The following is a 144,179-nucleotide window of genomic DNA, read 5'->3' as shown; positions in this document are numbered from 1 at the left end:
ATGCTATGTTCACAAAAGCATGAGGAGCTCTGAGAACTTGACCTGGGGAACTCAAGGAAACGGGCACAAAGCTGTTTTTCTTAATTCTGCCTTGCTTGTCATTGTTTTCATGAATGAGCCATAGTTCTCCTAATTCCAGAAGATGTAAACTCCCTGAAGAAAGGACAATTATACATCCTTTTTTTTCTTTTTTGTCCTATACAGAGGGTATAATATCCTGTATCACTATTATGTCCTATTCTCAGGCATAAATGCTCAGTTAGAACTTGAATTAATGGGAACTGATTACATCTTCTATGCAAAGTATAAAATTGTCCTCTAACTACAGTCAATTTATTGGTCAAATGGTAGTTGGGGAAGAGTACAAGGGAAACCAGCTCAGATTAGTCAATACAACTAGAAATAAAGTCATAATGTGTCTATCTACAGATCATGATAGTGCTCACATGCATTTGCTCATTAAATTACAAAGGTATTAAAAACCATTTTTAGAATGAGAAAACCAGGGTTGTACATGTGGTCCCTGAGCATTCCTCCACTCAGCACTTGTATTGTCTTGTTCATATGACTGTTTCTGAGACATACAGACACAATCAAATCCCCTCCAAGAGCCATGGACCACAGGAGGAAAAAAGTCATCATTTTCTCTGATTCATGTATACAATTAGGCCCACCTGTTATTAGTAACTATTTTTACTTTCTAAATCTACTGAAAACAAAACATAACAAAATGGAGTTTGACTGCAGCACAAACGCCAACAGGTAGATTATAACCACCACCATCAGGCAGTAGTTACTGAATAACTACAGCATTCAAGACATGGTATAGCTATCAATTTCTGGTAGAGTTAAAAGGCAGAAGGAATTATCAATAATGGGCCCTAGAGATCTTTTTAGAACAGCTTACATGAAGCATCTGTCCAAAGTGATTTAGGTAGAACCCTTGCCTAGAAGTAAAAATGAAATGCATGGTATTTTAGAACACCATTCTTGTTTCTAATTCTTTCTATTATGTTTATACAAAATAAGATAGAATTGTTAGTTTTCAGAGCTAGAGAGGGCTTTATTACTATAGATTATTATAGATATTATTATAGATTATTATTACTATAATCTTCCATTTTATGCAAAAGAGACAGAGGCTCAAGCAAGTGAATTGACTTGCCCAATGCACATGGCCCAATATTTCCTGAATCTCATTAACTTCACATTTTTGCTCTCAGCACCCCCAGGTCAACTTGAGTATATTCCTTTGAGATGATGCTAAGACAGCTAGACCCCAAGGAGAATTCTTACACCTGAACAAAGAGTTTGGCACATAGAGCAACATGCAGCTGCAAAAACAAATAATTTCCCCCAAACTGAACAACAAAGAAGTCATGTCCATTAACCACACTTAAAGGTTATTAAGGGTCACTTATAATCAGGGTCCTCCATGCCAAAGCCAGTGGACAGGACTTCAAGTCAAGGCAGAATCCACAATAGCCTCTTGACAGGGGTCTTCATATATCCTGCTTATGTGTCATCTTTCTTGTGTAAGACTAAAGACATCAGGTATGGGGGGAGGGCTAAGATACATGTTACACATATTTTGTTCTACTAAGATTAATAGAGTTTTGTATAGATCATGAGTGCAGGTTAATGGACATGAAAGGAACAATGAGGACCATGGTGGTACAATTACCAGTCAAGGACCCTAGATGGCATCAATGCAAAAAGGAGTCACCTTGGTTTTCCTACAAGTAATCATACCTGGTCTCACAGAACCCTCCAGACATGAGTTATGCCTCTTCAGGGAAGACTTTGCCCAGCATTTTCAGGAGGGAGCATTGTCTTAAATCTTGCAAACACAGTAAAGAACAGAATCTAAACATACATGTACTAAAATATAGTGTTTTCTACTCCAATTATATCCTAATAAATGTCTTTGGATTCTCATTTTTATTCATGGATTTCATGAGTGAGGGATCATTATAGAGAAACCAGTAGTCTATACGCATGCGCAGCTGGAAACCATAAAAAACCTTTTAGCCCATTAAGTTTACTCCAGAAATATGATTTAGGAAATTTATAAATAGGAACTACTAAGCCATAAATTTGTAGCAGAGGCTATAAAATTTACCTACAAATGTATCTCAAAAGCAGTTTGAAGGAAAAAAGGAAAAGTGAATTATACCAAGCAAACAATTACTTAATGGTTGTTTTCATTTTTTTTCTCACCATTCAACCACCTCTGTGTTTGTTTTTCACATAGTTTGTATGTTCAATATAATTTAACATCAATAAAACACTAACATATCCACTGAAAGGGATTTATAAGAGGCAGAGAACTTCTAGCTTTCTTTTTTTAAGATGCAGTACTTTCTTTAGCTTATTTTTATTCCGTATAGAACATTTCCAACTGATTTTCTGGCTTTATAATCAGTGTTAGCCCATGTGATTTTGCCCAGCATTTAAGCCTTTGCCCTAACTGCCTCTTTGATCAGCTAAGCTATTCAGTGCTTGTTGCCTCTGGGAAGGAATTTAAAGGCAGAAAACATAGAGGGAAAGGAGTCTTTTATTAGTTTTTGAATTTTCAAAGTCTGTGGCTTAGGAAAACAACAGCACCAACAATAACAACAACAACAACAAAAAAAAAAAAAAAAAAACCTCATCGCAGGACTAAAATATTTAGTAGAAAATACAAACAAATCTCCCCAATGACTCCCAACCCCCTACCATCACCAATCCTGACACAGATGCCAGATTGAGGGTAGATGGAGCCCAGGAAGACAAAACCAGATTCAGTATCCATGGCTCTCCTGGGACACCATCACCCACATGGCCCCTCCCTTGCTCTGCTCATGAACCTTCCAGAGGGCCCCCAGTCAGAGCTTTCTGCACACCCATAGCCAACAGAAACTGCCTCTCTGCACACTATGATACGTGTGATCCCCATCTGACTTACCGTGTGTAGACAGACAATCAACTACTTGTGTTCTTTCCAGAAGAAGTGAGTAGAGCCCCAGGAATCTGATGCAGGTGTAGAAGGGAGAGTCCTCTTTCTACCAGAACAGAGGAACTGAGTGGAACCAGTTCAAGATTCTTCTCCTCCCTGAGGCAGGAACATAAGATAAATTAATAATTTATAAATGCATATTATGTTTATATTTTACATAGTTTATAATATATATACTTTACATCTTCATTGACAGACTGTATTTCTACCTATATTAAGACACCTGACATATCAAAGGTTTTACTGTGTTCTGTGGTGGAATGTCTTAGGACATTAGAAACTTAGGAATCTTTTATTTTGCAGTTTCTGGATTATAAAGGAGAGAGTGGTTTGGGGGAAAATTCATCAGTGTCTGTAACTAAAAACTTATCAATGAAATCAAAACCCTATTTGGGTCCCTTCTCGCCAAACTCCTATTAAAAATCAACAAGATATATTTGAAAAAAGAACCTACATTTGAACAAACTCAGCTCTAACTATTGAATAAAAGCAACAATAGTTAGAAATTAAAGGTAAATTAAATTATTAAGATTGAAGGTAAATACTGTAGAGTCTCTACAGTTCCTGCTGACTCAAATTCAATGAATCAGATCCATATATTTTCCTTTACAAAGTCAAATGTTTATAAAAGAGCTTTAATTGTATTTGCAAACTAACAAATTGAAACATCATTGATAAACTGCTAAGTCAGTGACAAAAAGATTTGCAATAAATAACTCTCCAGTCCAGGACCTGTGGTTAATATTAGTACAGCTTCAACATCAAGCAGCCTGTTCACATGCCCAAAGTTATAGTACTAAGAGGGTATGAGGGAGGCTGAGCCCCCCTTCCAACACACTAGGACCCAGGCAGGGTCAGAAAGGAAAAGCAGGATGCGTGAGGAATGCTCTGTATCTAGTCCTCTTTCTGGATCTTCTTTCATACTCAGCCCCTAGATGTTCTTTAATATTTAAAGCAATAAACTGAGTATCTTGTCCATTCTTAATTTTTAAAATTTAACTATCTTTATTGTGTTAGCATTGGCTTACAACACTGTATGTCTTAGGAGTAAAGATTCTTCTCTGTTCAAATGTATGTTATCACACCATGCCCAGCACCATAGAACTAGTAACTCTCCACCAAAGTTCATCGGGCCCTCCCCGCTGCCCCCATGTACCCTCAGAACTTCTCCCTCTAGTAGCCTCAGTTCTGCAGCCATTTTACAAGGGTTTGCTTTGATTTGGCTTTGTCTGTTCCTTTGCTTTATTTTATATTCCACATATAAGTAGAATCATCCAATATTTGTCTTTCTCCTTCTGCTTCACACAATGGAATACTACTCAAACGCTTTTTAAAAAGCTGAAGACCTGGAGGAGACTATACTAAGAAGAATAAGCCCTCCATCTATTTTTACTCATTCTCAGACAAAAATCTGATTTGTGCTACTCCTCTCACTGCAACTATATTCATTTTGATAACCAACCTACTCTTGTTATGATGCTCGCTGGATATCATCGGCCCGTTAACTCCATCCTTTCTTCCCTGGCTTTGGCATTGCTCCAATGAAGCTACAGAGAGTTCCATCCCCATAGTCTCATCTCATCTGTGGTTCAAACCTTGCAATCCCATTCTCTCTTCCAAGTCTTTCACTGTATCCTTTGAACCAGTATTCCAACCTATGGCCATACCAACCTGAACATGACCAACTTATCTAATCTGAGAAGCCACACAAGGTCAGACCCACTAAGAACTTGAATAGGAACCACTATTCTATCTATCCCCAATAAATTCCTTTATACCCTCAACCTATGTGAAAGACACATACTGCACTCAGTTTTAATTGAGTTATGACTTTTCCTCTAAGATTTCCACCTCCTTTGAAGATCTCAGAAGAGGAGTATGTTTTGCCCGCACTCACATGGTAGATTCAGCATTCTCCTAGCTGATTATTCTTAATACAAGATCATTACCCATCAGCTTTCTGAATAATTCTCACATCATTTTGTATAAATGCCATGGGAGATCTGTCGCATCTCCAGTATCTGAAGACATCCCAAAACCCAGACTGATTGCTGAATTAGTACCCAATTCATTCATCATCCAGCTGCCTTTCCACCCTAACTCCTCCAGCAGCTTCGGGGACATCAGACTTGTATATAAATGACTTTCTGGTAACTCAGTCTCTTGAATTTCTCTGTTCTAATGATTTTTGTTTTCACTCCTCTGCTATGCATCCCCACAACCACAGCTTGGTCAGCCACAGAATTGATCTACTGCATTAATCTTAAGCTCTAGCAATTATCTCTCTGACATTTAATTCTAATTCATCCAGCTTTCTCATCCCTTTTTTCCCACTAAACATATTTTCTGAATTCACCATAAACTCCCTTAAGACATCCCCATTCCCAAGTACCTAGAGCCTCTAGTCCTCATCTCCCCCTTACCCGGGCAGGACTCCATGTAAGTCACCATAACCACTCTGACATCATATCACTCCCTTATCTTGTTCTCTCTCCACTGGACTCACTTTGAAAAAAGCAAACTTCTGGATAATTACCCTTTGTTTAAAAAGATAAGGAAACAATATTTAGACATTTTTATGGCCTAAATATTTCATAGTAATTTTCAAAGATAAGGAAGAAGTTTGAAGAATAGTTACATATAAATTACCATAATAAGAGTTACTTTTTCAGGTTTATATTATTGTTTAGATTTGTATTTATTCTCTATGCAGTTGTTCAGAAGAGTACTAAAACCTATAGCATTGAGGCCTCCCAGGTGGCGCAGTGGTTGAGCGCTGGGTTGCGAAGCTGCCCGCGGCCTCTGCGGCGCCGGTTCGATCCCCGGCTGCTCCCCGGCCACCGAAGGAGGGTCCCACATGGCGCGCAGACCTCTCCTGCCGCCCGCTGCTCCCCTCAGCAGTGTACTTCGGTCCTTCTGCCTGCTCTGCTCCCCGCTCTGGCTCTGGTGAATTCTCTCGCCCTCCCGGCTTCTGACTGTACCCAGTGCATGTATAAACCAAACAAACAAACAAATAGATAAATAAGACATGCCTCTAGAAAATTAAAAAAAAAAAAAAAAAAAAAAAAAAAAAAAAAAAAAAAAAACCTATAGCATTGAGATTATGGATATAGCATTTTTCAACATGCCATTGGCAAGGAATGTATATATTTGTCATGGAACATTACATTTGCTCACCAGCCTTGTGAAAATTAATCTGCTGACTGTGATCTTATTGATTTAGTTACAATTGACCTATTACTGTGAATTATTTGGTAAGGTAGAAAACTTTCTAAACTTCTCTTTTCTAAGTTATTTTGTCCAGAAAAACAAATTATTAAGTGTAATAGACTCATTAATTACAATGTAAATTTTCCTTTTTTCAACTTACCAGGGTCACCAGAAACTACTAGTTACTAAATTGGATAAGTGTTTTTCAATCAAGAGCATATTTGATATATTTACAGTGTTTATTTTACTTTAGAATTCTGCCCATTACTTATTTTTCCTATCACTATGTACCAGTAGTTTTAAATTTTATGCAGAAAATAATTGCTTGAAGAATTTGTTGAAAATACAATTCCCTGGCCCCTTGTACAAAGATTGTAGTTCCTTAAGTTTGTGGTAGATCCAAAGAATCTGCATTCTTAATAAGGAAATCTACATTTTTTTTAACAGGGAAGTGAATCTGCTACAAGTATTCCCCAGGCTATAATTTTGACAAGCAATCTCCTCAGTGGAGGATATCATGAATTTTAATTATTGATTTGCTAATGACTATTGAATCTATATTTTAACCCAAACCACTCTCTTGACATTCACATTCATATAGCTACCCTACCTTCTAGACATTATCATCTAGTTTTCCCACTGATCCCTTAAAATAAACCTGCATAAAGCTGATCACCTCTTTTCTCTAAGAAATAATAAATATTTTTTTAAATTTACAGAAAAAGTTGATATAATAAACAGAGGGGAATTTCAGGAAAGATAAACAAGTACAAAACCTGTTGCCATTTTTTATTTCCTATCCTTGCTTTTACTCCAGGTATATAGTAACCTGCAATATTTAGCAAATATCTACTTCCCTTCTTTCCACTTCCTCATTGAAGCCATCATATATAGCATACAATCATATACATCATATACTACCGTAATACATTATACTATCATATTACATCACATGTATAAGTGGTGTAATATCTGTTCAATGTAAACCATCAGTAAAGATATGATCCCTAGAATAATCGCTAAAATAATACAAATGAGTATGGGGGAAAAAAAGCATAGACTGTAAGACTGAAAAATACTTAAATAACCCAAAACAAGCAGGATGTGAGTCAAATAAACAAATAAATTATGCTGACAATTACATTAAATGTAAATGCATTAAACACTCCAATTAAAAGGCAGATGACTAGATTTTTCAAAATGTTACAGCTATATGCTGTTTATAAAATATGCATCTTAAATGTAAAGATACAGAAATATAGAAAGGAAAAAAAGGAAAGAATATATCAATACCAAGTATAAATAATATCCTATTGTTCTGTTAATATCAAACAAAGTAGACTTCAAAACATGGGGTACTAACAGATAAAAAGTGATACTTTGGGCATCCCTTGGTGGCGCAGTGGATGAGAGCTGGACTGCGAAGCTGCCCGCAGCCTCTGCAGCACCAGTTCGATCCCCCACCAACCGGCAAGGTTCCCACATGTCACAACAGACCTCTCCTGCTGCGCCCACTGCTCCCCTCAGCAGTGTATTTCATCAGTCTGCCTATTCTGTTCCCTGCTCTGGTGAATTCTCTCACCCTCCCACACTTCTGACTGTACCCAGTGCTTGTATAAATAAATAAATAAATCTTAAAAAAGGGATATTTCATAATCATAAAAGACAAAGTTCATTAAGGAAGACATCATTTCTAATGTATATGCATCAAATAACAATTTCAAAAGACACTAAGCAATATTTAACAAAACTAAAGCAAGTAACATGTAAATCCATTTTACATAGGTGCTTACTTAATTTTTGGCCTACTGAAAGTTTAACCATGTTTATACTTATGATAAAATCTCCTAGCTTCTATGAGGTTCTGTTACCAAAATTTCTATAGTGTCTTATTATGTAAGTAAAATATTAGAGTATTTAAAATAAAGAATATTAAAATAGTCTACTCATTGCTTGAGCGGAGCAGGTGACTTTCTCTGTGAAAGGTCACTAGCTGAATCATGCAGAGATGAGTTCTGAGAGCTTTAATATGAAAAAACTGGGTTTAAAAACTACCCCCTGGTTTTAATAATTGCAACAAAACCTGTTTTTTTAACCAATCACTAAATAGTATCATTGTTATATAAATGAAAACCTCTAAATAAAACAACTTTTAAATCCTTTCTGGAACCTAATATACAACCACCAAGGTTTTATACTAGCCTTTTTTTAAAATATGAAATAATGTATCTTTCAACCCCATTTATTTTATATGATTTGTTAAGAACATCAGGATCATAAGACTAATTATCAAGAGCAAATGACTTACCATAAAATTAATGTTCCCAACCCCCCATTAGTTATTATTTAAATTCACCAATTTCTTTTCTTCATGTATAATTACTTTTAGACATGTGAATGAAGATGATTAAATAAAAAGTAAAGAATGAAGCTGTGAAATTGATTCATATGTTCTACTTTTCAGTTTCATTAAATATTTCTTTGTCTCTCCAAAGCTGAAAGAACCACTATGTAGACAGCATTCTAACAGATGGCAATGGGGCAAGATGTCTTCAGCTCATCTTTGTCACCTTTTTCCTCTATTTTTGTCACTCCTTCTCTATCTCTCCTTTCCTCAGAGTCCCAAGACCTTTCTCAAACATTTTTGTTCCATGATAACACACATCAATCCAAGAATATATTTTTTATTTTGTGGACTAAGACTTGGTGGCACACAGAGCATCAACTTTACCTCCAGGGTAGTAGATCCAGAAAAGATTTGCACTTCTTGCTCAAAATTTCACTTTGTCAAAATTTTGACTTAACTCATTCTATACATTTCCACAGACAGATTAATTCCAGTTCCTCAACTATGTACCAACTATTTAACTCTGCTAAGTTATTTAGCCCATCTATAAATGGTGATATCTGATCTAATTCACCAGTGTTTGACTGAAGCTAGAAGTTAAATGCTTATTCAAGGGGAAACATCATACAATGTAAAAAATCATATAACGCAGAAAAGGAAATTGTTATAAAATCCTATTACTTGAAAAGTACAAGGTCATAGTTCTGGAACTCAGATTTCTACCATTCAGCATCGTTAAGGTATTTTTCTGTGCCTTCTCTGTGTGCAGTTTTGGTGTAATATAAACTAAGACATGCAGAGTGAGACAGACCTAGGACTGATTCTTAATTCAGACTAACCAAAGCTGCCATATTATAGGACGAGAAAACTATCAAACTTCCAAATTACTTCCTAGGATGCCAATGGTAATTGTGAAGAGTCTGACCAAAGATCTGGGATATAGTAGGATCTCAATAAATAACAGCTTCTGGTACTATTTTTCACTTACTATGCTTCACCAACTACAGAATATGTAAAATGAAGATTTGCATCTCAGTCTTTTTTAAAAATCTCAGTCTTGGTTATCTTTAAATACCTTCACACATCCCAGAAATTTGCCAGGATCACAAATGAAATGGAATAAATTCCAGAAGAAAATGGACAGAGAAGGAACAAGAGCAAAAAGAGACATTGACCTAGGAAATGAACTTGCTTTAAGGTAGTGGTAACTAGAAGGAACCAAAGCTGAGACAAAAAAAGGAGCGGGGATGGGTGGGAAGTCCAGGAGACTATTTTTCAAATGCGACTAAAAGTACAGTTTCTTGTTATTTTCCTTTTATTATTGTTGATGGAGGGCCTGAAACTTTTAGGTAAATTAAAGCTAATTTTTTTTTTGTTTCAAACATAACAATCTTGGATAAAAATCAGGGGGGGAAATTCCTATGCTCTCTCTAAATCAATTCCTTATTTCCATTGCTTGAGGTAGAATTCTGAGTTAGGTAAAAGTTGGGGTAAGACAAGGTGACATTTCCCACCTTGTCAGGTATCATTAGCACACTGTAGTGTCCAGATCAATGATTCTTCTCAAATAAGTCACATAAACCCAGGCTGTTTCCCCTGATGGCAGAATTACCCATTGCAAGTTCTTAAGATCATATTTGTTATTGATGTGCTGACAAATACACCCCTTTCCCTGCCATGCAAAACAAGTGAATTCAACCACCTTCTAATAATTTCATTGAACTTACAAATTTTGCATGTTCTTAGAAACACTCTTGATAATCTTACCTCAGAACTTCAAGGATGGTTAAGAAAAATTCCATAAATTCCTTAGAAAATATATTCCAGGTTCACAAAATCCTAAAGTGGTTTGGGTTCATTGAAGGAGTTACCAGAATAACAGAAGTTCCCTAAGAATTACGGTTGACATGACCCTCTGGGTATTTCAAGTAAAATAGTTTTAAGTTTAAATTCTCCTGATAATTACTTCAAAGGTACATTTTAATTTTTACAAAGATACAGCAGTTCATTCTAGCACCCAGTTTCAATTCATCCTATTGTGATCTGTTTTCTCCTCTCTTAAGGGATAAAAAGAAAGTCCTATATCCAAACATGTAACTCTGATAACTATTGTATATGATACCAGATTTCTAAGGAATTAGCCAATCAATTCATTATCCTGTCACTTACAATAACTCAAGGGTTCAGTGTAGGCTGGTTTATTCAGATCCTAAAAATTCTATTATTTCCCCAAAATTCCTTATCCAGGAGTATCCCACGCCATCTACAAGATATGATTCCCAGGGCAATTAAAAAACACCAGCAACAAAAATGCCCAAAAGTACATGATTACAGTCATGTAGTCATACTTAAAAAAACCTAGAAAAAGACAAATGTTTTAGGGAAGAACATTTCTTGAATTACCAGTTTCAAAGTCATCATGCCTAAAACAGTTACCTAGGAAATCTGACAACCTACTGATTCCCCAGCTTTATCTCCAGATGTCCTAGTGAAGTAAGTCTGGGAATCTATATTTTTAACATGCTTCCCAAATAGCTCTAATGTAGATTGTCATAGACTGCATTTAGAGAAACCATGGAAATATGGACCCATTCTTGACAGTTTCAATGGAGCGAAAGTTCATGGAAGGGAGACGTGAGGCCTATAAGAATGGAAAAAAATTCTAAGTCTGGAGGAATAAATGAGATGAATTTTACCTGCTTCATAAACTTACTGAATGCAAGTTACACCGACAAATGAAGACACTGTCAAAATGCCAAAAGACTGACCTTTAATGCTCGGATACGTCTCTTACCGCACACTTCAAGTCGAAACCCAGGACATTTAAGTGTCAAACAATCTGTCACCCAAATACACAGCTTAGCAAATAAAACTCAGAATTTATAATGGGTTGACTCCTTAAATTAGAGCTTAGCACCATATGCATTCTACAGTTCTACAAAAGCTCCTTATTTATGAAGAGAAGTATAGGTAAACGTGGGGACCAAGTTGTGGCCAAGACTGTTTGCAAGTAAGATTTGTTTCTGGAGGAGGCTGAATCTGCCTAAGTTATTGTTCTCCAAACACGACAATATTTATAGCACTACTCATGTTCTGCAACTGAGAAAAAAAATGACCTAAAAAGCATTCTGCACAAAACGTTATATTAATATAAAGTTGTCAGTGAAAAGCAAGGTTAAAAAAAAAGCCAGTATGAAACAGTAGCTCCAACAACACCTGGAACTCAGGTACTTTATACCTTCGGGAGGTGGCATTAGAAATATCTGGTTTTTTTGTACATGGAGAGATACCATATATCCTCTGGAGGTAATTGTGAATGATTGCCAAAGCAAAGCATAAATTCAGGAGCAGCTTAGGCTGGTAGGAAAACAAGGAGTATAAATCTGAACTTCCTGACACCTAAGGTTGGAGTCTTAACCATTTTATTTCCCAGGTAAACTGATAAAGAGATGGAGTTTAAATTTTTTTATTAATTACTTTAAAATATCACAATAACATAGTAACTCTCAGTTCTGGCAACACATTTAACCAAAAATACAAAAATCAAAAAGAATCCCAAACAGCTAATCCAGGAGTTCTTGTGCAGTTTTTTTCCTATTAAATATGATGGTGTCATGAAACGGGTGTCTTTAGAACCTTAACATGCAAATGAAGGGTATGTTTCATTAGTTATCAAGACACAACAGCAATATCTACAAGTGCTTCATTTGTTATGGGAAACAGTGAAAGTTCCAATACAAAATAAAAACAGCTACCATTTATCAAGCACTTACTATTTATCAGATGAAATACTAAGAGGTTGTATGATTTTACTGTTCCATTTATAGTATACATTATATGTTTATGATATGCATATGTGTATATAAATACAAATAAATATAGAAAATCATACTTCTTTAATTTAGAGGAATGAGTAGTTATAAGCTTTGTGAGTCCTTTAAGTAAATGCTTGAGAGGAAGAGGGAAGGGCAACAAAAATGACCACAGTAAATAAACATATCAATAATTATAAGCTGCATCTACAGCTAACATTAAATGTCCAATAAAATGTGTGCATCTTAATGATCTTTTTCCCTCATTCATAGAAGACTTGGGTATCTTGCTAAAGTATTTAGTTCATGCCCAGCCATCATCCTAGGTGATGTCATTGTCCAAATACAAAACCCCATGTCTTGTTTGTCAGCCAACACCTCAGTCCACAGTGACTGCCTCTGCCACCCATCTGCAAAGTCATATACATAACAGCTCCACGACCAAAATCTCTAACTCAGATGAACCACTCTCTGAACTCACCTCTTCCCCATGGAGCTGCTCCTACTTCAGCCTCCAAAGCATTGAGTTTTCTACTTTTCCCCAATCTATAACACCTCTATTTTTGTCATCTCCCTCCTTACCTAGCTTAGATAACATTTTACATGACTTAGATAATACCCTTGAGATGACCATAAGTGCTCTGTCCTCTGTCTTTTCACTGCATTTGTCTAGCAAAACTCCAACCCTGAATGAACACAAGCATCCATTTTACCACAGACCCAAGCACTGAGTGCTGCTTTAAGAAGTTCTGCAACTAGGGGGTCAATTCATAATCACCCAACTCAAAACAATCTCAACTTTTATCCATCAGTTCTATGATGTGCTGCTTCCTTTACTGGTTTCCCCTCTATCCAAAAAGCAGAGTATTCCCTTGAGACTTTCTGTAAGCCAAAACAGCTCAAAGCAAGAAACAATTACCATTAATTTATATGGAAGAGTTTTTGAGGTTTCCTAGAGTCAACAAATAACCTACCAAATAGTATATAAAGCCTAAAATAACACTAGCATACAATAAAATCAGGAATGATATGATAAATACACTGTCTGTGGATACTAGTTCCTGGAATGGAGCTGGGGATGTGGGGGCGTGGGTGGGAAGAGATGTCTTCTTGCTGCTCAGAGTGCCTTGAAATGCTGCTGCAAAACAGACCCTGAACACTATTTTTGCTTCTCATTTTTCATCATAAAAGCAAAAATTCTCTTCAGATTTCTTTCATTTAGCTAAAGTAGGCACTAATGCAGGTCTTTTGCAAAAAGCAAAGTGGCCTCATGCTAACTTTTGATGGGCACATGTTACATGGGCACAGAAGCCAGCTTGAAGCAGCTCCCTCTAGTTAAATCTGGGTTAATTTAAGAACCAAAATAAATGACAGCAACTGATTATAACCCATCGAATAGAGTAGGTATATACACTAATGTAGTTCTATGTCACCGAATTCAAACTAACATCTCATACATATTATTAATTAAACAAGTCCAAAATACTTATTAATGAAGTTTTAGTAGAGAAACCTGGAAAACACCATCTTAAGAAATGATAACAGTTAATACCACCAGAAATGTGACAATGTATCTCCCGAAATGGTTCAGAATACAGTATCATATTTACAGTGCTCTTGACAAAAAAAAAAAGCACAAGCTCACTCATCAGGAAATGTCAGATAGACCCAAATGAGGAAATAGCTACAATGCAATTGATGTCTATATCCCCAAAGCATATTCTCCTTTGGCCTGTACCACCAAAAGTCAAACTATAAGACAAGACAGAAGAGCTGTTCTAAATTGAAGACTAATGTAATAATCTAATAAAATGACATGTGCAAGTGTCAAATGGATTCTGGACATCACTAGAAAATTGAAAAAATTTTAACATGTTTGGTAGATTAGGAAATTGCAATGTTTCCATGTAACTTATAATATTGATAGCTATTCTGTGGTTATATAATAAGGTCTTTATTTATAGGAAATATACCCTAAAATATTTAGAGATGACAGGCAGCATACTCTCAAATGGTTCAAGGAAAAGATAATGATAATATGTATGTGTATTTAGAAGGAGAACCACAATTATAAAGGAAATGTGGTAAAAATGACAGCAGTTGAAAATCTGAATGATGAGCATACCAGAGTTCTCCGCAACCTTCCTCTTTGAAATGCTTTAAAAACATCAAAATAGGCCACAAAATTGACAGGAATAAAACTACTAATTTCGAGTTCACTCCAAATTAGATGGTCTTATTCTTGACTCGAATCTGTTGAAAGTCACTTTCAGAGACAGAACAGGGGTGGTGTGTGACCTTGACATTTCATAGAAAGTGTGAGCTTTGAGCAGGGACCTAATGCAAATGCAATTTCTTTTACTCATGCATTGATCTCTTCATACATACATTTATTTTTCAGGCAGGACAGTAATGGTATTATTGTCATTAACATTTAAATGCTTATCCTTTCCAACTGTGAATCATAATTTGGAAGAAATTTTTCTTTCACACATTTTCCCCTTATTAACAATTTAGTTTTGTAGCAGACCATGAAGCACGCTGCATACAGATGTAGAAGTCACTTTCACTGTAGGCAGAGAAAGCACCTAATATTCTCTCATTTTTGGCAAAGTTATCATTTAGATTTTTCTTTCCCTTTAAGGAGAAATAAATATGTTTCTGAAAAAACAACCCGAAAATGCACATGCTGCCAACTCCTGTATATCTTCATGATTTGCTAGAGTTTTCTCCTAATCATGTAGACAAATTTGTTCATTCTGCTTGCCAAAATATAGGTTTATTATGACTTGTAATGTAGTAACTTTCCTCAAAAAAAAAAATTTTTTACAGTCTTTCCCAATCATACATCTTTATGCACCAAGCAGCAACACAAATCACTGTCTTGGGAATCTCTGCATAAATAGAGATGTTAACACACTGGGTCACAGATGCAATTGACTTAACTATTTCTTTGATCCCCCTTTTAAATCCTGTCCTCTTTCCTGCGTCCCTATGTCCATAGATCACATCTATAAATTTCACATCGTAACATATCCTCGGAATATGTATATAATTATAATTCACTAGAACAGCATCTCAGCTAGGAATATTCCATTTTATCATTGTTTTGGTTCTTTTTAAGCCGTTCACATTTAATACCTTCATGGCGTTTAACACATGCTGTAGTTTCTGTGGCCCCACATAGTCTGCTTCTCTGATGACCCCAGTAGCAGCAATTTTTCTAGTCATTTGCCCATTAAAAAAAAAAAACCACAGATGTGATATACATTTTCTTCTTCCTTTCCATCGCCATATCTTAAAAGGCTCATTTCTGCTGCCCCTGATCTCCCCTCCAGTCCCTCTTCTTTAGCCCCATACTGCTGACTTGGTCCAGACCTTCCTTTCACCCCTGCGTCGGCCATGTGTCTCACCACCCTCCACACTTGCATCAGATCCGTGGTGGACAATCAGGCCATTACTTAAACATTTTAAGGTCTTCCTTCCCTGCAAACGACACACTTCTTCTGATCTAATTTAATTTCCATTTCCCTTTCTGATCCTGGTCTTTGCTATATATAAAATCTTAAAAGTTATACTTGGACTTCAGCCATAATGAACATCTTGCTTTTCCCTGAATATGCTCTACTTTCACGCCTATGTAACTTTCTCTACATTGAAACCTTTATTTACCCTTTGTCTTAGTTTCATTTGCTGTAATTAAGTACCACAGTTTGGGTGACTTATAGAAAAATGTATTTCTCCCATTCTGGAGACTGGAAGTCCAAGATCAGAATGCCAACAGGGCCAGGTTCTGATGAGAACCCTTTTCAGGGTGACAATGCTATCTTGTCATAACCTCACATGGCAGAAAGGGATGCGGGAATAATCTGGTGTCTTTTACATAAAGGGAGCAATCTGGTGTCCCTTCCTGAGGATCCCACCCTCATGACCTAACTCCTTCCCAAAGGCCCCACCTCCTATTACTATCACAGTGGGGCTTAAGATTTCAACATATCAAAAAAGATAAACTCGGGCCTCCTCTGGTGGCGCAGCAGTTGAGCGCAGCAGTTGAGCTGCCCGCAGCCTCTGCAGCGCCGGTTCGATCCCCAGCCACCGGCGAGGTCCCACATGGCGTGCAGACCTCTCCTGCCTCCCACTGCTCCCCTCAACAGTGTATTTCGTCAGTCTGCCTATTCTGTTCTCCGCTCTGGCTCTGGTGAATTCTCTCACCCTCCCGCACTTCTGACTGTACTCAGTACTTGTATAAATAAATAAATAAATCTTTTTAAAAAATAAATAAACTCATGTCATTTGCAGCAACATGGATGGAGCTAAAAGGAATTATGCTAAGTGAAATAAGCCAGAAGGAAAAAGAAAAATATCGAATGGTTTCACTTATAACAGGAATATAGGGGAACCCAATAAGACATCAGTGTAAAAAAAAAAAAACAGTAACAAACAAACACAACAAAGCAAAAACAGACAATTACAAATCAGAGACATACTGCAGGGGAGGAGGAGGGAGAGGGATCAGAGGGAGGGAGGCAGGAGCACAGAGGTCTGTGGTGATGGTGCACAGATGCCTTGGGAAGGAAATTCTATGGGGACTCAATCTGAAGGGGTGGGGGGAAGCAAATATTGTTTTAAAAAAATAAAAATTTTTAAAAAAGATTTAAAAATGCAAATATATAATATAAGCAGCCAAAAAAATAAGATTACAACATATGAATGTTGCAGGAACACAAACATTCAATCCACTATAATCATCACCAGCCCCCTGCCCGTCCACTTGCACAGTTTGTAATATATCATCTTTCTGCATTATTGTACCTAGAAGGTAGCACCATCTTAGCAACACTTTTTAATGTATATCTGGCATATATTAGTTATTCAACACAAGTGTATCAAATTAATACGTTTCTGGATCTCAATGTCCAATCACGATGTTTTCAAAGTGACCCTAATGCCAGTTGGGAACATCAAAAGGGGCCCCATTAGCCTCCGTGGAGATGATGAGCCAGGGATCCTCACTCAGGAGTTAGGACACCCAGGAATAACTGAGAAATTTCAACTCAGGAACAAAATCTCAGAAACAATGATCAGGGATTTTACCCAACAGAAAACCAAACAACAAAGCCTGTTAAAACAGCAGGTAAGTTACAAACAAAAGACAGAAGCCAAGGGAGGAAGCTAACCTGGGAGGGTGACCTGGGCCACCACACAGGGCACAGAACAAGCACAGGACAGAGCTGGGAACTGTGCTCAGCCAAGAGTCAGAACAGCAATGGGAGGACTTGGCCAGAGGCGCTAAAGACAACGGCTGCTTTTGAGGTGGTGACTCAGAGCAGAACATCCTGCCTGACATCGTGACTCAAAAACATTTCATCTCAGTGCAGCCAGGAAGCTAAATTACCTTCCATAAGAATAGCTTCACCCTTGGAAACTTTTCATCCTTTGAAGTTTTATTATTTTTACAACAATTTTATTCAGTACCAAGGCTGGTGAATGAGATGGGTGATGAAGTTCACAGACACTCTTTTGGGTCAGAAACAAAGTGTGAGTCTAAAATAATAAGACTGATTTTCCTCTGTGGCTCTGGCTGTAAAAGGGATGTCAGAAAAAATTCCCCCAAATCATTGAAGCATCTGGAGATGTAGAACAACATTACAGGAGTAAATGAACAGCCCCCTATGTGACATCTTCCCAGTGAGACAGATTTGGATCCACATTTCAGAGTGTTTAAAGATCAGTCACATAACCAGTAGGATTTTTTTTTTCCCAGCACAGACACTGCAGGCCATAAGGTTCATCGCGTTCAGCAAAAATGTTTCTGTGGCTTGTTAGTGGGGACATAATAAGTTTAGTAAGTCTCTTTCCTGAAGTTCTTTTCCTGGTCTTCCCTAAGCTCACTGTCTCTGACTCCCAAATGCTGAGCATGCTTGCTTGATGGTTGGACCCTTCACCAAGCATCTCAGAGGACTGGGGTTCTGCTGAACACTCTGGGGCCGGGGGGAGTAGTGTCTGTGGCCATGATCACATTCCAAGTTCTAGATGAGTCACTTTCCAAAGTATTTAGTCAAACTTTGAGAACAAACTTCACAAAAATTATGTAATAAAAATTATGTAATCTTGTTTTATTTCCTTCTCATAAAATAAGGAATAATGCCAGCTCTGTTGACTTGTAATTAAATATGTTAATATTTGTGCCAAATACAGTGTCTGGCACATATTATAGACTAGACAAATGTTATTTTTATTTTTGCTTACACTAAGGAGAGCAAAGAACTGGCGCTCAGAACTTGAGTAGGAGCTGAAAAGCTTGTAATAGAGAATACACACACTACAAGAGACAAAACAGTGGTGATAATATGCAAGAATGACAAGAGAAAAGCAAAAGCAGCTGTTCTTGTTCCCTGCCTGGATTCTAAAACACTTCACCACAGCAGGATCAGGAAACTAAATTACCTTTAAAATTAGCATCTTCACCCTCAGTAACCCCATATTCAGATCAAAGATTTGGGCACTGGTCATTTTCCAGGTGGTTACAGAGAATAAAGTTCATCAGTTCCCTAATGTCTGTAAGCAGAGTCTGCTGGATATAAAGGCATAATTGGGAGTCATTTATAAAGTATGAGCTGAGAGGGGATGACAAAAGACCCACCCAATCAACCAGACAACCTCAGGGACCTGTCACTATGGATTAAATTCCTGCTTATCACTAGACTCATTCCTTTGAGTTTAAAGCACCAGCATCCTTTGGCATATTCCAAAGGGAGAAGGAGTAAGACACCCAAGTGAAGGGAACAGGACTGGGTAGGGGAGAGAGTGGGGTTATGGGTCATGGAGGGTGCTGAGCAGTCAGCTGAGCAGTGTTAGGCATGAGAAAGTGGAAAGGATGGAAGGGAACTGGCTATGAGATTGTGGGGGGGAACAGACTGGGGCCTCTTTTGATTCAGTTGACCTGGCTGAGGTCTTCTTTGATCTTCTTCATGCATGTTCTGATCAAAGCCATAAAAATTAATTTTCTAATGTGGCAATATCATTCTTCAAACAAAGATATGAGAATGAGAACTCTGGCCAAGATTTTCAAATAAAACTTCAAGTCTATTTGTTGGATGCTTTAAAAGTCATAGTGCACTTTTGTAAGTGCCTACTCTGTGCTTTTATGCCTTAGCTGACCATTATATCCACTGTAGGTAAGGAAATGAGACCCAAGAGGTCAAGAAAACCTATTCAACATTACCCAGTTAGACTAGAACAGAGCTGAGAATTAAGCCCAAATGTGTTTCACTAGACCATATTCATTCCATTAACGAACAAGACACTGTCTCTCTAATTTTGCCTGGGATTATAATTTGCTGAGAAACATTTGTTACCATCTGTTACTAGAAACATTACTTACAAAGTATTATTATGCAAAGAAGCTTTGCCTTGGAGAGAAACAGGGAAGTATAAATCTAGTTGGAAAGAGAAGCTATGAACCTATAAGATTGCTCCAAAAATTCAAACCAATCAATTATTTGGTTTGATTGGTTTGGTAATAGATGTACCCATTATCTTTGCCATGATAATGCTGGACAAACCACCCCAAAATGTGGTGAGTTAAAGCAAGCAGTATTCACATGGCTCACAGGTGTGCTGCTCAGATTTAAACTGGTCCCACCTGGTCTAACTCCCTTGACTGACAGCTGCTTGCAGTACCTTTCCCCTAGAAGGGTTAGGGTGCCTGGGAAGAGTGTGGTAGAGCATCAACACCCTACGCTTTTTCAAGGCTCTTTCATGTGACTGAGCTCAGCTGCAAGGTAGGGGGAAAACACTCCAAATCTGTACTGAAGGGTGCAAAGTCATGTGACAAAGGGCACAGCTACAGGAGGATGAAGAATGAGGCCAGTGGTGACATCCATCTACCACAAGCACCACTGGCATCTGACAGAATAAGTGTTTGCCATGTACAAGGCACTAATCTGAACCCCTTGCATTGTCTCTCATTCTGCAAGGCAGCAATTACTACACTGTCCCCTTTCTTATAGATAAGCAACTGAGAATTCAAGAGGCTTATTATGTAGCCTGTATTAATTGTGCAGGCAGATTAATTATGAAGCCATAAATGGTAACTCCTAATTTAAACTCAAGCATTTCTGAACCCAATTTTTTTCCAAATTGGACTTCAGAAAAAGATACTTAAATGCACAATATTTAACATTAAAAAATAAGTTTGAAAAGCAGTGAAATTTTGTATAAATTCCAATCACAAGCTCCACATATTTTTAAAAGATGGATGTAATGCAGCTCTTATTTGCAAAACTCTTCATGAGCATTCATGGAAACAATGGTGACCCTAACATACATCGTTTTTTTTTTTGGTGGAGGGAGGGAGGGTCAGAGAGCTAGGGACCACTTTGAGTTTTTTATGCTTGACAATTGATTAAAAAGTACCTGGAAGAATGTGCTCTCTGGTATGGCTTTACATGTACAAATTCAAGAGGATATTACAATTTATCATTTTAAGTGAAATTAAAGCTTCTCAAGTGGTCAGCACACCATTGCATTGAATTTAGAAAAGCTTAAATGGGACAGTCACAAGCCATACCATTTGCCAACACAGTCCATTACATTTTGTTCATTACTGCAGTGCATTTATTACCAAGAGTAATAAATCACTGAGAAGTGCAGGGAAATCCAGCCTCTGAAACAGATGCAACAGCAAATTTCAGCACAAGCTTTGATCAAGACAATCCCTCGTAACTTACCGAGCAGCAACACACAATGATTTCCCTTCCTCCTTGTGTTCCTTAGCGTCCCAACTGTGATTGTATCACTTGGATTTGTGTTACACCCCTCCAGTCTACCTATCAACAGCCTGGAAGATGGAAAAGGAAAATCTGGAGTCATGAGTAACTGTCCTTGAAAGAAGCATTAGAGCCAGGAAGCAGTTAGGACTCTCAAAAAGATTCTGCCCCAATGCCCTGGTTAGACATGTGCTTAAGCAACAGACTGGTTGATAGGCTGAGCAGTTTAGACAGCAAGATAGAGACAAGTCTATTGCAGAGCAACCAGCCCTCCTAAGGTTTAGTGGGACAAGGACAATGAATGTCCAATGGGTCAGGTGGACACTTCAGGTGGCAATTGGCTGGAACAACCTTCTCGGTACCCCACCCAAGTAGGCAGTCATCAAGCAAAGCCATCCCACCAAAAGACCCTATGGAGTGGACCACCAGCCCTGAAAGCTTCTGGTTGACCAATCCTCACTAAATTCTCCAAAGAACTCACATATTTGCCCCAGTGAAACCAGCACTTGACATCTGCCACAGAGCGAATACTGAGAGCATCAACAACAACAAAGCAGTTGCATTTCCTCCCGCCAACTCCAACCCCAGAGGAGCTAGTGATACAGGAGAGGGATGAAGGCGAACGTGCAGCAATGGCCCATGCTCCCTCCTTTTCAAGTCCTCCAGAACCAAGCCTGGGCCACGCCAGGAAGGGGGAAGATGAGCTGTTTAACTCCACTGACATTGTTTTAAACTGGCCTAGACTGCACTGGAGATGCTGGTAACTGAAAGTGACTGGAATGTGATGGGATAAACCTGAGCTGTCATAGAAGGAGATTCAGTGGAGCATGGTTGAAGGTACTGATTAGAGAAAATAAAAGTATTTCATGTCTATTCCCTTCCTAAATTAGACTCTTCAATAAGCCCATTATTCTTACCCAGGTCTCAATTTTCTCCTCTGAAAATTGGAGAATTGTCAGTTCTAACATTCTCTAAGAGCTAGGCTCTTTACATGACCAGATTTTTCATGTGATAATGGATTTTCTAAGACTGTAAACAATGTGTAAAACAACCATGTCCCATCTTCCATTTCTGGTCCTGTCATAATAAACCAAACCACCAAAATTAATATTCAAAACCATCAGAAAAGAATAATGAACATTCACCAATATTTATATCATCATTATGATGGACCTCAACTCCTTGGAATGTGAGATACTAATCCAGGCATTAAAACAGGATAAACTTTGTTTCTGCTTTGGAATTAAATTGTTTCTTAGTTTCTTTGGCTTTCTTCAACTCAATAAGCAGTCAGGTTTCTGATAGCTGTTTAACAGATAGTGACATTTTACAATGTTCTGTGTAAGTAGTTAATAATGCTGCCTGTGTTGCTTTTCTTTGGGGGGTGTTTCAGCTTTTTATGGGAGGCAATAATGGGCCATTAGTGTCCCACTAATAATTAACATATCACTAGATTCCACTGATGTGGATTTCTGCCTTATTAAAAAGCAACAACAGAAACTTTGTTCTGAGTTCTACTGGGATTCTTTCAATGTTGAAAGTGTACAGCTTTTTTTTTATGTCTAGTTAATTTAATTATGAATCAAGTACATACATTTGTGGTTATGATTAAATGGAATCTCATCTGAAATTTTATAAAGGAAACCATCCCTAGTTTATTTTCTTCCCTATAAATTCCATTTCTCATTTATTAGACAAGCAAAAATATCCAGCCCATTTTTTAAATGCTGTTATTGGTTGAGCGATAACAACTCAAATGCAGAGGATGTTGTGCTGGAATCAAGGTTCCACCTCACCCTCCAGACCCTGGGGTACATGAGACAAAGCTAACTTGAAGGATAAGTGCAAATTGTATTTGTTTCTCCAAACCTAAAAACCACTCTTACGAGATATTCATGGTAGTTTAGAAGACAGAGGTCTTTTTTTACCAGATGAACTTTTGAGTAAAAAAGAATTGAAGATAATAGCCTCAGTAAGTGATTAATAGCTCAGTCTCACATCCAGGGCAGGTACTATAGGGGTTGTATAATGAGTCTTTTTTACTCAGTTATGGGCAGACTATATATTGTGTGGTATAAAAATCCAACTTGTAGGGTGGTCTGTTTCTTCTTTAAAATTCTAATCTAAATTTTATACCTGTCATTTAAGTTTCATACCTGTCACATAAGCTCAACAAGTATGCTTATTTGTCCAGTTTCTACCATTTAAGCAGGTAATAGATTCTCCATATATTTTTATTGAATAAACAGTTCACCCAGCCCTACACTGCAGGCCAAAACCATTTTGCAGTGGTAGTGGGAATGAAAAGATCTGCTTCCCACCAACACTCTCAGGGAAGAATCCAAGAACCATCAAAGGTCAACTCAATCAAGAACTCCATATAGCTTAGAGCATTTCAAATATTGTTCAAACATACAGCTATGATAGATTTTGTTTTAATTTAATGACACAAGGGCCCCCCTGCTGGTGCAAGGGGTTAAGACATAGCATATGAAGCTATCTGCAGCCACTGCAGCATGAGTTTGATCCCTGGCCAGGGAGCTACCCACATGGCTACCCACAGCAGACCTCTCCTGACTTTCTTGTTGCCCCCCTCAGTAGTGCATTTCAATCTGCCTGTTCTGTTCCCCACTCTGTCTCTGGTGAATCCTCTCACCCCCACACCTCTGTCCTGTACCCCAGTTCTTGTATGCATAAATAAATCTTTAAAAAATAATTTAATGAGATGAACATGGCACTATACCCATTACTTAACAGGAGCTCAGATATAGCAGGTGATTAAAAAAGCACTCCCACTGTCTATGTCTTGCTGTTTAGTGCTACATATTCAAAGGACATTTATATTCAATGATAACCAGGGGATGTAAGCTCAAGGCTGTCCTCTGAATGTCACTGAGTCTCCAAGTCATTGTCAGTAGATACCTGGAAACTAGTTGCTCATCATTTAAACCACTCTATGCAGGTGCTACTTTTCAATTTCTTCAGGGGAGGCTAAGCAGATTGGAGTCAGGTGGACAGAACAGCAGGGGGAAAAAGATACTATTTTTGAGCATTTGGGTTGTCTCCATAGCTTAGCCATTGTAAATAGTGCTGCTATAAACATGGGGGTGCAGGTGCCCTTTTGAATTAATGATTCTGTGTCCTTTGGGTAAAGGAGTGGAATTGCTGGATCATATGGGAGCTGCATCTTTAGCAGGTTGAGGAATCTCCACACAGCTTTCCATAGTGGCTGGACCAGTTTGTACTCCCACCAGCAGTGCAGGAGAGTTCCCTTTTCTCCACAACCTCTCCAACATTTGTTGTAGCTAGTTTTTTTTAATATGTGTCATTCTCACTGGTGATGACTGGATCAAGAAGATGTGGTACATATACACCACCATATGTGGTACATATTACTCAGCAATCAAGAAAGAGAAACTCATGCAATTTGCAGCAACATGGATGGAGCTGGAAGGGATCATGCTCAGTGAAATAAGCCAGAAAGAAAAAGAAAAATGCTGGATGGTCTCACTCATAGCAGGAATTTAGAAAACCTAAATAAGGGACCAGGAAAAAACTAATTATACTAAAGAAAAAATCAAAATCAACAAGCAACTATAAGCCAGAGACACACTACAGGGGTGGGGGGGAGGGAGTAGGATCAAAACAAGGGGTGGTGGGAATTGTACAGTGACTATAATCAAGATAAAAATGCATGCATTGTGCGAAAATGAAAGATGATGTAAAAAATATATAAAATAAAATAATAATTTTAAAAAGATACTGTGAACACTAAGAACAAAGGGAATATGGTTCCCTTAAAAGCAAAAGTTTACATGAACAAGGCAACACCAGAGATAAAAATCATCACAGCTCCAGGCAGTCCATTAACATCCAACTTCTGAGACGGTGCTGCAGACCACTAAGGCTGCAGTCACCACTTGGGATCACCCTTTTGCTTTAAATCAAGAGCCCCATGAAATGGCCCACCACCTACACTAATGGGTCATGGAATTTTACATCTGGAGAGGTGATGGCTGTGCCTGCCCCCAAAACAATGGGCTGGTGGGTTTCGCACACTCCCACTTCCCAGCCCAGAATACTTCCACGCCATGACCATCTATCTCCTCCAAACATGTGTTCGCTGAGTGTTATTTAAAACCAATTTTTCAGAGCTCTTCATTGATTTTCAAAGTGAAACACAAAGAATAAGCAGTAAACCCATCATTCATCACTGGTGAAGCATATAGGGAGTGTCACATCTGATTTGGGTGAAAGCCACTCTTCGGTAGTATGTGGCTTCAGTGCCAACAAAATGGCATGTTTAGCGCTAGGGGGGCAATCTCGTTTTACAGATGAGAAACCTGTGCTCCACACGGGCAAAGAGACTCAGGCAATGAGTGCACTGCAGAGTCGAACTGGAACTTCAATTTATAGAACCTTCACCCTTAAATTCCTGCCACCATTCTGGTCTGACTCCACTGTCTTCTCCAGTTAGATTTACCGTCTTAGCTGAGACAGTGGACAGTCTTTTCAGCAACTCCCCCCTGCCCTGGGGGAGATCCTGGGCATCCCATTCAGGGTTATGTTCTCCCTCCATTCCCATAGACTGCAGGGAGGTGCCTAAAAACTGAAAGACAAAGCCCCAAAGGGCCACCCCTCAGCCCCCACTCCTCACCTGGCCTCAGCAGGCTGCTCACAATGTGGTGATTTAGCAGCATCTTCTTGTATCCTTCTTTCATTGCCTTGACTCTGGGATTCAATGACTAGGAATATTTTTCCTAGTTAGGACTTGATTCCACAAGGACAGTAGTTTTCTGCAGGTCACCTCAAGCAACACTCCTCCCAGAGTAACCCTGTGTAGGGCTCATCTGCCTGCTTTCCCGGTGCAGCATGTGCTGTTGGTACCTGTATAGGCAACCAGTTCCCAACTGGGCAGGTTCACTGTTGATTCAGGCATATGGAAGAGCACCTTGGAGCCCTGAAGCAGGGAACCAGGTTCATGGGCAGACCAGCAGGCAGGGAGGCTGGGAGGCCGGCATTGCTCCCTCTCTGGCTTCTCTCTCTCGGGCACTCCAGCCCCTTCCAGACTTCCGTACTTACAGGTACGCAGGCCCCGTGCTCGCTGGCTTCTCAGCCCAGGTGTCCATAATGACAGGTGCCCGTGCCTGCGCTCTCACTCCTGAGCGCTTTTTGCGATAGCACAGTATCACGTGTGGGTAACGACACCTAGAAGGAAAACAAGGCTGCAAGTAGAGGCCAGAGAGTAGCAGAGCAAGGCAAAAAAAGAACCTGTACTGTACCCCATTTTCCCTACTGTACCCCACACAGGTCACGTGCCCTCAGCTAATCTACCCCTTAAGCTGCTGAGAGTGTTGGAAGCTAAGAGATGACAGTCGACCCCAGGAATGAAGATCACTTCGCCCACAGGTAAAGGGGAAGGAAGAGGAGGCAGGCCCAAGTCAGGCATGGATCCAGTGAGCCCGCGAGGCCAGCCCACTTATCTCAAGGATGAACAACTGTGGAGTGTTTGTGAGGTTTTTTCTAGATCTTCTCTCCCACCAAGAACCTGCAATGAACCCCGAGGCAACATCCTCACAGGGGCCCTCCCTTTCCTGAACTAACTCTCCTCACTCTCTCACATTTTTTTGTTTTTTTTTTTTTCCCCTAAAGGACTCTCCCTCATTTAATCACTTGCCTCCACATCCTCACCTTGGACTTTGCCTCCAGAGACGCAAACTAAGGTACCTGGCTCTAGGGTAAGGTAAAAGGTATCAGGCTTTTCTGCCCTCCCGCCATCAGGATAGATGAGGAAACCCTGTGATCCTGAATGCATGCCTGATGGCGGCACCTGAAGTGGGTACACCTGGGCTGAGACTGTGCTTTTTTAAGGGCTGCGTCACAAGGACGCCAGAAGCCAAGAAAGCAGCAGCAGAAGCCGAAGAGAAGCCGAGATCACCAGAGAGCCCAGACAGAGTGAGGATTTGCCTGCCTGCCATATGCCTGGTGAACCCCAATAAAAGACCTGCAAAAAACCACTGAGGACTCTGACTGCTCCTTTACCCAGTCTGCTGGATCAGAAAACCTGCTCTGTGTCCTGTCCTGCTCTTACACTGGCCTTGCAGGTTAGCTGCTGGCAAGGTCCACACTGCTTGCGGTGAGTCTTAGAGGGATTTCCATTCAAATCTGTTCTAGGATTTGCTAGCTACCTAAAATTGGCTGAAATTATTTAACTATAAATCCAATTTCCTAGTCTCTAAAAGGAGGTCCTAGTAAAGTACTGATGTAAGAAGTTAAAGTCATAATGCTGCCAAAAGTCATCACTCTAACAAGTCTCTGTGCTAGTGAACACATTTCCTTTACTATTTAACAATTAATAATAAAGTAGCTAGTATTTACTGAGCACTTACAATGTTCCAAGAACTGTGTGAAACATTATATTATTTCACTTAATCCTCACAACAACCCTTTCAGAGAGTTTTTACCCCCCACTTATAGATGAAGAAACTGAGGCCATAACTTGACCAAATTCTCAACACTGTAAGTGGCAGAGCTTAGATTTGAAACCAAATAGTCTGAAAGATGTTGCTGTAGTTTGTCATCAGTGGTACTATGTTTGCTTCTGTAAGGGCAGGACTGGACCACTGAGCAGGTTTTCTGATCCAGCAGACCGGGTAAAGGAGGAATCAGTCCTCAGTGGTTTTTTGCAGATCTTTTATTGGGGTTCACCAGGCATATGGCAGGCAGAGGTTCCTGCCAGCGCCTAGCAAGTCTTCACTCTATCTGGGCTCTCTGGTCTTCATTCTGCTGCTTCTCGGCTTCTCTTTCGGCTTTGGCTTCGGCTTCCCCTGCCGTCCCTGAGACGCCGCCCTTAAAAGCACAGTCTTAGCCCAGGTGTACACACTCCAGGTGCCCGCCATCAGGCATGCATTCAGGATCACAGGGTTCCCTCATCTATCCTGATGGCGGGAGGGCAGAAAAGCCTGATATTTTTCCTTACCCTACAGCTTCCTAGTAGCCATATCTTCCTTCTCACTCCATCACCCGCCTCAACTCCTGCTTCCCTAATGACACCCACTCACTATGTTTGCTTCCTAGTAGCCATATTTCCCTCTCACTCCATCACCCACCCCCCTCAACTCCTGCTTCCCTAATGACACCCACTCACCTGGAGCGCTTTGCAATTAAACACTGTGTACTCTTGGTCTCAACAAAATATAACACTCCTTTGTCCTGTTTGCATTACCTGACTCTGATGACTCTGATGACTCCCAGGTTCATACAGTTATCACACCACCAAAGCCAATGGTATTAGGTGCAAATAAACTTTGTGCTTTAAACTTGTCCCTTTTTGATACCTCCAGAAGTGCATCACTGCAGGCTTCTTGGTGGGTCAGTAGGAAGAAATATTTGTGGGCAGGGAGTTTATTCCCAATATCTCATAAATCCTCCCACATAGGTGATTGCCACTTTCTCTCTGTAAAACATTCTCTCCGTAAAACCCTGTCTCAGAGGGATTACGTGCTGATCACTGGAAGATCAATTTTCCATTAGCCCAGCTGGACAACTCCCATTCAGTCATCACTGCCATCACAAGCATTATGTATTCTTTTCTTTCTTTCTTCTTTTAAGGCAGAAAACATGTTCCTATTTCTGAAAAGCACCAGGGTCAGCTGCAAATGGGGAAATGGGAGAGAGAATAAAGATTAGATAATGCCCTCTCTTTTCTAACATGTCTCATTTTATTTTAGTTCACTTGCGTGATTATCTAGATTATGCTTAAGCAGCAAAGCTTCCCTTCTTTTGTATTTTCCTTACAGAATTTTGCGTTAGGTAGAGGAAAATAAAGGTTAAGAAAAAGTTCCTCTGAACAAATGAACCTTTAGATGAAACTTTTCATGAGACACACAGCTTGTTGAATCTAGTTGGAGATATTCAAGCAAGGATCACACTTGACCTCAGCCCTCCTTCAATGGAGTAGGGTGGCCACTCAGCCTGGCCTTCAATTTCTGAATGTCAATTAGAGCAGAAATATGCAGAAGACATGCTTACATGGATTGCACACAATAATATTAGGTCTTTAAATCATTTTCTTTTTATCCTTAATAATCCTTTTATCCTTTATCCTTAAGAATCAGACAATATGCTTAACAATTCCAAAAAGCATTAGAGGGTCACATATCCAATATAACGGCTTAAAATCACAAATAAATAAGCCAGAAAACAAGAGCTGCAAAGTGAAACAAAAGAATCAGATAATAAAAATTAATTACCTTAGATGGTATTTTAATTTTAAAAGCAGCTTACAAAACAACATATCCAGTATCATCTCAATTTGACTAAAAATTGCACATATGTACACATTTGCATCTGCTATATGGGAAATATATGATAGAATGTTAGCGCCGGTAATATTTGAGCAGTGAGAATTATTGTAATTAGAATTATTGTATTCCCTGTAAAAGATTATGTTGAAGTCCTAACCCCCAGGACCTCAGAATGTGAGTTAATTTGGAAATAGGGTCATTGCAGATGTCATTCGTTAAGAAGTCGTACTGGAGTAGAGTGGGTCCTTAATCCAATGTGCTACTATCCTTTTAAGAAGACAAAAGAGGCAGCGAGGGAGAACAGTCATGTGAAGATGCAGACTTATAGGGAACATTTTGTGTGAGAGCAGAGGCAGAGGCTGGAGTGCTGTGTCTCCAAGCCAACGGGTGCCAAGGATTGATAGCAACCACCAGAAGCTGGCAAGAGACGAAGAATTCTCCCCTACAGGTTTCAGAGGGAATATGGCCCTACCCACACCATGATTTTGGACATTAAGTTTCCAGAACTATAAGAAAATTTTATTTTGTTGTTTTTGAGCCCCCCAATATGTGGGGTTTATTATACCCACCCTAGGAAACTAAGACAGTAAGACCTTGCAAACTTTTGTTATCTGTAAGTTTTTACTTTCAACCAAACAAACACACTAATTTGGGCATTTTTTTTTTTTTTGCCATTTTTAAAAGGACATTTATTTTTTTTTTAAAGCTTTCCCTTTTGTTTTTATTTTTTTTTTTTTTGAATAGGAGAAAATGTTTATTTCCCATTTCAACCTAAAATTTCTATTGACAATTATTTTTTTTAAATAATAAATTTTATTTTTATATTCCCCATACAATTGCAAACGCCCCATTCTGACCCCAATCCTTCCCCTCCCGCCCCCCACCCCCCAAAATGTGTCTCTGGTTCATAGTTTTTTGTTGATTTTGATTTTCACTTTCTTATATTCATTTGCCTGGTCCCTTATTTAAGTTTTCTAGATTCCTGCTATGAGTGAGACCATCCGGTATTTTTCTTTTTCTTTTTGGCTTATTTCGCTGAGCATGATCCCTTCCAGCGCCATCCATGTTGCTGCAAATTGCATGTGTTTATCTTTTTTGAATGCTGAGTAATATTCCATGGTATATATGTACCACATCTTCTGGATCCAGTCATCTATTTTTGGGCATTTGGGTTGTTTCCAAAGCTTAGCTATTGTAAACAGTGCTGCTATAAACATAGGGGTGCAGGTTGCTCTTTGGAATTGATGTTTCTGTGTCCTTTGGGTAAATACCTAGGAGTGGAATTGCTGGATCATAAGGAAGCTCTATGTTTAGTAGGTCCAGAAATCTCCACACAGCTTTCCACAGTGGTTGGACCAGTTTGCACTCCCACCAACAGTGCAGAAGAGTTCCTTTTTCTCCACACCCTCGCCAACATTTGTTGTTGCTAGTTTTTTTAATATGTGCCATTCTCACTGGTGTGAGATGGTATCTCATGGTAGTTTTGATTTGCATTTCCCTGATGACAAGTGATGTTGAACATTTTTTCATATGTCTGTTGGCCATTTGCATTTCCTCTTCAGAGAAGTTTCTTTTTAGCTCTTCTGCCCATTTTTTGACTGGATTATTTTCTTTGTTGTTGCTGAGTCTCATCAGCTCTTTGCAGATTTTTGTGATCAGTCCTTTATCATTAGTGTTGGGTGCAAAAATGTTCTCCCAGTTGGTGGGGTTTCTCTTTGTTTTTGTTATTGTCTCTTTTGCTGTGCAAAAGCTCTTTAATTTGATGTAGTCCCAGCTGTTTATCTTTGCCTTCACTATCACTGCTTTGGGTGATGTGTCTGTAAAGATGTCTTTGATGTGCAAATCCCGTAGTGTTTCGCCTATATTTCCTAAAAGGACATTTAATAACAGAAAAAATAAAGAGATGATAAGATGGAGTTGCTTCATAGTTATCCACCCTGGATAATGCCATGGGGCATATTGAATAAAAGAATAAAAAATAATCCAGTTGGTCACAAGAACACAGGTGCCAACAACATGGTTCAGGGGACCCCACTCTCTATATCCCTTGGTCACTCCATTCACTGGCACATACTTGTGATTTACTTTCTGTTAAATTCCTCCAAATTCTAACAAAGTGCCTTCTAATGGTCTTCTCCCACAACCTGCACTTTCATTAATCAAGTCCTGTCCATTTGTAGTCCCACTGCCTCAGGGCCCTGCTCCCTGTATGACACCCTTTAATGTATTCATACATCAATCACTTTTTGAGCTCTACTCTGGACCAGGCAATGGGCTGAAGAGGTAAAAATAAATAAGAACAGCCTTGCCCACACAGAGTTCACAGTCTAGTGGAGCAGAAAGACAAGAGATGGAAAGTTCATTAGAGTGTAGGTAGAACATCAATCCTGAAAGCCAGAGGGGTCGGGGAGACTGGGTTTGAGGCATGGTGGAAAGGCCCTTCTCCCAGACCTGGAAAGGGCTGGAGACTAGGAAGGGAGCCAAATTTTGAAGCACATGTAAGAACCAGTCCAACAAAAAGAGGAGAGGGCCGTGGCACAGAAAGGAAGAAGCGATGCTGTGCTGAGCTAGACAGGCGAGAGGCCCGTGATAAACTAAGAAAAACCCTGGGATTCAACCAGGGAGTGGTGAGCAGAGCTGCAGGAGAGGGATTCAGGGGCCCTTGGCACACAGTTCCAAGATGGCATGAATTGAATCTGACGGCTAGGAGACAGCACTGCAGAATATTAGCAGAGCCACATGTGATCAGAGCCACATCTTAGAAAGGTTACCGTAGGAACAGTGTGGGAGAGTCTTTGGAAATAGCCAGAATGGAGGCTGGTGGAATGGCTGGAGGCCAGGGTAGGGTGGGGCAGGCCTACATGAGAACATTAGCGTCATTTGGGAGAGGGTGCGCTCGAGAAAGGCCCGCAGCAGAGTGGCTGAGGGCAGTGAGCACTAGGGCACACCCAGTGGGAACCTAGTATGTCCTTTACATGCATAAAACTGGGCAAAGTGGGCCTCCCTGGTGGCGCAAGGGGTTAAGCACAGCACTGTGAAGATATCCGCAGCCACTGCAGCACGAGTTCAATCCCCAAGCAGGGAGCTACCCACATGGTGCAGCAGACCTCTTCTGTCTCGCCCACTGCTCCACTCAGCAGTGTATTTCCGTAGCTCTGCCTGTTCTGCTCCCCACTCTGTCTCTGGCCTACACCCCAGTTCTTGCATGAATAAATAAATCTTTTTTTAAAAAAAAGAACTCTCTTGGAATTCCTCAAAAAAATTATATAGTCTCCTTATACATTACGCTATCTCTGAAGTTAATATTGACTGAGTGCTTACTACTCACCCACTACTATTCAAAATGCTTTGCAGGAGTTATCTCATTTAATCCTCACAGTACCATGAGGCAGGCCATGTCATCATCCCCATTACACAGAAGTGGAAACATAAGAGATGATATAAAGCTTCCTTGAGCCATAACAGAAGATCTCTACAACATTAGATAAACAAACTGCCTGGTTGACAACACCAACTGTCCAGCAGATGAAGACATTCTCCAAGCTGCTGAGACCCACATGATTTATGCAAAAGGTCTGTCCATTTAAAAGCAAGGTCCTACCCTCCCTTAACAGAAGTGCCTCCTCCTGACTTTGTTTGCTGGTAAAGCTTCCCTGGCACCCATTCCTGGCAGCAGATTGAACACATTAAATCAGTGTACAGGAATAAGTCAAACTCTATTAGTCACTCTGTAAAAATGCTAAGTCTATTTATTTATTATGAGTTATTCATAAACATCAAGACCAGACTCTATAATTTAATACCACCTGCAATGATTCCTGAAAGTGGCAATATTTTACCACTACGATCTGATTAATTGACCTGTTCAAACAGAGCTCCAAATCAGGCATAACTTCCCTTTGACAGAAGTGTATTCATCTTCATCTCAATGCCAGCCTTCTCAACTCATCAGGGGAGAACAAAACAGCTTCTCAAAGGGAGTCAATTAAAATCTTCCAAAATAATAGGCATGTTCCACAAAAGAAATATGTATAAGCTCCTAATATTTCCTTTAAATATATATATATAAACACACACACGCATACACACTTATGCAAAGAAGTACACACTTCATGACTCACATTCTATATTGTTGGAAATACACAAATGCAATGTGTGGGATCAGAAGATAGGACAAAGATTTTCCACTATGGCCCAAGCCGTAGGACCCAGACAATACCTGGGTTGGGCATGAGAGGGGCTGTTGAGGAACTGGACACATTCTGGCTGCTGGTCACTATAGTTATTTTGTGAAAATTCATCATATAGACACCTTTCTTTTGATATGTTGTCTTTCAATAAAATGTTTCCCCAAATATTAGGGAAAGAAAGGAGTTATTCCTACGTGAACAGCAATACCAACTGGAAGTTTAAAGATGTAACCACCCACCTCCTAGATGAATTTAGATGAGCAACTCACCTTAAATGGGCCTCATTTATAAAAAAAGAATAAGAATAACCCCTGTTTCATAAATGGATTAAATGTGATGATATATACGCAACTGGTAAATGACTATTTATGTAAGCATATATATACAATCTATTATCTTGTAAATTACATGTTGTTACTATTATAAAATAATACTAAAGTAAAAATAAAGAAAGGTTTCTAACGTTAGAAGTTCATATGCTGCATTGTACAATAAAAGCATGGGGACAGATATTATCTTGTCACCAGTCTGCAGATAGAAAAGACTATCAACTCCTAGGATAACTTCTCCCAGCACAAAAAAAAAAAAAAAATGACACAGTTTATGATCCATTAGTTATTGATAGTTCTCTCCCAGGCATCTCTGAGAAACTCCCAGGTAGTGTCAATGCAACCTTGATTTACCCACTGGTAAGGTAAAAAATATTTTTTTCTGTATATCCTTAAATCTCTTCTTTAATCTTTTTTTAATTGAGGTAGCATTGGCTTACAGTGTTGTGAGTTATAGGATCATGCCCTTCAGTTGTACGTTACCACACCACACCCACCACCAAGACACCCACAGTCCCCAACCATCATCCCTTGCAGCTCTCCCCAGTTTGCTCTCCCCTCTCCCCCTCTGAAAACCTAAATTCTACAGTCAGGATTAAGTATGATTTATATATTTATGTATGTATGTATGATTTATATATATATGATTTATATATATAAACATATATATGTTTACAAATGTAAGTATATATACACAATCTCTAAGTTGTACATTGTTTAATATTACTTGTGCAAACCACTCTACATGAAGCACAGGTCTATGTATACAAAATGGTCTGGCATGAGTAATTCTGGAAGATCTGAATTGCTTTGGCAGGGATATAATCTCATAGATCTTGATAGGATCTGAGTCTCCATTTTAAGGAAACAGTAAATAGCTTCCTTCAGTGGCCAGGGCATCCTTCCCCAAGCCCAGAGGAAAGACCTAAAATAATTAAAAGCAATCACAAGTCTGAGGTAGACTCTCAAATGATCAAGGATTCATTTGCAGAGAGAAATTACCCTCATACAGTAAATACTTGTGCAGCCATTAGCCCACTAACACTTTAGGTAGATCTACAAGGGGACCCAATGAAGCTCAGTGAGTATCAAATTGGGGAAGGGCAATGAACATTTTATAAGTTCAATATGTAATGGATCAGCTGGCTTGACATCTCATTCAGCAGAAACATCAATACTTAAAATTCAGAGTCCTCAGCATTAAACTCTTACAGTAAGATGGTCCTATTCTTAGAACTGGAAATATTCGGACTGAAATGCCCAGGTGGACATTGCCAAAGTGGACTCTTAAAACTCCACTTTTCCTGTGTTTCCACAGATATCTGCCTTCAGATGACGCACTCTTTTTAATGTATGTTTGCATTATATAGTCAAATAATTTATATTCAACAGCACCCATTCTACAGTTCATTCCACAAATGATTGTCAATATGTGTCAGGCACTAAGGACACTGTCAAAGAAAACCAATAAGTGACCAGTCCTCACTGGGCTTACAGTCTACAGGAGACTATAAAGGGGTTTTGTGACCAGGTAAGTATGAGAAATATTACATACAAGATACCGTTCTCAGAGGTTTGCAATTTGTAGAGTGAACAAACCCATTTATTCTCTTACCACCATGTGTCAGTCTTACTGGGTGTTATCATCATGGCATAGCCATTAATTCTTCTAGAATCTTGAGAAACAGTTATATATTTTAACATCGTTAGTCTATTATATAATTAAACATATTATATTAATCAGTTAAATACTTTAAAATAATTTAGAATTGATCCATGACTCCAGAAAATAAGAGAGCAGTGAAGATATGATAGTCAAAAAAGTTTAAATAGAGGAAAGGGAGCTTGCCTGCATCACTTGATTTTTGCTTTCAGACAAATTTGTATTCAGGCACTAAAGATGAATTTCTGTCTCTGTGCTACTAAATCGTCCATCATAAACGAGCTTGGAATTTAGCTGGTTCCCCAATGTCACCCTCAACGCAACCCTACCCGAATTACAGAATGACTCTACGTCCAGCACTTGGATCTTCTAGAATGAAGAAGGAGGCTTGCAAAGGAGGAGGAGGAGATTCTGCAAACAAATGTAGCCTATTTCATGGTTTCACCTAATGCTGACCCAGTGCCATTGAAGCAGTCACTGACACATGGGATCCCACAAGCTCACACATCTCTCACCACATCTAAGATGCAGAATCTGGCAAACTCTATTTGATTACTTCAAATATGCTGACAAGTCTCATAAAAGGGAAGACAAGCTTATTATTCACTGGGAAGTGGTATTTTCTTGCTTAAGAGCAACTCCATGACCTTTCATCATTCTTTCTAAGAGTTACTCTACCTAAAAGAGACTTTAAACAACATCTATCCCAGTGTTTATGAAACTGCTGATTTGCAGCCACCTTTGAGTGAAATAGGTTCAGTGAGTCTAAACCAGCATTTTTCTCTAAATGAAAAGAAGGAAAATGAAATGGAATGAATTAGAAAATAGAGCATCAGACACAGTAAGAGTCATTATTCTTCACAGTTTTTCTTTATGTTTATGTATCTACTCATACATGTAGATATGTATGCTAGGTCACAATGCACACTGCTTTTCTTACTATGAGTTGTAAGCAGAAATATTTAAAAGGCTTCATTGTAGGGCCTCCCTGTTGGTGCAAGGGGTTAAGTCTCAGCACAAGGAAGCTAGCAAGCTAGCGGCAGCCACTGCAGCTTGAGTTCAATCCCCGGCCAGGGAGCCAATCCACATGGTGCCGCAGACCTCTCCTGTCTTGCCTGCTGCTCCCCTCAGCAGTGTATTTCAGTCAATCTGCCTGTTCTGCTCCCCATTCTGTCTCTGGTGAATCCTCTGACTGCCAACACCTCTGGCCTACATCCCGGCTCTTGTATGCATAAGTAAATTAAGATAATGTTTTTTTTTTTTTTAAAAAAAAGGCTTCATTGTATATACTTCTCTGAATCCCAGAGACATAAAGCAACTTGCCCAAAGACACACAGCTAGTTAGTGGCAAAGCCAGCTTTAGAATCTAGCTACTCAGACGCCATGTTCATGGCACTATGCCAGCTAATTTTGTTCAAAAACAAAATTACATATTATTTCCAACCTTTAAAATAGTATGTTCCTGCCTATAAGACTTCTTTGAAGACATATTTTCAACAACTTCCCATTCATTGCCTCAAACAAAATTCTAAACAAAATGGGAGTATTGACCTTTGCTGAGATCTATGCCAGACAGACAGGGAGCCTCAGGCAAAACCCGAGGTGTTTAATTTTTTGCTTTGTAAACTTCCTCACTAAGTATGACAGAAGGGAACATAGCCAGAAGCACTATAAAATTCCTATTAAACAATGCCTCTCTTAAATAGGTATGACTTACAAAATAAACCATACTGTACCCTTTTCTCCTTTATGATCTAATTTTCTTGTCAGAAGAACTTAGATTTTTTTTTCCTAAGAAGAAAAAGATTACTTTAGCAGCAGTAGTGGTCTTAACCCCCAGCCAATGAGAGCTTGTTATAAATAATAACAATGTGAACCTAAAGGTTTAGTATAGTCTTTAAATTGCAAAGAATTCTCTCAAGGGATTTGAGCCAGAAAAAAAAATGAAAACGTAGCATTTACAATTAAACTGCAGACTGGCAAGGGTTGGGAGAGAAGAGGAGGGAAATGAACATGAGTTTCTTCATTTTTGTTTTTGCTTCTTCAAATCTTTCTGCAAGGAACGTCAAGTTACTTACATTAAACAATGAGTCTGCAAAAAAATATTTATGCTCATGTTTCTTTCTGAAGAAAATCCTTAAACCATAACTGGCACATAGGAAAATGCATGCTGACAGGTGTTTCAAAGACAAATTTTATTTTTGTTTTGTTTTCTCCCCAGGGGCAACTTTGCAAACCAACATCTTTCTTAAAAGATTCCTCTCCCCTGAGGTGTTCTTTGTATGTACTGTAGTAATAAAATGAAACAGAAGTGATTCAGAAGTGTACAGAAGAATGTGGAGTGGACAAGATAGACATTAGGGGACCCCATGGTACTAGATTCAGGGACGAAAAGACTTTCCATGGCAATGTCTCTGTCCTCTGTCACGTGCAAAGAAAAATGAGCTCCCAGGGCCTCCCCGGTGGCGCAGCGGTTGAGCGCTGGGTTGCGAAGCTGCCCGCAGCCTCTGCGGTGCCGGTTCGATCCCCAGCTGCTCCCCGGCCACCGGAGGAGGGTCCCACATGGCGCGCAGACCCCTCCTGCCGCCCGCTGCTCCCCTCAGCAGTGTACTTCGGTCCTTCTGCCTGTTCTGCTCCCCGCTCTGGCTCTGGTGAATTCTCTCACCCTCCTGCGCTTCTGACTGTGCCCAGTGCATGTATAAACAAACAAACAAACAAACAAACAAACAAACAAACAAATAAAACATGTCTCTATAAAAAAAAAATAAACAAATTAAAAAAAAAGAAAAATGAGCTCCCTACCTTGGTATCCCTCCTCTACCTGGTTATTAACACAGTTAATTAACATGATAATTAATTATCAATTATTAACATGATAAAATGACCTTGAATAAATCATTCCTCAGGTCCTGACACAGCTCCAGTAAAGGCAGATCTTGAATACCAGCATTTGTCTTTCACATGTTGCTTTTAACCCAGTGATTGGTTAGTAGGACCTCATTTTTTCCATTAAAATTTAATGTGATGCTCACAATAGTTACAATAAGAATTGTAATTATTCTTAATATGTATTAAATATAATTACAATAAGCAGTAGAATTATTATTTATTAAATAGTTTACTGATGTCATTGTCCAAATTGCTTTATATGTTTTAACTCATTTAATTTTCATAACTTGATAAAGTAGATGAAGGTAAATTCTAAAAAGGCAACAATTTTTGTCTGTTTTGTTCACTACTGTATCTCCACCACTGAAAATAGTTTCTGGCATACAGCATATGCTCAGTAATGTTTGCTGTTGGAAATCCCCACTGTGTCGCTGAGAGATAAGGTAGAAAGAGGTTTCTGGTCTATATGGTAAAACAGGAAATGCAAAAGCCCAGAGCTTATAAAATGAGTCTAGAGTACATACATAATGGCTCATGGTATTATTCACTGGTGACTTATAACCAGTTATTTCCACATGCTGTGTTCTTCAGAACACCCATTGTTAATATTTTTGTGATTTTGCTAATTTAAAAATATTTGCATAGAAAATTTTAAAACTCTCAATATATATTTAATAAAATAGAAAATCATACCACTGATCAAAAGATAACCACTGTTAACATTTTGGAGTATTTCAAAATCTCTGATAAATTTCTATGAATGTAACTACTAGATCTCAGAAATATGCATTCTGAGCTTGGAATTGATATATCAGAACATTCTGTCCACATGACAAAACAGAGATAACTCTGTCCAGCAATGACAGAGAAGGCAGATAGTGGGCAATAATTTGCTAAATGCATATTAGTGTAATGTTGTAACAAGATATTATGATGATGTAACAATATAATGTTACAATGTGTTCAAGCTTAGTCAAGCAAACTACCTTCCCTGGCATCTAAACTCAGGTTTCCCAACAACCATTCATGCATATGGGGCCATTATTTATAATGGAAAAACTTTAATAACACATTTAAATAATGTGGAAATGCTATTCAAGTCTTTTACCTCCAAAGAGGACTGAATTTGTCAGACGTAATGGAGAACACACCTGAACACCCTGGCACTGGAGTACACCTTCCTGACTCCAGACCCCCCCCCACTGTATTGTTTTAGGTTAATAACGGTTCATTAGTACATAGGTTAGGGCGCTAGGGAATGAGGCCCAGATACATTTTGATGGATATTGAAGAAGTCAAAACCAAACTCTAGAGCTTTAAAGTTACCACATGACCAAAATCATGAGTAATCAAAAAATAAAAATTGAAATCATTAGGAACTAGTTTTCATCTCTCCAATTGATGAAAGAAATTCTAAACATGGGTATAGTGTAAGTTTGAAGGAAAAGGAATTATGATGTACTTTTGATGATTACATAAATTGTCACCCTCTGGAAAGCAGCTTGGCAGCATGAATCAATTTTAGAATGTACATGTATTTTGACTGTATTTCCCGGCCGGCCAGGGAGATACCCACATGGCACAGCAGACCTCATCTGCCTTGCCCGCTGCTCCCCTCAACAGTGTTTATGGTCTGTCTGCATGTTCTGCTCCCCAATCTGTCTTGTGAAGTCTCTCATCCTCCCACCCCTCTGCTCTGTACCCTGGTTCTTGTATAAATAAATATATCTTTAAAAATAAATAAATAAAAGTATTATGAAACCCTTTAAAAAATAAAAATAAATAAAAATAAATAAAAAATGGGTAAGGATACAAAGTTGTACGTACAAAGATGCCCACCTAAGCATTGTAAATAAGAATAGAAAATTGGAAATAATATAAATGCCCATTCATTTTGGTTAAAAATATACAGATGATGGAAAAATTAGCAGCCATTAAAATTGTTGGTGAATATGTATATATTGTTGACATGGAAAGATGTTGATGATTTATTAAGGAAATACAATTAGGCAGTAAAATAGCATGTTTAGGGTAATGCAACTTTTGTAAAACAGCAGGATCTATCTCAAAATGTTAACAATGGTTATCTCTGTATATTGCAATTAGAGGTTATCTTCATTCTCTTATTTTTCACATTCGATTTTTTATGAATGAGTTGCTATGGGATTTACCAAAAAAATGTGGTTTTTGGAAAAAGGAGATCCTTTCATTAACAAATAGTTTACAGCTACATGTATGTCCTATTAAATCTCATTGATAGACCTCACTTGGGAAAATAACATGAGATTAGAAATGTCTCTCTACTCCCACAATTCTACCCATGATTCCTGAGACAATATTCCATAAGAGAGAACAAGACCCTTGAGTTCGATCTGATGATAAAATTACATTTTCCTGGGAGAAATAGCACAGAAAGAAGCACTAAGAGTCTATCTTCTTTATTTCTACTCATCCCCCTTAACACCATCCTTTCATCCCTGCATTTTTCCTTCCAACACCAATATACTCTACTCAGTGTCTGTTGAATGAATTGGCAAGCTCAACCTACTATCAATGCACAGATAATTTTCTAAAAACTGGCTATGCTAAGAAGATGTGGAAAGAGTACAGAGATAATACATACCTAATGCAAGGACGAGAAGATACATGATGAAACAGTGTCGCCATTAAAATTAGTAATGAATGGATGAATTTATATTTACATATCTAGAGAGAGAGCCTCAGATTGATAGATACTTGACAGAATTATATTGATAATTTTTGGTCAAGATAAAAAGGCATCTGCAGGGCAGATGGGAAATGCAAAGAAAAAAATGGAAATTAATATCTGTTATTCCAGATACTAAAATTGAACTTTGTTCCTCTCTTCTTTTTCATGGGTCAAACCTGACTGTGTGCTTTCTCCAATATAGTAAAGTTTAATTTCTAAGAGTTATATCATGCACTTCAAACAACTTCCTGGCTGAAAACAATTTGAACGTTGAGACCAACAATTACGGGCTAATACAATAATTTGAGACTGGCTGGCAGATGTTGAGGAGCCTGGAGGCATCATTAAACAGCTTCTTCCAATGAGTCTAGCCAGTCACAAGAGGGTCTCATCTAGGGTAATTGGTATTGATGACCCTGAGTTACTGCATAATCTCAAAGATCCTAAATTCTTCCATGCAAAAGAAATAGTAACAGCCAACATTCTCCACTAATCCTTTGCAGTATAAAACATGAGTCAGAGGAATCCTTCCTTGTTCACTCTTAGTTAGCACCCCCTGGAGACAGGGCCTGTCTGACCCAGAGATGTATTTATTCCTCCCAACATGTTCCCCGGGGACAAGCATCTGTCAATACAACTAAAGCCCAACCTACCCCAAATGGAGCAAAAATCAATATCTTTGCTTCCTATCTCCTTCAAGAGAGTGCTTACAGCATTAAAACAGCCCATAAAAGACTAAAGCTCAACTGTTTTATCAGTTGTCAGCTGCTCAAGTTACATTTCATAACAATTTTGGTCACACCTCCAATTGCCACAAAAAAGGTCTCCAGACACACCACCTTTGTGCAGAAGTCCAGAGGGCTCAAACAGTTTGTAAAGTCCTAGAGTGAGAAAATGTGGATGGACCAGTCACCTGTCTCAGAAGCTCCCCTCCCAGGTCTTAGGCTAAAAGCACAAGCTCTCATCAACTATCCATGTATCACCCAAACAAAATGATTGACATTCTAGGGAATTAAGCACATATTTAGTTTCAATTCTGAAATGCTCAGTTAAATGTGGCTATAAGTTTTTAAATTTAAAAACTGAGTAAAGGGAATGTTTTGTCAGCAACTTTCCCATCTCCAAGCACCAACTGTTTCTCAAGTGGGCAGAAGAGGATTGTATGTTCTATAATTCCACGAATCCCTATTGGAAAAGTCTTAACTTTCTATTCTGTCCCATTCATGAGACATCTGGTGCTCCTGGACCATTCCTTATGCCAGATCAACTATCTTCAAAGAATTCTCACCATCTATTTTATCTTTTTTCTATATTCTATCTGTTCTAATTCTTTTTGTCACCAAGTCTACTTTTGAAGCCCTATAGGATGATGTGCTCGCCCATCAGCAGCGAGAATCACTACTCAGCTGCTTCCATTGGGAGAGGGAGATGCCTAGCAATGTGGCTTAGGAAGCTCCTGGGTGCCCTTATTCTACCCAATATGTGACCCATTTTCAGCTCTAACTCTGATCAGAGTTACCTTCCTCATCTCCAGGGTGAGATCCTTTTCCTCCAAGTACTGACATACAAGGTAGATCATGGGGAACACAAAGCACATGACCAAAGGCAAAGCCTTGAAAGCAAGTGGAATAGAAGATGTGAAAATTTCAAGAGCAAACAGTTGTCACCCCATTATTGGGATAACAATAATTAACAACCAACAGTTTTGCTAGAATTAGCAGTATTGAGTGGAAATATAGTAGAAATAAATAATGTAAGTAAAATAATATTTACCTCATCTTAAAAAAATAAATTCAGTTTTTTCAGGCACCTGGGGCCTGATAAAATCAACTGAAATCTCTAGCTATGCCAATGAGAAGAACAGCATAAAAAAAATACTTCTAAAGAGGCCTCCTTAGTGGCACAAGGGGTTAGGACACAGCACTATGAAGCTGTCCGCAGCCACTGCAGCATGAGTTCAATCCCTGGCCAGGGAGGTGACCCACATGGTGCAGCAGACCTCTCCTGACTCACCCATTGCTCCCCTCAGCAGTGTATTTCAGTCAATCTGCCTGTTGTGTTCCCCACTCTGTCTTTGGTGAATCCTCTCACCCTCCACACCTTTGGCCTCTACCCCAGTTCTTGTATGCATAAATCAATAAACCTTTAAAAAAAAAAAACTTCCAAGGACAACCACAGTATATAAGGCAGGAAGATAGTTCTTGTCCTGACTAGACAAGAACAGAGTCCCTTCTCTTCACATCCACTCATCATTTTCTTAGTGAGGAAGAATCAGAAGATTCAGAAGACTACTATATCACTAATGATTGGTTGTACATAATTAGGTGTATAGAAAACTTGTATAGCTTTCATCCCAAAGTATAAGCTCGGTCAGTGTGAACTAATATATCATCACAAATTTCTGAATTAAAGACAACTTTAGATAGCATGAGAAGAGAGTATCTGAATATGGTGGACCCAAAGGATGACAGCAGTGAGGAGGGGAAGTCACCAACAACTGAAGAAATGAGGCTCCAGGATGTCGACCACGCCCTAATGTGTTGCCTTGGTCAGTTTTCAATCTATCAGGGAAGACTCTTTGCATTTAGTTTGATACTTGGATGACAAAGATGTGACTCTGATTCTTGTGTCTGAGCAAGGCTTAGAAAAAAGTCCTGTTTTTCAAAATAACATCTGTCTACATAAACTGCAAGATTTCCAGTAGAGTTGAGCTCTTTACTGACCTAGGGACTCAGTTCACACCCATGGTTAGCCATTGAGAGCAGCAATAGTCTCAGATGTACCTGTGTAAGGTTTTTCAATGAGGCAGCCATAGCTTCCTGTGTCCTCCACTTCCTATCTCCTCCTCATAGTTATTAACATTCACATATAGCCACAATCTCTGAGCCAAATACTAATTTATTATCTGATGTTTTAAAATTAAACTTGTCAATCATTCACATGTCCATATAACTTCAGGGTTAAATTTTTACTTCTCCATATTATGCATACGCTTCACTCACTCTCCACCGCACATCCTTTGCCAATGCCCTGCCCCCTGCCTTACCCAACCCCCTCCTTCTTCTCCTCCCTGTTCCCAATATATTTTTCACTAAATCAAATATTTGTTTTTGCTGTACTTGCCAGTATATTTTTTGATTATTTGTATTCCACAGAGAAGTGAAACCATCTGATATCTGTATTTCACTTTCTGACTTCTTTCATTTAGTGTCATCACCTCAAGGTACATCGATTTTGTTCCCAAAGGCACTACTTCAGCATTTTAAATAATCAAGTGGTATTCCGTTCAGTATATATTCCACAATTTCTCTATCCAGGCATCTGTCAATGGGCACTTAGACTGCTCCATGACTTTGCAATTGTGGACAATGTTGCTGTGAACACAGGAACAACAAGTCTTTTTGTATCAGAGTTTTCGTATTCTTTGGGTAATACCTAGAGGCTATAATCTGATATTTTTAATGAACCTGTTTCTGCTGCTTCTCTAAAGAGAAAACAGATCAGTCCCTCACTCTCTTTGTATGACTGCTTTGCTGAGATGTCAAATCCTTTCTTCTTCCTGAAGGTACCAGTAGTTGCACAATAGATTCTTAAGTGTTTTCTCCTACAAGCTTGTGTGAAATGCTATTATATGCTAGGCAATGGATGCATAAGGATGACAAATAAAATAGGTTCCTTCCCTCCAAAAACTCCTAGGAGAAATAGTCAAAAACACAGATTACACCATAAAAATATAAGTACCATATTAGAGAGATGCAAAAATGACCATGAGAACAGAGGAGATGGTGAGCAGAGTGGCTGCTCCAATGTGGTTGACCAGTTATAATACTTTAGGGTCAGAGAAAAATTTCTGTGCTGTTGCTCAGTGTTCCATAGCAATGTATCTACTTTCCAATCCAGGATTTTACTACCAAGGAGGGTTTTACATGCTCAAATGGAGCATAATACCACTATTAATATCCATCAGGCTTAAGAGTCATTTTTCTTGGATTCATCTTTAGATGTCTCCTCTGCTAATTCAATCTCAGCAAAGTCTTTGGCTTCACAGGAATGTGAAGCAATAGTATTATATGGGTTGGTAGATGAATAAAAAGAAGTCACTCCAGATTGTAGATTTAGAGAAATTAGAATGAAATAGGAAAAAGAAATGAGGAAAGTGGTCAAGAGCTCATTCAGAAATTTATTAATAATGTGCCCCAAACTACTATCTGTGCAATCATATCTCAATTTATATATTATATGCCATCTCAAAAATTAGACTGTGAATCAACATCTGAGTCAAATTCTATTTCAAATGTACCCCCAGGGCAATTTCCAGAAATAATTTAGTAAATGTCCTTGTAAAGCAGTGAGTCTTTTACAATGTGAATAATCACGTCTTCATTTTATGTCCTGTGAGTTGGAGTTTTGTCAAGATTGCTTAATGAAAGGCAAATGGCACCTTATATTTTATGCCCAAAAAATAAGTAGTATGGAGGGGAGTGTTAAGCCCAGTGTTGAGCCTTTTCTCCATATGCATTCCAGTCCTCAGGCTCATGAGATTAAGTGTTCTCACTTTGGATAACCTGCACCAGGTAGACCAGACTCTCGGGAAAGAACAAGACTAGGAATGTGGACTTTCCAGAAAACACTGGTGAAAGTCAAGGAAGGGAGGGAGGGGAAAGAGGAAGGAAGGAAGGAGGCTAGCAAGGGAGGAATTATCTTAGCCAGCTCTTCTCAAACTTCAATGCATGGGTTGGGACACAGAGCTTCTGCATTTCTAACAAGTGATTGGGTGATACCAGAGGGCTGGTGCATGGACCGTATTTTAAGAATCAAAGGCGAGCTCCTAAAATAGATGGTTGGAATCACATTGCACTATGTAGTTTATTATTATTATTATTTAAAGATTTATTAATTCATGCATACAAGAGCTGGGGTGCAGGTCATAGATGCGGGAGGTGAGAGGATACACTAGAGACAGAGTGGAGAACAGGCAGACTGACTGAAACACACTGCTGAGGGGAGCAGCAGGTGAGTCAGGAGAGGTCTGCTGCACCATGTGGGTATCTCCCTGGCCAGGGATTGATCTCATGCTGCAGTGGCTGCCAATAACTTTATAGCACTGCATCTTAACCCCTTGTGCCACCAGGGAGAGCTGCACTATGCAGTTTATCAGCAACTTTAACGTGCAGGTAAAATATCTTTGAGGTCACTAAAGCACATCAATGAGGGGGGGAACATAGAGAAAAAGAGAAATCACATTATTATATTTTCAACTGTACTCCCAAGTCCCCCTCAGTGTTGCTGGGGGAATCCGCTGAGTTGTTTGGAGCAAGAAATCAGCTACCATAGCCTCTGCAGCAGAGTCTTTATAGTTCATAATAGCAATGAAAAGACAGGGCTTCCTGGGGGTAGTCGAAGCTTGTAGCTCTCATCTCATGCAGTATCATTCCACTGAATCACCCTGTGCTCATTCTTTTCAGCAAAATTAATTCAATGCCTTTTACTCTGGCTCTCTCCTCTCTTGAGATGTCTCTGAACAGTATTGAGATGCTGGATATGTAAAGTTGTTTTTTTTTTTCTTTGAACTACAGGCAAAGGGAGAACATAAGTCCCCAAAACCCCTTTGGGCTCTAAGCACTGTATCAACTTTGAAACTATGATAGACTACAGTTCTACACCTTTAGAAATACATATTTACTTTTAAAAATGTAGCTATAATATTGCACCAATTTTTTAACTGTCTTGGCCCAAATAAAGCATGGAAAGAACTTCCCTTTATCTGGGCCTCAAAAAATAACAACTACATCTTGATTTTCTCAACAGCCAAAGAAACTTGTAATCAGATATACCTCACGTTGCCATTAAGAGTTTTCCATTTCCATAGGGTTAGGGAGTACCCTAAAACCACAATTTAGCCATAATATTCACCAGAATTTGACTTTCTTGATAGAAAAAAAATTGGCAAAAAGGATACTCAAAATCAAAACATTGCCTCTTGGAAATTGTAGGCTAAAAAAAAAATCATGAAGTAGAAACAAATGAGTGTAGGGGCCTCCCTGGTGGCACCAGGGGTTAAGACACAACCTATGAAGCTATCTGCAGCCCCTGCAGCACAAGTTCGATCCCCAGCCAGGGAGCAACCCACATCGTGCAGCAGATCTCTCCTGACTCGCCCACTGCTCCCCTCAGCAGTGTATTTCCGTCAATCTGCCAGTTCTATTCCCCACTCTGTCTCTGGTGAATCCTCTCACTCCCTGCACCTCTGGCCTGTATCCCAGTTCTTGCATGCATAAATAAATAAGTCTTTAAAAACAAAAAAAAAAAAGAAGAAACAAATGAGTATATAAATGTATTTTTTTCAAAGATATATGAGGGGAAAATAGGATATGACAGCAAACATTCTTCCAGAATGGTATACCATGCCAATTAATTCTACATTTATTTCTTCTTAAAGACTCTGACATAATGTATGTTTTTTTTTTTTTTTTTTAATAGAGGCATGCTTTATTTATTTATTTGTTTGTTTGTTTTGTTTATACATGCACTGGGTACAGTCAGAAGCGCGGGAAGGTGAGAGAATTCACCAGAGCCAGAGCGGGGAGCAGAGCAGGCAGAAGGACCAAAGGACACTGCTGAGGGGAGCAGCGGGCGGCAGAAGAGGTCTGCGCGCCATGTGGGACCCTCCTCCAGTGGCCGGGGAGCAGCCGGGGATCGAACCGGCGCCGCAGAGGCTGCGGGCAGCTTCGCAACCCAGCGCTCAACCGCTGCGCCACCGGGGAGGCCCAGACTCTGACATAATGTATGTTTTATACTTCAAAGGAAATCTGGAGTGACACAAAACAATTTCTATTGCTAAATCCTCTTTTCATGTCCATAAAACCACTGTTAAGTGAAACTATAAGTAAAACCACTACAAGAATATATATATATATACTCACTTAGAATAAATATCAATAGGATATATACTTAATGCTTGTAAGTATTAAAGTCATACAGAGAAAGATACAAAGACACAATTTTTACATTTTTTATTATTATTAACAAGGGCTTAATTGTAAAACATAACTTGTATGTGTTTCCATAGACATGACACATCTGCCCTCTGGTGGAACAATGAGATTGGCATTTCAGACCTCACTCTTAAGGTTCTTGCAACAGAAACTTCACTGTAACTAAAAGGACATCTTGTTTGGAATGAGAAGAAGAGTGTGATTCCACCTGACTGTTAGTTTTGTGCTAGGAAAAAGATGCATCAGAGTATGTCTTCCAGAAATGTCCAGTAGGCGCTGCAGAGTAAGAATGACATGAGAAATGGAGAAGCTCCAGGTAAGAGCTCATCCTCCAGGAAGCAACCTGGCCACATGACTGTGTCCTGGAATCCAGGAGGAGCAAAAATTCTGAGTACTGCATCCTTCACACTCACACTGTCCTCTGGCAGAAGGACCTCCAGTCTTACCTTAGGGTCTCAGAATGCTGCAGGCTACTTATAAAAAGTGAGAGATCTGTGTTCAGTGTATTTTGGGGAGCAGAAGTCTTGGCATGATCTTGAAAGTATAACAAAGCTGGGAAGCATGTCTCCTCACTTCATCTGTCAACAGAGCACATCAAATGTTCGGCAGGAGGCAAGTGCTGCACACAACCCTTGGGGTTGGCATCAGCAAATGTTCATCCCAAGAAGAGCAGCAGCACTGGAACCAACTGCATCACCAAGAGTCTTGGCAGAAAATGTCAGGATCTGTTGTCCAAGAGGAGGAAAATGAGAATGCCTTGCAGGGGCATGCTTTATTTGGGCCAAGACTGTTAAAAAAAATGGTGCAATGTTATAGCTACATTTTTAAAAGTAAATATGTACCATTAGCAACATGAGACACCCTCTGAAGACCACTAGAAATAATGGGCTCTCAGAGAGCTTAACAATGCATAGGAAAGAGCTAGAAGGGTAAATGAGTACTACAAGCATCTTTCTGAGCACAAGTCAAAGTGATCTGATAAAGAAAGTTAATCAGTCTTCTGTCCAGTCACCTTTAGATGATGTCATGGAATCCAGCCTTGTCATAACTCATCAATATTCAATACAAGTAACGTTGCTGATAAAATAGCATCAGTGCTGATGAATGAACACAGACCCACTATAATGAAGCTGCGAGAAACTAAAAGTTTGGTTAAGAATCGAATGACTCTGAACCCATAGAAAATAAACTCCAGAGGATCTTCAATTACTCAACCCGAGCATACAAAACCTGTCAGGATCTTTATTGTAGTTAGTTATAGCCACCACAGGAATTCGTTTTGGTGAGTATATTTCAATAAGGCTGTTCGTCTTATCTTCCCCTTGTCTAAACTCATCACCATTCATATGAAATGTGTCCTGACCAGTTTTCTTCTGTGAATCTTTCCAGGCTGCTTTTAAATGTCATTCTTGGGGCCTCCTTGGTGGCGGAAGGGGTTAAGCACCACACTATGAATTAATCTGCTGCCTCTGAAGCACGAGTTTGATTCCTGGCCGGCCAGGGAGCAACCCACATGGCGCAGCAGACCTCTCCTGACTCTCCCGCTGCTCCCCTCAGCCGTGTATTTCAGTCAGTCTTGCCTGTTCTGTTTCCCACTCTGTCTCTGGTGAATCCTCTCACCACCACCCCCCATGCATCTCTGGCCTGTGCCCCAGCTCTTATATGCATAAATAAATAAATCTCTAAAAAAAAATAAAATAAATGCCATTGTCTCCAAAATACCAGAGTAAGGGACTAATACACTTGAAGTAAGCATTTTTTGTGAGTGAAACAGTTTCTAAAACACAGAAGACATATTATTCTTAAAAATTCACATAGCAGGGCCTTCCTGGTGCAACAGCAGGTTGAGCGCAGTGCTAGAAGCTGTCTGCAGACTCTGCAGCATGGGTTTGATTCCTGGCTGGCCAGGGAGATATCCATGGTGGGGTAGACCTTTCTTGCCTTGCCCGCTGGTACCCTCAGCAGTGTTTTCGGTCCATCTGCCTGTTTTTCTCCCCACACTGTCTTTGGTAAATCCTCTCACCCTCCTGCGCCTCTGGCCTGTACCCCAGTTCTTGTATAAATAAAAATAAATCTTTAAAAAAAATTCACATAGCAATCAGGCTTCACCTTCACTTCTACTGTTTGATTATATTTCTTTGCAATTAATAGGACATCAGGAACACCCCAGGAATGGCATACATCCAACTTACAAAATTCTCAACCATCGTTCCTTCATTACCAAGTTTTCTAAATAAGTTGTGTTATTTTCATATCAAAATCAAACAGCAAAATATTTCAGATTCTGCCAGTTTAATTCTCTTTGCCCAAACAACTTCCATCTACATTTTTATTCTCTGTTATCAGAACCACCAATCTCCCACTCATCCAGGGCCAAACCTTGAGTTTGCCTGAATTCTCTCTCTCTGTCTCTCAGCTCACATAGGCAAAGAGTCTTCAGATTTTATTTGGGTTACTTTTTTTTTTTTTGGTTCATATAATCTCACACAGACAACTTTTTTTTTCCTCTGCCACTATCCCACTTCATATCCTGATGACCTTGTGTCTAGAAAACTGCAAACTATTTTACCTCTAGCTTCTTCTTGCTATATCTTTAAGTTGTCATAAGGTTGAGCTTAATTGAAAATTTTTTTCTTGTGGGCCTCCTTGGTGGCGCAAGGGGTTAAGACACAACCTATGAAGCTATCTTCAGCCTCTGCAGCATGAGTTCGATCCCAGGCCAGCCAGGGAGCAACCCACATGGTGCAGCAGACCTCTCCTGACTCGCCCAGTGCTCCCCTCAGCAGTATATTTCATCAGTCTGCCTGTTCTGTTCCCCGCTCTGTCTCTGGTGAATCCTCTCACCCCCCACACCTTTGGCCTACACCCCAGTTCTTCTATGCATAAATAAATAAATCTTAAAAAAAAAAAGAAAGAAAATTTTATCTTGGACAAATCATTCCACTCAACTGTCATTGGTCCCCCACTGCTTTGAGTAATAAATCCAAATATTCCAGCCTAAGAGCCAAAACTCTCCCCTCCAGTTTGACATTCACTTACCTTTCTAGCTTCCTCACCCCACCACCCACCTCATCACCACCTCTGCAAGCCCTTTGCTCCAAAAAAAAATGGATCTACTCTTGGTCCTCTGTGCAAACCATCTGATCTTCCACCATCATCTTCAATTCATTCACTCCCTTTTCCATATTTTCTCACTTTCCCACTTCTCCCGCCTTGCCAAATCTTCCCTCCACCAGGGATACAGCCTATATCAAGTCAACTTCTTCAGTTCTGTCTTTGTGAACCACAAAGTGATTACTTTCTTCTCTCTAAGATATTTATAGTGCTCATTTCACATCTCACAAGCTTCATTAGTGTGACCATATATGCCTCGTTCTGCAGGGCACAATCCTGGTTTGCAAATGCATTGCTGGTAAATTACTTAATAGTGCCCTCTTTCACACTCAAATATCCCATCTATATAAGCCTTGGTGGTGCAGGGGTGAAAGTCTCACTGCTATCAAGTTATCACCAGCCACTGCTGCATGAGTTTGATCCCCAGTCAGGGAGCTCACCCACATAGCACAGCAGACCTCTCCTGTCTTGCCCGCTGCTCCCCTCAGCAGTGTATTTCAGTGGATACACCTGTTCTGTTCCCACTCTGTCTCTGGTGAACCCTATCAACCCCGGCACCTCTGACCTGTCCCCCAGTTCTTGTATGCATAAATAAACAAAAATAATCTTTTAAAAAAATGCCATATAGGTTACAAAACACAGAAAACCCTATTTATCAAAACCATCATTGCACAAAACCCTCCTCCTTAGTGTAACTGTACACGCCTCAATGACAAGGACTCCATCGCATTCCTCTGTGTCCCCTGCACAGGCAGCTCTGTGCTTTGCAGGCAGTAGCAGCTAAACTGCATTTAAAAATCAGCTGGCCTTGTTATTGATGACAACCTGGGAATATTCATTTCGCTTACAGTCTGTCCAAGAGATATTTCTATGAGTAATTACCTCCCCTACTCCCCACCCCCTACTTCCCGCACACGCAGTCTGGGCAGAGTACCTGTCAAAGCCCCTCCCACTTCCCTGGACACCACATTTCCTTTGCATTCATGCCAGCCAGCAGGGCAGTGTAAGACAGCTGTGTGCCTGGCAGAGCCCAGAACTGCATTTATAAATTTTAAAAGTCCTTACTAGGGATTGATCTTGAACAAAATCATAGCAAACAGAGCATGCCATTGGTAAGGCTCATTTCCTCTTCTAGCATATGTACTGCTTCCTTCCTTCAAAAAACAATGAATGTACAGCGGTTACGTGCTAGGCACCATGCAAGGAATGAGGGACCCGAAAATAAGCAGTCTCTCTTTCCCTGAATTGGGTGGCAAGAGTCCCCAATGAGGAGCATGACACATGGTATTGAGAAGTAAATCACATGCCAGGAACACAGAGCAGAGAATAACTAATTCTGATGACTAGCCTACGTGGGTGAGTTGGGGAACATTTGCAGAAGTGATATTTTAGCTAAGTGACCAAAGAGAATTCAGAAGAAAAGGTACACCTGGCAGATAACTTCAAGAAAAATGCCTGGAAATCTGTACTAATTAAGTGTATAAGAAACATGCCAGGCCTGGGGGCTGGAGGTGGAGGCAGGAAAGGGACAGTAAAAATGGCTGGAAATGTAGACTGCAGCCAAGCAGCCTCAGATAACATGCTAAAAGGTTTGGGTGTTATAGGCAAAGGAAAACCAGTAAAGGTTTATTGTGTTGGGAAATTTTGTGGCTAGGTTTATATTTTAGAAAGCTTGCTCTTGCAGAGTTATGTACCAGGAGTTAAGAACTGCTTTTCTGTAGGGAGATGTTGGATGGGGGAAGTTGTGTTTGCAAAGTACACCATTTAAATGTATGGGGGTGGTACTTTAACACAGATTCTGAAAAAGTTAAAACCCTCCCTGCCAAATAATTATTCATTCTGTTCACTTGGCACTTCTCATTGGATTTTGAGGGCAAAAGAAGAAATGATGGTTTGAGGGTTAGGGGGTCTAATAGGAAGAGCAACTTCTAGCACAGACTCTTCCCATTAACAAAGCCAGAGAATCAAGAGATCCAGATTCGTGGAGCCTGATGATGAGCTTGGTTTTGGACGTGCTAGAAGTGCCCACAGTGGATGAAGAAATTTAATAGATTATGGAACTCTCCCTGTTAAAGATCAGAGGAAGATTTTTTCTGGAGATAAAGAATGGGGTATTTTCAGCATATGAATAGTTAGAATATGGGAAGGGATGATGTCATCCAGGTAGGATGGATATAAAAATAAAATGGAATCAAGGATCTGGGAGAGGCAGGCTGAAGGCGGGCACCCATCATGTCAACATTAAGCAACTGCAGCATCTGCTTGAAACCCCCAAGGAGGATTCTAGGGCCATATCCAAGGTGCCAAGTTGGTAGTGGGGAAGGAGGAGGCTGGCAGTGGTAGCAGAGGTGCCTGGCATCTACCATCCCAGACTTAGGAGGTCACGAGGTACAACAGTACAAACAAATGGCAAGAAATCACATCAGAGGATCAGGGGTGGGGAGCACAGTGAACCATGGAGGACAGTTGGTGCCTTGGTGGCAGCTCTGCTGTGGTCACATACATCTAAATAATACACAGTGTTGTGAATCAATGTTCCCTCAATTAAAAAATAAAAGAAAAAAACTAAAAACAAGTCACATGTGAAAGAAATGTTCAGCAGGGCCAAGTCCCTCAGGAAGATCACCTACAACTAAGTGCTGTAAAAGGGATACAGGAATTAGACATTTACGATTTGAGAACAGCCTCAGTGATGTAGCAGTGGCGAAACTGAGGAGGCCTGAGGACATACAGGAGAAGCTGAAATTACCTCAATGAGAAGACACCATATTCTCAAGAAATTCCCAGGGTCCTTCTCACACTCTGCAATGTCTTCCCAGAGATCCCAACAAAATTCTCCTCCCCGCCCCCGCACCTACCATTTTGGTGTACCCTGTGTTGTTGTTTTTTTTTTTAAATCATTCTTGCCCACACCATGCCCTAAAACTTAACTATTCTTTGATAACATAATGAAAGAAATTAGGATTGCAAATGTGAAAGACAAAAGCTAAAACGACACATGTATATAAAAGGGGAGAGAGATAAGAGAAGCTCTTTTACTTAAAAAATAATAATAATTATAAGAGGGAGTTAAAGTGAGGTGAAGGATAGCAGACCTCTGCCCACCTAGAAGAAGCTTTGAAAGAACAGTAGGAAGGAGGTAACCTTCTAGGATCAAACAGAAAAGGTGAAAGGCAACACATTTGAAAATTGCACTCCCGGTATTAAATTTCAAATTAGAACTGCCTTTGATTGCAAATGTTTAAACTTATATTAAAGGAAAATGGCCATCAAGGGGATTGCTTCTAGAGCCAGACTCAGCATGAAGTAATGGGACTGGTCCCTCATTAGAATGAAAGAGGGACAAAGCTATGATTGAAACCTCCAGGAGTCCCCTTGGAGGCCACGCTGGCCATTTTTTAAGCTGCACTGACCCCTAGAGGTTCTCCCTTTCATTCAGAATGTGCTAGGCATTTGACCCAGGGGAAAAGAAAGGAAATGAGCAAAAAGGTTTGCTTTGGTACCTTAAACTCAAAAGGGGTGTGAAGAGAAGGGAAATGGAGAAAAGCAGGATCTCACTGCCAAGTGCTATCAATTAAAACTGCCATCATAGAAGCAAACTTTGTGAGTTTATTTCTCCTGCTGCCAGTGCTGAGCCGACTCTTAAGCCTGCTACAGTATCAGCCAGACAGATTGGAAACAAGAGCTTGCATTTTAAATGTGCATCTTTGATTTCTTGCCCCATGTGGCAGCTGAGACCCTAGGCCAACTGCCAACACCCCCCCCCACCCCGGTGGCTCCCCATACAGGGAAGGCCGCGGGACTGTCCCTGCTTGGAGGACCCAGGCTGCCCGGACTGCCTTGCTTCATTTCTCACCTAGAAGAGAAGGCTGAGTCATGCAAAGCTGAAACACCCCGCTGCCCTGAGAGTGAAAGCCACATCATTGCCACAGGGGAAGGGGTGGTGAACTGTGGCATGTCAAGCTCTCCCCAGAATCTCAATGATAACTTCTGGCAACTGAAATTTTGATTTTGAACAAGTCATGCAAAGTTCCATCCCCGTGCAGGGGGAGAAGGAAGGAAATCAAGCACATGGACACTGGGGGAGCTGAGATTGTTACAGGGCAGCCCCGATACAAAACAGGGTGCCTGACTGTGGGTCCTCACCCGCGCGCTTAAAGGGACTTATCAGTGCTCTACTGCAGGCACACGCGAAAGGTTAATAAAAGGTTTATTGACAAGGGAAGGGCAAATGAGAAAATGTACAGCTCTGGGAGAAAAGTGGGAGACAAAGTTTTAAATGCGTCCTACCCGATCTGCTGATCTGGAATCCCAAATGGCGCTCTGAGAGCTGGCCGCGAGCCAGGGGCCGTGAAGCCAGGAGGCGAGCAAGAGAGCGAGCCCCCCAGGCCCACGTGTCTGGTTTTTATACCCAACCCGGTTGCTTAACTCCACCCTCAGGTCCCAGCCACCTTCCCTTTGGTGGTGACGGAATTTGTCTTTCCCAATGTCCTGATGGCTTTGGTCTGCAGTGGGGGTGGCGTCCACAAAGCCTGCATGGGATTAGCTCAGGACATCCTGTCCCCCTAACATGATGATGAGTCTGTAAGTCTGACTTGGGGCAGGCGGCGGGGGGACTGGTGAGCAATTTTGAGGTGCACTCCAATGTTGCACTAAGGAACTGGCCCTGTTCCTGGGCAGGGTTAGAGGTACCCCAGAACCTCCAAACCTGCCTGCTCTGTTGTAAATAGGTTCTGTCATCCACTGCATCAAGACAAAGAATACTCTAGTGCATAAAACCTTTGGAAAGGAGCTTTCACATAACTAGTGTGCAATAAAGACGAGAAAAGGGGAAGAATAGATAAAATGGTGTTCACACAAAACACCCAAACCCTTATAGATAAATGCCCAGCCAAACAGGGTTGACCCAAAGCAGGGCCTCTGAGACCCAAAAACTTGCCACAAGTCTAAGGCACCTTCTGGTGGGTCCAAGACTGAGAAGCAAGCACAGCTTCCTCACGTTCCTCTCTGCTCCATGTGCCTCCTCCAGGTCTCCCTCTGGCTCTCCACCCACTTCCTTCTGTAACAGGGTGGTCCCCAGGAAAGGGGGAGCTTCCAGGTTCCCTGCCCCACCCAAATGGAGGATGGAGCTGAGCAGGGAGAGGAGAAGCTGCAGGAAGAGACAGAGGAAGGAAGCAGGATGGAGCCAGAAGGAGACCTGGAGGAGGCACATGGAGCCTAGAGACACGTGAAGAAACTGCGCTTGTCTTTTGGTCGTGGACTGGGTGATACAGATGTGGGTGAGACCGTGGGAAGGTGACAATGGCAGCGTTTATCTTGATTTTGATTTTGCTCTTTTCCTTCCGGGCTTGTCTGGTTGTTTTTGACCCTTTTCTGTGGGTCCCCAATGGAAGATGCTTTGGACTTGAGGCAGGCTTTGGGGCCTTGCTCTGGGCCAATCCCATTTGCATGGACTTTTACCCACGAGGGGACGGGTAACTTTGGGTGCTTGATTTAGAAACTAGACTCTTTGCCTTTCCAGTATTGTTTCCTAATTGTATTAAAGTTCCTTCCCATTAAAGTCTCATAAGTTTTGTGTTGATGCGGCAGATGGCAGAACCCATTTAGAGCAGGCAGGTTTTGGGGGGATCTGGGGTACACCTCTCCCTGCCCTGTAACACTTCCTTCTCCCAGTATCCTCTCCAGCACTTCCTCCTCCCTGTTCTGCTCCACCCTTCCTTGGGTGGGGCCGGGAACCTGGAGCCTCCACTTTCCCTGAGGCCCACCCTGTTACAGCCTCCCTAAAGGCAGACAGTCCAAATGATTTGTCCAAATGGGCCTGAGATATTCTAAAATTGTGTTCTAAAATTGGAGTGATCCACAGTTAATGTCAGGACATCTACACAATGTCACAAATAGGGACAAAGACTCTAAGGTTCTCTGGAAACTATGTTCTAAAGCAACAGTGGAATTGCTCTCTTGTCACATAAAGTCTTCACCCACTGGCATCCCAAGATGGTGTAAAACAGTCCTGAGTCAAAAACTTGTGTTGCACCTGGCCATACATAGGGGCCCAGGACTACCTGATTGCACCTGGACAAAGCTCCCCAAAGGGGGTGTTACCTGCCCTGGGGAAGTCACTGGGGTCAAAGGGAGAAGCAGGGTGTGGTGCAGGCTCCTCACTCCAAGACTTGTTTTTACAAGCATGGAGAGTTCAGATGAGGCTCCTTATCGATTTTCTTCTGGGCAGTAACGGTGTCACCTGACGAGAGAGCGACCTGACCAGAGAGCGACCCTAAAGTTCCTTTCCTCAGCAGTGGTAATCTTACCATCTCCAACACAGCAGCCTGTCTACAGCGCAAACCTGGGAAGAGGCTGCGTTTATTGAAAAGTGGTAAACCTGAGAAATATAATCTCGGGTAAATCTCTTTACCCCTCTGGACTATGGAAGAAGGATTTTTAAGGCCGTGTGTGTGTGTGTGTGTGTGTGTGTGTGTGTGTGTATGAATTTTTTTAAAGAAACATCCACGAGGGCAGGAGGGGTAATGATGTCTGACACTAAAAACAAAAACACTAAAAACAAAAACATGGACTGTAATGAAACACCTCCTGTCCTGTCTGCCAACCAGAGGCCCATGCCATGGAAATTACAGTGGTGCCTTCAACTCTGTCCCAGACACTATCCATTTGGAATTTCAGGCTGTCTTTGCTACTGATAACCTTGTAATGGATTGAGCAGGGATCTGATTTGATGGGTGACTTAGTTGAAATAATTGGATTGACAATTTCTGCAGATGGGGAGCTCATTCACATACCGTGTTTCTCCCATTAGGATTTCATGCGTTTCCTTCAATAGATTCAAAAAGCATCATAATTATTCACAAAATTTTCTAGTTTCCCACTGCAGTTGTCACTCAGAAAGAATGCCAAGAAGATAAGGAAAAGAAATACGAAAATCTGTAAGCTTTTTACAAATGCACCCCCCTTCCTGAGGCCCACCTTCAGCAGGAAGAGCTATTTCCATTTACAAGGAACCCTGACCCCAGAGGACAGGCACAGAGGACACTTGTCTCCAAATTCATCCCTCCCCCCACTCACCTTTCAAGTTTCAAAAAGTATCAGAGCAAATACCAGCTGCCAGATTGTGGTTTCAGCGTAAATTCCGTAATTTCTGAAAAGCTGAGAGAATACAAGCATTTCCAAATTACAAAAGATGTGATTTATACCTACGTGCCTTTTCAAGTTTATTTTGTTATTTAAGCACATTTTTGTCCAAGGAAATGAAGCATTTCTTTTTGTCCTCTGGGGTTGGAAGGTAGAAAAAGCAGAAAGGCAGCCAAGGAGGGGCAAAAAAACAAATGCTGACTGACTGATTCCTGTCTCCACCCTGGCCCCAGGCACGATGCCACTGCTCCTTTGATCTATGGGGCTGGAAATTAGAGAATGTTCTATATAAGGAATTCCAATGACAATACTGGTATTCCTCCAGAGCCTACGGGAAACTGAAAATTCTATTGAGAATGCCTTCCTTTTCCCTCAAAAGTTTGGGTCAATGTAAAAGGATTATGATATGTAGAAAGACTGGGAAGACTTTAAAAGTTATTGAAAAGTACGATGCAGTAAAGAACAGCCAGGCCAAGCTTCCTCAGGGGAAGGGAAAGTTTATTGCTCCCGGGCGGACCTCACGGACCCCAGGTGGGGGCCAGCAAAGCCGGCACGTTGTCAGGGGGATGCAGGCCTTTATAGGGCGAGGAGAGGTCAGGTGGGAAATTGGGCTCCTACGGCGGGAAAAAGTTTGTAGAGCGTGAAAAGATTCGTGGGGCAGGTAGAGGTTCTTTGTCTGAGAAGAGACCCATAGGGGAAGGGGGGAGGTTCATTGTCTGAATTCTCCAGGCAGGCTTCCACATTCCTGCCCCTAGGTGGGCTTCCTGGTGGGCTTTTGCATTCCGGCCTCCTGCATGGACCTTTCAGTTACTATGTGTACTTCTAAAGTGATTGTGGTTCTTACTCACTTTAGAAGCGATGGCCCTCACCCATGCACCCTGGTCAAACAAAAAGTTTTCATTTTAAAGAGGCGTGGTGGGGCCTCCCTGGTGGTGCAGGGGTTAAAGGCAGTGCTATGAAGCAGTCGCCAGCCACTGCAGCATGAGTGAGTTTGATCCCTAGCCAGGGAGCTACACACATGGTTCAGCTGACCTCTCCTGCCTCACCCGCTGCTCCCCTCAGCAGTATATTTCAGTAGATCTGCCTGTTCTTCTCCCCACTCTCTCTGATGAATCCTGTCACTGTTATAGGACAGGGAGAGGGGCAGCCTGAACCCCGCAAACCTGCCTTTTCTAAATGGGTTCTGCCATCCGCCGCATCAACACAAAACATATGAGACTTTAATGGGAAGGAACTTTAATAAAACTAGGAAACAATACAGGTAAGGCAAAGAGTCCAGTTTCTAAGTGAAGCACCCAAAGTTACCCGTCCCCTTGTGCGTAAAAGTCCATCCAAATGGGATTGGCCCAGAGCAAGGCCCCAAAGCCTGCCATGAGTCTAAAGCACCTTCCAGTGGGGACCCACAGAAAAGGGTCAGAAACAACCAGACAAGCCCGGAAGGAAAAGAGCAAAATCAACATCAAGATAAAAGCTGCCATTGTCACCTCCCCATGGGTCTCACCCACATCTGTGTCGCCCAGTCCACGACCAAAAGACAAGCGCAGTTTCTTCACGTGTCTCTAGGCTCCATGCGCCTCCTCCAGGTCTCCTGGCTCCATCCTGCTTCCTTCCTCAGTTTCTTCTGCAGCTTCTCCTCTCCCTGCTCAGCTCCACCCTCTCTTGGGTGGGGCAGGAAACCTCCCCCTTTCCTGGGGACCACCCTGTTACATCACCACCACCATCTTCCTCCACACCTCTGGCTTACACCCCATTCTTGAATGCATAAATAAATAAATCTTAAAAAAAAATTTTAACCTGCACGTACACACAGCAGAGGCTACAGGCAAACACCATGTGATTAAAATTCTGTTTTCTTTTAACTAAAACTCTTATTTGAGACTCCTACCCCAGTGACACCTGAAGACATGTCGACATTGACATCATCAGGAAAACAGAACATTTTTCCCAAGCCCAGGAAAATAGGATCTACCTAAGTCAAGATGACCAAGGAGGAGACAACAAACTCTGGGGACAAGAGGAAGACCAGGGCACCAACTGTAACAGGGTGGTCCCCAGGAAAGGGGGAGCTTCCAGGTTCCCTGCCCCAACCAAATGGAGGGTGGAGCTGAGCAGGGAGAGAAGAAGCTGCAGAAGAGACTGAGGAAGGAAGGAAGCAGGATGGAGCCAGGAGACCTGGAGGAGGCACATGGAGTCTAGAGACACGTGAAGAAACTGCGCTTGCCTTTTGGTCGTGGACTGGGTGACACAGATGTGGGTGAGACCTGTGGTGAGGTGATAATGGTGGTTTTGTCTTGATTTTGGTTTTGCTCTTTTCCCTCCAGACTTGTCTGGTTGTTTCTGATGCTTTTCTGTGGGTCCCCACTGGAAGATGCTTTGGACTTGTGGCAGGCTTTGGGGCCTTGCTCTGGGCCAATCCCATTTGGATGGACTTTTACGCACAAGGGGACGGGTAACTTTGGGTGCTTGATTTAGAAACTAGATTCTTTGCCTTTCCTGTATTGTTTCCTAGTTGTATTAAAGTTCCTTCCCATTAAAGTCTCATATGTTTTGTGTTGATGCGGCGGATAGCAGAACACATTTAGAGCAGGCATTTTTTGGGGGGATCTGGGGTGCACCTCTCCCTGCCCTGTAACACAACCATGACAGGCTGCTGTGGTGGGTCTTCGCTTATGGTAAACTGCCTTTGTTTAGTTCATGAGAAAAAGGCTGGCTTGGGAGGAGAACCCAGAATGGGTTTTTGAGATAAAATACCCCCCTTCTCTCAGATCACCTGTTTGCTGACAATGAAGTGTGTGTCATAGATTCAATTCCTGACTCTGTTCAAATGGCTTCCGGCAGCGACAAGTAGCCGACCCCCGCGTTTTCCGCTTACATTATTATTCTGAGTGAAATATGTCAAATGGAGAAAGACAAATACTGTAGGATTTCACTCATATGCATATGTGGTAAAGGCAATAAAAACAAAGAGCACAAAAGAACAAAGTAGTGGTTATCAAAAGGGAAGAGGTGGGTGGGGTGGGTAACTTGGGTAAAAGAGGCCAATGATATAGTAATGGATAGAAACTAGACTTTTTAGTGATGAATATAATGCAGTATATGCAGATATTAATATGTAATTCTGTACACGTGAAATCTATATAATGTTATAAGCCAATGTTATAACGCTGAAATAAACAATTCATTCCATTTCTAAAAAAGAAAGAGGCATGGGGGATGTTTGCATGCAAGATTGTAAAAACACATGCAAAACTATTCACCAAATGGAAATATTCAAAGTGATGATAATTGAAATTTGCCCAAATGACCTGTGTGCACAGCAAATCACTTTCAAATTCTTTTCCAATAGAAATTCTGGATAAACATGTAAATTATGGAAAGGATTGTGAAGATCACTGATTTTAGAGGTGCAAATAACACAGCGTGGAGTCATCTTGCACAGAACATGAAAAAGAGTGGAGTGTAGGAGTTAACACTCTCAGAAGAGGCTGTCTGGACTTGAATCCTGGCTCTGCTATTTGCTGAGTTCAAGTCCTAAGTTACTAACCCTTCCAAGACCTCAATTTCCTTATCTATATTACCTTCCTCGCAGAGTCCCTGTGAGGATGGCCTCTGTTCATATCTGTAGAGCATGTCAGTGTCTGGTAGAGTAGGAGGCTGTGCAATGTTGTATGTGTGTGAGTGTGTGTGTGTGTGTGTGTGTTTGTGTGCTGGGTACCGGCCCAGAAGCTGGGGCACTTGGTATTTATGCAAAAGTATTCCAAGATGAACAACAAACAACTCTTAACATCAGTCAGTGGATCTTAACATCTTTTGTACTTACAACCCCTTTGAGTGTCTGACAGAAGGGTTTTCATAATTTCAGCACAGTTTTAGCATACAGCTTCAGCATATTTATGGATCTCAAGTACTCTGTGGGCTCTAGATAGGAAACCCTGCATTAAGCTGAAGTCAGGTTTACAACAATGAACATTAATACAAATCACACCATTATATCAACATCTAAGATATGGTATCAAGCATTCAGGGTGTTCCATAAGAATAGCCCATTTCAAAAAGACCAGAAATAACAAATGCTGGTGAGGATATGGAAAAAAAGGAAACCTCTTACACTGTTGGTGCATGCGGACTGCTCCCAGCCCTATGGAAAGCTGTGTGGAGGTTCCTCAAAAGACTAAAAGTGGATCTGCCATATGACCCAAAAAGTCTTCTCCTAGGAATCTACCCAAAGAACACAAAAATATAATGTTAAGGAAACCTGCACTCTACAACAGCCAAGATACGGAAACAACCTAAATGCCCAAAAACAGATGAGAGAATCAAGAAGATATAATATACAGACAATGGAATACTATCCAGCAATCAAAAGATAAACTCATGCCATTTGCAGCAACTTGGATGAGCTGGAGGGGCTTATATTAAGTGAAATAAGCCAAAGGGAGAAAGACAAACACTGAATGGTGTCACTGACATGTGGGATAAGGAAAAACCAAGCAAAGGGTCAGACAAAAACACACTTTAAAACCAACCCTTGGAGGGCCTCCCCGGTGGCGCAGCGGTTGAGCGCTGGGTTGTGAAGCTGCCCGCAGCCTCTGCAGTGCTGGTTCGATCCCCGGCTGCTCCCGGGCCACCGGAGGAGGGTCCCACATGGCCTGACAGACCTCTCCTGCCAGCCCGCTGCTCCCCTCAGCAGTGTACTTCGGTCCTTCTGCCTGCTCTGCTCCCCGCTCTGGCTCTGGTGAATTCTCTCACCCTCCTGCGCTTCTGACTGTACCCAGTGCTTGTATAAATAAATAAATCAATCTTTAAAAAAAAAAAAAAACCCTTGGAAACTGACCATAGATATTAGGATTTCAGAGGAGGAAGGGGAAAGAGGGTTGAAGGGAAACAATGGTCTGTGAAGAGGACTATGTGTGGGAGGGCTATGGTGACCACACTTAGGGAGGGACATCCTATACTGTCAAAACACTAACAAGATGTAAAATAATGATACTTCAATAACAACATTTTTAAAAAGTACTTAAGGTGCTATGGATTTTATGTGTCCCCTCAAAAATTCTCATGTGGAAGCCCTAACCTATAATACCTTGGAATGTGACTTATTTGATGATAGTCTTTTTTTTTTAAAGATTTATTTATTCATGCATACAAAAACTGGTGTGTAGGCCAGAGGTGCAGGGAGGTGAGAGGATTCACCAGAAAGAGTGGGGAGCAGAACATGTAGAAATACACTGCTGAGGGGAGCAGCGGGAGAGGCAGGAGAGGTCTGCTGCACCATGATGGTTTCTCCCTGGTGCAGTGGCTACTCCATGCTGCAGTGGCTGGCGATAGCTTGATGGCACTGTCTTGAACCCCTGCACCACCAGGAAGGCCCTGAAGATAAAGACTTTAAAGAGGTAATTAAAGTACAGTAAAGTCATTAGGGTAGGCCCTAATCTAATAGCTCCTTCCAGAAAAGGAAGTCTGACCCAGGCATATCGTATGGTATGCAGACAACAGTGTAGGAGTCTAAAAGAGAGTCCTAGGAACCACCTGCCGATCCCTTGATCTCAGACTCCCAGCAGACAGAGCCGTGAGAAGATAATGTCTATTGTCTAAGCACCCACCCCCTCCATCTGTGGGGCTCTCTTCTGGCAGCCCCAGCAAAGTAATAAACAGGGTAATAAAGGCTGGAAGCAAGGGGGCCGTGACCCCCAAGAGCTGGAAAAAAAAGAACACTTATTCCTTTACACGTCTATGTGTAGATATTGGAAAGAGGTGAAGAAAAACAGTTACTACGAGGAATCCTACAGGGAACTTGCTTGAACATACCACCTCCTTTGACATTCTTAAGCCATATAGTGTGAGACTTTACAAGGTCCAAATGAGCCATCCATCAACACAGCTTGGCATAGAGGGATGAACTGAATTAACTGGGAGGAGGTAAAGATGTCCTAGGAACGTGCACAAAAGTAGGAAGGATGTCTACATCAGTATTTGTGTTTGAAGGAAACTGGAGCTGCCCTTTGTCAAAAACACTAGTCGGTTTGGGCCAGAACAGAGATTCTATCTCCCTGTACAGCATTTATGCTACTGCCATACATAATTGAGGGTGATGGTGGAGCTGCTAGCGCAGATTGGATGTGAATGTTAATGCCAAATGTTGGTTCCAAGAAAATAATAATCCAATTCTGTGAGCCAACTCTGATGTTTTTTCTCTCTTAGAACTGATAAAAAGGGAGTGGAAGAAGACAAAAAAGAGGAGAGGAAAGAAGTTGGAAGAGATGGAAAAGGAAATGCAGCCCACCCTCTAAATGTTTCCCAAGATCTAGCCTGGCAAGAATTACAGACTTGCCCTCGAAAAGGATCAGGACAACATTCTGAAAGCGTGTGGTAAACAGAACCTTGGAAGAGTTATTTTAGAAACTCAGCATTGACTTTCCAATACCTAGTTCTCAGGGTACATTTCATTTTAAGTATTTCTTGGACTTTGATGAATGAGCTGGCAAGCCTCATCTGAAATTTTCTTGAATAAAAACAATTCAGAAACTAACATGCATACATTTTTAATATTATTTTTAGAAAGAATGTCGCGTTCAGGAAATATATTAAGTTGATGACTTATTCCTAAGAGTACCGAAAGTTTCCCATTTACCCGGCCTGGGTCATTACCTCAGATTTGCCCATCTCAACCTGAGCTATCTCGACAGCCAGTAAAAAATGAAGGTAATGAGCCTGCCTCTCCAACCAAAGGCAAGGAAAAGTGAAGCATTAAAAAAATAAAGCGTGCCATTTAAGCGTGGATGCAAACCGCTGAAGAAGCAATATTTTCGAAAACATCTAAATGTGGTTTCTTTCAACATAAGGACTCTTTCTCCTATTTTCCTTCAAGCTTTGGCACAAGCTTTTTGTCTACATTTGTCTTTATCATTCCCTGTTTTACACTGTATGTTTTCCTATCCCAAATTGTATTTTCTCACGTTTATCTTTACCATGTCTCCTACGCCTCTGAAGCTCGCCGCTTTCCATTTGAAGTCATGTTATTTCTCTGTTATGGGGGTTGATATCCATGCTGCCCAAAAGGTGTTTTTCTCACTTTATCACAATCTATTCCTCTCCAGAACTGCGGCCATCACTCATGCTGGTCTTTCTGTGCATGCACCAACCCAGCCCACACAGACAGAATGGACAGGTGAAGATGAGGTTCTCATGGACTCTGGCACACCAGGCTGCCCACGTTCAAGCTCTGGTCCTGATGCCCATCAGCTGAGTGATCTTGCTGAAAGCCGTCAATGACTCAGTTTTCCCATTTGCAAAATGGGCAACCTTATAAGGTTATTATGTCTAAAATGAGACAATGATTATGTCTGACATTACTATTCATTATGTCATGGGCTGCTTCTGGAAGTCCCCCTGGTAAGCCTTTTCCATGGGAAAAAAAAATGGACTGCAAGAGGAAATAAAGTAATGTTTATCCTAGAAGTGTTTATTTAACCTGTAACTCTTCCCTCTGAGCTAGTGGAAAGATGAGGCGGGAAGGCACAGTTATTGTACTTCCTTTTCTAATGTATGTTCCTATTGTGATTGCCAGAGACCCCTAAGCTCCTTGGGTGCCCTCCCTCCTTCTTGTATGTATCTTCACACATAGCTCCAAAAGTAGTTAGTGCTTTTTTTTTTTTTTAATATTTTATTTTATATAATTCCTACATCATTTTTCATCTTTGTACAATGCATGCATTTTCATTTTGGTTATATTCCCCATACAATTGCACCCCCCCCCTTATTTTGACTCTAGTTCTTCCTCTTATACCCCCTCCCTAATCCCCCCCCCCCGCAGTGTGTCTCTGGTTTATAGCTGCTTGTTGATTTTGATTATTACTTTGCATTGATTAGTCTTTTTCCTGGTCTCTTATTTAGGTTTTCTAAATTCCTGCTATGAGTGAGACCATCTGGTATTTTTCTTTTTCTTTCTGGCTTATTTTGCTGAGCATGATCCCTTCTAGCTCCATCCATGTTGCTGCAAACTGCATGTGTTTATCTTTTTTGAATGCTGAGTAATATTCCATGGTGTATATGCACCACTACTTCTTGATCCAGTCATCTATTTTTGGGCATTTGGGTTGTTTCCAAAGCTTAGCTATTGTAAATAATGCTGCTATAAGCATAGGGGTGCAGGTGCTCTTTGGAATTGATGTTTTTGTGTCTTTTGGGTAAATACCTAGGAGTGGAATTGCTGGATCATATGGAAGCTCTATGTTTAGTAGGTTAAGAAATCTCCACACAGCTCTCCATAGTGGTTGGACCAGTTTTGAAAGTGCATCACTGGACCATGCTGATAGTTATTTACTAATACTTAATTCAGTAGGCCAGTCGGCCAATTTTCTATTCTTTAACATCACCATAGAAGATGAAGTCAGATGTCAGCATTTTTCCTTCAGGAATTAGCCAGAAACTCTGATCAAGACCTTCCAACAAAACAACTAATCTGCCACCAAGGAAGAAAATAAATGAAAACTGAAATTTATGCAATAAAGAAAATGCTTCTGTAACGTAAGTTCTACTAAGCAAGATCTATGTGGACAATTGGCTTTTTACAGAGCTTCTAGCAGGCCACACACCGAAGTATGAAAAAAGCATCACACGCCTTCCAGCCAATTCCAGTGGAATCATCTTGAGGACCAGGAGACTGCAGACAGATGCTGCAGCCAGAAAGCGTTCCCATCCACATTTGCTTAACACTAGGATGACCAAAGAAATTCTGATTCTAAGGATAAAAGTAGCTAAGAAAAAAAAAAATCACTCAAAAAACTTGATAGAGAAATGTTACCTTGAATATCAGGATTAAGCAATGATTCCATAAGAATTTCATCAAGCTGATATGACAGTGTTTTCTTTCTCTCTTTGGCCCACAAAGATTGTGGTTATCAGGCCGAAGTGCAAAATGATGTCTAACCCCAATGTTGCATTTGAAGACTATTTTGTATTTTCATTATTGTATCCAACACAATCCTGACCGCATATTAAGGTGAATGGATGCAATTCTCTGAAGCAAAATAGAGAATGGTTAAAAACAGCAATAACCTCAAAATTATAATTGAATCAAACTGAATGTGGAACTTCACTTTGCATAGCATATGAAGCTATTTGTTTGTTTTGATCCTCCCAAAAATAAACACATCAAGTTTTGATAGTTAAAAACAGAGTGGAGTAATGTCCTTCAACAGATGAATGGATTGGAATGGATAAGAAAAAATACCCATAGCAATAAAAGAATGTACTTTTGACACCTGACTTACTTTGAGATGCATTTTGCTAAGTGAAACTAGTCAGCCACCCATGAGGTGATATATTGTGCGATTCCATTCATATGACAGCTTGGGAAAGGCAAAGCCCTATTGGGTGGAGAACTGAGCAGTGGCTGACAAGTGTTGAGGTTGGGAAGGGGTTGACTACAAAGCGAGCACAAGGTGGGCCTCCCTGGTAGTGCGTCCTTGCACCCTTAAGCATCAGCACTGTGAAGCTATCCGCAAACCCTGCAGCACAAGTTCTATCCCCGGCCAGGGAGCTACCCGCAGAGAACAGCAGACCTCTCCTGCATAGCCCACTGCTCCCCTCAGCAGTGTATTTCAGTAGATCTGCCTGTTCTGTTTCCCACGCTGCCTCTGGTGAATCCTCTCACCCCTCCCCCAACCTCTGGCCTAGACCCCGGTACTTGTATGCATAAATAAATAAAATAAATCTTTGGAGGAAAAAAAAAAAAACCCTACTGAATCAGACCAAATAACACATGGAAAAAAAAACAAAAAACAAAAACAAAAACCTCAAGCAACCGTCACCAGCAGAGAAAGCAGGAATTGCCTGACAGGCACAGCACCTGCACTGTGTAGTCCTGAGTGTGGCTGGCCTGCTCTCACTGGCGGGTGCTGCTGCCTGGCCAGCTGCCTAAGAGGCCGTCTGAGATGGTCCCAGAACTCCAGTTTCACTTTTTGCCTTTTGTTGTAAAACTGAAATCCTCTTTAACGCTCTTCTAATTGGCAAACACAGGTGCTCGTGAGGGGCTCTCAAAAAGCAAAGTGGTGTCACGAAAGCTTCTGAAGGTCGGGGAACACCTCTACTCCTAGGCCCTGCATCGAAAATGCTCAATTTCAGTGTTCAAGTCAATTTTAAATCAACATTTTTGAGAAAACAGAAATGTATGTCATCCTTCAGAAATGCAGGGGCATTTTAGATTCTCTACACACCCAGGCCCCATTCACCACAGGAGAGTGACATTTACCTGAAAGGCAAAATGAAACACTCGAATATCTCCCTTTACCCTTTTTTTTTTAATTTCTTTTTTCGGACCCAGGTTTTGGCATCATTAACCTTTGTGGGGGCTGCCCTGCCCACTCAAAGCTCTGAGCAGCACTCCTGTCCTCTACCCTTTGATGTCAGTACCCCCTGCCTCCCTTCTTCCCCTTAGCAATGACCAAAATTTTGTTCCCTGGAGAGCAAAATTACCCCAACTTGAGAACCACTGCTTTAGATTAATTTTTAGAATTACATTCTAAATTCAGATATCCCTTGCCATATGTGTACTGTATGGGAGGTTTAGAACATTTTTCTGGGGTGATTCTGAATATAAATATCTTCACTTTATGTGCTGACTTTGGATCCTCAGGCTTGCCAGATATGATGAGTTCATTGTAGAAATAATGTAGGTCTAGACACGTTCTCCTGTTCTATCATCTCACTGAACTGCTTTATCCCTTTTACTAGAGTCACTATGTGATATAGATAAGAGGATGGATTATTTATTTATTTATTTATTTATTTTCTAAACGATTTATTTATTTATTTATTTCTACAAGCACTGGGTACAGTCAGAAGCGCGGGAGGGTGAGAGAATTCACCAGAGCCAGAGCGGGGAGCAGAGCAGGCAGAAGGACCGAAGTACACTGCTGAGGGGAGCAGCGGGCGGCAGGAGAGGTCTGCGCGCCATGTGGGACCCTCCTCTGGTGGCCGGGGAGCAGCCGGGGATCGAACCAGCGCTGCAGAGGCTGCGGGCAGCTTCGCAACCCAGCGCTCAACTGCTGTGCCACCAGGGAGGCCTAAGAGGATGGATTTTTTTTTAAAAGGTCAGTACTATATTAAATTAAAGGTAGGAAAGACCTATGGCTTTGAAATTGTTGTAATAATTAAGTATTATTGCTAAAGTTTAATGGAGATCATTGCTTTTTCTTTCCAGGAGGTAAAGTGTTTTCAAGATTACTCAGTCTGTGGCCTTATTGTTTATTCTTACACCATTTATTTACTCCAGATTAAGAAAAAAGAAAGCAATTATGTCTTAATTATCTTATATAATTTGTGAAGAAGGAGCCGCAGAAAAACTCTTGCTTATTTTATGTGATGACTGCAAGGAAGTATTCCTGAGTAGTAAGAGTAAATTTGAAAAATAAGGTTTTAGTGAAATGGCGTGCTCATTGCTCTTTAAATATAATCATTCTGGAATATCTATATATTAATTTAATCATTAACAGAAACTTGCTGAAGGCCCTGGGGGAGATGAGAAAGAAAGCACGAAAAGAATTTGACCCACTTTTGTTAATTTTAAATTAATAATGAAAAGGAGCGATGAGCCAGGGAATGTGGACAGCAACTAAAATTGGTGAATGACCACGTTGAGAAGCACCTCAGTCCTACAACTGCAGGTACCTGAATTCTGCCAAATTGAATCTACCTGGAAGCAGAGACTCCTCCAGAGCCTCCAGATAAAATCTCAGGCCTACCAACACCTCCATTCCAACCCACGAGACTCTAAGCCCAGAAACAGCTCAGTCACACTGGGTCAGGATTTTAACCCATGGAAACTGTGAAATAATAAATGGACGATATGTTATGTCACTCACTTTGCAGATGTGTTACTGCAGTAACAGAAAACAAACATAGGGTGCCATAACTGACTGAAGGTTTCAGTTGGGAGTATCCCCAGGTAAGGGGTATAGACCAAGGGCCAAAATGTCATTTGTAGAATTCAGATCTAGATCCAAAATGACAGAAATCCACTGCATATGCGACCCAGAACATAAGATTATCTAAGAGATAGACAGAAAGATCTGGTGGCAATATTGAAAATGGAACGGTTGGAGGAAAAGGCAGCAGGGAGAGCAGACAAAACAACGTTGTAAGTCGGCCTGGGAACGCCAGCCTGCACATGCACTGTAGCATATGAAACCAGGACAGCGAGAAAGGAAACTTGACAGGGCCTTGGGTGACTAACTGAACATGAGTGTTCAAAGCTGAGTATAAAATTGTATGCATGTACCAGTTAGCAAGCTCTTAAAAAAAGAAAAAAACTAAGACACACGTTCACGTTGTAGATTAAACCAACATGAACTATCCGTGTCGGTCCAAGAATTTAACAATGTTGTTGAAAACCAGATTCTTGCTGGCTTTCCACGCCACACCTGCAGGGCTGGCTTTTCCTCCTGTTTGTCTCTACAAGGTCACACGATGGCTGCTGAAGGAGCCAGGAGGTTGCACCAGTACATCTGTGGGTGGCTATAGTGTTAGCCAGGAGTGAGAAGTTTAATGCAAGAAATGGAAAAGCTAAGAGGCTTCCCTTTTTATGTGTAGAAATTAAATTTGGGACATTTGAATTAACCAGAGTACTAACTGTTTAAAAGAATATTTACATTGACTCATCACATTTACTTCTTCCCCAAATCTCCACTTTGAGACACCTATCTCCACATGAGGTAGAAATCCCCTGGAGAGATTTAATTAATCTCTGTTCTTTAACTCTCAACCATGTTTTCTCTTGCCTCTCTATGCATCTACAAGGATGTGACAATGGAGTAGAGGGTTTCATTTAAATAAACAATGAGAACTTCAGTCGTCACCAAAGATGGCGCCTACTGCAAGGATGAATCTGAGGTTCTGGGTAAGGGGAGTGTGTTTTGACTTACTGAGTAATATCACATTTGCTCCCCTCCCGCCTAGTGTTAACTGTTTTCAATGTTAGGTGACTAATTCATCCTCTTCTCACAGCAGCTTCTGATAAACCAAACTCTGGCTTGCCAGCAAGGGCCATAATAGTTTTTAAGAATGCCAGTCATAGCTGTAAGTTTGTGGTTTTCCCATTTATAACATTATGCTAAGTAACTCTGTATTTTGGGCAGGGGTCGGGGCGGGGGGGGGGACAGAAAAGAGAAGGAGAAAGGTTTTAAAAGGTATTCATTTCCACCATAAATAGCACATTTACCATGTTGCTATTTCTATCCCTTAAGTTTCCAAATGTTCGATTTTTCACACAGCTACCTACTGTTGAGTCAGAGATCTTTTAGAATAAATCATGCTGTGATCAGCCAGGCATTCGGAAAGCTAGCCATCCACCTCTCCTTACAACCCACACCGAGCCTGGTTTTGTTTCTCTTCTGTGCAGGAAAATTCTCAACAAATCATACAAGAAATAACTTGTTTCCTATAAAGAATCAGTCTGTTCTATAGCTCAGGACAACTCTCCCCAAAGCAGGTGCCAATCCCCCAAAATCACCAGGGTTTTTTATTTTTATTTTTTTGGGGGGTGACTATCACCTATGAAATATATAACCATCTTTGGGGCGCTGTGATTGATATACATATACCCTACTGAGAATTTTACAGAAGCTCTGGATACAGCCCCAGGAGACGAGCATGTGTTCACAAAACTTGATGTGACGGTGAGAGGCTGGTAAACTTGACTCCAGAGGCACATGAAGCTCAGATGACAAGTCTTACCCTTGAGTAGTGATCTCCAAACTTGTATAATAATAAACCCTTTCAAAAACAAAAGCCTATGCCCCCAAATCATATGAGATACATGTACTGCTCTACTAACTTATTATAGCTTCATAGAAAAACTCAAAATTTAAATCACAAAAGAGTAAGTTGAAAACAAATATTAAACATTCAGATATTTGTACACCCCCCAGGAACACTGCTGTGCCCACCCCCCAAAAAGGCCTTCCCTGGGGACCTATGGTCAGTCCAGTTGCATCTTGCTGTCCAAATTTTCACATTAAGCCTATAAGGCAAAAATCTGAAAGGAAATGCAAACCTGCAGATAAAAGAATAACAGCAGAAAGAAAATGTGAAAACTCCCACCACTATGTGACTATGAAGTTGCATCTGCCCAGTTCTTATAAAAGAGAAGTAATCCCTGTAAAGATTTCTCTGCAGATGAGTAGGGAAAACCTCAACCAGTTACCCAGGAAAGAACGAGGTTTCTTACAAAGAACCACTCCGTCCTATAAGGGCACTCTATATGTGATGCACCAAACGGTGTCGTTCTTCATCACAGAGAGGGTAACTTGAGTGGGGAGGCACTTCCCTGGGTAGGGAAGAACACTGGAAGGTCACACAGTGTTCTAGAAACAGAGGGCACATACCTATATTCCAGTTTCTCTCTCTGCAGCTTAACCCCTAAGTCATTTAATCTGCCTGGTGCTTACATTCCCCAGCTCCAAAGTGGGGATGCTATCATGTGCATCTTACATGGTTTATGTGTAGGCTACAATTCAGACATGAAGTTAATCAAGGTGAGAATGGTCGAAAAATTACAAAATGCTGTGTAGTGTAGAGGAAATAAGTTTTGTCTTCCTGTGATAAAAACAAAGCCAAATAATTGAAAAAGTAACTTACCTGCACTGTTATAGAGAAATCAGTGTGTAAAGTGAAGTTTTAAAGTCCACCCCACCTTTGAACACATGCCAAGAGCCATTCACTCTGATTCCCAGTCCACTGTCCTTAGCTAGTCCTGCTATAAGTGATCGATGGAACCACTCTGGCTGTGTGCTTCATAGAGACCATTGAAATATGTATCCTATGTCTGGGGGTCACCCATGAACCCCAGGAGTGAAGGTGGGACAGGAAGAGGGAGCTATGCCCACCTCAGCAGAGGCTTGGAGTCTGAGGCCTCACGAGATCTAAAGCAGCCTCTGCTTGATTCTCTGGAGAACCCATTCATTCCTTCCTGTCACTAGACATGCAGGTAGAGTGACTGACCAAGTACTTGTCACTGAATGAGGTCTGAAGGCTTTAGAGTCCTCAACCCCAGGCTGAAGCCCCTTGTCTCTCTGAAACACAGGCCAGAGATGTCCTTCGTTAAGTCATTGAAGACTTACACAAACAATTTTAAAGCTTCAAAATTTATTGCTGTACATTTTCGCATAGCATTTACTATGGAAATACTAATAGTGCAAATATTGATTTTGGACTTTGTAGCATTGAGAGATCACAAAGCTCGTTGATATCTTTTGCAGTCGTTTATGAAGATCTACATTAGTCAACTTATATTACTTAAAAATTCAAACAACTTATTTGAAGAAATTATATAATGCTTTCTAGATCTCCTCTCTAGAAAAACAAGCCACCGGAGCCATTCCTTTCCTCGATAATAATACATCTTGCAACACTTCTCAACTGCAAGACTCTTAGTTCATTCACAAATTCATTCAATAAATTTTTATTGACAAACTGGTATGTGCCAGGCACTGTGCTAGGCTCTGGGGACACTGGGGTGAAAGGATCAGTCTCTGCTTTCATGGTGCTTACATTCTAAAAATAGAAACAGACATGCAAAAACTTTTACAATACAATAAAGTGCTTCCACAGAGGTAATTTACAAAGTGCAGTGAGAACTTGGAAGAGGGAAAAGGAATATCCGCCGGGAGAAACCAGAGACAGCATCACAGAGGAGGTAGCCATTGAGCTGAGACGGGACCAATGATCGGGAAACTTGCCAGGTAGACAGGCAGGCAAAGGTTGTTTCAGGCAAAGGGAACAGCAGGTACAAAGACAGAGAGGCCCAGAGGGCACTTTGAAGGAGCAGGTAATGTTTTCTTGAGTCGAAGGTACATGGGGGGTGTGGCAGGATGAGTTAGACAAATAGGCAGGCATCAGATCATGTAGAGCCTTTTGATCATTTTTGCATTTATTCAACAAACAATTACTGAGTGTTTATTCTGTGCCAGGCACTAGGCTAAACGCTAGGGTTCTCGCAGGGAACAAGACACATCCTTGCTCTCAAGGAGCTTACATTCTAGTAGAGTGATAGATTAAAAGTCAACAAACACATACAGATTAAGAAGATTTCCACAAAGAAAATAAATGGTGTGGAGGCAGAAAATAAAGGTTGTGGGAGAGGGAGTGGGTGGAGGGTAGTTAGCATTATCAGCCAATGCCCCTTGAAGGGAAGTAAAACTGACACCATGAGCAGGAATGATGATGTGCCAAGCACTATGTGCCAAGCACTGCGCTAAACACGGTACACACAGAATCCCATTTCATCCTCACAACAACACTATGAGGTAGGTATTATTATTCCTATTTAATTGAGGGAAGACAGACTCAAAGCCATTAAGTAACCTGACAAGTCACACAAATGGCAAACTAGGGTTCAGACACAGCTTTTCATTTCAAATTGCTCACTCTAAAAATTATCCTAAACTGCATATGCAGACTGAGGAATTTTGAGCAGGGAAATGATATGGTCACAGTTGCTTTAAGGATCATTCTGATGACCATCTGGAGTTGGACGAGGGTTGGAGATGGAAGAAGGGAACAGGCTTAAAAACCAAAAGAGAGAAAAGATAACCACTGAGAAGAGGAGAGGAAAAGAAGTTGCATGAAGGCAATGGCTGTGGGAATGAAGAGGTGAAGGTGAGAAGTGCCATCGATAGTCCTAACCTGATTGATGGGGTGTTAAAGGCAAGAGAAAGGGCGCCACCTGGCGTCACACCTGGGCAGCTGGAGCAGTTGATTTGCTTTTACCAGCATTGGGGAATGCAAGATGGTGGTGGGTTTTGGGGATATGATGCTGAATTTAATTTTGGACATGTCATCCTGTGGATGTGTTGGCAACACCTGGACATAAGGATGGTCCTCAGTTGGACAACATGTAATGGCTTTCATACCTTGTTCTCTACCTGAGCAAAGTACTAAGAGCAAAAATCAAATTTGTGTGTGCGTACATTGTGGGTTTTTTTTTTTTTTTTTTTTTACAAGAGTTGTTTTAAGCACATATATCTTGGTTGGATTGCTTTATAAAGAGCATATGATCACAGGTGAAGTTACCCCCACTCTGATTATAATAAAGAATCACAGACTTGGGGAAGGCTAAGAAAAAGGCTTTGAACATCCATTCTAACTCTTCATACTATTTCTCCAAAAAGAAATCAATACTGACTTTCCCCTGCTATCCCAATTGGGACAGTCTGAGGGGAAGGCACCCTCTGCCGACAGCCTTCCCAGAGTCTGCAAGTATCCCTGTCACCTGCCAGCAGCACTGTTCTGAGGAAATTGTGGCCTAAGGCCAAGAGAGCTGAGTTGAATGTAAATCAGGAATCCTAAGAAATGGGCATTTATGTAGTTTGGCATAAGGTCCAGAGAGACAACAGCCCAAACCAAGCCAGTCATATTGCTTTGACTATTTTCTTTTCTTTCCCTTCCTTTGGAACTGGAAAGGTATTGGAGGTAGTGATAATAAAAGGTACAGGAGACATTCATATGGAACTGGTCATATCCTTGACCACATCACTTCTGGGTCCAATTTTGAAAGAACTGAGAGTTATGAAGGACTATGTTTGCTCTATTTCCCAAAATTTGCTTATAACCACTCCCTGCATTCCTCGGTATCAGAGTAATGTATGTTTTGATTTAAAAACCTCATTTAATCATTTATGCCATTTATGCCATGTTTTGGATAATTAGATATCAAGGAATTTAAATGGTTATGCTTATGAGTTTCAATAGGAAAAAAGATGTCAATACTTCGGTGTATGGGTACTAATTAGTGAAGTATTACCATTTGGTTCATTAAGCTAATCTGCCCAGAAGCTGTCTTTTTCTGTGGCAAAGGGTTTGACCTGCACCTGTTCACGTAATAAGCTAGTAGAAGAGAGAAAATGTAAAATGTTCTAGGTAAAGCAATAAACATGAACCTCTAGTAACATCCAAAAGATCCTTGAGTACCTACTCATGCCCAAAGGATAAAAATACCTTACTTTTATAGAACTAAAAGGTACTAGTCACAGGCAAGAGGAAACAAATACACGTGCTGGATGATGACTTAGAATTCTGGTGAAAGCAGCCATGTTCACGCTATCCAGAGGCGTGTTACAAATGGATGAACACTTTTCTACCATCTCTATGTCAATCCTGAGGCCCAGGAGTCACAGTTGAATGTAAATCAGGAAACCTACAGAGGGACTATTTATTGTGTGTGCTCTTCAACAGAAAGAATTCCAATCAGTCTGTGAATATAATCATTTATTTGTCTTTACAGTGATGATGGAAGAATGTACAGGTGTCCTCTTTCAATAAAGTATAAAAATCTGTTTATATACAGTGAAGTCACAATAATCTTTAATTGGGAAATTTATTTGGTACTCCTGATCTGTTCATATTAAAACTGTGGGGGAAACAAATATTTCATGTAAGTGCTACATTTCCAGTAGATTGCACCTGGCATCAAAAGCTCAGCTTCATCTTAAGGGTCCTGCTTGATATTACAAAAGACTAATTTTAAGTCCTCGGACTCAAAATAAACATCATTTTTGAATAATAGATATATACATCAAAAATACATCTAAAAAGGCATTGGTTAGTGCTATTAAAAAGCTCTATGTGCTCGGGTACATTTTTTTCTTATAGGCAAAACCCAGTGGAAATGTTTTTTGTTCAATTCTAGAGTTTGCTCTTGGGGAAAGTCTGTCGAAAATTATCTGTAAGGAAAAACAAACAAACTTAGTAATTCAATGATTTCTCAGGTGAGCAAAATTTCACTTAGATCCACATTTTTAAAACCTTGATTAGCATTCAGTTACAGTAATTTGTCAAGAAAAAAGTGCTCAGCGTAGCACCTCATTGTTTCAATGTTTTATTTGGAAAATAACCTTTGAAAGTCATTTTCAAAGAAATCAAATGTACCTGTCTGTATGCTTAAGAAAATATTTTCTGTAATTATTTAAATCAGCATAAAGCAAGATATGGTGGGGCATACAAATGACAAAATAACATAATAGTCACAGCTAAATCGAAACATATATTGAGACTGTCTAGAAAAATTTCTACTAGCAATGATTTATTTTACTTTAAGGTCTGTTTTACTCCATAACATTTACAGGTACTAGGTAAGCATCGAAGTCTTACTATTGTTTAACCTGGGAGAGATGGTACTGTGCAATTGCAAATTGAACTATTCTTGTATTTGATATTTGTATTTCATATCTCATTCATAGCTAAAGGTTTTAATGCCTGTTTTTATAGTAACTTCTTGCAACTACTCTTAGGATGCTTGATAACATGAACATTTCTCTATGATGGTAAATCTTAGTAACACAGTAAGCCTCAACCTTTAACATATACATACACATATGAAAAAGTAAGTTAAGGTCTGTCTTGCTAAAGAAGGAGCATTAAAAAGCCATGTTGATGAGGCTGACAGACCTAAATGGAACTTTTCTTCTTCCCTTGTTTTTTTTTTTTCCTAATGACACCAGAGAGTTGTTCCATCTGGTGTTCATAAAGGAGGCTGTATTCCTTGCAAGCGGCTAGAGGGGAATAAATGTCTTCACACAGTGAGAACAAATGGATACAACGACTTATATGGCTCTTAAGTGCAGAGTGGAGCCGAAAAAGAGCACTTGTATAATTAATCTATGTAGAGAAGTCTTTTTGTTCACTGTTGAGAAAGGCCACAAATTCAAGAGTAGTTTCCAAGGTTCCCTGCCCACCCTGTGTTACTTTACCTGATCATATTCTTATGCTTCATCTCCACTGTCCATTTCAATATCCATCTCTTCCGTATCAGCAGCTCGTGACAAGATGTCTGCCATCAGTGCTTCTTCCAATTTTTTACGTACTTGTTGTACTCGTTCTTCCTGTTTCCTTTTAAAAAGAAACAGAACAGAAAAGCACTGATGACTTGCCCCCCAAGTAATGGAACTATAAAGCTGTTATTAAAGTTTATATTTACTTCAAAATCGTGAACATTACTAACAAAAATTTCCTTAACACTTGGCAAAAGTTGCTTCTATAGTCACAAAACCAAATCACATAGGAGTGGAGCTTTGCTAACAAGAGGGATGGCTATTCAGACCGGCAGGTAAGATTCCCTCATCTCACAGGGGATTCTGATAGGAATAGATACATTCTAGTCAACTTTTCATCAGCTTCCAAGAATTTCAAGTATGTGAAGACTGGGGCTCTGGCTATAAAGGATAATGAGAAATGACAAGGATAGTAAAGGAAAATAACAGAAAATAAAGAAGAGACTTGTTCAGTGAGGCACAGAAATACGGAAGAAATGGGATTTCATTTGGCTTTTAATGGCTCTGTTCAGGGAAAGCCAGTCAGAGCTCTCTCCTCACATCCCAAGCTGCTGGCAATAGGTCATCACAAAGAAGTGAAACCACATGATCCTGAGTACAGAGGACAGAATCTGAAAAGCACCCCTTCAACTGAGATGAGCCTAGTAGGTTAAGAACATGCCAGAAGTGTCTCTATGTCTTGGGGGTTGCAATAAGACCTTAAATGTGAGAGCTGATAACTCCAATTCACAAAAATAAAAAAGGTTCTGGACTGTTACATGGATAACACAGGAAGAAAGGCTATTGTATGTGTTTTATCTTGAAAAAGAGAAAACATTTGAGAGCAGCTCCCTGACAAGTCTAGAGAGCAAATCTTAAAACAGTTTTAGCAAGCAAGGTTGGTAAACAAAAACTCACATCCAGACTAAGTAGAGAGGCAAAGGTTGAATAAATACAAGAGAAGGGAAAAGACTTAGAAATAAAGGTCCTAGAAAAACAGGGAAGAGAGAACAGCAAAGCCAGGGGGCGGGTTGGGGGGGTGGGGGTGGGATGCGGTCGGGTTTGAACAGAAACCAGCACAAACTGTCTCTGAGACCAGAGGAAAGGTACCTAGGGTGGATGCAGTGGGAGATGGAGAAGCCCAGGGGCAAGTAAGGGGGCAACAAGGAATGCTGAGGGGTCTACAGAGAAAGAGTGACCTTCTCTAGCAATAATGAAGGAAGACAAACGGCAGTTCGGCCCCAAACCTGGGAAAGCAGAAGAGCAGAGGAACAATGGTTTGGAAGACTCCACTAAGATTCAGAGTATTCACCTCCTTGGGGCTTCAGTTAGTTGTAACATTATATTTATTCTATTCCAGCCCATGACACTTACTCTTTATCTCTTTTATCTCATGAGACAACCTCCAAGTGGTGAAGTTAACATATATGGTGTGCCACAAAAGCCTCAGATGTCATCTTTATTAAACTCCAAATGCAACACAAAGAGATAAAAGGTCTAGACTTCTACTTTTTCTTTTTAATTTCCAAAAAGAGGGAGGCTGTCCCTGAGCTCATCTGAGCTCTAAAGCCTCAGTTATATTAAAAGAAACTGGAGTTCAAAAGATTTTCATTTTGCAGAGTAGGGTCAAGGAGAACACATTGTTTATTTCTTATAGTCTTGCCTATGGCTCAGAGTCTCCAATTTTATGACAAATGTCATATCCATCTCATTGGCAGCCTCTCCCTCCTAATAAGAGAATATGAGCATCTGTGCAACTGCCCTAGAGTAACCCCATTAGGAAGACAGGGAAAAGTGAACACACGGTGCCTTTGGCTGGAGAAGTCTACTGTAAACTCTAACATCTGTTGCTGATTCACTTGTCTTGAGCATTACTTTCCATATATCTGAAACTTGAAATTAAAGCATTTGCATGCAGTAGGCAGGATTCTAACCCAATCCCCAAGACACCCCTTCCCCCACCCACTGAATGCACTCCATATAACTCCTTCCCCTTAACAATGAACAGAACTTGTGAATGATAGGCTATCACTCCAGGATTAGGTAATTAATCAACAGACCTTGAGTTAAACAAATAAGAGGTTATCATAGGGCGCCTGACCTAATAAGAGTCCAAAAGGCCCTTCCTAAAAGAAGAAGAGGAACCGTGGAGGGAATCACGGAATAAGTAAAGTGCTGGCAGTCTCTGACTGCCAAGAACCGCCCCCATCACAAATAGAAAGGGCCTCAACAGGCCTCAATCCTACAAGGAATTAATTTGGCAATAATCATAGGAACTTGAAAGTGGACCCCAAGCTTCAGAGGAAATGAAATCTAGCCCACACTTTCATGTCAGCCTTGTAAGATCCTGAGCAGAGAACCCAGTCATAGCTGGTCCAGATTTCTGATCTACGAATGATGAGCTATAACTGGGGACTGTTTTAAACTGTTAAATTTATGAGGATTTGTCATTCAGTGTTAGAAAACAGACATGCCCATAGGAGACAAAATTATTAAGTATGCTGAAAAAATATATACTTAATATGGAGACCTGTGGTTGAAGGTTGAATACAAAACAACATTGACAACACAATTGCACAAAGTGTAACAATTCCAGTTGCAGCACTTTATTTTGAATCTGTGCTAACCCAACAAGAAACGTTTGCTTAATACTTTGTTATCACAACTTTCTGTTAAATCAAATGAGCAATTTGTTAGACAAGTTTACTCTAAGAGAAAATCATGGAGATCTAGTTTTCAGACCATTTCCTCTACTATCAAAAAGATCTGGTGCTAATACCATCAACATTTCCATAATGTCACTTCAGTCAGCACCATAATGTCTTGGCAGAATCACTGTTGATTAACTGGGTACTCATTCCAAGACAGAAAAGAACTTGTCTCCTGAGTAATTTCCTTCCTCAAGGGTAAGAATAATACAAAGGGCCAGTTAATTCTTTTTCTCATATTTTGTTTTTCTTAAAAAACAAAGCTGATCACAAATTCTGTGCAGTCAAGGTATCTGAATGCAACTTTAAGCTATTCTACATCTGCATAAAAGGAACTACTTTAAAATCCAAGGAAGGCTTTTCAATTATAAACTTAGTCAGATTCTAGCATTGGCAAACATTTTCATGCCAAGTTTCTATAGGTTTTAGAAACATACAAATTATAAAACCTATTTTGAAATTATGATTCAAAAGTGCCATCTGCTGGTTTTGTCTAGGAAAAATATTCCAGGAACACTTACTGATTTACATTCAGATTGAAAGAGTGAAGTATAGCCACTGTTCTATTTTTAAAGAAAATACAATAATCTACAATATCATTATAAAGTAATGATACCGAATTTCTTTCTGGTCTTAATATCGGGAATAGTTTTGCTTCTCCCAAGCAATGGTTTGCTTATACTTTCTGGGCATTATCAAGCTGAGTTATGTGTTTTCCTTTCACTGTTTGCTGTTTAAAAACCTAATTTGTGGCTGAGGTTTAGAAAGAGTAAAACATGTTAATAGATACAGCTCGTGTCCTTTTTTCATTCCTGGCTGTGTTTTATAGCTTTACCCTTTGCTTCATCTTTCCCATTTGCTTCTCATCTTGCATATCTCTGTGTGCTATGTCTTTGGAGACACCTTAAATCTTTACTTGCAGTAAGGTGAAACAGAGATAAATAATCTCTAAATTGAGCTTAAGTGAGGTAAACATAATCAAGAGAAGTAAATTGAACTTTGAAAACACAACTGCACTTAAAGCAGCATCTCTATGATCTACTTTAAAGAGATTGGATTGCAGACAAACCCATGCAGGAAGTAATCACTAAAGGCATGACTGATATGAAAGGGGTTCTTTCGAGCAGAAAGAATCCCAAGTGGCAAAAGTCACTGCAAAAATGATACGCAAAGTATACAACTCTATCTTATTTGTCCTCCGGACAGGATCATGATTTTTCCTTATACACAACACCTCTACTTTTTATAAACATGTATTTGTATTAAACATCCTTTATCACCTTCCATTCCATTTATGGAAACTAAAAAAAAAAATATAACTTTCTGATAGAGTCATCACTTAGTAGATATGCCACCAAAAACTAACAGGTGGTATAAAGTTTATTAAATGGAAAAAACAAGTTGTTAAAGTTATGTTAAACTGTCTTACCTAATGTCTTCATCTGTGACAACGAAAGCTTTGCAGAGGGGTTGAGATGTGTTAAGCCAAACAGCGGGGTTCTTTTCCACAGCAGGGGAGACTTGCCCTGTGATGGGTGCAGAGCTTGTGTGCAAAGCACTGGCAACAGCAGATAAAAGGGTCTCATCGTTACTACCTGGACCAACTCCTGCAATTAGAAATAGGTAGCAGTTAAAGGGAGTTTCTATGTGTTGAGCAAACTTACATGACCTATAATATTTGTGATCCTATATTTCAAACTGATACCAGCCAAAGCAGCAAGGGATAAACAGCTACTTAACAGTTCCAGTACATGGAAGCGCTAACATTAAGGAAATAGTAACAAAATAGCCACACCTTCTGATAAAATTTTAACATAACTTTAAAACGAACATTTAGAACATTTTCCAAGGTTCTAAACTTTATAGAAGGTGGCTCCACTTCCTCAAGCAAGACCAAATATTTTAATACTCTTAATCCCTACCAAAGTCAAATTATATTCAAATATTCTTATTAATGTAGCGCCAGAGTCCTGGACTAGTTTCTTCTATAGCATTTAACTTCAATTTCAAGCAATATCTCAACACTAATCTTCTTTGTTTTGGGACTTCAAATGAAAATCCAGTGAAAACATGCTGCACCTTTACCATTAGCAGCTTTTTCAAATACACAATAAAATATCCAAATCAAGAAGTTTAATAATTGTACACCTTGGCTATGTGTAGGGAACTGGCACCGTGGCTACATTTAAATGCACTGCTTAAAGTCCTATATATATATATATAGAGAGAGAGATTTATTTATTTATACAAGCATTGGGTACAGTCAGAAGCGCGGGAGGGTGAGAGAATTCACCAGAGCCAGAGTGGGGACCACAACAGGCAGAGTGACGAAATACACTGCTGAGGGGAACAGCGGGCGTGGCAGGAGAGGTCTGTCGCGTCATGTGGGACCCTCGCCAGTGGCCGGGGATTGAACTGGCGCTGCAGAGGCCGCAGGCAGCTTCGCAGCCCAGCGCTCAACCGCTGCGCCACCAGGGGAGGCCCAGTCCTATATTGTTAAACTAATGAAAGCAATCTTTTCAAGAACATAGAGGGAACGAGACAATATTCTAATCATGAATGATGAGGATTTTTGAGCAATCAATAATATATCAAGATTTAGAAGCTGAAATTCTACTACTTGAAAACCTATGCATCTCTAGAACTTGGAATTAATACATGTGACAGGCAGACTAGCAAGGAGTTCTCCACCTCAGCTACCACTTGCTGTTGTCCCTGGAAAATGATGCTATTTCTACTGCTACTTGCAGTGACAATTTGTTAAGGGAGAGGCCAAAGGAAAGTGTTAGCTGTTCTGGTAAGAGGATGAGAGAAAGAATAAGTGCTGGAAATTCTGCAGTGTGGCTGTGTTTTGGTTCTAAAAGCAGCACATGGGCTAATTTAGTTGATGAACCTCACCTAAAGTCAAAATTTTACACATAAGAGAACCTTTGGTTGTAGCATCCCTGCAACACACAAGCTTCTCATATACATTTTCCCTGGGTTTCCTAAAACACAAGAAATACGTCCTCCAGCAGGGTACACGATCTATCCCACAAAGTAAAGATTAGTCTCAATCATTTTAGACTCCACAATATGTAACATAGAGTCTTGGCACACAGTAGGTGCTCAACTGAACTTAAATAATACCTTGAAGACCTTTAGGTAGTTCCATGGTTTTTATAATTTGTTCTGTTACATCTGATGCACTAAGTCCTTGTAGCCTCTTCTCCCAGAAAAGCTGTAAGGCAAAACATCACTGTTAATGGATACATTCTTGGAACAAGAAAGTAGCGCATCGATGCTGTTGAAGAATGAAATTAAAATCATTTCAGTAAGTTTGCTAATTGCCCATCTTCTTCCTTACAAAAAAGCTAAATGGTATTCCAAACATAAATTGCTCCATCACATCCTGATTTTTTCAAAAGATATTACTCAAAAAATGTCATTATTTTATGCAACCTATTCACTTGTTCCAGTATTAAGACTGTTACATGCTGTGCAATATATATACAGTTCTTTATAAGGTATCTTCCAAAGATTATAATTTCAATGTTTTAAAGGTTCGACAGCAAAATGTGGTATTATAATAATTTACCATGGAAATGTAAACAAATTATTAGTATATACCCCTTGATGCAATATCAATAGGGAAAGAGCTCTTCCATGTGTGATTTTTCCAACAAGGTTAGCCCTTCAGGCTGTTTTAAAGTGGAAATGGGTCATTTTGGAGGAAACGTTTTTAAAATGTCTTTCCAACATCCTTGCTTTAAAAGAGGATGGCACATTCATTTTGACTCTGCTCCTCAAGTACGCAGGCACAGAGTCTGGGTCTCCTTAGTCTCTCAGCCACCCCAGGTCATCATCCCAGGTGCCACTGAGCACATAAGAGGGCTCTTCATGCCCAATGGGCCACTGAGGCATACAACTGCTTGTTCAAAAACTGAAGATCCATGACAGTCAGCTTTTTTATTTTATATCCCTTCTACACTCTCTCTCCTAGTTAACTACTATACCTCTCACTGACTCATTCATCTGTTGAATACATTTACTGAATTCCTACTATGTGCTGTGTTTGTCCTGTGGGTGCAACAGTAAATAAGAAAGACAATCATAGGGTCTTTGTCCTCAAGAGTCATCTGTTTTCTAGCCTCTCAAAGAGATCCTTAAGAACTCTGTATATCTGTCTTTAATCCCGGATACCTGGGGCTTGTCACGTAGCAGATGCTGAAAATATTTGTGTGAATTACTAAAATGGGCGCAACAGGACTGAGAACGAAGGTGTTGAGGGATACACAAACCTAAGTAAAAAATCTCAGCTCTAAATGCATAACCATGGACAATTTTATAAATTCAGAAACTTCAATTTTCTCTTCTGTAAAATGTGGCAGCAATGACTATTACAAGATTTTTCTGGAGATAACATAATGCAATATATGCAAAGCACCTGTTACATAGTAGGCACAAGGTTTATTGCATTTACTGTTAGTAAATTTTGGCCACTCTGAGGGCTTTTCAGACTTATAGTCTGATTTCTGCATATATAAAGAGCACCAGATATTCACCCCCAGACACATTTGACGATACAGCAAAATAATCCTATTTATGGTAGAATAGCAACATGTTAGATTCATAATAACCTCAAATACCAGCAACAAGAGTAGCATATTAAAATAGAATGTGTCACTCTCCTCTGAAGATCTTTGGTATATGGTAACATCTGCTTACATCTCCCTACAAATTCCAAATTCCATCAGCAAAATATGTGGTCAACATAAATGAGAACATGAACACGTTAATCACAGAAAAACAGTTAAGTGAAAGTAATAACTGATGAATATGATAGATGTTCTAAGAAACCCTGCCTGTTTTCTCTCTTTGGGGAATTAACATCTTCCCGTACTTTGAATATCACAACTACAGAAAAATAAAACAAAAGTCAGCTATTTCCTAATGAAATATTATTCGAAGGAATGAATATATATATATATATATATATATATATATAACTTATATATAACACACAAATGTAATTTAATTTGAAGAAATGAAACAACACTACCAAAACATAAACTATGGAATAAGTATAGATATGACAACTAATATTCTATATCTGAAAATCCAGTTCCAGGCCTCAAAAATAAAATTTTACATTCCATTATTTAAAAATAAGTTTTAAAATTCCTACCAATTCAAAGAAAAGTGATATAAAAATTTAGGGAGGAAAATTTTGCAAAATAAATCCTGAATTAAGAAACAAATGCACAGTTCTAGCTTATAGCAAGTCCTGGTATTACCACATGGCCTCTGAGAGTCCTCAAATAAACCTGGATTGAATCTAAGATGTACAAATGACCTTTTAATAAATGAAATACTTAAACCATGAAAATGGAAATACATATACTTAATGTGTGTGTGTTCCCACTCACAACCCTCCCCCCTTCCCCCAGGAGGTGGGAGGGGGAGTGTGAAGGGTCAGAGAAGAAAAGACACTTGTTTAAGAAAAGGAAATATTTAACTGGTCAAGTTCAGCATTGCCCTCATCTCCATCCTTTCTACCACTTGCCAAAACTAATGAACTCACCTAATTTTATTTTTTTTAATTTTTAAAAAAGATTTATTTATTTATTTATACAAGAACCAGGGTAAAGGCCAGATGTGCGGGAGGGTGAGAGGATTCACCAGAGACAGAGTGGGGAACAGAACAGGCAGACTGATGAAATACACTGCTGAGGGGAGCAGCGGGCGAGACAGGAGAGGTCTGCGCGCCATGTGGGACCCTCGCTGGCTAGCCCTGGATAGAACCAGCGCTGCAGAGGTTGCGGACAGCTTCACAGCGCTGCGCTCAACCACCTGTGCCACCAGGGGAGGCCCTCACCTAATTTTACTGAGAACTACAATAGACCTCTCAGGATGACCGTATCTCAACGTGCCCTTCTATCACATCTTTTCCCTACATCCTTCTTAGAGTCCCATTTCGTTTTATTGAATTGATTTGGGGAGGGGGAAATTGTATTTAGAATCCTTTTTAAATTTACATACAGCAAAAATTATGTTAAGTGAAATAAGCCAGTCGTTTACAAATTGTATCATTCAATTTCTATTATATTCTGAAAAAGGCAAAGCTATCTGGGTGGCCGTGAAGGGGAGTCTAACCACAAAGGATCAACACAAGGGAACTCTCTGGAATATCTGGAGTGTACGCTCTGTTTTTTGTTTTTTGTTTTTTGTAAACACAAACTGAATCCAACTGGTACAATTACCACATTTTCTTTCCAAGCCATTTCCTCAATGAATGACCAACAGGCACATGTCCTTTCCCCAGGCTGCTTTCAACTTTCCGATTTCATCCCCTTGTCTATGAATTGTCATTAAATTTACTCTAAAAGTCGGTCAGTTCCTCTCACCAATTTCAATGACCTTTTCTCATTACCTTTGGTCACTTTGTAATCCTGAATACTCTGGAAGGGACCATGGGAGGGGATGACCTCACTCTTCCTAAATTTAAAATTTCCTGAACTACTCATTGTGAATTCCATTAATTGTGGCACCTGCCATTCTCCTTACTGAATAACTTCCCAACCACTGGGAGTCTAAAAACAATAGTATTGAAAAGACGAGCCTTCCTGAATTTGCAAGGAATCCCCCTCTGCAACAACCATCTAGTCTCTTCCACATGTCCATACACTCTTGCTTTCATAAATCCTAACTTACATACCAAAAATCTAATTTCATCTCCCAAATCCAATAATTTTCTCAGCTTAATCTTGCTGTCAGGTGTAAAGTCAAGAAGGCAATGTAATTCTTCTAAGGGGCGATGATTTAATATTTGAAGACTCCTCAAATGTGCTCTCATTCTCAGTGACTGCATCCCTTTCTCAGCCCCACTAATCAGACCATTTAGGTGCATCTTGACACCCTGTTCTCCCTGTGACCCTCTAGCATATAAGAAAATTGGCACACTCCTGTGGGTGCCTCAGTTTTTATTGCTGACAACCTCAGCAATCCAGTAAACCAGTAGATGGAGAATCATTAAAAGTCATCCCAAACCATGAAAGTGACAAATATCAGTAACAGGTGCAGATAGGTAGAGAAACCACCTTGCTAGAAACTAGAGTTATTCTCTGCACCTTTCCACCCATGGCAGAATGGGAGGTACAGCGGCGTGCAGTTGACCTTAGAGCCTCAGAGGACCAATGGGAAGGTGTGGAAAGAAAGTCGCTTCTTCAGTGAGAAGAATGATCAAATCTGTTTCTTGAGAGGGAAATAACCCAGAACACAAGTGAAGCATTTTCTTCTCTTAATTAGTCTAGATTTAATTGGGACTTTGGGGGGATTTGTTCGACTGGTCTTACGGGCAATATCCAGGAGAGGATAAAGAAGAAACAGTCACAAATAACTCCTCAAAAATGCGCACAAACACACACTCTTATTAAAGAATCAATCCAAATTCAACTAATTATCTTTGAACCCCCATTACATGCACAGGCATCCAGAGTACAGGCAGGGCCCTGGCGATGATCACTGCCCTCTAGAAGCTCACCATTCAGTGGAACACAAGCAAAACACTACAAGGCAGGTAACTGCAATAATGAAGACACAAAATTAACTTCAGGTTTAGAGGATGTGGGAAAACTTTCAGAAGAAGCAGCCCTTCAAAAATGTGTAAGAGTTCTACAGGAAAGATGACTCCAGGCCAAGGAAACAGCTTATGCAAAGGGAAGGAAGTGAGACCAGTGTACAGAACAGCATTTCTACATGTGTTTATATAGAAGAACAGCCAAGGGTGGCTTATTTTTAATGGCTTCAGTCCCAGGGATTCTATTCAGTAGGTACAGGGTTAAGAGGCCAGTTTTATTTATAAGCACCTAGGTGATCCTGATGTAGGTGAGATTTTTCTCAGTTTGAAAATGATTGGTTTGGTTTTTTCGGAGAGAATGGCAGTGCATACACAGAGCTGATGGGTACTGACTACCCAAGGAAATCAAAGATGTTATCCTCTCCCAGGCAGAGGACAGGAGGAAGAGAATTGCCCTCTTATCTTTCATTGCAGGAAGACCAGTGTCCATGTGTATTTAAAAGCACACCATTTTGTTTAAGGGTAAACAGAGAAAGAGTTTACCCAAGTCTCTTGTTAATGCCCAGTCATCTTCCCTTGATGGAAAGGGAGTAGGAGGACAAAGAGGAGGGCAACTATCCCTTGCCCACCAAGCCCTTTCCATAAGCCTGACACTGTGCTAAGTGCGTTAAGTAATTCAGTGAATCATCCCCACAGCATTTTGAAAAGCACAGTAACTTACCAAAGCTGCATAACCCGCCAACGGTACATGTGGAATGAATACTCAGGACAGTGTGATTACACAATCCTGCTCTTAACAATACAAGCCTGGAAGGGCACGGACATGCCGGGCTCTGTGTTAGATCATATAGCAACAGGGTCAGATCCTTCTATTCATGAAATCAGAGGCTGATGGTAGATCAAGGAATGCTAAGAAAATGATCAAGTTACTCTTTTAATCAATTGACCTAGTGAGTGATACTCTGCAAGTTGTCAACTGCAGGTGATGTCAGCCAAAGTCTGCCTCCTCCTCCCATCGATTACGCTCAGTGAGATAAGTCAGAAAGAAAAAGGAAAATATCAGATGGTTTCACTTTGAGGCAGAACATAGGAAAACTGAACAAAGGGTCAGGAAAAAGACAGAACTTGCGAGCTGACCATAGATCTGAGGCAAGCAGCCACGGTAGGGAAGGGAGACAGGTCAAGACAGGGGAGAGAAGAGCACAAGAGACTTTGGTGATGGATCCCGGTGCTATGGTGGCTGGAGAAGTACAGGGACTACACCTTATGTAAGCAAATAAAAATTGAAAAAAAAAAATTTCATGAGGCAGCAGCAGAGCTCTCAGTGCCACAAGGGGCCTGTGACAGGTGGGCCCTGGGGTGTGTGGGTCACATACCCACAACACTGGTGGAGAAAGAGGAGCAGAGACGAGAGCCCCCTGTGCTGTAACTTAGCAGAACTAAAGGAAATGCTACGCTGTCATCTCTTTTGTGAACTTCTTCAGAGAAAAGGGGCAACGAAAACTCGTTCTGGCTGGATCTATGCAATATAGAGGAACCTTCCCGTAACACCTTGTTAAAGTCACCCAAGGATTCTTCAATGCATCATTGCTCATGTGGAAGAAGAGTGAGAAGGCCACCGCCAAGGCGCGCCGAGGCCAGTAGTGCGGGGAAGGACAGAGGGAAGCCCAGGAAGGACGAAACCAGACTGGGAAGCAGGGACTGAGGCCTAAAGAAGGATCCGAATTTTGTTCTATTTTAAATCCAGTGGTTAACATAGACAGCTTTTAATTAAGCTTTCCTGAAACTGTCATTTCCTTGTTATTTTTACTCAATTGATTTCCACGTTGTGACGAGAGTAAAGCCCTTAGAAAAACCTCAAAGGGGCCTGAGCTTGAGCTCATTTCAAGACTGGAAGGCAGGAGAGTGTTTGAGGACACAATGTGAATCCAGAAAAGGGAAGGAGAAAAGAAACCAAACCAGCGGCAGGGTCTAGAGCAGAGTGTCCTGGTCAGGGCCTTAATGACATTTGGAGATGGATAGTTTTGCGTTGTGGCTGTTTAGGAGCTTCCCTACACAGGATGCCAGGAGTGCCTCCCCAGCTGCGACAACCAAAAATGTCCCTGGATGTTGCCTGATTCTCCTGGCTAGATGGGTGGAGAGGGCAGGGGTTGGGGGGTGCAAGACGAGATCTGGCTGAGAGCACTGGCCTGGAAAAGAGCCAGCAGTCCGGGGCACAGGAGATTTACAAGAACCAGGCGCCACACCTCACAGCTGAAACAGAAAGGGGGCCCCTCCCTACTGACGTCAGCACAGCTGTCCCAGTCTTCAAGTCTCTATCCCAGCCCTCTGTTCTTGGGTCTGACAAGAACCACTCTAAGTGGCCTGGAATTGGGGCCTCTTTCGTCACTGCCAGGCAACGAGAGGGTTGTCACCAGTCATACTGGTGAGATAAAGCAGAGGTGGGAGAATCATTTCTTACCTTGGATTTACAATGCAATGCACTTCCTGATTAAAAAAACATCGTTATGAACAGTAATTACTTTGGATAATTCTGCATGTGAAATAATTCACACTTTAGATTAAATGGACTTCTTTTTTTTTTAATTTTTTTTTTTTAAGATTTATTTATTTATTTATACATGCACTGGGTACAGTAAGAAGCGCAGGAGGGTGAGAATTCACCAGAGCCAGAGCGGGGAGCAGAGCAGGCAGAAGGACCGAAGTACACTGCTGAGGGGAGCAGCAGGCAGCAGGAGAGGTCTGCGCGCCACGTGGGGCCATGTGGAACCCTCCTCCAGTGGCCGGGGAGCAGCCGGGGAGCGAACCGGTACTGCAGAGGCTGCGGGCAGCTTCGCAACCCAGTGCACAACCGCTGTGCCACCAGGGAGGTCCAGATTAAGTGGACTTCTATGGGCTGGTGTGGGAAGCCGGAAGCATTTAAAATACCGGTTCTATTGGAAGATGTAGAGGTCCAAGCAAAAGAAACATGGTATTTTATATCCCAACCTGGAGTTCTAAAGCATCTGAACACACAGAGTTAGAAGGAGCTTTCTGTTTTTACCAGAGACCAGTACCCGCGCATCATCGGCTGTCAACAAGGGCACAGCTCCGCTGACTGCGACTTTAGGTATTCAAGTATAGGTACAGCGACAAAATAGAAATGGCAGGTTGATCAGGAACCTGTTAATTTCCATACATTCTTAGGACCAGCCACCAGTAGCAGTTGGCCAATTCTAAAGCCAAAGCCAGAGAAAAGAGCATCTCACCAAACAGAGGCACACAATATCTGAGACCTTATTTTAGCTTTCACACACTGTTGTTTTTTTTTTTTTTAATTTTTAAAAAAGTATTTATTTATGCATACAAGAGCTGGGGTACAGGCCAGAGATGCGGGGTGAGAGGATTTACCAGAGACAGAGTGGGGAGCAGAACAGGCAGACTGACTGTAACACACTGCAGAGGGGAGCAGCAGGCGAGTCAGGAGAAGTCTGCTGTGCCATGTGGGTTGCTCCCGGGCCAGGGATCGAACTTATGCTGCAGAGGCTGCGGATTGCTTCATAGTGTGGTGCTTAAGCCCTTGCACCACCAGGGAGGCCCCACACATCATCTTAAAGTTCACCTCCACTTTCCTTTTGAAATTATAATCTCCGTGAGAAAAAAATGAACTGACCATATAGAAACACACTGAAATGTCCACAATGCAACTAAGTTCATCTAAGACGCCTATTTCTCATTTACTGCAAAAGCTGTAGCTGAATATCAACCATGGGAGTCAACGGCTGCTTAGAGTGACGGACTCAAACCTGAAGGCCTTTAGCCTCTTCAAGTATGTTCCCTTCCACGTCAGATTTCCTCTGACCCACAGTACCTGCTTGACTTCTCTCCTCTCCCAGAGGAGTAAGTGCTTTACCTGTTCCTAAGATCACATCTTCACAGGCCTCCTTCTCCTCTTGCCCCATCCATTTGCTCTCTTCCCACATTTTACACTTTTCTTCTTCCTCCTTTTCAGCTTCTTCCTTGGAAGTGAGAGGCACTCCCAAACACTGAAAACCTACAACATGTCTCTTCTAAACTACTTCTGCTTCAAATCATCTCTGTCTTCTCCCTTCTAACAGTATAGAAGTGTCCACCCGATTTCCTCCCTTTCCATTCATTCTTTTCCTGCTTACCTAGGCCCTCCTATTATACTAAAATGACCTGCTCAAGGTCACAGTAACGTAATTACAAAATCTAGTTTCTGACTCGTGTCCTTCATCCTACTTCACTGCTGCAGTCACCTCATGTTAGAAGACTTATAAGAGCCTGCCTTTTATGATGGTTCTCTGTGTGTTTTTATATTTTCTATGCTTCTAAGCAACAAATGTAAACCTCTAACAGTCACCGTCTTTTTTTTTTAAAAGAAAAAAGACAATAAGCATTTTCTCTTAATGAAAGCAAATATCTAGGACATAAGATACAATGTACCTTTTAAAGTATTTGAGGACAACAGAATACTTTGTGAAATAGAAGAACCAAAAGTTTCCTTTTAAGTCTCACCATTGGTAAGAGTTTAAATCTATATGGTCTTTATCTCTGTCAAGAGCAAAATGCTAGACACATAGTTGGCACCCAAATATTTGTGGGATGAATTTGTGGCTAAATAGAGGGAGCACAGGGTAACCCAGAGAACAATAGTTTGGGTGCTAAATGCTTCACTCCTGACTCAACCATTAAATATATTTGCTGTCTTAGGCAAGTTGCTTAATCTCTTTAGATGTATTTTCTAGTAAAATAGAAATACTAATGACTGCCCTATCTAGCTCAGAAAGTAATCAAGCTGCTGATAAAAAGTGAAAAAAGTCCTTTGAAAATATAAATTTTTAATTGAATTCCTCAGAATGTTTCCTAATGAATGTTTCCCAACATTAGAATTTCATAAATTACCATTATAAGGTCTTTGCTAAACCTAATTAAAAGGGAAACAAAGGATCTTCTCACATATTTGTAGACTCCAGCAAAACCCAGAAAATGTGCACTTTATATTCACTGACTCACAGAAAACTAAATATGCAAGGCATTGGGTTGGGGCCACACAGAAGAACAGTGTTGCCTGCCCAAAAGGAATTCACTGTCCAGTTTACAAACTGTCCCTTTACAAATCAACCCATATGATATCCAAATTGTCTAGTTTTGTTCTGCAAAATCAACTTAAATACCATGGCCTGCAAACATCAAAAGTCAAACATGAGCCACCCCCTTATTTTGTCAGAGTGGCTAGGAAGAAAGGGCTAGATCATGGCAAGAAAATTATTATGTGCATAAAGGAAAAACTTGATTCATGTGGCTGTGCAAACTACAATGTGAGCTCTTTAGGGCAAAGGATAACAATTTGGGCTAAGGGGGATGAAAGAATGAAGCAAAAAGCAAAATTTAGGATTGATGAGGATGGAATTCAGTAACCATCTGCTAAATTGTCTCATGACGACTCCCTAACTTACACACAGAGGGCATGTAATACTTCTAAATGCCAAAGAAAGTGCCATCATCCAGAGTTGACAATGTGCTAAGCACACTCATTCATGAAGTCTATCTGCTTTTTCAAGTGCTATTCCCACACACTTCACGCAGTTGTAGTAACAGTCTTCTTACTAACACGTAAGTTTCTCTATTCAGGTATCCTTATCCACTGCTCTTTACTGGTCACCTTTTTTGCAAACAGGATTATTTGTTTAGTGTTTGCTTTATTAGCGTGAAGGTTTTATGAGGACACAGCTCATGTCTGCCTTTTGTGTTTACACAGCACCTGTAATATAATTAGCAATATAGGCTACTGAATAAATGAATTAGTGATTCCAAAACCCACTCAACTGTAGGAACTTTGATCTCTAATTGAGACCTCTAAGTTTAGCTGAAGAAATGCCCTTCAGAAAAGCTTTCTTGAAATTAATTTAATAATGTTAAATTATTAATTCCTCATGCTTAACAGTGAGATAGAATGAAGACCAAACATAACTGTAATATCAACAATTGTAATGGTAAACTCACCTATAAAAGAATAAAATACCTCAGATCCGATGAAAAAAACTATGTTTTATGAAGAAATATCTAAAAGTAGAGGACCTGAGATAGCTGAAAATGAAAAGAAATAGAAAGTATACCTAGATATTAAGAAAACAAAGGTCTCAATATTACTCTAAGATTACCTCACAACAATAAATGTCAAATAAGACAAAGAGAACCCATTATAATGAACTAACTTCTATAAAATAAATATTATCAATAATTTTTTTTGCATAGATAATACTGGAATTTGGATTTCCATAGGGAAAAGTGCATGTACAGATGAAGCTCAAGACTTGCTAATGAAGCTCTTCCTGATACTTTATTCCACCTTTCATTAACTACTACCAATAGAAGTGAAGAGGGGGTATCACAACAGATACTACAAATACATAAAATATGACCAAAAATATTATGAACAAACTTTAGTGTTGTTAAAGACAACACTAAATTTGCAAATTATGAATTATTGGGTCATGATGTATTTTTTCTGTTTTCTACACAAAAATGCGTCATGACTTTTCCAACAACCCAGTACATTACTACAAATATATGTTCTCAAAATTGGTGCAGGAAATAGGAAATATAAATATTCATCAATGTATCTTTTAAATAATTTCAAGCTTTCCCATTTAAAAAAACAATAGCAGTTTAGGCTGAGGTGACTTCAGAATTAATTCTGCAAAATACCTTCTAAAGAAAGGAACCAATTTTAACAAACTTTTGCAGAGAATATTAAAAGAGGGATAACCTACTAGCTTACTTTTCAAGGCCAGCAAAACCTTGATACTAAAAAAGCTTAAGATTACAAGGAAAGAAAAATTCAAGTCCATCTCCTCCTGAATATAAATACAAAAAATCCTAAGCAAAATAACAGCGAATATAAACAGCAATAAGAGCGATAATACATCAAGAGTATGACTGAGTTTCACCCAAGAATTCAAGGTTCATTTAATGTTCAAAGAAATGAAACTCTACAATTCACCACATAAACCAATCACTATAATTTATTAGCAGAATAAATATCATTTTATCATTTCACTAGGGAGAGAAAAATAATGTGATAAAATTCAATACCCATTCATGAATATGCTTAGTAAACTAGTAATAGAAGTGAATTTCCTTAATCTGACAAATGGTATTTACAAGGAACCTACCACAAGCATCATATTCAATGGAAAAACACTAAAAAGTTCCCTCATGTCATGAATGAGATAAAGATAACTGTTATCACTTCTATTCAAAATTGTATTGGAAGTTGTCAGTGAAATAACAGGGGGAAAAGACCCAAAGGTTGAAGGCTAAACAAGAAAGAAATAAAACTTACATTTGCAGATGGTATGCTTGTTTGCTCATGTATATATAAATTTCAACAGACTCACTGATTATTGAATAAGTGAATTTAGGAAGAGAACTGAATAATCAAATTATTCTACAATTAAAGAATAAAAAGAATTTTAATGATATTAGAGTAGCATCAAGAAACATTAAATATCTAGAAATCAAATAAAGATGCATAAGATCTCCAGACTACAATTAAAGAATAAGAAGAATTTTAATGATATTACTTAGAGTAGCATCAAGAAACATTGAACATCTAGAAATCAAATAAAGATGCTTAAGATCTCTAGACTGAAAATTATGATATCATTTTTTTCTGCACTTTTTTTTTAATGATAAAGAAGCTTTACTATACTTATGTACTAAGGGCTTTATCTTTTTTTTAATTGAGATAATACTGGTTTACAACATTGTATGTGACTCAGAGGTATAGGATCACACCCTCTCAGAAGCCTGTCCTCACACCACAACACCACCAAGGCATACACAGTCCTCTACCATAGTGCATATGCCCCCTTGTCACTGTGTTTCCCCTGGTCCCTCTTTTAGTCTTGATTCCACAGTCAGTTTTCTAGGATTTGTAACTGGTTTGGTTTTATATGAATTATTGTTTCATCATGTATTATTCATTTATTTCTCTATATTCCACATATAAGTGAAACCATCTGGCATTTGTCTTTCTCTTCACTTAATTTTCTTAGCATTATCCCCTCTAATTCCATCCATGCTGTCACAGATGGCAAGAGTTCATCTTTTTTTAGGGCTGAGTGGAAAACTATGAAATCTTAAGGAGGGATATATAAGATTCATGGATTGTAAGACTAACACTGTAAAAAAGTTAATTCTTCCCAAAATTGATCTATAAAGTTGAATGTTAACAGGTTTTGCAAAAGACCAAATAAACTGTCTAAAATGTATATGGAAATGCTAAGACCTAGCTAAGAATAGCCAAGATAATCTTAAACCAAAACAGCAAAGCTGGGAAACTCAGGCTTCCAGCTATCAAGACTAGTAGTAGGTATTGAGAGACAACAGACAAACAGATCAATGAAACAGGGTATACAAACACATTCAGATCTAAAAATGAAACAGGGAGTTCAAAAGCTGACTTTCACACTTTAGTATTTCATTTGTAACAGAGGACACCACGCAGAGTGACAGAAAAAGAATGAGTTTTTAATTTATAAATGGGGTTAGGCCAGCTGTATATTCACATGGGTAAAAAAATAAATCTACCTTGCATCATACACAAAAGTCAATTCCAGATGGATTACAGATCTAAATGAAGAAGTAAAACAAAGTTTTTAGAAGATGACATAAAGGAATATATTGGTAACCTTGGTGTTAGGGTAAGCAAACATTTCTTTAAAATGTCACAGAAATGCAAAGGAGGAGAATGACTAAAGTATGTGCTTCACTTTCTAAAAAATCTCTATTAAAGTATTACATACAGAGAATTATAAAAAAAATCACTATCCAGCTCAGTGAAGTTTCACAAAGTAAAGTAGTTACACTCATGTAACTACCACCCAGATAAAAAAAATAGAGTATTACTTGCACACCAAAAGTCCCCCCCTACCACATGCCCCTAGGCTCTATTCTGCCTCCCAAATCTCTTAAATTATGAAGCTGTATTTATGAAAAACCACCATGACGAGATTTTAAAATGCAAGCCACAAACTGGGGCAGATACTTGTGACACTTACCTGACAAAGAACTCATATTTAGAATATAAGAACTCTGATGAATCATTGAGAAAAAGACAAACACCCTACTAGAAAAATGCATAAAAGACTAGAATAAGCACTTCAAAAATAAAAAGTGTATCTGTATGGCCAATAAACTATAACATAAACAATGCTGAATACCCCGAACACATAACAGAATGTTTAAAAATGTAAAGACTGACAATACTAAGTGTTGATAAAGATTTGAAGCCAATATATACTGCTGGTAGAAATACAACCTTTTATAAACAATTAGGAAAACTATTTGGTAGAATCTAATAAAGTTGTTAGAATCTAACTTGTTAGTCACAACTGGTTTGTTGTGACTGATTATAATTATGACTAGTTAAATGTGTCTAGATAATCATTACTAGTTAGTTGTGGCTAGTTAAATGTCACAGAGAAGATGACTGTCACATTCAAAAATCAGCAGAAAGTTCCAAGTGACTCAAGGGTGGAACAAGAGATTGAAATGAGGCCTATGAGATAAGAAAAAAAAAGTATGAAGACATTTATAGGTTATGTTAAGGTGTTTTGACTTTACCCTAAAAACTGACAGGAAGCACCAAAAGATTTCCAGTTGAATAACTCTATTAGAGCTTCAAACCTGATGGAGCTTCTGAATACAAATATGAAGAATGAATTGAAGAGAATATGACAAGATGCAGAAAGATGGGACGAAATGAAAGCTAGCTGACATAGAGATGAAAGAAGCAAGCATTCAGGAGATAGCCAATAGGACTTGTTGGCTAATTAAATATTGGGATGAAAGATGGCAAAGTTGGAAGGATGATGCTCAGGTTTCTGGCTTAGGCAGGCAGGTGGGCAGTGGTAGGTAGTTTCACTGAGATAAAGCACATGGAAGAAAAGAGAAAGCACAGTTTGATAGGATGACAAGATGATGGAGTTTAGTAAGAACTCAAGGAGTTAGTGATACTTCCAAGTGAAGAATATTAGTCGATGGATTGATGCAAACAACTGAAGTTAAGGATAAAGATGCAAAAATTTAACATGTGGATAATGACTAGAACATGAGAATGAATGAAATCATTTACACATAATTTACATACAAGAAGGATGCCCAACATTCCCTGAGAAATCACATCATTTTAAAAAGTGGAGAAGGAAGAACCTAAGAGTGAGATTGAAAAAAAAGCAAGGAAGGAGGAAAACCAAGAGTGTACAGTACCACAGAATAAAATAGAGGGTTTCAGAAGGCACAGGTAGTCACAGCACCCAAGCTAAATCAGGTCCAACAACTTAAGGACTGAAGTTTGTCCTAATTTAATGAGATCGTCAGCAATCTTCACAACAGTTCAAGTGGCACAGTGGAAACAAAAGCTGTATTTCAGAGTTTTAAATATTGAATAAGAGGTAAAGTAGATAGCAAATACAATTCCAAGAAGTTTGCAAAGGGATAAGAAAGATAACAAATCCCAAGGCAAAGTGAACTTTTTTGATAAGATACTAAAAATTTAATCTATTTATAAATAGTTTTTTTTGGGAAAGTCAGTTTAGAGGGAGAAGCTGAAGAAAAAAGGTAGTTGACTTCGATTGAAGGTTTTTGAGAAGATAAAAGGGAATGCATGGAGGAGCACAGATACTGATATAAGTTCAAGTTCAGTTTAGAGGAATAAAACAAAAGTTACCCCTGTTAAAAATCGTGCATTTGCAAATTAAGCATAAATGCTTTAGTATGTTCAATTTCACAAAGTAAGCAAATAAATGCAAGTTTAAAATGAAATATCAATTTTATGTATTGTATTACCACGGGAAAAATAAAGTAACACTCAATGTCACAAAGGGTAAACAGAAACAGGAATGCCCATACATTGTCAACGGACTTAATTTGGTACAATGGTTTAGAAACCAGTTTTCCAACATGTATCAGAAATCATAAACATTCATAGCAATTAGATTTCTGGGAATCTATCCCAAGAAAACATTGTAAAATACAGGCAGGAACTTACATACATAAGGATGTTCATTACAGTACTACCTATAATAATGAAAAAGTGTAAATAACATGGAAGTGGCTAAGTAAATCATGTTATTGTTGTTAGAACAATATATGTATTTTAGGAAAAAATTAAGCACATAAATCATATAAAACATGGATAAAATACACACATATATATTTGGTAAAATTTAAGAAAGTGTACACAGAATGAGTATCACATTTCAAAATATGCATTAAAATACTGAAATATAAAATGCTAAAATAATAAAGTAATTGTATTAGAACTACCATATGGTCTAGCAATTCCACTTCTAGGAATTTATCTGAAGGAAACAACAACACTAACTTGAAAAGTTACATATGCCCCCATGCACATGCAGCATAATTCTTAACAGTCAAGGCATGGAACAACCTAAATGTCCAATAACAGATGAATAGATGAAGAAAATGTGGTATATTTATACAATGGAATATTATTCAGTCATAAAAAGTAAATACTGCTATTTATGCATGTTGCTAAGTGAGATAAGTCAGAGAAAAAGAAATACTGTATAATCTCAGTTATATAATAGACTCTAAAAACTGAACTATCAGGAATAGAGACTAGAATGGCAGTGGGGGTACAGGCCATGAGGAGATGTTAGTCAAAGCATACAAACTTCAGGTGATAAGTTCTGGTGACCTAATATACAGCCCCATGACTACAGTTACCCATATTCTAACTGTATATTTGAAAATTGCTAAGAGAGTAGATTTTAAATGTTCTAACCACCATCGCCACCACCACAAAAAAATAATAATTATGTGATGTGGTAAATATGTTAATTAACATTACTATGACAATCAGTTCATGATATATATGCAAATAAAATCATCATTTATGAATCCTAAATTTATACAATGTTATATGCCAATTATGTCTCAATAAAGCTGGAGAAAATTATTCCAAAAGGTGCTGACTTCTGGAAAGGAGTAAAGGAAATATCCTTTGAAAGAAGAATAGGAAAGAAAATAAGACAAAATCTAGGATCAAATGGAATATCTAAATCCACTTCAGGTGATTTATTATTTACTTTTTGATTAAAAAAGGACATTTCAGTAAATCTGCCTATTCTGCTCCCCACTCAGTCTCTCGTCTTCCACACCTCTGGCCTACACCCCAGTTCTTCTACTCAAAGATAAATAAAATTAAAATAATAATAATAATAAAGGACATTCTGTAAGATATAACTCATATTCAAAAACTATCAAAAACATGTAAAATCTAGCAGCAACTTATAATCTGATAATGAAACAGAGGAAGTAATGGCTCAAATATGAAGTTTATTCAATTTGAGTATAAAGGGAAGAAAAAGCAAGTAAGAGACAAGGAACTTGTCAAAGATGACAAATAAGAAAGAAGCAGAAATGTAAGCTCTTTGTATATTGAATGCAGTACACTAGAAGACGTACCCTTTATAGCAAATTCATAATCCAATTAGACAAAAGAGAACCTTGGGATGTGTTTTACCTGGTTGAATAAAGACATTTCAATGATCTTATTCTTTGGGATAACAGTCTAATAGCTGAACAGTTCCCTCCACCCTACTCCAGATTTCTTTCAATCTAACGAAAGACAAGCACTCATCAACGATGCCGAAAGAATGCATAAAAATGACTGGTTACTTACCCTATCGTAACCAGGTTTTACAGATTCCATACTACCATATCATTTTACATATATGCCAAAATCATTGTTGAATTCTGTGTAAATGTACTTTTGTTTACATTACCCCAATTTACATTTTTTAAGATAAGGCATTTTCAAGGAGTCCCTATATTTACAGAATTCAAATTAGACTGCCATATGCTGACTGGGGGATAAGATGCTTGTTATGTAAGACAGAACTGTTGATTTTTATGATTGCTTCATATCTAAATTAATCCTTCCCAACCTCTTCACAGTAGAGCCTACATTAAGATCCAGAAACCCAAGCTAATGCTAATGCTAGGACTCAAAATTAAACATTTTTAAAGGAGTGATAAAACCAACTGACTTGAATACCATATTAAAAGAATGTGATAAAGAATAAAAACATTCAGGCCTACAATAATCTCAAAAATATAAAGTCCATTATCTAAATTTTTTACTCTGTAATCAAAAATTCTCTCCAAATGGAGTATATAACAATTTATATTACCAACCTAGCTGAACAAAGCTATGCAAAAGGCAGCAAATTTGGAAGATTCATTTTTGCTTATGTACTTTTTGCCAACTATTGCCTCAATAATAATAGTTGATTAGCAGTCATCTATCATTTGTATGTCAAAATATAATTAAAATCCACATCTTTTTTTACTAAAAAAGCTAAATCTAAACTGGAATAATCAGGATGAGAGATAATGTTTAAAAACATTAATACAAAGGTTGTCTCTTTACAATTTTCCTGTCTTTGCTCAATGCAGAATCCTATATTTTGAAATCCTGTTAGTGAAATAGTGCTTAAATATTACCTCAATTCTTATGCTGAATATAAAGAAAGGGGAAAGACAACTAACAGCTTAGTATAATAAAAAACATTCTGCAAAAGTTGTTAGGTAACAGGATAAAGTTAAAAACAGTCCAAACCTTCAGAGAAGTAAGCTAAATCACTTTAGCACTCCCTGTCTGTGCAAGCTAAGAGGAAGATTAAATCCTTAAAAGATCTGGGTTAAAATGGCATGTTTGTGGGAGAGGGTGGAGGCAAAGATAGGATTTGGCTTTTTTTTACATATTATTTTCATTTGAGAATAATCTCATAAACCATAATAAAAGAAGGAAAACTTAAAACTACTCAACAGATCAGAGAATAAAGGCAACTCATCTGGATATTTCAACTTTAAAAATCTAGGTTTGATCTCTTTGATCAAACACCCACTAAACATAATTGCTACAGTTTTAAAATGTGTAACTTAAGATAGTGCAGAAAACAATTAACTTGCTGTGAAAATGAATACAACTTGCCAATCAGTTGGTCTTTAACCAGAACCTTTGGGTATATAGACTGTACAGAGAATGATTTGGCAAAGAAAAGATGAGGATAAAAATCTACTAAATACAATCTGTTCTCAGTAAGACAACTCTAATTTCCAACATGGAAATTAGTTATTTGTTATTCTACATGGAAACGTTATTTGTTATTATACTTTATCTTTTGAGCTATCGGAAGCAAACCATCTTACCCAATTACATACTTCAGAAAATTTCAATTAATAAAAAACCTTTACAAGGAAATGATTTCCAAATCACCAAAAGCCAAAGGACAAGATGTTCAGGAATTTAGAAAGTATCTAAGAAAGAATACATTCAGGGAAGGGCTTTATCAAGGTGGACAAAGTTCAGAATGGCAGAATTCCTTCCTTGTTGTAATGAATAGGCTCAAACTCCCACTGGGTGAGTGACTTATCACTGAGCACAGCACTAAAACAGAAGGGAAAGCCTGGCACAGAAAGCTTGAATGGCCCACAGAAAACCTAGGTGGTGACAAGAACCTAAAGGCACATGCAGGTACGCATCTTTTATATTGGATGTGATACACTTACATGGCCCCTGTTGAATCTCTTGGGGACCAACAGTAAAGCAAGTTTAGAACTTCAAATCTTGAGACATCTATAGCAAGATGCTGATCCAATGTGGCTCCAAATATCTTCTGTTTTCCTGGCTCACCTGAAGAGGAAAAAACACTACAGAGGATGTGGGAACTGAATTTCTTTATGTAGTTTCTTCTAGAGCAACTGTCTGAAAGTTTTGGCCCAATCCTTTACGGAGTCTGGAGATAAGATATTTGAGGGACTAGTGAAAAAAAATTCAAATGAAAAGGTGGAGTGAGACATCTAAAAGGGGAACATGAGAGCCAAAGATAATCCTGTTGGTCTATCAGTGTTTCTATCCCTAAGTGGGAGGAGGCAGAGAAAGGAGAGGAAAAAAAAATGCAGATGTTTCTCCCTCCACTCCCTCGCCCCAGTTGCTACTGAAAATTCACAAAGTACCTAAACTTTTTTGACCACAGTTAGGGAGTGAATAAGCAAGATTACTTAGAAAGTTTAAGCATTTTGTCAAGTTTCCCTCCCCTGGTTATATGACATTATTAAGCAGCAGGGAGGCCTTCAGATAATATTTGTTTTGTAAGAAAAGATTCTATTGGAATACAGCTTGAAGCAATCGAGAAAGAGAAAAAATAAATTCAATTCATACAAAAATGGAAGTCGCAGGACAATATACCATATTGACAAAGTTTATTTAGTTCCGTTTTTCAAAAGGGGAAAGACAGCTTCATGTAATAAGAAATCAGAACAAAAGTTCCCAATTAGTAGAAAATCTTTTACAGCTAAACACCACAAACAGAATGCTTCATCCCCTTAGGAAATATCATCCCTGGAAGATAATCTCTTACAAACTAAGATTAGCAGAACCAAGTCTGTTGTATATAACCACACAGAAGCATAAAAATGTCATCCATATTATTTTGAATTCATTTTAAATTTATTTCTTATTTTTTAAAAAAGATTTTACCTAAATACTGTATCATTAGAGGTATTCCCAGTATTCATGTAATAAATAGCCTAGGACATAAAACATTTTTCTTTCCAAATATATTCCATTTTAACCAGTGTTTACTTGAACTGTCTGGTGAAAACACCAGAATTTCTGAAAAATAAGACTTGGAGAAACAAGCAGATCCTTACCTGACGTGGCTGTTCATTCATTCGTTGTGGGTCTGATTTCACTTTATTACTAGGATGATTTGTGACTTTGGTTACTGGTTGTTTGAAAATTGATGCTGTTTGTCTAATTGGCAATGTTGTATTCAAGTCTGGTTTACCCTGTGGATATAAGTATGTTTTCATTAATAAATATTAATTACATAGTCATTACTTTAAATTAGATTGTTCCTTACTTCTGTGTCTATTTCAGTGTTTTAAATACTCAAAGTACTATTAATACACTTTCCTTGCAACATAAGTTTTTGTATACTTTTAAATCTAAGAAAATTCTTGACATAAAATCCATAATTAACTTGATTAGCAAAGTACTAAGGACTGATACATGAACAGATATATTAAAGCAAACACAAAAGGAAGGAGAGTTTTCAGGGCAGCGACCATTTTTACATTTTCTGAAAATGAGGGAAATAATGGCATACTTAAGAATTAGAATTAATGCTCAGGTGTTAGGAGCCCAGGCTTACATAAAACACACAGCAAACTTCCCCTTTAAAGAAGAATAAGATAATCAGAAATGGAAGTTCTAAATCCAGTAAACAGAATGCAACTCAGACAATGGAAAAGGAAGTATTCCCTATTTTTTAATCATATTTAAAGATACTTAATTGAAGCTTCAGAAAATCAAGCAACATACTTAACTACGTTTAATCAAAAGATAAATAAAATGTAAGGTATGCTCTAATGAAGTCAAAATTTGGCTTAGAATTGCTATTAAGTTCATGTGCAACACTCAGGAGATATGGGGTGGAGGGGAGAGGGAAACAGGAAAAGAGGGAAGGAAACTAAATCTGATTTAATCATTATGTGCTCTGATTCTGGCAAAAAAAAAAAAAGTCACAGATCTCTGAAAACATAAATCTGGCATTTTTTACAGAGAAATATGTGCAATAAATCAATAGAATAGTTGGTGAACTTCTATCTTTACAATTATCTCTAGATAATAATTGTGGCATCTACTTCCATATTCCAAAACAGTGGTTCTCACACTTTAGCATGTATCAGAATTATCCGTCCACTAAGTTTTTTTTAAAATACAGGTTACTTGGACTCACCCCCAGAGCTTCTGATTTAGTAGTTCTAGGGTAGAATCTGGAAATCTGCATTTCTGTTAAGGTCTCAGTGATGCTAAAATTTATTTATTTATGCATACAAGAGCTGGGGTGTAGGCCAGAGGTGTAGGGGGGTGACAGGATTCACCAGAGACAGAGTGGGGAGCAGAATAGGCACATTGACTGAAATTACACTGCTGAGGGGAGCAGTGGGAGAGACAGGAGAGGTCTGCTGCGCCATCTGGGTAGTTCCCTGGCTAGGGATTGAACTTGTGCTGCAATAGCTGTGTATTGCTTCATAGAGCTGTGACTTAACCCTTTCTTTAATAAATAACAATACACCATGCTGGTATTAGAACAAAGATCAGGTCAGCAAAGAAGTATATGGCAACAATTTCTATAACCAAATACAGTTGAACCTGGAAGATTCTCATTATTACAGCAGATTGACTAGAATCAGCAGAGGCTATTCTGAACTACGAATCTTGAATCTACAAAGACTGGTAGGAAGTAGGAGACATATCAAACTACTGGTCCTACAATGGTAAGATTATTTTTTTCATTAACTCTTGTTTTGGGTGCAATGAATAGAAACTGCCATTGCCTGACAGCCATTCCCCACAGCATGGATTTATCCAAGAGTGTGCTGCTTTTCTCTTGACGTTATTTGAGTTTTTGGGTTTTTTTTCCCCTTCCTTTAACTGGCCTGAAAGTTCTAAATGTATAAAGACTTATTTACTAATTAATTTTGTATTCCAAAACAGTAATGTGCACAGTTGAGTAATCTGAAAAGCTGGACTAACCGGTTTTCCCAGAAGCTCACAAAACAGTAAATTTTATTACCTCTCTCCTGAGGAGTATCAGTCACTAGTGATTCACACCCAATTGTGTGTCTGTTTTTAAAATAACCACTGATCTGCCACTAATTTATGAATTAAAAAGCAAACACTTTTCTTGCAGAACAAAACTAAAGTTATTCATGTATTCGAAGTCTTTTAATATAAGAAAAAGGCAAAAGTCCCTTATATTACAAAGTTAAGCTAGCAAACACATTCTAATATTAGAACTCAAGATTTCCAAGCTTTGATAAATCTTCTCAGTATAATGCTAGTCCTCAAATCAAAAGAGCTTTTAGTAATACATATATAAAGCTGAAAGTATTCAAATAACTCACTTTTTGAGGGTATATTCTATCCCTCTAGGTTCTGGAAAGAATGCCAAAGTAAATCTTTTAATTTCTTTAAACTCTTACTTCATCTCTTTTCAACAGATATCTTGAGATGGTTCTTTTGTATACTCAGAAAAGACAAATATGCAATGAGGTTGTTAAAAATAGAAAATCAAAGAGAACAAATTTCTTTTTGAAAGGTTAATAGTAACTAATACTACAGCTAAGCATAAAACGTGATTCTGAACTTTCTGGAGGCCTAGGTGAAAAGAGAAATGTTTAATCAATATTATGATAAGAAAAGGAAGGAGGAAGAGGCATGCCAATTAGGGAAACAAAAGCTATTGGTATTAACTCTATATAGAAAAAAAATTAATAAAGGCACTTAATATCACAACAAACATTAAGCTGATTTAAAATGCTTTCTTTTTCAATGACCTTAAATAAAAGTCAAGAGCATACCTTTTAAAGAACTCAGTGAAATGATTCTGAAGAGAACTAAATGAGTCTAATTGCTACTTTCATCTTAAATACCTCAGTATTTTAAATACTAAATTTAATAGTAAACATATCACTTCAAAATGTATCTAACAATCTAAATACAGCTACCATCAACCCTTTATACATGAACTGTTTAGTAGTTATTAAATTTTGTTTCATTTTCTTTGTACTACAAATTCCATTCCTACAGATATAGCCTATTTTAACCTCGAAAATCTATAATTTATACACCATGAGATTATTTCTTAAAGCATTCTGTGACAATAAAGCTCTTAGTGATGAATTTTTTTATGATTGTTACCATTACTTTTCTATAACTGACCAAAAGTGATAAATTACAAAAGTTAATAATCATTAAATGTAAGGTTAAAAAAAAAATGAAGTAAAAAATTCATTCATATAAATGAAAGAAAAATAAAAATAACTCATGGCTTTGGATGAGCATTACTAATTGCTAGAAAAGGACAAAAATTAATACTGATCCTATGCCTATTCTTTGTTTTATAGATACAGCACCAGGAAATCTTGTTCACATAAATAAACAGAATGAGTTATTCTGTCACTCAATTCTTTGAACTTCTTTTACGGTATATCTCAAAATATCACAGTGAACCACCAATAATCACCATCTTAATAATCACCATCTGTATTAAGTCCTCTCTAACTTTTGTTGTGAACAAAGGACTATATATCAAAACATCTTGACTACTACCAAGTCATACACTTTCTCAGTATCGACGCCCATGTTTCAAATTGTCCCTTTATTGAAGATCAGGCATTTTACCCTGTGGTAACATTGCAAGCAAGTGAGCTCATCTAGGGAATGGGGAGGTTGACTATAAAAGGGGATTTGGGGAAAAAAAGAACCTGGAACTCTAGCAGAGGTACATTCTCAGAATAAAATAAAGAGTACACACGGGGCCTCCCCTGGTGGCGCAGCGGTTGAGCGCTGGGTTGCGAGGCTGCCCCCAGCCTCTGCAGCGCAGGCTCGAGACCCGGCCACCAGCCAGGGTCTCACAAAAAAAAAAAAAAAAGAGAGAGAGAGTACAAACGCAAACGGAAGTGAAGGACACAAACACCACAACTTTGGAAACATCCATGTTGTATACCACACAAAGCCTTCAAACGCATAATCTGACACCAGGAAATAAACAATATATTCTTTTTTTGAGCATACTAAGCACAGTTTCTCACCATGTCTCTTCAACAAGGCACTAAAAAAGATTTTAGCATTAAGTGGGATCCTACAACTCAAAAATATACTGTTCATATGTGCCAGTATAGGCAAGAAACATATATTTCAGTGAAGAACTGGTTTACTTATGCAGGGTCTTTTTTAACTACAAAAAAACCCCAAACCATAAATGACTAAAGGATACTCATTTTTTTTTAAATTCTATCAGAATGTTGCAAATCTGCATTCTTTATTGTATACATTGTGTCCCTTCCCCCCCCAACTGTAAATGAGGTTTTCAAGGACTTTTCATCCCTAATCATTTCAATCAAGTATTTCAAATCCCATTATGACTTGCAAGTACCAAGTTTTCTGCTTCCACCAAACCACCCATGCCCACACCCCATCTGCCTCCCTCCCCTATTGCCTCCACCCTATTCCCTCTACCCCCATTCCCTTTGGGAACCATTAACTTCTTTATAAAGAATAAAGCATTCAAGTTTTATTCCTTCTATTGGTTGGGTATAATTGTTTTTTTTGGGTATTTATATTCCCCAGATGAGTGAAATCATCCAAAATCTATCTTTCACTTTTGAGCTGATTTCACAGCATGATCACCTCAAGATCCATCTATTTTGTCTCATATGCTACCATTTCGTCCCTCTTCAGAGCTGTGTAATATTCCATTGAGTATATACTCCAGTTTCTCTATCCATTCATCTGTTGGTCACTTTGGTTGGTCCCATAACTTGGCAATTATGAACAATGTTGCAACGTATATAGGTGTAGATAAATCTTTTTGTATTAGAGTTTTCATGTTAGTTGGATAAATGCCTGATAGAGGTATTGCTGGATCATACTAAGTTTCCTTTTTTATTGAGAAATCATACTGTTTTCCAGAGGGGTTGCACCAGCTTACATTCCCACCAAGAGTGGATAAGAGTTCCTTTTTCACCATATCCTCACCAACTTTTATAAATTCAATTCTCATGTGTAGCATGCAGATACTTTTTCCCATTCTGTAGGTTGCCATATTGTCTATGTGATGGTTCTTTTGAGGCACAAAAATTTAAAGTTTGATACAGCCCCACTTGTTTATTTTTGCTTTTGCATCCCTTGCTGTTGGAGTTGAGGCCATTTTTTTGAGTTTTTATCATAAATGGCTATTGGATTATGTCAAATGCTTTTTCAGCATCTATTGAGATAATTATGTGACTTCTGTTTATCAAGCACCTTCACAGACCACAATGCTATAAAGCTAGAAAGTCATCATGAAAGGAAACTTGGAACAAACCAAAATATGTAGAGACTAAGCAAAATGCTTCACAACAATGCTAGGGGCAATGAAGAAATTAAAGAGGAGATAAAAAAATATGTAGAGGGGCCTTCCCAGTGGCACCGTGCGTTGAGCGCCGCACAGTGAAGCTGTCCACAGCCTCTGCAGCACAGGTTCAATTCCCGGCGGGCCAGGGAGCAACCCACATGGCGTGGCAGACCTCTCCTGGCTCACCCACTGCTCCCCTCAGCAGTGTATTTCAGTCAGTCTACCTGTTCTGTGCCCTGCTCTGTCTCTGGTGGATCTTCTCACCCTCCCACACCTCTGACCTGTACACCAGTTCTTGTATAAATAAATAAATCTTAAAAAAAAAATCTAGAGTTTAATGAAAACAGGAAGACAAACTACCAGATCCTATGGGATGCTCTAAAAGCAGTAGTATGTGGGAAATTTATAGCAATACAAGCCCACCTTTAAAAAGAAAACAAAAACAAAAACCAAGATATCAATTTAACAATCTAACTCTGCAGTTGAAGAAATAAGAAAAAGAAAAGCAAAAGCACGCAAAAATCAGAAGTCATGAAAAAATAAAAATCAGAGCAGAAATAAATGAAATAGAAAACAAAACAGGCCTAAAGATCAGTGAAACCAAGAGTTGGTTCTTTGGAAGAATAAACAAAATTGATAAGCCATTAGCTATGCTTACAAAGAAGAGCAAAAACCAAATCAATCAAATCAAAAATGAAACAGGCCAAATTACAATAGATGCTGAATCATAAGAATGCACAGGATCATAAGAACCTACTATAAATGGCTATGCAAATACATATGACAACCTAGAACAAACAGGCAAATTCTTGGATTCATGTAACCTCCCCAAATTGAACCAATATGAAATAGACAGATTAAACAGTTAAATCACAAGTGCTGAAATTGAAAGAGTGATACAAAGTCTCCCCATGAACAAAAACCCAGGACCAGGTGATTTCTCTAGTGATTTTACCAAATCTATAAAGAATATCTAATACCTATTCTACTTAAATGCTTTTTAAAATATCAAAAAAGTAAAACTCCCCAATACATTCTATAAAGGCAACATTACCATGAGCCCAAAACCATAGATAGTATGAAAAAAAATATATAGATTCAAAAGTCAAGAAAATCCTAGCAAACCAAGTACAGCACCATAGCAAGAGAACTGTCCACCACCATCAACTAGGCTTCATCCCAAGGAGGCAAGGCTGGTTTAACATATGCAAATTAATCAATGCCACCCATCAGATCAATAAACTATATATTCTATATGCAACTTTTCTCAGCATGGCTTTGAAATAAAGCTATATGACAAACAGTTCAGATTGTAGATATTTCATGACAAGAGCCTAAGGAGCTCATTTTTTCTTTAAAATGCATGCAATTTTTGCATGATCTCTTAAAATTTAACCATATTCATTTTAATGTAAAGATACTGTTTTACCTTCCCCAAATGTTCAAATAAAACCAACATTTCCAAGTATCATTCAGGAATCATTTTAATTTGGTGACTTTGTGTATATACCACATATACCCCCAAGAGATATTCAAGCCCAATTTGAGATACAAAGACTATTTTTTCTGAGATGTTTCTTCATATGTGAGGATAATATCCATAATATGTTTATGAAAATCAAATGAAACGATGCATGTATGATGATGCTAATGCAACTTTCATTCAGCCAGTCATTGAACATCCAGTACCTACTACCTGCCAGGTACTGATTGCATGCTGGGTAGTCAGTCATGAAAAACACCAAAATCCCTACCCCAGAGTTTACATCCTATGGATAGGGGAAGACTACAACCATAAAAGGTTTATAATAAAAATCATACTGAAACATAAATTCTGAATAACAGCCATTCCTATTATTAGTATAACAAGTTATTGAGCATGCTATTTAAATTTAGAGACTTAACCTATTAAGTTTTTGCAGAAGAAAAGCCACCCCTCGTTCACACAAAGGATACCTAAGTGGTACCTACAGGTCAAACCTAGATTATCTTCAAAAAGCAACCTCAGATTTGCTCCAGAGTATGTACAGAAGCCAATAGTTAACGTCTTTCCATTATATCAAAAGTCGACAATGCAAAATGCTTTACAATCCATCTGGTTTGTTGTTTGAGATAAAATTCGCACACCATAAGTTCACATTTTAAAGCGTACAACTCATTCATTTTTAATTAGTCACAAGATCGTGCAACCTTCATAGGTTTTTACAAAAGGTAAAGAAAAACACATCTGGGATCTGGGATCACTTATTGCAATGTCCTAAGTGAGGAGCCATACTTTTGCTTTTTAGAAATCAATGGGATCATATTCAAACAATAGAATGGGAGAACTAGACTTTGAGCACATTAAGGAACTTAGATAAAAGATGGATGGACATGTTGGTCACTGACAAGTTTCTAAGAATTCTGCTTGAAAAATAACTTCTTGGAGCTTTACTTCTGTGGGGTCATTTAAACACCTCTGGCAAAAGACACGAATGTCTCAACCAGATACCTGGGTCATCTCTACTCAAACTAAGTCATCTACTGTATGTGATGCATTATATCTCATATACTCAAGTTGGCACTAGCTAAGTGCATCCTTGAGATAAGTGTGGAATGGTCACACAGGTTGTTTTCTGTTGGGCTTCTCTTGCTGATTCAGAGTCCATAAAATTAGGTAATTTTCCAAAACTATAAAAGTGGAATAGAACTCAACCATCAATAAAAACCTGAACATCCAAAATAAATCTTCCCCAAACCTTGGTAACTATGTCCCCAAGTCTGCCTTCCTTATAACCATGAAAATCAAGCCCAAGCTCTCATAAAAAGTTCTATTACACTTAGATACATTTGAAACCCTAATTCACAGGCCTAATATTCTTAACAGATTATTCTCATCAACAAGACTATTTGCCAACATGACTAAAGTTCCTCTGTGTACATTTTGCTTTCAAGCAATCTTTATCCAATTGGCATTGCTCATTAGTCCAAAAAATGAAACTTGTCAGTTTTTAGTGACTCATGAGGTGATCTTCATTTATTAGCTAGTATTATTTATTAGCTGAAGATGAATAAATGGCCCATATTTCTGCATGAGAAAATTGTAAGTCTTTTAGAAAAGAATATGAAATGGTTCTGGTGTCCTTTGTAACATCTTACCCATGCTTCCTTTATTCACATCATCCAAGTCACCACTATCCCTGTAAGGATACATGCAAAACCTCAATAACAATGACTTGTACTTCTACACTTCTACGATACATTCTCCGCATAGTAGCCAAAGAAATCATATCGCTCCCTATTTAAAGCATTCCATGCCATTCCTTATTCTGGCTTGCCAAGGTTTGCCTATTCCTTGACCTCACATAGTAGCCTTCTTGCACTCACTGAACTCTAGCCACTGTTGCCTACTTTCTGCCCTCTTTTTCTAACTGTATCCTACCTTAGGGACTTTGCAGTGGCTATTGCCTTTGCATGATATGCTTTTCCTTGATTTTTGTATAGCTGACTGCATGGCCTTCAGATCTTAGCCTAAAAATCACCCCTCAAAGAAACCTTTCCTGATCACTCAGCCTACACTAGCCAACCATCTCAATCACTCCTATTTAATCCCATGTAGCATTTAATATTCAAATTGTGTATTAGTTTGTCATTGCACTAGAAAATAAGTTCCATGAACACAGAAACTTGCTCTAGTATTATTTCCAGAAACTGGAATGCCTAAATGTGACCAAAAATAATAAAATCCTGTAAAATGCATAAAATGTCTATTATATGTAAGGTCTTGTGTTAAGTAGCCCTCAACATTGAAGTGTCTCATTTTCTGCCTTAAACTTACAGATGTTAAGTAGAAAATATTGTGATTCAGTGTAGTCTATAACTTTCATCTCAAAATTATTAAGCAAAGTAGTTATCTATCTTATCTGCCTCAAGATTATCAAAGAAAAAATACATCACTACTAAACAATAAGTGATGCCCGTAGATACATAGCCAGCACTTTCCTGAATCACACAGGCAACCCTACATAAGCATCCCACAATAATCCTCAGTACACAGATGCTGCTTTTGGCAGTCACTGTCAATCATGGTGTTATTATATCATAAAATGGGAAATAATGGAAACAAACTATCTAGAACATAGTAAACTGCCAACATGAGATTAAGACATCAAAACAAACTATGAATATTAGCGGGACGCATGTCAGATTGTTATAGGGCAGCCCCAAAATTGAACGGGTTGCCTGGCTGTGGGTCCTCACCCACGTGCTTAAAAGGAACTTATTAATACTCCACTATAGGCACACAAAAGGCTAATAAAAGGTTTATTTACAAGGAAAAAGAAAATAAGAAAAATGTACAACTCAGGGAGAAAATAAAAAAATAAAGTCTTTAATGCGTCCTACCCGATCCGCCGACCTGGAAACCCAAAGACACTCTCAGAGCTGGCCAGACACTGCGAGCTGGCGAAGAGCCAAAATGGGGGATCCCCTCCAAAGCCCACGTGTCTGGCTTTATACCAACCTGGCTGCTTCACCCCACCCTCAGGTCCCAGCCACCTTCCCTTTGGTGGTTATGGGATTTGGAGTTCCCAGTGTCTTTGGCTTTGGCCTGGGGTGGGGGTGGAGTCCACAAAGCCTGTATGGAATTAGCTTTGGGACATCCTTTTCCCCCTAACAAGATCGCTCTTAGAGAACTGTGGTTCAGGGAAAATGCTCTTCAATCCCAACTCTATAAGTTTAGATCATCTTATTGCAATTAACTTGAAATAGCAACTTTTCATTTGTAGAGTGGCTCAAGACAGAGAAGACTGATAAGTAGATTAAGATCTTGAGGCAAAGTGCAAAAGTGTAAGTTCAATTAATAGCATGCAATAGGTAAACTACACAAATGGGCAGGTTATCTTGGATGAGTTGCACTGAAAACGTGAAGATTACCACTAACTTGCAAGTAGACAGACAAGTCAATGTTGATAATAAACTTTAGTAAGAATAAGCTTGCCCCAAATGGTAACCTACTGTCCCTTAGAAAGGTAAGCAAAACAGTTTAAAGAGCCCACAGTCTGCTAAATAGTCCTGAAACAGATCACTCAGGTAGGAAGAAGGTTGAGAAGGACAGGAATAACGCCAGTTCTTTTGGGGCTCAGTTTTAGACAGTTCCTAGTTGCCTCTAAAAGGTGTTATAAATTTGTTTATAATAGTAATCTATCAGAACTATAGATACCTCTTTTCTAAAAGTCAGAACAATATTTCAACTGTGTAGTCTTTCCTAGCAAAACAAAATTAATCCCATCACACCGCATACCCCTGTATATCTTGGTAATTACCAAATAGCCAAGTCTTTCGGACCATACATACCAGACATTCCCTAATGGCCCATATATTCATCCCATGTTTCAGTGGTCCTCAAGCTTTTTGACCTCAACTAGGAGTAGAAATATATTTCATATGACTCAGTACACACAAATAAAATCACACGTTTCCTGATGTACTTTTCCTGATATATTTATTTTCTATCCTACTGTATTTTGTGTTTTAAAAATTCTAGTGATGAACAATTACATTGATTTAATGATCTGAAGTTTAAAAACCAATACCCGACCCTTACCTACTCCACCCCCAATCTTTACATGTACATTCTTGAATAACTGATTCACAAGCTCTCATGCATCTTCAACATTGTCTCTCAACAGTCTCTCCAGTGCCGGGACTTCATGAAATTCAGACGTACCTCAAAGACTATTTCCCCTAAATTCTCTCAAATGAAGGCATTCTGTTTCTTACAACTACATATCTAGGGATGAGGAAGTGGTATAGGTTTCCTCGATTCACCCCATTTTTCTCAAAGCATGTCTCCATTTTTGCTCCTTCAAAAACACCAGCTCTTTTGAAGCTCATAGGCCCTATGAGGACCCAGCTATACTAGCCTCTACCTCAAATTTTGAATATTCAAAATTGAATTGATTTTATTCACTCATTTAAATTTATTTCTAAGGCAATCTCAGTATATGGTAATCCGACCCAAGTCATTCAATCCAAAAAGTAATGATTTACACTTTAGTCTCCTACCATTTTTCACAAGCTATTTGGTAGCAAATTCTATCAATTCTATATTCAAAACAGATCTAGAATTTATTCACACCTCTCTGTGCTCACGCCATCATCATTCCTCAATGGACTACAACAGCTACCTGTTACTTGCTCCATATTTGTCCATTTCAAGCTCATGGGAGCCCGTGCTCAACAGTGACCCAACTTCAGAGTTGACAGTAACCCCTTTTAAGAACTTCGAAGTCTAGAAATGCTAGATTCAACATTTGTGATTATCTACTTAACTTCTCTGCATTCCCAATTATATTCACTAGAGACTGAGAGATACTCCTTTCCTTCCTAGGGCTTAATATACTGACCAAAAAAGCACCAACATCTGTGGAAAAGATTTTACTTTCTCTAAACAGGAATGTTGGTAGAAAGGAGGCCTCTGCTTTTAGTCTGGAATTAAGGATTCTAGGAAAGTAAAAATCAAGAGGCAGTTCTTATCACAATATACTTTACCAGAAGCTAGTCATCAGTATAATCCTACCACGGCTCCTCAGTGGTGGTTGACATTGAGGTCCCTATGACAGAAGGGTTAACCCACTAAGCTAAGCACTACTTCTAGAACTGAAAATTCCTAATCAGTTAAACAGAGGTCTAATTTGAGCCACAGTGAGCTCAATCACATCTTCTACTAAGGTCTTGCTCTGTTTGCCTGCTTCTAAATTAGCAGTTTTGGGTTATATTTTTCAAAAATTTGATACTCTCCCTCTAGAAAAATGCACCAAAGAAAATATTTCATAGTTCAAAGGTTCCTGGAGGCCCTCCTGAAGGATGACCTCTCAAGTTATACCTTCCACCTTGGACTCCATATTCAATATCGAATCTGAGTCCCATCACCACCACCTAAGTTTTCAAACTGCACAATTATTGCCCCATCCCCCAGCATACTAACTCTCTACAGTAATTTATTTTTATTATTTTGTGGTAGATAATTAAAGCAAGTACCTTCTAGATCATTTGACTGAGTACCTAGGGTACAGGCACACACAACCCAAGACCGTGTGTGTTATTACAGTAGCATACTACCATAAAACAAAGTAATGCATGGGAATTGAATAACAGCACACTTATACAGTTGATTCCATTTAAGAGAATATGCTGCTTTTATTTTCAAATGCATCAAATTTGTATAATTAGAGAAATGTGACATAAGAACTAAATCTTTCCAAGGTATTAGTAGCATGTTGACAAGCCCTGCTTTAAAAAAATTGTTGCATACTATAATCATACTGTAAGCAATTTGTAAATTACATCATATGCCACATTGTTAGGGATCCTGAATTTTATTAGTTTTCTGACTAACACAAACAGTTCTGTTGTTATTAAAAGCTAGGAAAACACAACGAGTTGTTTCATATTTACACATCTAAAACATTAATAGAAATTTCTAAGAATAAAACCAAGCTACTTAAGTTTCCTAAACATATCTTGCACCTAGAATTACTGTACTTTTCACCTGTAAATACTTTTTTCCACTGGTATATGACAAATTATTTCTACTGATATTTTATACTGCTTTTGCTTTTTCATACTCCTTCAAACAGAATTTTAAGGTAACTGGTTTTAACATAAAAGATTCAAGTGTACAGAATTATAACTCACCATTCACATACATTCTATCAAAGCTAAATATACTCCATGAGTGTGTTTCATCCATGTACAGGGGCCATGCTAATCTTCTCTGTGTCATTTGAACTTTATCTGTGTGCCACCCAAGCATGCACCACTATGCTCTTATCCAACCCTAGGATGCCTCCAAACCTTGAAACATCTGGTTTTAGAAAATTCAAAGCCCGCATAAATGCCAAAACAATATTTGGCTCCCCAAGGAAAGATTTGTCTTATCTACATATTGAAAGTCATAGCTGTAGAATTGTGCTGTCCAATATGGTAGCTAGGAGGAATATGTAGCTACTTAATAAAACCAAAAATTCCCTTACTCAGTCACACCGGTCACATTTCTAATACTCAAAAGGCTCATGTGGCTGGTGGCTAGAACACTTTCACAATTACAGAAATTTCTACTGAGTGGTGTTGCTCCGTAACTTTTCCCAGTAAGCTCTGAGAAGGCTGCTCAAATATCAATTCAATGTTGATGATTTCGAAGTCTTCTAAAAATTAACCTAATGGAATATCTTCGGTGACCTACTTGGATCTCAACTCTACCTTTTCAACTGGAGGGATGGTTCGGTGGCAAGAAAATCATTAGGTATAATCAAGAATGGGAAAGATTTTCAGGGAAAGGTTAAGACTGAGTTTGAGACAGCAGGAATAGTTCTATAAAAACAGTACTAAATATTAATTAAAAGGCAATGTACTCACTCTTCTGTACTCATCCATCCTAAAATATTTAAAAACCGCTTTGCATTCACACCTAAAGATACATTCACACCTAAAGGTACATTCACACCTAAATGAAAGATGCATTCACACCTAAAGATACACCTAAAGATACTAAAGATACTATTCACTCAAGTAAACTCACCTTTGTTATGAAAGTTATATTAAGATAAATTTAAAATCAGTAAATATAAACACAATTTAGTCTATTTTAAGGTTTATTTTAATTGCATTTATAATTTGTTCAAAGTGATTTTAAAAATCTCAAAAATAACATAATGAATAATGCATTCAGATTTACAGCTACGTAGCCCAATTCAGATTTACATTTCCCAGCTTCCTCTACACTGTATAATTAAAAAAAAAAAAAAAAAAAAGACAGTACAAGATCTTTACTTGTTCACTTAGCAAATATTTATTGCATTGTTAAAGTTCTCATTCTCTGCCTTCCAGTGTAAGGGCTGGAAATAACTTCCCCTCAACGCATCCACATACAGGTGCTGTTGTTTCCTATGCCACCAAGAAGCTACACTGCAGACCTACCTTATTAACTTGCTTGTTTTGCTAATATTTTATTCTAAATCACTGTAGATTAGTCACTGCTGTGTATTTGTGCTAACTTAGTCTGATACCCTTCTTATTCTGCTAAATCAACTAACCAAAAACCCCCCAAAAAATGTTGACAGTATGCTCATTTAACAGAAGAAAGCTTCATGTTTCCAGTATCTAATGAATCACTGGTTTTCCTCTTGACCACAGTCAGTTACACTTTAGACAAGCCAGTCTCCAAGAAGATGGGCTGCTGAGACATGCTGACCTGTTTTACTTAGCCCCAGAAAGGGATATAAATTTGTTCTAAAGGGCTCCACTCCTAATATTATACAACATATCCCTTAGATTATTGTGAAGGCAAATAAGTACTGATGATGAGAAGAAATCACTAACGAATAAACTGGTCGCGTCCCTGGAAAAGCTATGAACCCATCACCGAGTCTGCTGTGGCCTAAAAGAAAGGCACTGTCTCCAGAGGCCAGGGTCCTGGGAATGTGGAATCCCCTGGGCATGCAAGGAAGACACTCACATTTGTGAATCTCAGTTTCATCATCCATTAGGGAAGAAAGCAGATAACGTTGTACTGCAAATATTCTGCAAGATCAACTGCACTGTCTCCTTGCCAGTCCCTTTAACATTATTATTAACTAGCCACAAATATGTTTTCTGCTTTATAGAGCTATTTAAAGTTGCTGTTACTCTACGAAAACTTTATTTTTAAAAATATGAAACTCCCTTTTCTAGCTACTTTAATAAAGTCAGAAGTAAAAAATAAGATCACACCCCCAAAAATTCAGATAGAAAGATTCCAAAAACAATGACAATGACAGACATTTCCAAAATAATGTATGGCATGTTAATTTATTCAATATTTATGGCCACTATAACCATCTGGAACGAGGTGGATATTAAATAAAATAAACATGAGGCAAGCATTTATTAAGTACTTACCTTGTGCTAGGCTTTGGACTACAATGCAAAACAAACAAAAAAAGACATGGTCCCTGCCCTCATGGAGCTCACACTCTACTTGAAGCAGACAAACTCACAAATACAGTGGAAAAGCACCAGGGAGGCTTATGGAAGAAGAGATTGGTTCTGCTTGGAGAATGCAGGGCAAGCTTCAGAGAGATGCAGGCAATGGAGCTGGGCTTGGATGAGTAGGAGTTCGCCAGATGAAGGGGAAGGGGGGGAAGCGCATTCCAAGCAGAGGAAACAGCACATGAGCAAGCAGAGTCTTGAAAGCACATGCCATGGTGCAGGCTGATGAGTGGTCCAACGCAGCTAGAGCAGAAAGGTGCACACAAACTAAAGAGACGAATTAGTTTTTGGTTTTTAGTGAATCGTAACTATCAGGGAACACATTACATTAGTATAGCTTAACTGTGATTCTGGTAACAACAGGGTAGTCTGAAAGCTTTCCATTCATTTCATAATTATTTGAGCCCCTTCCGAAGGTAGCTAGCACTGTGGTTGGAGTTTTAAACAGGCAGTTTTAAAAAAATAAATCTTAAAAATTTTCTTCTGTATATTTAAGAAACAAAGCCAGAAAAAAAGATTTTTTAAGCTGAAATCACAGAGCTTTGCTTTAACACGTTCATGGTCCTAACTTTTGCTAACTTGAACTCCCTCTATCCTGACTATGTTATCCTTCTCGATACCTTCAAAGCTATCAACTCAAAGTAACCTCACAGTTAAACAACAGAGGCAATTTCAGCCTCCCTTTCTCAGGCTGCTTCTCTAAACAAGGTACTTGCCAATGTCTTTACAGAAATCAAAGCAAGGTGACCAATGCAACATATGAGGAAACAATACCAATTTTTGGAAATTCAACTACTGTACTGTATACAAACTACTACGCTGAATTCAGGAAAAGCAAAAAGATAAGGAAGAGCTCTTGGGTCAAAAGGTTTCCTACACTGGCCACCAGGCGACGTGGCTCAGAGATAGGCTGGTGCTTGGGAAGGTGCAATGGAAAAGGAAAGAAACTAATATGGGTCAAATATTTTGCGAGATGTCTTCACAAATTCCTGTTTACTCCTTGCAATAATGCTCAGGCAAATATTTCATCCCCTTAATTTTAAAAATAAGAAAGCTGCAGTCATCAGTAAAGTTGCCAAGGACTGCATGAGCTATTAAGGGGCAGGGTTAGTACACCAAATCGGCCTTGCTGAGTCCAGAATACTCCCTCCTCTTCTATGCTACCTCGGGGTTTTTAAAACAAAGACAGCACTCCTAAGGGGCTTGCAGGATTATACTATTCTTATCCCTAGAAAGAAAAGCCCTTATTTTTCCTTCCACCATTTTCACAATCAGTGAGACAATGGTAGTGACAATACACATACACATGTCTCCGAAATTTAGAGGGAGAAAAAATTAGTTGCCAATGGGATTGGGAAAAGTGTTTCTTTGTAAAGATATGCAGTGCTTTAATACAATTAAATTAGCATCATAATTCAAACGCTACTTGTTTAAATTTCCTATACAATATACCATTAACTAAATAGCTCAATAAAAATAAGAATAGAAAATCTCCAGAGTATTAGGATAAGAATATTGGTCCTACAAGTCATAATCTTCACCTTCATCAAAGTCAAAATAAAAATTGCCCTTTCTCAAATCCTAATACTAAGTGCATGTGCCGCGTTACAATTTAGCCTGTTTTTTGGCAATAGGAACTATTTTAAAGAGGATAAAAAATGGAGACAATTAACATCAACAAAGAATCTTCTGTAAATAGTCCCACTGGGCCAAAAGTGTGATGTATGTTAACCCAGAGAGATAGTGAAATGTTGTTTTCATTTTACTTATGTTATCTTTTTATAAATACTACCAACTAGCAGGAAATTAATCAGATTTTTAAGTCAAAATATTCTGCAGAGGGAGGGGGAAAAAATTGGAATATTTAGACAACCAAGATTACAGTGACATAAGTACTTTTTGGAAAGCTTTTGAAATGGTATATAAATATATAGGCTATAAGTAAATTAAGCAACCAACCTTATTTTGATTGAGAGAATCATTCCGCAGTCTCTGTTTGTTCTTCTGTAATTTACTAGGCATCATCTTTCCAGTTCTGAAGTCAAAACTGCTGAGGTCAACAGTATTTCCCAGGTACCTGGCCAACTGAGGTTTGCTTCTGAACTTCTTACCACTCGGACTGGAAGAAAAATAACATCAATTGTACAAAAGACAAAAGTTACTCAAGTTCTCTACATAAACCTTTCTTCACACCTTCCTCTCTCTTCCCAACTATTATCACATCATGATGTTATGGTTTTATCCAAAAGAAATGTTAAAGTTTTAAAGGAACATCATCACATCCCTGTAAAAGCGGTAACACGCCATCTAACATGACACTTAGCTAAACACACCACTGCAGCATAGTACAGATGTTTACTACAGATAATCCCAATGGTCACTCCCTCATCAACCACTGACAGTCCCGACACTAACTGCAGGGCACAGCACAATAAGCACACTGCAAATGTCTTCAATCTTATAAACTTTTTTTCCATATTGACTTTGAAATGCCTTTTTTCCCCTGTATGTACTACATATAACACAATACCAGCAGTAAGCAGAAAGAACTTCAGAAGGAATTCTTCTAAAACCAACAACCTTTATTAAAAACACATGAACACATAGGACCAGATAATCTTTGAGTTACTAATTTGAACTCATAATATTTACAACAAAAAATTCTTGAATTTTGACGATATTTAGAGGAGAAAACTAAGGCAAACATTTACAAATGTGTTTGTATAATACTAACGTGAGTTTTGTTAGCCAAGCTCCTACCTTAGAGAAGCATATCAATAATTTATTGCTTGTAACAACTACTTTCAAATTTGGAAAATAACACAAGTGCCAGAATTATATAGAGGGCTATTTAGGAACTAGTCTTTCCTTAAAAAGAAAAACAAAAAACAAAAAACTTTCCTCTAGGGCACTGATCTGTAAGAAAATACAGGAAGAAAGCCCCAAAGTCTTATTTAATAAATTTTCTGAGTCAAATGTGCTGGGATAAACTGCCTAAAAATCAGCATGGCATGCCACTAGAAGAGAATTGTGAAAAGTCTACAATGTCTCAAAGAAGGTAACATGTTACATCTAGAACTTAACGCTACATCAACTGACCAAAAGAAAAGAAAAATAATTCAACAGATATACAGAAGAGAAATGATTTCCCTGAAACAGCAAAAACTCACTCTGATGAAATCAGAGAATATACCCCACTTGTCACAAACTATGGTTCTGCAACCACCAACTTTAAGATAACTGAAGGTCACATCAATGTTCTTTTTCCACAATTATGTGACAATTATTCCTAAAACACAATTCAAGGAATAGAATTCGGCCTACAAATGACAGTAACAACCAGAAAGTAACAAAATAGAACAAAACAGACAGCAATACACAAAAAAAAAAATAGGATTCTATATAAGCAAACTTCAGCTCTCATTCTATCCCAGATTTCTAAATGTGTTTGGTATTTAAAAAAAAAGCAGCAGCACATAACCCTCAATACTGTCAAAAACATGAATCTTCTGAATCCTTTCTACTCGCTGCACACTTCTACCCCCCAAACCTGATCTTCTTTTATTGGCCTGTTACAGCATCACTATCCACCTGCCTAATACAAGCTAGAAGGCCACATATCAATGCTTCAGTGCCCTATTCCTCAGCCACAAATTCAGCACCAAGTTCTAAATGTGCAGATTACCCAATGCTGACAAAATAGCTTTATGTCCTTAATAACAAATCAAAAGCCTTCTATCTGTTGAGATACATTTTTCCAGACTCTATTTTCCACTGATGTTGGTATACTACATTCCAAGTTCAGTGTCAGCAAAATATGCCATGTACCTGTGATTTCCAGCCTTGTCTCTACAGATGGAAGGATGAGCATGGGTAATATCCTGCCTGTCATAAGACTATTAAAGCCTCCAAGCTCAGCAAAAATGTCACCTCATCTATGAAGTTGTCTAGTGATTCTCCAATCCCACTCAGAAATAATGCTACTATTCCCACAATTCTATTTCATTACAATTCCTATATTGAATTTCTAATTGAAATTCCTAATTCTAATTGAATTTCCTAATTCCTAATTTCTAATTGAATTCTAATTCAATTCCTAATTGAATTTCATTACAATTCCTCTAATGAAGCAAACGACCAGAAATCAAAATGCCACTGTTTAAAACCCTCAAGCATAAGTAGCACTGAACAAAGTAATTTTCTTTTAAGCAAGATATGTTATCAGTTGAATAGTAAAGATTTGGTATATTCTATGTTTATTTAAAAATCATACTGCATTTAAAAAAATGAACTGGAAAATACTTTCATGCTTGATCTATTATACTACGTAATTATTACTAAAAGAACCAAATTAATTTGAAAAAGTTATTTTGTCACTTATATAATTAAAATTAATTTCAGCATAGCTAGAATAGTCATGAAGTCCTTATAAGATGTTCAAGTTACTGATAAGATTCTGATAAACTATTTGCTGTACCTCAAAAATTAAAAAACTCTCTACAAAATAAAATGACATTTCTTAATTTGATATCACCCTAATAAAATCTCATTAGTACAATGAAAAAGTTGAGCTCAAGTGGACCTTGTTTCAACAAGGTCCCAGAAGATGAAAATAAAAGCAACTTCCCTCAAAAAGATAAGCACTATTATTCTTAGCATATGGCTGAGAGACAAACCATGGCTCTCAACCATGGCTGAGCAACAAACAATATCATTCCGAAGGAATAAATTGATGGATTTCACAAATTAAGTCTGCAACACACAGTTCCATATGTAACAGACATGCAAGATATATGTCAGATATCTACTGCAGCTGAAGACAAACTATATGCTCACTATAGCATATATCTATAGAATAAAATTTATTAAAGGTCAGTTTTAGAAACTCCCCCCCCCATAAGCAAATCTAAATACCGAAGAACTCAATTAAAAGACTATATTCATTAAACGTGACAGCATGATTTATATTCTAGATCAGCAATTTAACATGGCTTAAATAGTTCCCATGTTTATTGCTTTTAAAATCAAATGGAGTATGCTTAAGAAAGACCTGATGTAATCTAAGAAGTAAAGGAGGAAGGTGGAAACCAAGTTTCAACGACTAGCAAATGCAGAAGAAATTTAGAGTATCAACTGGTATCCAGTCAGTTCTTACTCATACCATATCACTGCCTCTCGTCATAACAATGGAATTCTCTGAAGCCTCTACACTGGACACTACAAATACTGGTCATACACTCTACTGCCTTCATAACCGTGGTACATTTTCTACTCTGTAACTGCTACTGCTCTTGCATGTTTTTAAAAAAGGCAACCTAGCTGCCCCCAGGGGATTTTAAGACCAGGGACCTTCTTCCTCTAAGCTGAAGGCAAGCACACAGAATGACAAGGTTCAGGGTCATGGAATGGTGAAGCAGGAATCCGCCTGTCAAATACAGAACATCTGTGGCAAAATGACCCTTGAAGTGGTTGAGGGAGTAACTGAAGATGAGCAAAAAGACTGTACAGTTACTTGTGCGCGGGTATTAGCCCGAGTGACTAATTTTATCAGCTGTCTGCCCTCTAAAATGGCTGCTGTAGCTCCCAGTAAAAGATACACCATGACTTAACATGACTAAGTATTACCTTAAGGAAATTACTTTCTTTTTTAACTCTAGTAGACTAGTGAAGGATATTAGTCATTTTTAGTTTTCTCTGCCCAAAGTGATTACTTCTAGTCCCAGTAATGAAATACTAATATTTCACTTTCAACCACAAAAAAATTTCCCTGCCAACTGCCCCCTAGATATGTCCGCCCTGAACTAACTTGTGATCTCACCTTTAATTTGTCCTAGCCACTAAATATCTGAAAGAAAGCAATGATTAAATAAAAATCAAAAACATGTTATATTTTTCCAGTTCATATGAGAACAGCCCATCACTTGAAGGCCCATCTTTGCCTGCTTTCTTTCTGATTAAACTATTTAAAAGTGTTTCTTAAACCTAACTTAGAAATTTCTAACTATTGTTTTTCAAAAACAAATACATTTTATTTGGCACATGATGTTCAAATCTTAAAACGTTTAATTGGGATACCAAAAAATTTGAAATGATGGTCACTGCAATTTAGCGATGTTCACATTTTGTCAACTCTATAAACTCACCTGTAGTCATCACTACCTAAACTAGACAACTATGACACACTTTTCAGTCCACACCACAAAAATCAAACCTTTAAAAACATGCCGTGTGCACATGAACCTGCACTCTGAAAACATTCGTCTAAGAGGACATAATTTTTCACGTTACTTTGGTAACACGAATAACCATGGTGTTTAGTCAAACCATGAGATCAGAGGTCTGAGCAAGCACAAATGCATCTTCACACCCTTTTCTAACAGAATGAACTGTGGGGGTGGTGTTATTCAGAATGGAGTAAGAGCCAGTAAGAGCCTGTAACTGAAAAGTGGATGGCAGATCTAAGATCTACAGAGCATGTTCAAAGATGCATCACTGTCCAACAATGTCAGGAAGTACTTTGTGGGGAATAGTAAAAATCTCCACACTGAAAAATCTGTAAGCGACAAAACTGGGAAAGTCTGAAAATAAAGAATTATCAACTTTTAATTTTTTCCTAATTCTTTAAATGTTAAAGCTTACTTTATTACTTTCAAGAGTAAATTTTGAAAGAGTATTTCCCTAGCCTCAAATAACAAAAAAATCAGATTTCAACTGAGACCAAAACTCTGAAATTACTTCCTTTGTACTGAGCTACAAAAAAACATAATCAGGAAACCGACAAAACAATTAATGCAAAGAACATATACCACTGCTTAAAAACTACATGACACAGACACAAAAATCTATCTTAAAGTCAGCTCCCCACTCTCCACTGTTTTAACTCTTTCGTCCCAACTTTTATTTGCAGGCCTTTCCTTAGCCTTCCTCTACACTAGATCCTGGTAGATTTTATCTACTCTTATCTCTCTCACATTGTTCAATCATATCACTAATCCAGTTCCTACATACTCATCTTTGACTCATCCCTTCCTTTCTATTTCTGCTGTCACTGCCTAAATCAAGTCTTTATCACCACCTCAGATGTAAGCCACCATTACATGTGAATTGATTTTCTATAAGCTAGTTTATCTGCATTCTAAACTATCTGGACTGCTCTTCCTAAAACACCACTAAGACCACATCTCCAGTTTAAAGCTTTCAACTTTAACCCATTAGCAAAGGAAACCAGACTTCTTAAAGTTATGCATTTGAGATCCTTTTTCTTGGAGTCTCTCCTTAACCTTTCAACCATACTAACCCAGTGACCTCTGCGCCAGCAATATTGGTTTTCACACTCCAATCTGAACAGAAAGTTTTCCTCTTCGGCGCTTCACAAATCAAGTCTTTTACCTAGGTCCATAATACAGGTTTCCACTTCCAATTCTCAAGAGTTGAATTAAACACCAATCCACCTTGAACCTCTATGATAAAACCTCAGCAGAGTTAACAGGAATATTTTCTTCTGAAATGTAGCAATTTTGCCTGCTTCAGGCAAATAATCATAAACAGAGTACAGGCATCTCCTTATTCTAAACTTTGAGTTCTGTATGATTATAAAACTTGCAATGTTTAAACCTCATCTTCCCAAATAGCATATTGAAGTAGTTATGAATGAAATGAAATCAGATTTGCTTCAAATGTTGGGGGGAAAGGATGTCCTGACCAAACTCCACAAATAGGTTTTACGGACCCCACCCCTGTCCCAGACCAAAGCTATCCAAGACACCAAGGACTACAAATCCCGTAATGTCATCACCACCGAGGGGAAGACTGTTGAGAATTGAGGGTGGAGTTAAACATAGAGGTTTGGTATATAACGAGGTATGTGGGCCTTGGCGGGGTCCTTGTTTTTTTTGGCCAGCTTTCAGCATGCTGTTGGGGTTCTAGCTCAGAGGAACTGGTAGGATGCATTTACCAATTTCTCTCTCTTTCTCCCTTAGTTATTCATTTCTTCATATCCCCTTTTTATAAATAAACCCTTTTTTACCCTTTTTGTGTATAACTGCAGTTGAGTCTCATTGTAAGTCCTTTCTAATCATGTAGGTAAGGACCCACAGTCAGGCCAACCCGTTTGACATTGGGGTTGCACTGTAACAAAAATATGAAGGCTAGGTCAGGGTAACGGATTAGGGTAACAATGAAATAAGATTGACAGTTGTAGAAGCTGGGAACTTGGTAGTTTTTTTTTAAATATATGATTTTGTTTTTGTACATATGTTTGACAATTTCTGTAATAAAATGTTCTAAATACAAACAATAAATTCGTAACCTGATTATTTCTTTGAAAATTATGATTTTTTTTTTAATATGAAGAATCTGAGGAAGTAAATTTAAGCATTAAAGAATTTCGTTAGCAGTTGAGGTGAGGGATAATTATTTTAAATAACCATAAGAAAGAAATGTACTTAAGTTTGGCTGATAAAATGTGACAGCATTCCACCTTTCTTATTAACATATATGTTTAAGGAATCATCACACAATTTTAAATGGTATTAAAAGACTTAAGATATAATCCAAATTCCTGTATCAATCATTTTCATTCCATAGACTAGCATTTATGTGACAAAAATTACATGCAAACAAGCTTATTACTATTGAACAAGGAAAAAAATGCCAGGCTGATCCACTAAAAATTGAAAAATGAATGAACGCATAGTTCTAGTTAATCTCATCCTACTGCCTTAGAGGCACTCGCTTTCTGAAAAAGGAAAAACAGTGGTTATTTTGGTTAATTGGGGACTGGACACGAACAAATAAATATGTTCGGGCGTATGGAAATTACTTCCAAATAGGAGTGGGATGGGGGCAAGGGCGCTAGAAGCTGATGAAACAAGGCTGCCCAGGAGTTGATAACTCTTAAAACTGCTTGATGACCACATGCACTACACTTTTCTATCTACTTTTACTTTAGCCCAAAGAGTTATGCCTGAATTTTTTCCATAATAAAAGATGGAGAGACAATTATATTCAAAACCAGACTAAGCTTAAAAAGGAAAAAGAGGATCAGGATGACCAGGAAAGGCCTTTTTAAAGAGATGCAGACCTCTCACTACACATGTGTTAGAAGGAATTTTAAGGACCTTCATCCTTGCTTTAATCTATGGATTCTTCCATTATAAAAAGAACAAGGAAAGGAATACCCAGATATATGACTTAAAAAACTTTAAAAGACTTTGTAAATCTCGGAATTGCTCCTGATAAATGCAAAATGTTCAATTTAAAAAAACTAAAATGTTATTTATTTTATTGTATATTCATTCGCACAGAACTTATATAAATGAGCTTAAATTTCCATTACAATAACACAAGGCAAAATCAGAAGATTACAGATATCCAACTTTCATTCTATGCCGTATTTGCATTCTCCTTGGAACGTTTTAGCTTTCAGAAGTTGTGATTCTATTAAATAAATAAAACTTCACTTTATAATCTGCTTAGTCATTTCTTAGTGGAAATGGCAAATAGTAACAAAAAAATCAATAAACAAGAGCTGGAAAGGGAACTATATCCCCCGTTCAGTAAATAAAATGATAAATAAGGCAATTCATTTCTAATTTATCATGTATGTGTGAGATGATTTCAAACATATGTTAAAAGGTTATGAATTTCTAGTAGTCCCACTGTAAAATCTAAAACACACACATAGACAATATCGCATCTTTTTGCAAGTCACCCATTTCTGTTCCAATTATTGAAAGTAAACTATAAAAATTAAATTATGACTATATATATTCCACATGAAATTTTAAAGCCATTTTAAAACAATCATCAGTCAATTTCTGTTGGAGTTTTTTTAGATTGTTTTGTGTATCAGTTTCTTTTGAGCTATGTATTTCCTCTAATACATAGCTGGGTGTTCTCGCAAGTGAGATTTTTGCATGTCAGATTCTAAAAGTCAGATATAAGACAAATGACAACGTTGCACCCTAACAAAAATCCTCTAGCATAGCACAAAAAAAGCGATCCACCACACCTACTTGTCTTTTATATCTGAATGTAGGCTTGAATCAGGCAGTATCAAGGAAATAAAAGACAAAAAGCAAGTCAAACTTTTTTGCTATACAGTAAACTCCTAATAAATACATTTTTTTCCTTCTTTCAACTAAAAAGACTTTTTAAAAATTGGTCTGGGGCCTCGCTGGTGGTGCAAGGCGTAAAGCACCGCACTATGAAGCAATCTGCAGCCTCTGCAGCATAAGTTTGATCCCCTGCCGGCCAGGGAGCAACCCACATGGCACAGCAGACCTCTCCCGCTGCTCCCCTCAGCAGTGTATTTCAGTCAGTCTGCCTGTTCTGTTCCCCACTCTGTCTCTGGTGAATACACACACACACACACACACACACACACACACACGCCCCTCCACACTCCCCCACCCCCATCTCTGGCCTGTATCCTGGCTCTTGTATGCATAAATAAATAAATCTTAAAAAAAATAAAAATAATAAACATTGGTCTGTCTCTCAGCACTGAAAAAAAAAGCATATGAGCTTTTTTACAGGATCATATTAAAACTACCTCATAAGCTACATTTCACCTGTAAATTACAATTTGGTTTCTTTTAATTTAAGTGAAGCTTTTAAAATGAAGACCTAATTACCTTGTTTCTTTGAGTGTGTTGCCCGAGTATCTGAGAAATATCGGTCAATTCTAAGTAAAACACACACACACCACACACACACACACACAAATAAAACAATCACTTCCATTACCCAGAACAAAACTGCTTTAATTTACCAATTTTTCCATTTGTTTCCGCCAATGTTACACAGAGGGGGAAAGTTATCTTTTGGTGAAAAAGCTTCACTACCAAGTAGTGATTTAAAATTTACCCAATGTTGACTTCAGGATGCAAATATAAAAGCAAAATATAACTACACTACTTTAGTGACATGCCAAACTCAATAAAGTAGACTAGGTATAAATGCTACAATATTTGAGAACACAAGTAGATCTCTATGCTTACATAGAGCTAGAGGCTAGCTAGGAGCTAGAGGGTTAAAACCACCTAGGCTAGCTAGGCTGGCTAGGAGCTAGAGGGTTAAAACCACCAGCATCAGGATTCTAACTCAGTACAGCAGTAAAATTCAAGCACTTCCCTGTGCTAACTTTGTATCTTTTAATCTTTTTTTTTCTTTTTTTTAAAGAAGTGGGGTACAGGCCAGAGTCGTGGGTGGTGAGAAGATTCACCAGAAAGAGCGGGGAGCAGAACAGACAGATGTACCAAAATGCACTGCTGAGGGGAGCAGCGGGCGAGACAGGAGAGGTCTGCTGCACCATGTGGGTTGCTCGCCAGCCGGCCGGGAATCCAACTGGTGCTGCCAAGGCTGTGGACAGCCTCACAGCACTGTGCTCAACCCCCTGTGCCACCAGAGAGGCCCTAACTTCGCATCTTTCAAATGGAAGTGACTATGTACCTATACCTCATAGGTTTAAAAGGATCCAGTAACAAAAAAAGCTGCCAAAATTATGAGCGGTCACACAGAGCACACATAAATTAAGGCACATAAGACCATATATGATATCCTATGCTATATACTCAGCAAAGAGCAAATGTTGGTTTGTTTTATGTTTGTGCACTGTGAATATCTTATTTATCATTTTCATTATATCTTTAATATACAAAAAGAAAAAAACTTTCTATCCTATATAGTACCCTCAACACAAATGATGAAAGTTACAAACTTAAAAATGTTTGGACTGAACCAAACATCTCAATCAACGTCATCCCAGCACCACCACCATAGGTAATATAAAGCAGAAGTTAAGGAGTTATTTAAGGCTTGTTTTATAATATTTTAAATGTCATATAAATTGGTAAACACTACTCAACATATGTATGTTCAGCACTGTGCCTGGGGGAAAGAAGACAGCTACCTAAGACACAGATACAACAGAAATGAACATGCAGGTACAGGGGACACCAGATTTAACTACACAGGGACTACCAGGAAGAAAGTAGTATGTGGAGAGACAGTTTATTCAAAGTAAGGAAAAACTTCAATATATTCACACCTGAAGCTAATGTTATGCGTCAATAATATCTCAATTTAAAAATATATAAAAATAAACAGCTGGAGCCTAATTCACTTCCTGTTGAGTGTGAGGTAAAACGTAAAGGAGCCTTTACTTACTAAGTACCTAACTGAAACTGAAAGACCTGTTCTTTATTAGTAGTGGTATTGAGATAAAATCACATACCATAAAATCCACTTTTAAAATGCACAATTTTCGTACATTCATAGTATATGTGGGATACACCTGTACATTTTTAGACCTATTTATGTGTTGAGTTTCTTAACTTGAATTATTAAAGAATTGCTTTCTTAGCCCTTAAATGTATCTCAAGCTTTAAGCAATCTACATTATATTTCAGTGTTCTGTATCTGAAACTTTATAACACTATAAGGTACAGGCAATCATATAATCATACCCATTTCACAGAGGTGAAAACTCTTAGCACGAAAGTTTTAAGTGCTGAAGATGGCACCCATGGTAAGTGCATTAGAATACCAACTCCAGGCCTCTCAACCCCTGTGCACTGCTGTCTTCCCTAGAGATTCCAGCTTTTGTATCATTCATGACTTTATAGACCTCAATTATACTGTGCGAGTCCTCGTCGTTCCAAATCAAGGTGAAATCTTCCTAGCCTCTCTTCACACACCTATGATTATTTTAATTGTTTTCTGGTTCCACTGTATTTTTTTCAGTGACTCCTCAGGTGCAAATGCATCATAATCTCAATGAGCCAAAATGTTCACTATTAAGTTTCCACTATCCAACCAAATAGCTATGGCAGCAGTTGAAATAATTTACTGTGACTCCCAGGTCTTTCACCCAGTTATAAGCAAAAGTCTAGAACACCCAACTGTTTAGACCTGATTTTATAAAAGGCCAAAAAAAGGACAGCTACTACAGGTTCCTACATCGAAGAAAAACTATTTGTAATTATCAATCTGCAAATGCAATGAATCAAAACCTATAAATGACTGGACTCAAGTACGCCAGTTAGAAAGTTATTATTTAAATAATGGCTTCAAGTGTTGGCAATAAACTTTTTCAGAAACTATACCAATGGATCCAACACTTTATCAAACCACACCCATTTAAAAAACATATTTTGGATGATAATACATGAACTGCCACAATACTATCAGTAATCCTGACAGAAGGCATAATTATATTGCTTAACTGGCAACGAAGGCACACCTTATATTACAACTTGGCAGCCTTGGGGGAGAGCCAAAAAAACATTCTACCAAAATTTGAGGCTTTCTCGATGAGCCTAATTTCACTCCAATTAATAAGTGTCAGCCACACCCAATGTTAAGCACAGATTTATTTAAATTAATCTCCCCAGGGACAGGCTAATTCAGGAGTTAGCATTATTAGAATCTGTGTGAACAACTGAGTGCAGGTGTTCACATTACCAAAGGTTAACTCTTAACCCACGCTATTAACAGATATGGCGTATGTTTTGTGAGCTACTGGTTTTTTAACAGTGGAGTGTATATAGAAATGCTCAAATGTAAAACAGTGACATTGCTGACATTGTGGATTGACAAAAAATTGATTCTCCTTTACTATGAATAAGTGACCTCCATCATTAATCATGAAAATAAGATCAGAGTAATTTGCTGTATCACAAGTATCACATACTACAACATGTGGCCTCCTACCCGAGACTGTAATCTTTCAGAAGAAATAAAGACTGAATGCTACAATCCTGCACAGTAACTAACATTTTATAGGTGGTCTATAAGCAACAGATAACGATCCTCCCAGCACTCAACTAAACACATGCCGCAAAAATCTGTTCAATGTGTCCTTTCCATTTTGCATAAGTAAAAGGCAAATCATGTTGCGATATCTCATAAAAAGGCTTTCATCTTAGAGCTAATCAGTACCATTCTCATTTGCAATTCACCTTAAGATCAATGTGTTCAAAAAAAAAAAAAAAAAGATCAATGGGTTCAGAAAGTTTATTTTCTATTGATCATACCAGTTTTCCCCCACTAAGTAACTGAGTTGGTATAAAAAAGTTAACATCGAAAAATGAACACATTCAAAGAATATCATGTGACCACAAATCGGATGTCCATTTCTGCAGTATGTCTTTTTGAAGTATTTTTTCCAGCTACTACAAGAAAACAACAAAAAAGCTTTGCAATAACCAAAAGCTAGTTTAAACAAATACGTCATCCCAAAACCAAACAAACTATTTTCCCAGGAGAAATGTCATTGGGAGTGAAATGCAAAGTTTAAGATGCTCTGTTGAGCATCATTTATTCCTCAAGGAGTTCAAATCCCAGACACAGAATATTCTTGTCAAATGTAATTAGCTACAAGACATCAAGACATAGTTCACAGAAAGGAGGTTATGCATACTACCTGCCTGGAAAGAAAACAAAATGAACTATGGAAAAATGAACAACTGTAAATAGTACTAAATGACACAAGAGAAAATGGAGTAACCAACCATTCATTCCACAATAACTTTCTTAATACTGTTGAAGTAAATATAATATTAAGTGATTGAAAAACACAAAATGTTCACCCTTGTACGTTTACGGTAAGTTTTCCATTTTATCATTTGATCTCAAATCAAGTGACAAAATAAGGTCTAATGCAACATCACTTTTATTTCCTTCCTTGCAGAGGTGAGATTCACTGCAACTCCTCATCCATACATTTGGGCAACCTTCAGGAATACGTTCATATTTGCCCGTTATACCAGCATCAACCACATTCTCGTGGGTGTGTGCATATACACATACGTGCACATACACATGTGTTACGAAACCTTTTAAATCTATTTGAAAGATTTGTCAGTGCATAACCATTTTCCCAAGTGTAATGTATTAACCTACTGGCTGTCAGACAACGAAAGAAAATCCTGCGCAAAATTATTTCAATGGCTGAATGGCTGACAAGTGGTTCAAATACATTCCCTGAAAAATGCTTCAAATAGGACACACATGACCTTCCAAGCCACACACTCTAACAAGGTTATAACCTCTCCTATAAATAGGGTCGTTTATAAACATCAGTAAATTGCTGGTAACCAAAATTCCACTGACATCAATACTACAGACACTTCCTGCGCCTGCTGGCTCATCCAAACTAATGACATACATGGACAGCACGACCAGAGGGCTGCAGGGTCACACCAAGCCAAAAACCTTGAATCATTCAGACCAAAATTTCTCAGCCTTGGCACTGCTGATGTTTGGAGGCAGATACTCTTGTGCTATGTGGCTGTCCTGTGTACCCCAGAACATCTAGCAGCACCCCCTCACCTTTCCCCCCTAGATGCCAGGAGCACCCCTTTCTGAAAGATGTGACAGCCCAAAACGTCTGCAGACGCTGCCAGCGTCCCGGGGGAGCCCCGTGTTGCCCTGGACGTCCCCTAACTTCCACAGTGCCCGTTTGCAAAGGAGCGCGGGTGCTGCCACACCGACAGGGAGGGAGGGAGAGCGCCCGCGCGCGCGTTCCAAGGAACTTCAGGGCATTCCAGGCGGGGACTTCACACGAAACTCTCCACAGTCCCGGACACCGAGTCCCTGCAGATCGCTCCATTCCCCACGTGTGCGCGATCAAACACCCTGTGATGATGAATCTGGGACAGGCTGGGACAGGCGCCAGCAGCGACTGCCTGGGCTTCACAGTCCCGGTGCACTGCACCTTCTTTTAACCCTTCCTGGGCCGGCGATGCGCCAGGGGGCCCCTCTGGGCGAGCCCCCTCCCCGGCGCCGCCTCGCAGGAGACCCCGCCTGTCCCGCGCCCGGCTCGCCCCCCCCCCACCCCGGCTCGGGCGCCTTCCGCCAGGCCCGGCCCCGGCCTCAGCGCCCGGCCACCCCTGACCCTTGACCCCGGCCTGACCCGCCGCCCCCCCCCCCCGCCCCGGGGCGGTACCTGAAGTAGTAGACATCGCTCTTGCCGGCGCTGAGCCCAGATTTTCGGATCACTTCCTCCTTCTTCCATCCGGGGGGAGGGCCGGGCAGTCCATCCTCTTCCCGCTCTCCGCGGCGCGGGGTCCCCTGGGCCCCGGCCCCGCGCTCCCCGACGGGAAAGGGACCGGCTCCCGCCGGGGGGCGCCGCCGCCACCGCCGCCGCTGCCGCCGCCGCCGCCGTCGCCGCCAAGGCCGCCGCCGCCGCCGCTCGGGGGACGGCCGCGGCCCCGGCCCCGCCCCGGCCCCGTCCCCGGCCACGGCCCCGGCCCCGGCCACGGCCACAGACGCCGCCGCCCCGGCCCGCCTGCTTCCACCGCCCCCGGCCACGGCCGCCGCCCGCGCGCCCTCCCTGCGCACGCCGCTCACCGGGACGGGCGAGCGCGCTGCCCTGGCCCCCCTGCTCTATGGCGGAGTCGCCGCCGGCGCCGCTGCCGCCCGCCGCGCTCTCCCCCTCCTCCTGCTCCGGGCAGCAGCGGCCTCCCCCCGGGTGCGCGCGCATCCAGCCCCCTCCCCAGCCGGCGCTGCGCTTCTTCCGTAACCGAGCCCTTGGAATCCCGGAGACCCGCCCCGCCCGCAGCGCGGCGCGCGGGGGACGCGCGCAAGCATCATAGAGCGGCGCGCACAGAGCGGCCCTCCCGCGCGGGGCGTGGCCCGGCCGCCGCCTCTTAGGTCCTCCAAGCGCTGTGGGCGGCCATCTTGTCCCCGCCTCCTCAGGGCCCGCCCCCGCCCCGCCCGCCCCGCCCCGCCCGCCGAGCCCGGCCGCGCCCTTCCGGCCCCCGCCCTCCCGGGGCGCGCGAACCCGGAAGGCGGGCTGCGGGGCGGGGTCAGCTGTGGGGGGGGAAAGGTCGGGCTGGGGTTGCTGTTAGGGTGGGTGGGGTCTCCCCCACTGGGTGACCTTACCTAGGTTTACGTCTCAATTAATGAACTACCACCAAATAGATCAATTTATGTCCACTAACTAATGGGTGTCCACTTTCCCGCCTCTCTACGCCAGAACCTTCCTTGGAGCTCAAATGGAAGGAATGAGCCGCAGGGTCCCACCATTGTCTCCAGGGTCTGGTTTCTCAGTCCTCAGACCCTGGATTGGTTCTCCTAGAACTTCCCAAGGCCCTCTGAGGGGAAGTGGTCAACTGGAGCCTTCCCTTCAGTTCTAATGCCTTTACCTTCTTCTGGTCCTTAGGATGACCAGGCTCCCTCAATACACCAAGAATTTACCAAATTTCTTAGAGTATTTTCTTAAATTGGACTGCGTTGTCTATTCAAACACTTAGTAAGTACTCACTTTTGTACAAAGACCAGCTTCATATGCTGTCACAGCCTTTACAAATCTGGGAGGAATTCTTCTGGGTCTGCCAACTCATCACACAGGAATGATTTGAAAGAATAATGCGAAATTGACTAAGAAAATTTATTTAAATCTTAGAGAAGTATTTTTTCTATACGTTGGTTAGCAGTGATAGAAATGTGCTACCAAAATTCAAGAGGATATGTTATGAAAAGTTTAGAAGACTGAAAAACATAAAGCACACTTTGTTAAATTAATTGATACACTGTTTTTGTACATAGTGTACCTAAAGTTGAGGGTCAAGTTAAATGTATAGGAAAAAAAAAATGGCTACTATAAAAGCAATGGAAAATTGCCTTTTAATATATGCAAACGCTAACTCATAAACTCACTAACTCACACATTTGTCTCTGAGCCTGACCTTAGACTTCTTTTTAATGTCGTTGATTTGGGATACACTGAGATAATATCGATAGCCTCCTCCAGGAAGTGTGTTTAAAGCTGTCCTGCAAAAAGTTGGAAATTTACTGAAGTAAAGATTTCAGGAGAGAGTTGGGTTCTGGAGTGCATTCGAAAGTTATCTTGAAAGTGATGATTGAGATCCACACTGCAAGTAAGATTTCTGAGGAAGAGCATGCATGATTGGCAAGTAAAAATAGTAATAGACTAAGAATTGAATTTTTTTTTAAAGATTTATTTATACAAGCACTGGGTACAGTCAGAAGCAAAGGAGGGTGAGAGAATTCATAAGAGCCTGAGCGGGGAACAGAACAGGCAGACGGATGAAATACACTGCTGAGGGGAGCAGCGGGCACGGCAGGAGAGGTCTGAGCGGCATGTGGGAGGCCTGCTGGGGGCCGGGTATCTAACTGGCACTGCAGAGGCTGCGGGCAGCTTCGCAACCCAGAGGTCAACCACTGAGCCACCAGGGGAGGCCCTAAGAATTGAATCTTAAGAAACTTCTAATGAGATTAAAGTTTGGATGACAAACGCTTTGCAAGAGAAAGGGCTTTGATATTTCACTCCTAATTAAAACCAATGGGTAAGCATGAGCAGCGTTCTCAATAGAAATGGTAATGGAGACAATAGATGGGAGAAGATACTTTCGGAAATTCTCATCTTTCCAGCCTGTCTACCAAGGCTATAGATCAAATGATATAATGGATAGAAAGCTTGTTTAGAAGACTAAATCACTAAGAATTTAAAGTAATTACTTTGACTTCAACTACCATATTCCATTTTTAAATCCCAGTAGAAATAGTTTAATGTTCCCTCTTCAAAGACCTTTGGGTCACACATCACACTGTGACGCCACAGAATAAAGTACAAAAAAGAAATGTTACTCTCCACTAAAAGAAGAAAGCTATCTAATTAAAGAAGCAAGTTAAATTCTCACGGGGAATAGATTGAGACCCTAGAAGTCTTGAGAATAGATGCTAAATACTCAAGAGATGGGTCCCTTTTGGAATGCATTTAGGATTAAGGGAGAAAGAGATCCTTTGCAGCCCTTAAAATACTAGACAAATAATAAATCTTTTATAATTCTGGGAAAATGCATTTTCTGTCATTCCTAGAAGAAAATCAACATTATTTTTCTCAGGCAGTAAAGTTGTCATCAAATTTTTCGATTTTATCTCTCTCACAATGGAAACGGTTCTGTTGGCTTCACCGTATGGAAAAAAATGAAAGACAACAACAAAAGAGGATTATGTATGAAATCTGGTCCATTAAACAAACAATAGAGATTTAACCACCTCTGATCTCTGCCTCCCAGGTGTAAAAGCAGGTGCTGAAATACCAACTGTCACCCCTAGAAGACTAGCCATTCTTTAAAAAAATTTCCCTTTATTGTTTACCAAGTACTACTGAGGTCTATTCATTAAAGAAAAGAGAGCTGTCAAGAAAAATTGGTGTTATTTGGCTTTTTATTAAGAAAAATAGGATAAATTCAGGAAACGAAACTTGAAAGAACTATTGGCCATTAATGGCTGGCTTTGAGATCTGTATATTTTATTGACTAATCATAACCAACACTTGAATCTTTGAGTCTGTAAGTGAATGAAAAAAGGATTTAAATATTGCAAAGCCTTACTTTTTCCAGTGAGCAAATTTGCATCAAGTGATGGGGAGGTATCAATTTCTCTTACAGAGTCCAAACGGTATGGTCAAAACTTATTGAGATGTTAAATAGGAATGAGGGCATAGCCAAAAAAACATTTCCAACTCTAATTAGCAGTTTCTATGATTCACTAAGTTGGCCCAACTACTGTTCACATAATTCCCAACAAAAACGAAATGCTCTTGGCATGGCGTGTCAGGAGGCTGAATGACACTTTCAAGTATATGCAATATAAATAAAACATTTTTTTTATTGCCTTCCACCTGGAATAACTACAGAGGAATCTTACACTCCACCGTTCAAACTAAAAAGAGATGAGTTAATTACTTGAAAGGCAAGAGAAAACAAGGAGAGGTAAATTTTGAACCAAGGGAAGTTATTTGAGAAGATAGTCTGGTATTTTCAAATTTTTCTGCTAGTTGTTACATTCACTACAGGTAAGTGAGTAGTAGTGTTTCGAATTAAGGGGTAGAGAGATGCTTGTTCAATTTACTTTCTTAAAAATAGATAGTGCTGTTCTAGCAGTGGGCAGATCTTTAGATTTCAGTCTTAAGATACCACTTAACACTAAAATAGTGATATTTTCAACCTTCATTTTAGTTGCAAAACATCAGAATGCCAGAACACATGATTCATGAGAAATAGGGTTAACTATGGCTGCTGTTCACAAGGGGTGGTAGAGTGGTACTGAGTAGATCAGAAAATATGTGTCATACTTGCTGCTACTTCAGGGTGGAAAAACTCCTTTGCTCACACCCCCACCCCAGCAACTTTCACTTGGCTAATTTCTGCCAATACCTTAGGACTCACTTTAGATGGCTTCCTCTGGGTCCTTCCCTGCACCCACCAGCGCCTGCACCCCTGGACCCCAAGGTTGTATACTTTCTTTCACACTACCATTTGTTCAGTATTTTCCCTGTCCATTTTTTCGTACTTCATTTTAATTAGTTATTTAATTGTCTTCCTTTCCCTGCTCATTTAGAAGGTTATTCTTCATGCTCACCCATTGTCTGTTATTGGGCCTACCTGGTCATTAGATATGGATGGAAAATTGTTTAATCTCAAAATAATGAATAGCTTATTTTCTTCTCAATGGAAGTAGTCATCACAGATTATATAAAATCAGAATATTAACTACTGTTATAGTTTTAGAAAATGTGGGTAAGTTTCTGTGTCGCAAGAGATATATAATAATAAATTTGACTTAGTTAAATGAAGCTTAAATTCATTTTAGAAACATTTGATTATAAGACAGTTATTATGTTTTCTTTAGAGAAGTCTGTTATATGAATTGAAAATAACTTGGACTAGTGAATTCCTCAAATTTTGTGAAATATGTATCACAAAAAATGTAACCGAAAATGACTTTCAAAACAGCTATTCCTGAATTAGTATATTTATCAACATTTATGTTTCTGCTCTTTGACTTCAAATAACTTTACTCCTAATATACTCTGAAATTATACACACACATATATTTCAACATCTTTTCGTTTATTTTAGACTCTTTGACAAAGATCTTCTCAGAGCATTCTTTTTTTTGGCTTTACTAATTTCTAATTTTCCCCTAATTTGTGGTACTTTTTAGCATAGTTAAAAAAAACTAATACAGAACCTAAGATATGTCCTAATGATCCCAGTTGAAACACTTCTAGACAAACCTTCATCTACCTCAAAACTCCCCAGCAAGTTAATCATAATTGTAAAATCAATCTTGAATCCCCATATTGCTTATCTCTAATCATCAGTCATTAATGTCACATATTCTGTGTAGCTTGGAAGTCTGTGCTTCGGAGTGTGCGTGGGAACAGTGGTTATCCAAGGTCTTTCTCAGGCACCATCTGTAGTAGACATGTAAGTTGACCTAACCCAACAACCATGACCAACTGATTCTTCTTGCCCACCCCTACTGTAAAATATACTCTCCAGTTTAGTTTAGGTGAGAACAGGGTGGAACCAGGAGTGGTTCTAAGAAGGTTTTTTTTCTTGATTAATACAAAACAACAAAAAACATGATTCGATGTTTCTTGCATTCTCTACCCTTTGATTCTGCCTTAAACATGCACTTGATATCAGAAACAGTGAAACTAGTTGGCAACTATGAAATGAAAACATAAAGATAAAACACCAATACCCTAAAAATAGCTGATACAGAAGATGAAAAGCCTGAATAAAAATTTTGAGCAGCTGAACCAAATCTTGCAACTATACGTCTTCAGACTTCTTGATTATATGCAAAACTAGACCATTTTTTGAGTAAACCATTATTTGGATTTTGGAAAACCTGCAACAGAAAGCTGAAATACAATTCTTTCCCCCCTCAATGGATTATGCAAATCTTGCTAAGAATTGTTCATTTCCCAAGGTTAAGATTCCTGGATAAGAAAGTGGAAGAGTAAAACAGAGAGAGAAGGGAAGAGAGAGTCAAGGAGACTGGTGGATGGGCTCTCTCTAGCAGGAGCAGACCAGAAGAGATACGCTTTTCATTTCTGATGGAAGGGGAAGCATTTCAAGAGATCACCTTGCTTGGCACAATGGAAGTTCCAGTTCCAAGGGAGTATGATCTGTAAATTATCTTTGAACTTGTCCATTTCATTGCAGCTGTCCTCTGAGTAGAATAAGGGGTTTGGGGGAGAGAGCGCCTTGATCAACATTCCTATAACTGAGATACATAGACATACACAAGTTGGCAATCCTTTCCAAACAAAACAAAGTTTGTACAACAAATTTTTACAAAAAAGGCAAAATTTATAAAAACAAAATTTTGATGTGAAAGGTTTAAACAATAATCTTTTTTACTGAAAAAATAAAAAAGAATCCCTAACATCAGTATAACTATACTTATATGTGGGTGTGTATAAACTTACATACATATAAAAAAAGTAGAAAATGGACCGTTTGCATAGCCACCAAGTATCTGAGTCATGGCACCTCATTTCAGTACCCAAGATTGATCTAGTTGTTAAGAAGTAGTGATACTTTTTATGACGTTGACTAGTGATAAAGCAAGAAATGCCAATTCAATATGTGAATTATGATGTTGTAAAATATAAAAATCAAAAAACTTCAAGGTACAAGAAATAAAAGTTTTGCAGTCATTCAATCAGAAAATTGCGTAACTCAAAAACATGGTAGTATCCCACAGACGAAACCCAAACATTCTAAGTAATGGTAATTTGTATAATATTCACCTTATGATTGGTGATTTGACTTCTGGAGGGAAAGTCATTCATAAAGTACATTGATTTAATTTGATTGCTATATTTGACAACTTTATTGGTATTTAACTTATACATTTATTCAGTGTTTTTAAGTACATATGAACCATAAATATAGCGAGGCTAAAACAAGTTTTATATTTTTACATATTTAAGTAACATAAGAACAATAATTTAAATGATACTATCATTTAATAATTTAAATGATAGTATCATTTGTGAGTGCTGAAAATTGTCCCTCTAGATATTACGCTTCAAAATCATGTTTTTTTTTTCCTGAGAAGTTTGGAAAATATTCAAATGATCAATGATAAATTTAGCAGAAAAACCAGATTATAAAGTCTATTTCTAAGATTAGATTCTATCTAATAAGACAGAAGGATAAGATACTAGTATAATAATTCTGTAAAGAGAAGCAAGTTTTGATATTCACTGTGGTCTACATTGTAGTGTTGGGGGAGAGGGATCCCAAGGAAAGTCGATAATATGATTGGAAAGAAACACGATTTTATTTAGATCTACTTTTGCCTACCCTTGCTTTGTCATGGAACAGATGAGCAATGAGAAAAATCTCTGAACACACTTGAAACGGGAGTCTTGAGTGACCATCATGTAATGTGAATTTTCTTTGACAGAGGAATAATCAATTTGGAGTGCTAATTTAATCATTCAAGATATACCTCAATGGGGATGTGAGGGAAGAGGCTTGCTGGTGGAGTTTTTAGCATCGCCCTTGCAGAGATAATTGGATTATAGAAATAGGAAAGATAATCAGCATGTCAAATGTTAATGTTCCTTTTACTCACTGATACTTCAGAGTTAGTGTCTTCATGAACAGAGGCAGATCCTGCCCTGTGTCTTTTTTCACCCCTATAAAGTAGCACGATTTTCTTCCTTGAACTAACACTGAAATATCACCAGATTTGTCAGCACAGCAGCCTGTTCTTAATGTACTTCCAAATATTTTTTTCAATCGTTTTGAACACACCACCCTATTCTTAGGGTCTTCAGCTACCTTCTCACTATAACTTAATTGATTAAAGTCCTTCAACTGATTACATTCCAAGTGCTTTACCTGGTTGGTCTAAGGGTTTTACTTCTTTTCCTATTTTTCCCATTCTTTATATGAGATTTTTCTCAGAGGATATGATTTAACTCAACAGCACTTATCCCCTATTCTTTTCTTGGGACATAAATACCCTGCTTTCTGTGGGTTATATTATTTCTTAATTTTTTCAAGACATGCTTAAAATCTTTCCTACCCATGTACACAGAGTTTTCAAACAGCTTTCTCTTGTTTAACTCTCTAATATGGGCAGTCCAGGATCCCCATGGATTTGAGGAAAGCTCTTAACATGAAAAAAACAAAGCAAAAGACAGTGGGCATAAAATAACTTTGAAAGAAATAGATTGATAGAAAGAATTGAATAAACTTTAAAAAATTAATATTAAATTAATTTACATTAAATAGAAGATGTTTCTGTTCAAGCAGATGATATTAAAAACGAACAATTAGAGACTATATTTGTTTGGGCCAGGGCTTTGTAGTTAGGCTGTCATGGCTTAAGTTGATATGTAGAATATAGTGATTAACTGTCCTGAATAATAAATAGTATTTGAAGATGCATAAGGACTGAAATTCCAAATTGAATTACATTTTAAATAGATGTGGAAAATTAATGGATGCATGAAAATATGAAAAGAGAAATTTGTGCTTATTTTAGCAAGTATCTTTTGCAAACTTTGCAAAATCTAAGATTACACAGATCATGATCTGGCACAAGGAAGAAAGGTACGCAATTAGTGAAACCACAAAAAAAAGGATAAATTTTACAATCTTAAAAATATATAAAAAAAGTTGTATGGTTGCCAAATAAAGGAGAGATAGTTTGATTAACATTGTGTTATTTTTGGGAAAATGGCAAAACAAAGACTTTATAAGTAGCTCTCCATGAGAAGTACTTTAGAGGTTCCCAAATACACAACTCCTTAAAACTGGAAGT

General features: G+C 39.1%; 1 protein-coding gene and 1 non-coding gene across 2 annotated transcripts; both read right to left on the bottom strand.

The window, feature by feature from the left end:
* Window positions 1-76,726: 76,726 nt before the first annotated feature.
* On the bottom strand, window positions 76,727-136,068 carry MBD2 (methyl-CpG binding domain protein 2). Its single transcript, XM_037508493.2, is given in 11 exon segments — window positions 76,727-77,196; window positions 78,223-78,361; window positions 82,420-82,597; window positions 84,120-84,210; window positions 104,302-104,439; window positions 121,524-121,683; window positions 135,517-135,595; window positions 135,598-135,795; window positions 135,798-135,893; window positions 135,896-135,930; window positions 135,932-136,068. Coding segments are annotated over 10 exon segments (1,224 nt in total). The 5' UTR covers window positions 136,054-136,068; the 3' UTR covers window positions 76,727-77,196; window positions 78,223-78,234.
* Window positions 117,250-117,354, bottom strand: LOC119243918 (U6 spliceosomal RNA). The gene has a single exon (XR_005124900.1). It is a non-coding gene; the product is annotated as a U6 spliceosomal RNA (small nuclear RNA).
* Window positions 136,069-144,179: the final 8,111 nt, after the last annotated feature.

The sequence above is a fragment of the Talpa occidentalis genome, unplaced genomic scaffold (assembly GCF_014898055.3).
Source record: "Talpa occidentalis isolate TD23 unplaced genomic scaffold, MPIMG_talOcc4v2.1 talOcc4.13, whole genome shotgun sequence".
In the NCBI taxonomy this organism is placed as follows: domain Eukaryota; kingdom Metazoa; phylum Chordata; class Mammalia; order Eulipotyphla; family Talpidae; genus Talpa; species Talpa occidentalis.
The sequence above is the reverse complement of the archived record's forward strand: the minus strand, read 5'-3'. Positions and strand labels throughout refer to the sequence as shown.